Genomic DNA, 122,977 nt, shown 5'->3' with positions numbered 1-122,977 from the left:
CGCTTTACATATTTCATATGTAATGTCAGCCTTATTTTATAGAACAGGTAATATACAATCATATTTTTTGTTTTATCCTGTTTGACTTGCATTTGAATTATTATTAATTTTTTTTTCCATCTGCACTTTCTATACTTCAGCTGCTGTGAAGACTGAATTTGCCTTCTGTGGGATTAATAAAGTTTTTTTCTCTTATCTTAAAAAACTGTCTCATAGTAAAGGTCTAAAATTATAAACTATAATTAAAACTGCAAGCCAGTGATATGTGGCCCCTCGCACACTGCAAGTCGGGCATCCAGCAGCATGCCACGGTCCGCATAGTTCCGCTTGCAGTTTTAATATTTTTCTCGATCGCGTTCATTATTCTTCTTTAAAAAAAAAAAAAAAAAAAAAAAAGGCTTTTTTTTTGGTGGCTTCAAAACATCTTCAAAAACCCATAAAAAGTTGGCGCCTAAAGCAAGTTTCGTGAGGTTTGGAGCATCGTTTGACCTTAAACATCAACTTCCTGTGTCACAGAGAAACATCAAACTTAGCCAAATTGCCTTGTCGATACTATATACTCTATACTATATTCTATATATGCTATACTCTATAGTATAGCATATATAGTATAGAGAGTATATAGTATAGACTCTATACTATATTCTATACTATATACTATATATTCTATATACTATATATTCTATATATTATTCTATATACTATATATTACTATATATTCTATATATTATATATATTCTATACTATATATTCTATATATTATTCTATTCTATACTATATATATATATTCTATATTCTATACTATATATTCTGTATTCTATACTATATATTCTATATTCTATACTATATATATATATTCTGTATTCTATACTATATATTCTGTATTCTATACTATATATTCTATATTCTATACTATATATTCTATACTCTACAAAAATGTATTTTGGGTCACTTTAGTATGACTTTTCTTTGAATCTTTTGTACGACATAATATGACTTTGTTTTATCATATTTTGGACAACATACTTTGGATATTTTGAATGACTTTTTTTTTTATCAGTCATCCATATGACCTTTTTCTGAACTGACATGCCATGCCTCAAGTTATTTCTCACTGTGAGGAGGCAAGTGCTCTAACCAGAAGAAAAAAACAAGTCTCTTTTGGACTTTTTGTTTGGTTTGTTTTTTATATTGTTGTTGACCTTTGGTTCGGTATGTACAAATGTACAAACCTGAAGCCGTGTGGCTTTACCCTTAGAGGGACTCGCAGTAGGAGGTCTTGCCCTCCGTGAATCACGTGGCTTAACCTGACGAGGATTCGCTCCCCGTGAGGCTTATGAAGGGGACTCGCCCTCCATGCACCATTAACCACCTGAGCAGGGCTCGTCGTGGACCGCTGGACTATCTTCGGCAGGAGAAAGAGTTTCACGGAGTTCACTCAGAGCTTCCAGTGACTCGGCCGACACTGGTTAACTTAACAGGTAAAAGACTCTAAAGTGTCGGCTGAGTCACTATATATATATATATATATAATTAGATATAGACAGGTGGAATTTGAACCATTAATATCAACCTGTTGGTGGTGATTCAACTTTTAGTGAAGTGGAAACGTTTGGAGAAACTGAAAAAGTTTTGCATTCACTACACATTACAGTAAGATAATGTCACTGCAGACCCCCTTGAAAACACGCATATCTACTATCCAGAGAATGTCTGCGGCAACTTTGGTCGCATTTGAATGAATATTTGTGGACGGTGGAGTTATAGGTTGCAGTGAGCCAAAGATTAGTCATAATGTTATCTGACTCCTGAGGAGATTGGTGGCTCAGTGGTTAGCAATGCTGCCTATCAACTAGAAGGTTTGGGATTTGTAATCCAAATTATGAAAAAAAAAAAAAAATCATACTACAGCAAAAAGTGACCTAAAAGTCATTTTTGGGTCAAATGGCGACTAAATTCAAAATGGTGGAATGTAACTTTCAGTGCTGGGGCCCTAAATATGTTATATTTATAGTTGTAATAAATTATTAGACAAATGGGACAATTTTTTTTTTTTTTTTTTTAATTGTTGACCATTGTAACAAATGTCTTGGTAGTTGTAAAACCATAGACCGTATATATTGTAAAACTTGAACCTTACAGTCCTTCTGGTGTCGAGTCCGCTGCAGGATGTTTCCTCTCGGGACTCAGAAGGTCGAACAGCGCCACCGTGTGGCCGCTACCGGAAACGCACTGAGGTGAGTCTGCACGCGGCGGTTTGGTTTTGGAAAAAAAACTTAAAAACGTTTCAGTTCATTACATCTCGGCGCCTCGTGCAAATGCAGATGTGTCCCAAAACAACAACCCTCCGTTTGGGACACGAGTCGTTAAATGTTTGTCTCTTTAGACGAGAGCCGATTTGAAGTTGATCAACTTACTGAAGGTGAGCGAGCCAACACTGACGGTAGCTACCGAGCCTGGACAGAAAGTCCCGTCGAGACTACAGTAAGTGTTTTGTTTTGTTTTTTTGTTTTTGTTTTTTAGATAAAGTTGTCAAACTGTGTCGGTGATTACGCAGCATGGAGTCTGTGCGGCGAGCCGCGGTGACCGTGACGTCACCTTCACTGCGCCACAACAGACCGCAACGTTAGGTAAGAGCAGCTAGCCGGCTAACTTAGCCTGCTAGCAAGTTGACTTTTTAAAAAAAAAAAATTTTCACATCAGAAATCAGCAGCTGGATGTTTTTAAGCTAACGAGGTTGGGTTTTTATTTACGGCGTTTCCCTCCAGAGTAGAGAAGTTTGTTTGAACCGGTCACTTGTTGTTTGACGTGGTTATCTGCGAGCTGATGTGAAACTGTTTCACTGAACCTTCACACACTCTTGACAGCGAGTTTAGCTACCTAGCCGGCTGCTACCGGCGAGACACGCGGGCGACCTCCTTGTTTTGAAATGTGATTCATGATTATTATTATTATTATTTTTTTTTTAGAAACGTTGGCTGAACTTAACCAGCTTCAGGAAAACAAACTGGACTCCTCCGACTCCGCGTCCAGCTCAAAGATGGAGTCAGCAGCGGTGAGTGTCGCACAGTCACGTGATCTGACGGCAGGTGATGCAACACCGGCTTCACCCGACAAAGTAGGGATTGTTAGTCGGGATAATCCCGTGTGTGAAACTATCCACTTTGATGTTGGTAACGTGTGTGTGTGTGTGTGTGTGTGTGTGAGTGAATAATCTTGCAGGTGATGATATCCTGTATCACAGATTAGGTGACCAGCTGCGCTCATATCGGGACTACGTCGCAATTTTAATCCCATTTCCTGTTTTACGTATTGAGATGATATCCCACATTTTAACCGGCTGTAGTTTTTTTTTTTTAAACTCAGCATCCGGACATGCTGTTACAACAAACATGTCCCCACTGAAAAGTAAACAGGAGGTGAAACGCGAGTTACTAAATTATCCGTCTGTTGGGAACCACAGGAGGTAAATCATGCAGGTCAGAGGACCGTGGCAGCAAGCTGGTACTACACAAGACCGTCAGCTTTGTTTTATGCTTCCTGTATTATGTTATGTCCTTCACATGCTAAAGGCCCGACCTCTAACCTGCATTTTGTATGCGTGTTTATTTTATAAATTGGATAGACTTATCAGGATTTAATACCACCTTTAATGCGTCCAACACAGACTCTGTTTCTTACATTTGGTTTGTGGGGATCTGGTCACCCTAATCAGTGTGATTTTAATCAATTTTGTGATGTAGTAAACTGAGTAACACACAGTCAAAATCATACTAAAGTCTGATGCGTATCAGGCAGTGTTGCTTACTGATTTACAGCATTGTCAGACTTAATACACGCACAGACATTCAAGTTAACTTCATCATGAAAGAAACTATAAGAAATCTCTCACTGTGGAAACATTTACTTTATATTAGAGGGGAGGGAAGATTTGATGCAGCATAGTGTTGGCATTGTTTATGTGGCAATATTGTATTGATAAATAAACAAGTATCAATATCGCATTATATAAATACATTTGTCAGGCGTGTACAACATTTATGACGGGTTTTTATGACGGTGTTGGTCAGTCTGTCTGATCCAATTTTGCAGCAATAAAAATGATTGGGAAAAATATGTGAGATGAACAGGTAGAACATTTTATGTTGTTAGATAAAACATGTTGATAAAGTTAGGAACATAGTTTACTGTTGACTAAATTGCATTACATGTTATTACAGTACTCGGCATACTGCAAACTGTTTGTGATGGTATCATATCCTGGGGCTTCTTGTGATTCACACCCCTGCTGTACAGCATAACTGCACATTGCCTGAAGTTAAAAAACAAACAAAAACATCCACCTCTTCGCTATTTGTGTCACATTTAGTCTAAATGAGTCATAAATATTCAGTCCTCGCTTTCTCCTGCCGAGGTAAAAAGAAAACAAAATATGTTCATTAATTGTGTTTTATTACCAGCGGAGAGGAACACTTGATTGCAAGCAAATTTGTAGATGGCTGCTTAATAATTTGTGCAAATATACTCCTGTAACATACATTTTCTGTGACCGACATTGAAAGTACACACACACACACACACACACACACACACACACACACACACACACACACACACACACACACACACACATACCACTTCATGACTCATGCCATTTGACAAAGATGCAGTTTAGCAGTGAGCTTTGCAGAGGGTGGAGAGCGCAATACAGATGTGTGAGTGTGTCCCTGAAAGATAAAGATAGAAGCTCAGAAAAACGCAGGCTGGATTAAGCTTCTGCTTTGGCTGTGAAACGGGGGGGAAGGAGGACAAGAAGCAGGAGAAAGCCATTGTGGGCTGGTGGGAGAGACAGGGAGAAAGAGGGGAGAGGAAGGTTTGTTAGCGAGGTGGAGGTTTATTTTGTAATATGCTGTTTGTAACAGCAGCATCACAGAGAAGGAGGTGAAAGAGGGCAAAATGCAGAAAAAGCAGGATTCTCAGAGTCGAGCCCCTGACAGCCAGGGGAAGGTAGGAGTGTGTGTGTTTGTGCCCAATGTGTGTGCTTAAGTGGCACGTGTTTGGTGTCGGCATGTGTTGTTGATGTTGATGTGTTGTTATTGACGCCATAAATTGTGGTCATTGCCTTCAGATGAGCATTTTTTTGCCTGTTTACATGACTTCTGTGCAACTGTTTACCTTCAGATGAAGCTAAATTTAGCGTGCGTGTGTGTGTGTGTGTGTGTGTGTGTGTGTGTGTGTGTGTGTGTGTGTGTGTGTGTGTGTGTGTGTGTGTGTGTGTGTGTGTGTGTCTCTGCTCATCTCCATCAGCTGCACTCTGTAGGAACCTGGCCTTTGCTCTGTGCTACAGGCTTGTTTTTCTTGCAACGAAAACGTCACAAATATTTATATTAAAGTCCAGTTTATGTATGTTTTATGTATATAAGTTCATGTTGATTATTCTCAGCCACATTTTTGTCGTGTCTACATTTTCTTATGCCCAGTTGTTTGTGTATGAATGTGTCTGCCATTCAACAAGAGGTGATCAGTGCAGAGGAAGATGTTGAATGACACATTTCTCTCTGCCTTCTCTCTTTTCTCTGTCTGTCTTCTTCTGTCTCTCTCTGTCCATAATTTTAATTTCTCCCTACATTCTTCGCTCCATGTCCACTGTCTGTGCTCTCCGTCTGACATTTCCCTCTCCTCTCGCTTGTCTCTCTCGTCCTCTCTTTGCCATTCCCCCATCTCTTCTGTCTTTTTGTCCCTCGGCCTGTCTTCTCTATCGTCCTTCTTCGTGTCTCTCTCTCTCTCTCTCTCTGTTATCGTCCTTAGGCTCATCCAGCTCTTAAAGCATTTATGTGTGGCTCTCTCAGTGGCACCTGCTCTACGCTGCTCTTCCAGCCTTTGGATCTGGTCAAGACTCGGCTGCAGACCCTGCAGAACAACGCTAAGCCAGGGTGTGACACACACACACACACACACACACACACACACAGAGTGCATAGCAGGACAAAATTTGCTGGCAGTGTCAGCCTGAATCTGTTGTTATGACCTATATAGGGCAATTAGTCACACCAGCACCATATAATCATACTGTCAGACTGCTTGTTTGGAATTATCACCACTGTGGACAGGAAGAGGAAATGTTAACATCTGAAAGTGGATTTTTTTTTTCTTTTTTTTTTTTCTTTCTACATTTTAGCACAGAGCTCCAGAGAATAATGTCTATGGGGAATAGCAGTACACAACAATCACTCACCGCAGTCTCAAGTGCTTATCTTCAGCCTGTCTAAGTGTTTATATCTTTATATGTTTGCACATTTGAATCTGTCTCTAACTATTCCTCAATGTCGTCTTGCAGTGCACCCAAGGTGGGGATGTTTGCCGTTTTCATCAATGTCATTAAGACGGAGAATTTCTTCAGTCTGTGGAAAGGAGTTTCACCAGTGAGTATAACTGACCTTGTTTATTTTTTTTTCAACATTTGCAATGAATCCAGCAGGTATAAATCCTGTTGTTGCATGTTTGTGTGTGAACAGTAGGCAGTTTGTATTCCTGCACCAATCCCCCGACACTCGACCTTTCAGCTCACATTAGCATTTCCTCCCTGCCTTGCCTCAAGTAGCAGACAGACACTCGGCCATTTGAAATCTGCCTTTCATTTTAAATGTCGAAACTATTCAAGGACACTTGAATAAAAAATAAAATAAACTGCCTCTTTGGCTTAAATTTCTATGGGCCTGTTCACACCTGCCACTATCATGCGTCTTGAGGGACCTCTTAAGATGAGCTCTCACTTCCCTGCTCTACATGCAAAAAAACCCACATGCATTACCTAAATAAACAACCCTTACAAAAACACAGAGAGGACTCTTAAGCAACAGGCATTTAACAGAAACATCCTTGCTCACTCCAGCCTCCATTTTAATTTATCAGAAGTTTATGATGTATTTGTGAATGTCTGAACACTCAAGTTTGTAATTCACAAATACGAACCTACAAGTTTTGACCTGATCACGTTGGGTTAGGCTCAGAATATTGATTTATTAAAGTCTTCTTAAACCACAGCTGTGGTTCTGATGTGTGTCAGAAATCGAAGACCAGGCTAACTAAAAATTTAAAACTAAACCCAGAGGAGGCTTTGGTGAAACAAGCATCAAGTAAACAACCTGTTGTTGTTGTTGTTGTTTTTTTTATTCAGTTAACAGCTGCTTTATAACCACGACTTCAGTTTGTAGGTAAATCTCTTTACTTTCTCTACAGATCAGCTGCGCTCGGTAGAATCACGCAGTTTTTTTTTTCTATTAGATATTTGTATTATTTATTCAGAGGGTGACAATTGAGGAGGTCGTTCAGTGGGACGTATGCGTCTCAGACCTCTTCCGAATGTGGTCTATGCTGATCAGATCCTTCACAGCTGTTCTTAGAGCTGTCCACTTGTGATTGAATCACCCAGGACACATTAATGCCATGTGTGAACAGGACCTTAGTCAAACAAAACTAGTATTTACAAACAGTCAAAACGGTAACATGATTTTTCTTTAGCGTTTAAATATTGTCGTTGAACTAAAATGTTAAAAATGCATTGACACTCTGACGCCAATATACTTTGCATTACACCCTGAAACCACCTTTAACAGCGTCACAATGTATAAACAAAGAAGCTGAACTGAAAAATGTCAAACTGTTATTTCTTCCTGCGCAGTCATTTGTACGCTGCATCCCCGGAGTCGGTATCTACTTCAGCACCTTCTACTCCTTGAAGCAGCACTTCTTCCTGGAACGGGCGCCCAACGCTGGCGAGGCTGTTCTGCTCGGAGCGGGCGCCAGAGCGCTGGCTGGAATCTGCATGCTGCCATTCACAGTCATCAAGACACGCTTTGAGGTGAATACCAGTTTCTCTACTTACTAACAGACCTTAGTCAGAGGCCATCGACCTCAGATGGTCGGTGTGATTTATGGATCAAGTCAAATTAAAGAAATAAAATGTCGTATAATCTACTCAGTCGGTCAGTTAGTCATGAGCAATTACTTGTCTTTATCGTCTATTTTAAGGTGTGCACTGTTTCCTGTATTTTGTTGAGCCACTTTGTCTGTTGAAATATCATCCTGGGATAAAAGGTCTTTAAGAGACACGTGTCAAATAAATGGAAAAAAAAATGTAATGAAGAATGTAAGCATGAAAATATTTCCGTCCCCACATTTTCTTGCCTGCATCTTTACTATCACTAAAGACATTAATGCCAAAAAACAATGACACGAGTGTTTTCAGCTGATTAGGCTTCACTTCTGCTGTTACCAAAGCAATCATGAGATGTTTCATGCTGCTTTTGTTTGTTTGTTTATCGTTTCAGAGTGGCTGTTATAACTACGTGAGTGTGGCCGGCGCTCTGAGGAGTGTGTATGAGACAGAAGGAGTCAGGGCTCTGTTCTCGGGGCTGACCGCCACGATGCTCAGAGACGCTCCTTTCTCCGGCATCTATGTCATGTTTTATAGCCAGTCCAAGAAAGCGCTGCCTCAAGGTGAGAGCCAAGCTCGATCAGCAGTTCAAAACGGAGGTCCATACATTGTGAATTGCTTCATTTATGCATCTGTTCTCTTACATTACTAATAGTTTTACAGCTGTTTCGATCCTCCTGATTTTATGGGCATTTTTTTTTATTAATAAAAACAAACCAAAAAAAAACACTAGAAAGAAAAAAATCAAAAACACTTTGCTGGGGTGGAATAGTTGGTGCATCAATAAAACGAAAATACAACAGTGCACCTCACTTTTTCATTTAGATGCACCCAAAAGGAGGTCACAAAATATAGTATTTGTTGAAAATGCGAATGTCTGCACACCCAGACCTGCTAAACTTCAGGCTCACTGGTGCAGCCAATGTGACCAAAATCACCAGACTGGATATGAAGCATGGGACAAAAAAAAAAAAATGGGGGCAGATGGAATCATACAAACCATGAAGGAGACTATAAAGTTCCCCAAATACATAACATGAGATGAATACCACATTTCCATTATGTTTTTCTCACACTTTTCCTTTGTGATTCGACAGGTTTTTAGTTACATCATTTTATGTGTATTTATTTTGCAATTTGTTCAATAGCACCCAACTGATACCTGGCTTCTTTCTCAGAGGTGACGACAGCAGCCTACGCCCCGCTGGTGAACTTCGGCTGTGGGATGGTGTCGGGTGTCATGGCGTCGGTGGTCACACAGCCTGCAGATGTGGTGAAGACCCACATTCAGGTCAGCCCGTCGCACTGGAGGACAGCAGATGCTATTCGCTACATCTACAGGGTGGGTACTCGCGTGCATGTCATTTTCTGTGAGAAGCGGCACTATTTTAAAACGATAGCGTGGCCACTGCACCAGGATCCTATCACGCTGATCTTTCCTGCACTGTCCTCTCCCTCAGGAGCACGGCATGGGTGGGTTTTTTCGCGGGGCTGTGCCCAGGTCTCTGCGACGCACTCTGATGGCTGCTATGGCTTGGACTGTCTATGAACAGCTGATGGCTCGAATGGGCCTTAAATCCTGAAGAGAATCTGTGTGGAGCATCAAAAAAAAAAAAAAAGAGTGATAAAATATATTTTTTCACTGAAAGCCTGACACGGGAAGAAAAAGAAGTTAAGGAGTTTGTTAAAGACAATGAATCTACACTCCAAGGATTTTGAGAAGAGGAACCAGGTGGATAAATGTGTGAAAAAAAGAGAGTAAGAATGCTGTGTATGTGTTTGTATTTGTGTTTTTGCTGTTATTTAAATGTTGGTAAAATATGCCTGTTTGAGGTTGTGATATTACACCTCTTCTGTCAGTCTTGGACTGTAGTCAAACTCCCTGCTGTGAAATGAACTTCCCTTCTTCTATTTATGTTCCAACCCCGAGGGGAACAGGGTCAATAACTCTTCCCGGCAGCAGAGTTTGGCTTTGACAAGGTGTTTTAAAAAGGCTGTCCAGACAAAGAGGACACCTGGGATGTTGGTGTACCGCACGTCTGCCGAGGAAACTGAAAACGAAGCACTGCAGGAATGAAGAGAGGAGCTCTGGCTTCTGCCATGTTTGTAAAATTTGCAAAAGATTGAGCAATGAATGATTCTTACTTGTTGAAGGAAACATTTGCTTAATGCTTTGACAATCACAGGTACTTGCTCAGCTGCATTATGGGAAAAAAAAATCTAGACTAACTCCAATAATCACAATAAAGCCTTTGTTGCCACTCAAAACTATGCGAATTGAAACTTTGTACATAACTGTGGTGCATTTTTACAGAAATAATAAAAGTCACATCTGTAGCTAAAATACATTTAAGACCTGTAGCGGCTTGTTAGAGACATCAGGATTTTGTGGATTTTTCTGAGTTTTGTAACTTCAGCGCTTAATTGTTTTTGAGGAATTGAGCTGTTGAGACACCCTGTGGAGTTTTTGACCACTCGTAGTGTTGTGGATTATGGATGTTATGAATGGCACCTAATGGGTTTGTGGGTATTGTGCGCAGAACAGCAACGCAATAAACAGTCCTGCTGCTGGCTTCTCTTTAGTGGAGGAGTTCGAAATAATTAATTATTGTTCGGATCAAAGTGTATCAATATGCATCCACAGTGTAAACTATCTGAAGAATTTAGAAAGTCTTGGTGACATGACGGGCGCCGATGCCCAGTGTGATCTTTCATATAACGGGAATGGTTAGTAAAGAGAGACATTTATAATCTGTATGCCAGTAATTCATAACACGTGCTGTTCTGGAAGCTTCCTTTGAGGGGGCAGATAGTTTAAGCTTACAGAGTGGGCTGAGGTGTCGACTGTCTCCAAACCAGAGCGAGATGTGAGGCTGAGCAGGCAAACATGATTAGTGCAACGTGGCAGCAAGTTTTCTTTCTAAAAGCTTTGATGTTTGCTGTTCATCACAAACTGTATCAAACAATGCTGTTCATGTGCCATAATTCCCACCTCGTCGATTATCTTCATCTGTTGTGACTCTACTGCATATGGTCATTGTTAGTGTAGGTATTTGGTCTGTGCATGTGCCTGCCCGATTTTAAAGGTCAATAAATTTTACTCTTTTTTTTTTTTTTTTTTAAAGTAATTTAGACTTTCTGTTATTAGAAATCAAAAAGACGTTGACATTGGTTTTATTGAATTTTGAATGAATGTCACATTCTCTATTCCTACAGTAGATAGAAGCTATACCAACTACAATATCTTCCATGTTATGAACAAACCAGAACATGCACGTTGCTACTAAACACAGTCAGAGACACTAGATGTGACTGTTGTAGAGCTAAAACCAGTCATCGTAAGAACATTATTAAATATAACTTGTGAAATGTTAACAAGATTATGTTGGGCATTCATTAGCAAATATATCACAGTCCCTCCAGAAAGTCACAGAATGTGGTAATAATTCATGCAGATTACATTTTCTTAATGTTTACAGGAACTAACAACGTTTTGGCAATTTATTCACAATAAACATTCTCAATGGAAGCTATGATGAAGGCATCATGTCACAAAGTAAGAATTTCCAAACAAAACGTATGCTTTATTAGCAAAAATAATTCCTCATTTAGAACTACAGCCTGTCGTAGGAGGCTTACTGCTGCTATAAGACGCTAATTTCCTCTCCGGGGGTTTTATATAATATATAAATAAATATATATAGTTATCATTTTCCACAACTTGCAATGTTTTTTAATTTCTGCATTTTTACTGCAAAAAAAAAAATCGTTTAATTCCAGGCAAACTTGATTGATTTGGGGAAAAGCTACAGTGAAATATTTGACTGTAATAATCACACAAAAAAAAAGTAAAGTCCTGGAAGGACTAAAATAAGATTTTCAACAGTTATTATCGCAAAAACAAATGTGTTACATGTAAAAAGTTTTTGATTAAAGATATTAATATAAGTCGTTCTATGAAATAGAAATTGATGAAGTGCTAAAAGATAAGATTGTTTGGAATATATACACTTGTTGCTCCTAACAAACTAACATCTTCTAGTTTATAAAGTCTCTTGAAAGACTTAAACAAGATGAAGCTAAATCACAACACTTAATTAATTAGGAAATTGTAAAGCATCCCGTAAAAAGGTAAGAATAACATGTGGACTGAGCATCTCAATAAGGTTTTACCTCAATAACTTGAACATGATTGAGATTTAATCGCAGATGAAACTGAGTTTCTTTCCACAGTCCACGTTCTCCCACAGTCCCTCTTTGGTTAAAGCCCCACAGCGTCTCCACATTGGACACTGGTGGTCCTGATCTCCTCCCTGGGGCCAGGCCTCATACTCCAGAGGGTCTCCGTTCACCCACAGCCAGCGGTCCCCCAGGAAACGCAGTCCGAGCCACACGGGGTAAGTGATGTCGTGACGCTGGATCTTGGTCATGGCCAGACGCTGCTCGGTCTCGGAGGTCAGGCTGGTGAGGGTAGTGAGATTCTTACCGCAGTACGTCAGCGCCTGCTCCCACGTCATCTTGTCCTCCACCACGATCACGTCAAAGCAAAAAAAAGGTTGTGGATGTCTGATGTGAAAATCATGCCATCCAGTCGAACAATTGTGAAAACAAACCACTACAGCATATCTATCATTCTCATGATCGGGTTGGCCCTGTCCCCACGGGATGTAGGTTGCAAGCTCTCCTCCTGACCATCGCCAGCGTCCTGTTGATTCTCCGTGCAGACCGATCCAAAACCTCCCACTGACTTTCCCAGCTGTTGCCTTTTTCAGTTTCGCCTCTTCCCAACTTGTGCTTAAGGGGGAAAGATCAATGTTGTGCTTTCTGCAGTAACTTTGAGCACTATGCCAACTTAGCTTATTTGGCACATATACATGCTTTCCAAACTGCACTGATGCACTTACAATAAAGAGCATCATCAAAATCACAATCTCCATGGTGGTGAAGTCGACAGGTTGCAGTGATGAGTCTCAGTTCAAAGGCGGTCTTCTAATGTGCTACCTCTTCGTATGAGTCAGGGAATGCTTCCTGCTGCAATATATATGCAAACATTTATTTGACATCTGAGAGCCTAGTGGCTGAGACAGCGACCATGTGATTGTCACATCCCTGTTTTGATTCTAGCCAACAACTTCAATGTACCCCCTCCCTCTGTCTCTATGTCAAGTGAGAAAAGGACCATCTTGATCTATTGCCAGGAAACATATTTGTGCTGAGAAAGTATATACGAAACCTGGGTACGGAGCCCAGGAGTGGCCAGAGAGAGAAAAATACATTTAAATCGTGCGCACCAATAACTAAATTGAGGCCACAAGATACTAAGTCAATACTAATCGACTGGCTGTGCTGACAAGGCTCCACAGCCAGTCTGACTAGCAACTCGGTTAAGTAAGGACAGCTGTAATGAAAGGGATGCAAAGGATTATTGCTAATAAAAGACAATAACGATGATTTTGAGAGCTTGTGGATTTTACATCGTTGGCAATATGCTAACTTTGAGGATGCTATAGACTTCATAGTTGGTCAACTGAAAGTTGAAGCAGGTGCAGTGCACTTCATAGTTAGAGGAGAAAGCCTGTTGTGATGTGCTGTCTCTGTATATAAACTTATCTCGTATGCACGAATTAGGCCTACTTAAAACGTGTACATGAGATAATAAATCGTGGCCTCGATTTAGTGTCTCGTGGCCTCGATTAAGCAATTTGTGCGGAAGATTAAAAAAAATTCTCTCAATGGTCATTGCGGCGCTTCGTAAGTATAAACGTGGATGGGGATGATTTAGTTAAGTACACTGCTCTTTTTCTGTGTGTGACGTGATGCCAAAAGAAAATAAATCACAATGCCAGAAACAAGATAGGTCCGTATTTATTTTTTATTTATATATATTTATATATATATTATTTTTTTTTAAATCTTCCGTAAACCATTTAAGGATAAATGGATCGAGTTTTAGAAAAAAGGGACTCCATGCTGGAATTTTTTTCTGACACACTTAAGACATACATGAAATCAGGCTGAAGTTCAATGTTTATGAATGAGGCTTTAGGATAAATGCTGAATTTAATATTCAGGTCTGTGTATGTTCCTCTGTTAGTCTGCAGATCACCAAACTTTAAAAGCTGCACCACGAGCCAGAATATTAGCTGCAGCCAGATGTTTTTGAGCTGCAACTTATCCTCAAAATGAGTGGATTCAGTAGGATGTACTGACGTAATGTAATAGTAAAAGTGAATTGTGAACACAATTTTAGATGATACAGCAGAGGTCATGTAATAGGTCAATTTGGTCAGGCTTGACTGCCAGAAGTAAAATAATGTTTTGCACTGATTTTACTATTTCACTGAAGCCTGCAAGGATTTTCCTGAACAGATTTGACTAGAAAATGTTCTTCCTATTCAGCTTGAAAAACAATGTCTGAAACTAGCTCACACTGTGTATATTGCTGTAACAGCTGATGTAATTTAAGTGAAATGCTTTTCAAAGTTTTTTAAAAGATGAGTCCTGAGATTTCATTGAAATCTGTCACCGATCATGTTATGTGACCTAAATGGATCAAGTATTAAAATAAAAAAACTTAATTGGTTGAAAAAGTATTGATAGGTGAGGTGTAAATGCCCCACAGAAAGACCCACAGCGTCTCCACATTGGACACTGGTGGTCCTGATCTCCTCCCTGGGGCCAGGCCTCATACTCCAGAGGGTCTCCGTTCACCCACAGCCAGCTGTCGGTTGAGGTACTCGTGCTGGATCTCAGTCTGGGCCAGAAGGCTCTCGGTCTTGCAGAGCATACTGGTGAACTCAATGTGTTTCTCTCTGCAGTGCTCCAGAGCCTCCTTCCAGGACTTCTTCTCCTCCACCATAATCAGGTTTAAGTAGAAGTTGTAGGCACTGATGCCAGTGCGAGCTGACCATGCACGACGGGACCCATGGGTATTGTAATGAATGTTTGTTGGTGTCGTAACCCACCCTTGGTCAGTGACAAAGTCTCCTCCTGACCATCTCCATCCAGCGGGCTCTTTGGATTCCCAGTAGAGACCGATTCATCCTTCAGCGGCCCCCTGAGACTCTCTGAACAACTGTTCCTCTAGCTCACTAGTGATGGGTGAAAGGTCAGTGTGGTATATCCTGCAGTATTCTTGAACTCTTTTCCAGGTCATTGGGATTTCAATATAGACATGTTTTGCAGACAAACAGCATGCACTTGTAAGAATGAGCACTCTGAAGATGATTGTCTTCATCCTGGTTCCGTGTCTTTCTGGGAGGAATAGCACTGTGATTTTGTTGTCTTCATCTCAGACTGAGCTGGTGACATTTTAATCCATATAAACAGGATCTAAGATAACTTAAACAAAGTCAAATAGTAGGCTATGTGTACCAAAACAAATCTTCTGAAGACGGACATTTCAAGGTTTTTAATGGCTGTGCTGCCTCTTCTTCGGCCTCATCAGTACAATTTACTAACTGTAACTTATATTTTGTTAGATTGTGTTTGAGAGCACAGTTCTTGTCTTATGAAATGAAGGCTTGATCCTCCCTGTAAGTGTTGTTTAAATGTCCCACGTTAGTTAGCTATGGAATCTGACTGTTTTACCATTAAAGCCAAAATTTTATGTATGAAAGCCTATGTATTTTCTGAACATAGTTTCATGGTTAAATGTGATGTAATTTGATGTTTGTTAATTTCATTGTTTGATGAATTATAAGGCACAAATTCAAACCTCACGAGAGTGTGCTGCTGAGATCAGAGCTAACTGAGATAAACTTTTTGGAGTATGACCTTTTTCTGAACTGACGTATGCCTCAAGTGGGGATAGAACCCAGTTGTATCTCACTGTGAGGCAACTGCTCTAACCACTGCACCACCATGTCATTGGAAATATGAAAAAAAAAAGTCATACTATAGCATTAAAATATATTAATGGGATTTGGGGGGGGGGGGGGGGGGATAAAGTTTGTGGTAGTTTGGCCAGAAATCCAAGATTTAGACACCCTTTATTTTTTGTCATTGTTTTTTTTTTTATTTTTTTATCACATTTTGGACGACGTGCCACGGGCACACCGATCGACGAAAACAAATTGTTATGATAACTTTTAATTCCAAAAATGTTAAGAGCGCACAGAATAAACTCGGTCCAACAAAATTTGTAGGAGGAGTTCGTTAAAGATGCTGTAAAGTAGAAATGAAAAGGAGTTTTAAGTTCATCACACCACAGAAGTATGGGTTGTTAACCACCCATCCAAATTTGAATGAAAAAAAAACCACTAGACAAATATGTTAAATTAGGCTTTGAAGTCTTGAGATAATCATCAGTCTCCTCTGCTTTGAGACTGGGGGGGCGTGTCCTGAAGGAGCTGAAGCTCCGCCCACTCGCTGGAAGGTGTTCAGTGTCCTGTATGAGAGTCCTGTGGCTGCAGTTCTTTTCCCCACTAAGCGGTCCGTCTGACATCCAACCTCTCAGGTGACTTCATGCATGATGTCACACTGACCCTCTGTCTCTCTGCTGGATGGAGCAGCCTGCTTTGTGAAAACAGAATAGAATCAGAATTTATTTGTCCAATGATAGAAAAATACAGATGCAATTAAATCCAGCTTGTCCCCCGTGAGCTGTAGCACAGGAGTCAAACTGGACACCAGAGACAGCAGACAGTGAGTCTCCAACTACTTCTAACGCACCTGCATTATAATAGTGGAGATAATAAGAGCGGAGGAGTTGATTTAGTTTTGTAACGACTGCAACATGAACAACGCATCCATTACATCACATATCATGTTCAAACTTTGGACCTGCTCAGGTCGAGCTGAAAGTCTTTCTCTTCCACTGATGTCCCTCCACCTCCTCCTCCTCCACCTCCACCTCCACCTCCTCCAGCTGCTCCTCCACCTCCACCTCCACCTGCTCTCTGCAGCCTCCTGCACATGTAGCCGGGGTCGTTTATCCGGACCGGTACATGTAACCGAGAGGCTCGGTGATTATAACGTTACACCGGAGTACAAAAACAACAACCCTCATTAATCAGGAGGACAGGATCCATGTTTACCATCATCCCGACATGTAAAATACAGTTACATATATTATAGTTCCTTATCGTAGCTATATTGAGACGCATAAAAAAAAAAAAAATCAGCGGTTATAGGAACATTTTCTTCTGAACTCTGCTCAGCTACGAGCTCAATAGAAGCTAATTAGCTCCATTAGCTATTACCCATTTCACCAAAATATCGTTATTCTACGAGTAAAATCACGTCAGAGGTTTGCACCGCAGACTAAATGTCACATCTGGAAAAGTTATCTGGTATAATTATAACAAGCACACAGAACTTACGCGGAGTGGTGAACTGCTGGCGGCAGCGGACGGTGCCGGTCCGGACGGTGCCGGTGCGACCGGAGGATGAAGGTCCGGGGGGGGGCGGTCCGGGGATGACCTCTCATGCAAATGAGCTCCAGGCTATTATAGCGTTTCAACGTGTGAGAGGAGGAGCCATGCAGAAGGTTATATAAACCGTCTGTGAGCTAGCTCGGTGACGTACTGAAGTTACCTTTTAGCCACGCCTAAAAATACCTGAGCTGAAGACGGTTGAGAAACTGATTAACGGTCGAACTCCATATTTCAGTGCGACAAAGTTTTCAAACTTTGCACATGCTTTATTGAGAAGAAAATCTTGGAGTTTGCTTTACAGCATCTTTAAAGTACAACATGTGTGAATTGACAAAAATGGCGACTAAATTCAAAATGGCGGACTTCCTGTTGAGTTGACGTAATGGCGCGTTGGAATTTTTTGGTATCTGTTTAGGGGGCGCTAGCGAGCCACTAGGCCACGCCCACTTGCGACTCCATTAAAATATGAAATTGTTTGCAGGGGGAGACAGGTGTACCAACTTTCATGAGTTTTTGAATGTGATAAAGCCGCCAAATAGGCAATCTATTTTTAAGGAGAAAAAGAATAATTTTCCTTGAAAAACAATAGTGCGAAAGCCCTATTGTAGGACTTTCGCACCATCGGTGCTCGGGCCCTAAATAAAGGTCCATTTTCACTTAAAGAGCCTCTCTTTGTTCTTGTATGTTTGGAGGGAAAGAGGCTCTGCAGGCCAAAGGGTTATATAGTTTTCTGGGAGTGCCCATGAAATTGACACGCCAGGATTTGTCATTAGTGGGACTTGGATGTGAGGATGTCAGGTCTCTTAAACTTGTGATTTAAAAATGAGTGTAGGAAGTCTTGCCGTATGGCCAAAAACGTGTTTTGTGGGGTCATTTGGACCTTTGAACATCCAAATCTAATAATTTCATTCTTGACATAAAGAAAACGTTTTGCAAAATTTGAAGAAATTCCTTCAAGGTATTCTTGAGATATCACGTTCACAAGAATGAGATGGACAACCTAAAAACCTAATGCCTTGGCTATACTGTCACCTCCGTGGACAATGTTGGACTTGGGCTCCTGCTAGTACAAAGCCAATATGTGTCAGCCCCCAGTCCTGCGTGTTCTTTAATGAGGCAATAGAAGAATATGTCAGGCTTCAAGATATTTATTTAACAGCAGCAGAATAACCAGTTTACAGAGCTCTGGGTCCAGACTATGTTTCCCTGACCGCAACAGAGTATGTGTCAGTTCACGAAGTCTGATCTCCTGACTTTCCCTGACCCAGTCTTCTTATAGTCCAGACACCAGAAAGTCATGTGTATTGATGTGTCCTTTGTTGGTTGGTGGAGGTGGTGGTTGTCTTCCTTCACACCCTGGAGTCCTCCAGACAGCCTTCTGTTCCTGTTTATGACTCAAAGAACAACAGTATGTGGTGACCCCACAGGTTACAGACCTCCCCCTGTGACCTTTTGGTTTGGCACAGTACTCTCACTCTCATTCACACATTCACAACCACTCCCTGTTGTCTACACCTTCATTCACAAACACAGCCTTTTGTCTACCCCTTAGGATTAATAGTTAATAATACGACCTATATATAAGTAATATGATATGGCATATATATATGTTGTATTATTGTAAACATAATCTTGCACAGAATCGCACAACAAGTACCAGTTAAATGAAGTTTACTTGCTTTGAGTATGAATGTGTTTTTACCTTAACATCGATAGTAAAACTTCAACAGCCACCCCCACTGCTCACTCATTGGTCTGCCCTTCAAACTGCCTATGCAAACATCAATGCAAACAGCGAAGAAAACTGAAGAGTGAGAAACTAGTCTGGAGCTGGGCTACTGAACATCCAGCACACCGTTAAAACCCACCACAGATCTTGTCAGTGTTTAGGTTTGGCTGTTGTTCCAAGACTGGGGTTTGATAGTGAGCTGAGCCACACTGTAACATAAAATTCTCAAATCCCTTTTTCCTGTCACACTCCACTTACCTTCTGTGGGCCGAGTTACACTTAATGCTATAGCCTTTCCACTGCTTGTTGTCTTATTTCTTCAAAAACAAATAGAAGCATGTTTCCATGTTGAACCCACAATGTATTGACAAAGGCTACTCCAATTGTATCAGCCTCAATGATTCAGCAGATTCTTCAGTTACTGGATTAGACCATTGTGCAGGCACATTGTCAGGCTGTAAGCTCTTAAGCTTTACTTGTCTCTTTTATAAGTAAAAAGACGAGGGATGCAAATTTTTTAGCTGAGGATCATGTTACATTTTGCCCCAAGCCTCCTCATGTGTCACAAGCACCCAATAGCTGTTTTTACTGTGGTCCACCAGACACTACTCCTTTAATATGTACAATGCTCTGGAATGGCCCCACTTCACACCAAAGTTAAAGGATGTCACCATGTTTATATACCTTGATAATTGAGCATGAGCATTTAACCTGAGTTCTCATATAGTTGCCCTACATAGGTGTTTCTCGATGTGGAGCTTTAATTGTTGAGTCACATGGCAGCAAATAGTTGTATATATTGTGTATATGTACAGGGTCAAGCATTTTACATCCGTTTGGGCTTTAAATGCTGTGGCATTGTTTCATTATACATCCTGGTCCCTATAATCAAACAATGCAGTCAATACACAATTTCTAAAATGCCCAAACCAGCTACAATATTCATACACAAGAGGGCAGTGTCGGCCATAAACTTAGGACCTACTGTAAGTCACTGTGAAGCCTCCTGGTGAACCACAATGGTGAAAGTGCTGCTGGGGAGGTAAAGAGTGAACTGTACTATAAGCATGCAGCCTTTTTTGTGATTGTTTGGAATTTAAAAAAAAAAAAATCCTAATGAATGGCGACTGAATAAAAATAGAGAAAAGTGTCACCTATCTGGCCACACTCCTCACTCACAGAGGCATTGTCAACCCAGCTCTGTACCAGGGTGTCATGGTAGCTAACATGTAGTTCACGAACAATAAAAATAGATCTATTTCTAATCAAGCAAACCAGATGGAGAGAGAGAAAGTTTTATAAATCAGGAAAATGAGGAGTCCATATGTTCAGCTGCTGAAAATCAAAAAGAAGACATGCAGCACAGAGGAAACGAGTAGGCAGACCGCAGGTGGTCAGAGAAAAGTGAGAGCAAAGGACATTAAATGAGCAGACCATCTTTTTGTTCACTCGTGGATCAAACACTCTTTGGTGCACATGCAGCCAAACCTGCTGTAGTTTCAAGTAATGCACTAATCGCATTGTTTTTGGTGTTTCACCGTCCCCTCTGCACTGTGTTGTGCCAGTGTGACTCCAACAGAAGACCACGGCTCTGTATAGAATGTGTTGACATACTTTTTCCGTGTTTCTGTGTTTACTTTTACCTACCTGTGACTCAACCATAAATTGTGTTGAAAACGTACAAAGAAACTGTGGGTCATTGCTCTGCAGCTCTGATTTGATGCATGCTGGCCACAGAAGCACTGACGAAGAGAGGTACCACCTCCAGGGATCACCCCAAGGTAGCCATGCCTGATCTCTACTTCTGCAGAGACCCAGTAGAGGCAAGCACTGCAAAATTTAAAGAATAGTAAAAGAAAAAGAAGAAAAGGGCAGAAGCTGAAAAGGCACTGGGTAAGGAGAAGTACCAGGGCGGGTGAACCACACTAGCTGCTGACTGCTTCAGGAAAGGTATGAAGTTTACAAGTTTGGTTTTGTTTCTTAAAATCTGGCAATAAACAGCCTTGAAAGTAAATTTTTCACCAAAAAAAATCTAACAACACTATTTTTTTAATATTGTTTTATTGTATAGTAAACATTGGCTATTATCATGTTAGAGGGCTACAATATGTGAAATAAAATTATAGTCAAATTACTAACTGTTTCTGTCGGTGCTGCCAAAGATACTTCTGAAGCTTTACTGGTTAGAAATGGAGATCTCTTCTCAAAAATGTGAGAGCTTTGTGGAATCTACAGTAAATACATACATTTCTAGATGAGCTTGATAGGAAAGAATAACAGGGGTAAATATAATTTCAAAGCTGGATACATGATCTCCTCTTTACAAACAGTATGCCATTTTTAGTTTTAAAATGTAGAATAGTTCCATATTTCAATGGACTTCTATCATTGGTTTTTAGTTATTGGTAGAGGATGAATGTAAAAAGAAGTGATATATATTATTGAAATGTTTCTCATACTGTTTCTTCTTGTTCTATAGGAGCCTGGAGTGCCCAGACTGCCTCTGAAGTCTGGTCTGCAGCTCCCACTGCACAAGCGTCAGACAAGGATGGCACCAGCTTTTACTAATCCCAAGACATGTCCATCAAAACACATGAGAAATCCAGAGACTGTGAACAGAGAAATCCATCAACAAAGTATGCTGGTTACTCTTAAAACTGTCTTATTTAATTCTGCCAGTCTGTGTAAGATGGATGGATTTATTGTTTATATATTTATTTTTAGGGAGACAAGTCCAAAGCATAGACCAGTGTCACCTACCATAATATTTTATAGCCCAAACTACTGTAGTTTAGAAAACACTTTTCGATGGGCTTTAAAAAAAACCATTTGGCAAATAACTAAATAGCCATGACTACATCTGTGATCAAACCAAAAAAGTTACACTTTAGTTTGAAATGTCCATATTCATAATTCCATTTTTGAGTTACATGGGTAAGGGACCTGTTTGTAAATGTAATCTTAGCATATACGTACAATATGTATTCAGTAACCAGTTTATGGAAACAGCACTGTTCATTTCAATGTTAACAGTTGTAAATACATTGCTGTTTATATCGTGTCATGATCAAGTTAGCTGCATATTAAATCTTTGCCTTATCAACCAAAACAGCTCCACCCCAGATGGGACTCGAACCCACAATCCCTGGCTTAGGAGGCCAGTGCCTTATCCATTAGGCCACTGGGGCATCTGAAACCGTAATTATTATCTTTTATAAAATAATAAGAGAACCTATCATTACAGTTACAATGGATGGGATTCATTGTTGTAAATAAAGAATACACGTGTCATTATATACACATTGTTTGAATTCAAATGCCTTCGTGCGGCGGCCTTACGCTGCTGTCTACTTTGTTGCTAAGCAACAATGACCAAACCAGTGAATCAAGTTCAACACAGAGGATCTGAACTGTTTCCTGTTAAACTCGGTTTGTCTACAAAATAAATGTCTTCCAAGCGTATTATTTTGCGCTTCTCCTTCGACTGCCATCTCAAACTCTGGATTCAGCATGCTGAGAGAAGGACATATTTTGTCGTATTTCAACACTTCACCTTGAATAGTCGTTGAAGTGTCAGGTTCATTGCTCGAGCTTTTAATATGAAAATCCAAGAGCGGAAACGCTCATCTGTGCTGTCGTCATCTAAACTATCAGCTAGCTAACGCTACTAAGACCTCACAGCAAATGTGTCCACGAGTTAGTGGAAGACCTGTTTATTTTCCAGTTTTTAATAACGGCCATGTTGGTCGCAAGAGACTTTTTCCGCGTCGGTGTCGTTATCTGGCTGGTGTCAGTGAGAGAAACGAGACAATAATAGTTAAAATCCAATTTAGTAGCAACAGAAAGAAAGCTAACACTTGTTTGCTTCGAGAGGAGCACCAGACGTCACCTTAGTTAGTGATAAACAAACACTCAGCTCTTCGGAAAAGACTCGTCGAAATGGTGAGCAGACGCTTTTGCGAACTTAAAGCAAGAGCCAGTGTAATGCTTCAGCAGTCATATATAGTATTGTCTATTTTTTTTATTTTTATTGTCGTGTAACTTATTCTGGCCCACTGAAAATCATCAACCCACTGGAAGTTGTTCATTAACTTGACAAAATCAAATGTCCTACTTTGGTAGATCCTTTCCCGGGTGAAGCCAGCCTTGGGAGGAGAGGCTCCAGTGAGCATCAGCGAGAACAAGAAGAAAAACCAAACTAAGGTTCCCTGTTTGGAGGAATATCTGCAGCAGAGAGACTACCTGGGGGCTTTGACATTGTTAGAGGTATTGAAACGATCATAACTTAAAAGAAAAAAAAAAACTTACTTCATCACATCATGGGTTAGGAGAGGTGATAATTACCTACTAAAGGCCTTTGAAGAAATGGGCTAGCCATCACTACATGGGACAAGGTTTTAGGTTTTATGCATGCAAGGGTGACCTGTGGGACCGGAGGGTCAGGTGCTGCTCAGCCTCCACCTGAACCCGGGCACCCCCAAGACCTCAAGTCAACACGCGGAGAAGTGCAAAGCAAAATAAGGATGGACAGGGACGTGGCTTCAAGTCAAAATATAAAAATAGTTTATTTAAACAGCCGTTAATATTAAAAAAACAGCAAAAACAATCAGACAAGATACAAATCAAATTGTTAAAATTCTTAAATATGCTGGCTCTGGCACAATGTTAAATCAGTGTTAACTATTTCTATGTATAACAAAAATAAATGAAAAGATTATTAGTAAGGCTGGTTAACTGTTGAGAGGACTAGTTTTTCCCCACTTCACCATGTGTGCAACCCACTACACACACACACACGCACGCACACACACACGCACGCACACGCAACACACACACACAGCAAACAGCAAACAACTGGTGGACAGCCAGGTCAAATCATAGCACATCCTGCTACATACGGATCATAAGTTACTGAATCCTTATCAGCTCACAGTGTGTGCTGTCCTAAAAAATGTCACATATAGTCACAATAGTTGGATAATAATTTCGAAGAACTGCATTAGGTTCAATTTCAATATAGTGTTTGCTAAATAACCATCAGAAAGCCACAGAAAGATTCCAGTCTATCATCAGATCTTAATATCACTCCAGATTAAAGTGAAATGGAGTTAAAGTGGGAACATTACACTGTAGAGAGATGAATTAGATTATTAACCACTTTTTCATTTGCTGTGAAGTGATCAAAGTCCAGGAACAGTATTCATTGTAACCTTAGACTCCATTGTAACAGTGACCGGCGCTGCTGTTTAGACTAGAGCATTGAGTGCTGGCTTTCAAAACCAATAAAGTAAGTGATCTGATTGATTTTCTTTCTCTTGGATTAAACCTTTTTTTTTTTTTTTTTTTTTTTTTTTAAAATTCAGGGCAGAAACAGTAATTTACTTTAAAAAAAAAGAAAAAGAATCCATTGTGATGGATTGAATAACTCGCTGAGCTGTGATGAACCTACTGGACTAACTTGCCTCTGAATAATTAACTACTACACTATTATAGAGGGCTTTTTTTTTTTAAAAACTGTAATGCCTCCTGCAGACTATCCTGTGTCATGCCCTGGAATCACACCCCTATCTATGCCACAGACAACTCTGTACAACTGAGATGCTGCTGCTGATGTGTTGCTGTGTCGTCTGTAGTTTCAGAGAAATATTGGAGAGAAAGAGGAGCATGCAGACCTGTGGATTGGCTACTGCGCCTTCCACTTGGGTGATTACAAAAGAGTTATGGAGGTAATTTCTTTGTATTTCTGTGTGAGTGGGTGTGTGGAACTTATGATATACAGTTGTACATAAAGTCCTCTAAATACTGTATTTAGATAACAAATTCTGGATGCCTGTCCGGTAATGGACAGGCATCCAAAAGAATGGGTCTATTCGCATTTGTAATATTTCCTTTTCATGTTCTGGCAGGAGTACAAGGCTCTGACAATGAACCCCGAATGTCCTGCCGAGGTGTGGGTCTATCTGGCCTGTGCCTTGTTTTTTCTGGGGCTCTATAAAGATGCTGAGGAGGCTGCATCTAAGGGTAGGCATTACAGATGAGATTTGTAAACATTCTAATATTATTTGTAATTTGTTGTTTTGTTTTTGGAGGGGAATAGCTCACCGGTACTCTCAGGCACTATTAAGCATTCTTATAGTATATGAAGAAGAAAAAATATTCTATGGTGTGCCAGAGTCAGAACAAATTAGTGTGAAAAATGTATCGTGAAGGCTGAATACCAATCTTTACTGATTTGGAGCAGAAGACTGACTATCGTTCAAACGTTAACCACATGTAGTACAGTTTGCACATAGTATATCCACCAGTTAACATAACCAGTTAGTGCAAATCCAACTGCATTTGAGGCCATTTAAAATGTTGTAGAAGGACAGGACAGTCACATAAACACATGATTTATGTTGTGTGATTGTTGGGAAAATTGCAGTAGCTCACCAAGTTTTTTTTTGATATGCACACCCATACTGTTGTAAATCTGATAATAGCTGCTATTTTTGTGTCCATTCATTATTTGTAGACTTTTATTGTGAAGGTGCTTTTATTTTTAAAGACTTTTTTGAACTTGAGGTTCACAGATTGTAGAATTAACAAATGCTGCTGAATCAGTTTGCTGTAGAATATTATACCACCACCCATTCTCACTGTTTAACTTCTATGCCAAATCAATTTACAATGTTTTTCAGTCAGTGATGTGACTGCTGAGAGCTTTATAATGATGTTAGTGAATTGTGTGCCTATTCTCATGTAGTTTGCTCTCTAACAAAGTTTTATATCTCTCGTTCTCTGCAGCACCAACGTCCCCGCTCCAAAACCGGCTACTCTTCCACTTGGCTCATAAGGTTTGAGAATTATGACACTATTTTTACACTAAAATTGTATGTTCCCCTACTTTTCTGTCTGCCATCAATCGATCACTAACAATTAAACACTACACTACAATACTGATCTCATGGTTCATTATATCCACCACCACTTTGCTCTTAAGTGTGACTAATGTCTTCTCGCTCTCCCCGATCTTTGTCCTGATCACACCTCTGACTCCTGCATTTCCTTACTGTCTGTTATCTTCGTATTGTGTCTCAGTTCAATGATGAGAAGAAGCTGATGGGTTTCCACCAGAACCTGGAGGATGTGACAGAAGACCAGCTGAGCCTGGCCTCCATCCACTACATGCGCTCGCACTACCAGGAGGCAATAGATATCTATAAACGCCTTCTGTTGCAGAAAAGGTCTGTGCTTGTCCTTCCCTGTTACTCTCTTTAAATTTGTTTCACAGTCCTGCTGTACTTGAACTCATGTGCCATCCTTGAAACCACCTTGACAGGTGAGAGTTGTTAATAGAGGTGAATTGGATTCCATGTGCTTCACACCTTGTGGAACCATAAAGACAATACAGGTGTCAGTGCAGCAGACCTGGTGAGCTGGCGTCATGAGACATTGATATACTGTATTTGTAGTAGTCAGGATTAGAAAATTAAGACTTTAAGACCAGATACCCTGTTCCACTTCTTTCTGTTCATGACTTTGTGGTATCTAAAGACCAATGGTCTTGAGGCTTTTTAATAGGTTAACAGTAGATCTGCCAGCTGTACTGCCTCTGCAGCAAATTATTAAATGCTAATTAGTGATACTATAACTACTTCTTTATACTGCTTACAGAAAAAAAAAAAATCAAAATAGAGTTAAGCAAGATTGATAAGTTGTTGGAAAACCTAGAGTACCAGAACACTTTCCTGAATCCTTGAGTGCCGATGTGCCTTGACCTGGCACTCAGTTGTTTCCTTGTTTGTGTCTTTTTTTTACTGTGAAAAACTTTTCATCTCTGATCTTTTTGCACGATAAAAGGTTTCAATAAAAATCTGTTACGCAAATATAGACTTTTATGAAAATATTTATTATAATATACATTAACAATAAGACCTGGCATTTGCTGAAATGGTTTGTCTGTATGGATATCTGGGTTCAGCAGTTACATTGATGGGGTTGAATTCCACATACTAGAATAAGTTTTGGAGTCTTAAGTATCGCTGACCTCTGACTCTGTCCTGCATGGCTTTAGCAAGTTAACACTGAAAGTAAATACAGGTGTAGTTGTGCTCTGCACCAGATGGGATACAAACATCAGTGCAGAGGAGTGATACTTTAAAGAAGTGACACTAAGTGTGGAGTGTGATACAAATCCTACTACTCACTCCCAATATATACAAACCTAATACCACAGATTACATTTGTAGTCCATGACACCAACTTTTCATCTTATCTGATTTAAACCTCAAATTCATTGGTCATTTTCTAACACTAACATACAACCCCGTTTCCAAAAATGTTTGTACCCTGTGTAAAATGTAAATAAAAACAGAATGCAATGATTTGCAAATCACATAAACTCACATTGAATTGAAAATAGACCAAAGACAACATATCAAATGTTGAAATGGAGAAATTTGATTGTTTTATAAAAAATATATGCTCATTTTTAATTGATTGCCAGAAACATGTCTCAGAAAAGTTGGGACTGGGTCAACAAAAGTAGAAAAGTTGTGTAAAGCTAAAAAAAAATAAAAAAAAATTAAAAAAAAACACCTGGTGAAACATCTCACAACTAATTAGGTTATTTGGCAACAGGTCAGTCACATTATTGGGTATAAAAAGAGCATTTCCCTCAGGCATCCCTGCATTAGAAACAGACACTTTTCTGGAGTGGAGATCATAATCTGAGCTACAAAACACTTCTGAAAAACGTTGTCTGTCAATAGAGTTCATCGCTGCATCTACAAATGCAGGTTAAAACTCTACCACACAAATAAGTAATCACATATAATCATGATCCAAAGTGTGGCCTCTTTCTCTGGGCCCGAACTCATTTAAGATGGACTGAGGTGAAGTGGAAAACTGTCTTGTTGTCTGACAAATCAAAATTTGAGAATCTCTTTGGAAATCATGGACACGGTATCCTCCGGTCTAAAGAAGAGAAGGACCATCCAGCTTGTTATCAGTGCTCAGTTAAAAAGCCAGCATCCGTGACGGTACAGGGCAAAACGATGCCATTCTGTACGTATTTCAACTGCATAGCTCTATGGTAGAAGAGTGCAGGTGCCAAACTAGCCTGCTTGCAGTCTAGATCTATATAACATTTAAAAAATTTGGCGCGTTATTAAAATGAAAAATATGCCCCAAAATATTGAGCACCTAAAATCCTATAACAGGCAATAATGGGACAACATTTCACTTTCAAAACTCCAGCAATTGGTCTCCTCAGTTCCCAAACGTTTACAGGGCATTGTAAAAAGAAGAATGATGCAAAACGGTGGTAAACATGCCTCTGTCCCAACTTTTTTGAGATCTGTCGCTCGCACCAAATTCAAAATAATAATAATAACAATATTTTTTTTAAACAATAACATTTCTCAGTTTCAACATTTAATATGTTGTTTTTAGTCTATTTGCTATAAAATATGGATTTATGTGATCATTGCATTCTGTTTATATTTACAGTTTATAGTGTCCCAACTTTTTTGGAAACCGAGTGGTATACTGTGAAGCAGATTAAGCCATGTATTAAAATCATATTGCCTGTAACCTTTTCAGACTGTGCTGTTATCAATAAATGATTCATATAAATTAGTTTTTACCTTTTACCTAAAATCATTACAGCAATTAGATGTCAGCAAAATGTGATTAAAAAAAATAAAAAATGCAATAATGTTTCTCAGAGTACACTGATATATTTAATGTTAATAGTGTCTCAGATGGCCTGCCGTAACTCGTCAGAAAATGGTAAAAATGTTGTATGTTTGTACGTGCAAATATGTAAAAAGAAGAACAAGCAATGAGGCTGAAAGCTGGATTCACACTCTCATTGCACCTTTTTCTCAGAGATTTCCTGGCCCTGAAAGTGTATGTGGCTCTGTGTTACTACAAGCTGGACTACTATGACGTGTCCCAGGAGGTGTTGGCCGTGTACCTGCAGAGCATCCCTGACTCCACTATTGCTCTCAACCTCAAGGCCTGCAACCACTTCAGGCTTTACAACGGCAAGGCAGCTGAGGTACTCAGTGTTTGACTGCTGCATATCCAGGCTGATATTGTGGTGGTTCTTAACTTGGACATATTTTCTAATATACATAAATGTCTTCATATGTTTTGTGTTCAGACTTCTGTAAAGATAACTGTGTAAGAACTGGTTATTTGGAAGCTTTTAAAGACAAACATAGAACCTCACACGTTACTCACATAACTTTACCCACATGCCTTACCCAGGTTGTCATAATGATGTTAGGTGAGGTCATTTAAAATGTTTGTGCATTTACAGGAATCCTTGGTTTAATATTTTCTCTTTTTAACCTGCATGCTCTGTTCCAGTTGAGTCAGTTGATCCTCGCTCTCTATATTTCTTTGATGAGAGTAAATCTTCGTAGGTTTAACTTGTGCATGCGCTCTCTCTCTCTCTCTCTCTCTAGGCTGAGTTGAAGAACCTAATCGACATCTCCTCTTGCTCCTTTGAGTTTGCTAAGGAGCTTATACGACACAACCTGGTAAGCTCTTCACCAGCTCCAACTGTGAGTGTGCAGGTGTGTGTGTGTGGTCCATACACCAGTGACTTCCTCTCTCTGAATCTCTGTGTGCTGCAGGTGGTGTTTCGTGGTGGGGAGGGGGCACTGCAGGTACTACCTCCTCTGATCGACGTGATCCCTGAAGCCAGACTCAACCTGGTCATCTACTATCTCAGACAAGGTGTGGAGCCACAGCATCGTAGTTTTCTAGATTAAGCAAAACAAGGGATTAGATAGAGTACACTCATTGTTTACACCTTTATTTCCAAATGCAATCACCTTTACTCATCCGTGATAAGTTATGAATACAAAAGCATAATATTTCAATGAAGCATACTGTCTAATCAGTTTTAAAGTAAGCTGAAACAATTATATGAATTACAATGAAACCATGACATAAAACGATGCCTTACTCAACATTTCTTCGGGTGTTGAAAATTAGGTCAAAACATGATTCAAATCCCCTTTCTTAATTCAGCCCTTGTACTGTCATGTATCTCATGCATCATTTCAGTTTACATGCGAGTACAGTTGTTTTAACTGTAAGATTTCAGAGAAAACCTACTTTAGTTCAGGGATTCACATTCATGTTATGCTTTCAGATGACGTCCAGGAAGCTTACAACCTCATCCAAGATTTGGTTCCCACCACACCTCAGGTGACAATATGTTTTACAAGTTCTTTTAAGGGTGACGTCCCGACCTGACGTCAATAAAAGACTTAACGTTTTCTCAATTTCCCTATAATGTAAAAGGTAAAGTAAAAAGTTGAACTACAAGCAGTGAGACTATTTCACTTGATGGGCTTATAGGTTATGTTCTTTTACAGGAAAGAAAATGTCAATTAAAAACCACAATCATGTCAAAATAAATAAAGTCTGTCAACAAAACATCTTCTCTTTGCTCCACTTAGGAGTTCCTCGAAAGATTTTTGTTTCCTCTGACCATTTATTTTAATCTTCAAAAGCCCTTTAATGTCTCTTGGATGGGAAATCACATGAAGTTCATGAAGTGTTTGTTGTATCTCTTTTTGTACTTGTTGGAATAGGTTTTGATGGCATTTGAAGCACCAATGCAACAACAGATTAAAAGATTCACTCTGATCATGTATTATTTTCACAGGAGTATATTTTAAAAGGGGTAGTAAATGCTGCTTTGGGACAAGAAATTGGCTCAGTGAGTATTTCTGTTGAACTTATTAACAAGTTACAAACAAACAAATATGATGGCTTTGAGTGTGGGACAAATGTGTGCTACTGCGCTTTTATCTTTCAGAGGGATCACTTAAAAATTGCTCAGCAGTTCTTTCAGTTGGTCGGAGGCTCGGCTAGTGAATGTGGTACGCCAAATAGAAAATTCATGAACTTTATTTCTTAATGCAACAGTTTGCAAGCGTGTTTGTTTCAGATTTCTTGTCCCTTCAGATACTATTCCTGGCAGACAGTGCATGGCCGCCTGCTTCTTCCTCCTGAGACAGTTTGAAGATGTTCTCATATATCTCAACTCAGTCAAGGTTAGTGTTGCTCAATACAAGTAACACATTGTATTATATATCCCTGTTAAGAATCTGTTTTTATTTGGCTGCGATGAAATAAGATGGAGTTGATAAAAAAGGACTCCCACATGCTGGATGAGAGGTGCCACTTCAGATTACAAGTGGTGCTTTAAATCGGCAGTACATTTATTCATGTATGTGTTTTTCCTTTTCTCTCCGTGATTCGTGCTATCAACAGAAAGCTTATACTTTGTATGCGCTTCATTTCTGGATTTGTGGGCACTTACTTTTTTTTAAGCAAAACTGTGTTTTTCTTTTTCAGGGTTACTTCTACAATGATGACACATTCAACTTCAACTATGCTCAAGCTAAAGCAGCGCTTAGCAACTACAAAGAAGCAGAAGAGGTACCGTAACTGAGCAAACATCCACACAGCTCCTTTCTACAGTCTGATTAATGCGTTCACTTTTTAATACTAATTTTGATTTTCCTTTTTATAGATTTTTCTGCTCATTCAGAATGAAAAGATCAAGAATGATTATGTGTACCTCAGCTGGCTGGCACGATGCTGTATGTATAGTAGAATGGTACAATATATACATATATAGCACAATTCATAATTCCCAGTAAAGTCAAAAATAGTAGGAATTATAGAGTGCTGTGATAACATTAAATAACTAATTATAAATTCACTCATCATAAAATCCATCTTTAGCAAGAAATCAAATTTCTGTGTAACAGTCAAGACAGGATTTCAAACAGAAACATTGAAATGTCTGTTTGAAGAGAGGATCTGAGAAATCAGAGAACAGGCACCTTTGCTTTTTCCATTCTGAACAGATCACAGGTTAAACTTTGGCACGGAAGGATTAAAAGGTCTTAAAACCAGGTCGGTTGACGCTGTTAAAATTGTCGGTAAAATCTTAAAAGTAATCCTTAGTGCAACAGGCCATCAGTATGAGAATACCGCCTCTGAGTGTCAGACTGATGGTGAGGTGTTTGTTCAGTATGAAGATAAGGAGTTAACATTTTGGGTATATTATAAAAAAAAAAAAAAAAGTCAGTTTCTAAGTTTTCACCAAAAGGCTTACTACTGCTTTTGGCACCAGCTGCACAAACAGCTGCAAAGTCATTTTTGAAAGATGTGAAAAGGGATACAGTGACCCCAGCTGATGACATAAAAGCATGGAGACACTCTTAGATACCTTTGCGGTATCCGAGGGACCCTTTATGCTTTTTAACTAAGTCTGGGATCTACATCAAATATCACTGCCAGATTTCTAGCCTCAGACCTGTGAAGAATTCAGGGTCACTCTTTCACTCCGCCACCTTTTCACTCAACAGCTCCGAGAAATGGAAATCGACATTAAAAAGATTTATTTTTCCCTTCTTGGCTTAATCCACATCAATAAAACCTGCACACAGACTTTAATATTTTCCAAATTTTAATCTATAAAAGATGAAACTGCCTGTGAATGATGGATTATTGAACACCGATCTTGTTCTTGTCAGACATAATGAACCAGAAGGGTCAGCTTGCCTGGGAGCTCTATCTGAAGATGGGAACTTCGTCTGATTCCTTCAGTCTTCTGCAGCTCATTGCCAACGACTGCTACAAGGTGACATCATCCTCCCTTTTCTGCCTCTGGTATTGTACTGTATGTGATGACCACTTAAATATAAATACCTGTGTAAATCTACAAATTTATGTTCAACTAATCAGTCAAATAATTGCTTAATAAAGATAAATTATCATAATTATTTTTTATTTATTTAATATTATCTTGCTCTTCAAACTTTCATTTTATACTTTTTTTTTTATATTATTGCATATTGAATAAGTTTTGATTTTAGACTCTTGGTTGGAAACATCTGAAGACATCATGTTGGACTCTTAAAGATTTTTAAGACAACAATTAATTGATTAATCGAACTATGATGAGCTGATCAATACATGTGAAAATATCTTCTAGTTGCAGTCCTATTAATGTTTTTTTTATTTTTTGGTAGTTCACTTAAATTACTAATTAATGTGCAGAATATTTTTCTTGATTGATTGAATAATTCTTTTTATAAAAGACAGACAATGATCTAAATAATCTAAAGAAAATCGCAGCGCCCAAGGTAATGTCGACGTAATGTCTTTTTTTGTTTGACCAACAGTCCAAAACAAAGAGATATTCAGTTTGTAATGACATCAAACTGAGAAAAGCAGAAAATACTGAGGTTTAAGAACTTGGCAAGACACATTTTTGAGTTGCTTCTTCATCAATGTTTTTAATGTGGCAGTTTCTTTGTTAAAACACCTTAACTCGACATGTCAAATCTATAAATATGCTTGATTCCCAAATGTCCCCTCAAATTGAGAAATAGCACATTTCTTTCTCTATCTGCAGATTTTGTGGTATTTTTCTCAGGCCAGTGTTGGCTGTCCTTATTATCACCTCTTACTTCAGCACGTTTTAATGAAGCTGTCTTCACGTTGAGGTGTGATTCTTCCAAATGCCCTCTAGTTTTCACACCACATTTTTTAAATGCAATGAAAAGTGGTGTTATGGGTACAGACTTTGCATAGAAGCAGAAGGTAAAGAGCTGGTGTGATCTGTGCCTGTGAAGCCAATGTTTTGCATACCGTGTGCTCATTATCACAGCCTGTTGTTTCAGATGGGCCAGTTCTACTATGCTGCCAAAGCGTTTGATGCACTAGAGAAGCTGGACCCAGGCTCCAACTACTGGGAGGGCAAAAGAGGGGCATGTGTTGGCATCTTCCAGCTCATACTGGCTAACAAGGAGCCCAAGTATGCTCGCTTCTTCTTCCTGTGCAGCAGTTTGGGTTACGATTTTTATCATCTTCCGTTGTCTGTAGGAGTGGATGTGATATGTAAATATAATAAACACGAGAGATGGTGCATTCCTGATCTAATCTTGCTTCCTCACGTATCCTGTTTGTTTTCTAGGGAGACACTTAAAGAGGTGCTGGTCCTTCTGCGAAATTCAGGAAACTCGCAGGTTGAGTACATCATCCGAATTCTGAGGAAGTGGGCCAAAGATAACAGAGTCCTCCTCTCCTGACCTCTGAACTCTCACTGCAGGCCTGTAATAAGAGTAGCTACAATATGCAGACATCAGCAGTCATCAGAGTTCATTTGGTCATGTGACTTTAATGAGTTGTATGAATTATATCTATGCCACATGAAGAAATATGGATATTTTTGTGCTATGCTGTAGTAATTTGTGTTACAAATGGGTGTGTTTTGAATTTAAATGTACTTGTATATTTCAATTAAAATATTTCTCTATATTTTAAATTACTTTTATGTTGTCATTGATTATTTTTATTAATGTAAGTGCAGTAGAAGAATCCACACTTTTTTTAAATAATTTTTATTAAGCAATATACAAATTTTCAGAGCATATTTATACACAACATTTGAAAACAGAAACCTAGAATTTGTAATCAATATCTAGCAAATGTGTATTTAGGTTACTTTAAAAAAAAAAAAAAAAAAAAACACGTCCACAGATATCAATAGGTAAACATTTTCACGACAACCACTTTATATCGTTCCAAAATGCATGTGTGTGCGCACATAGAACGGATGTCTGATAGTTTATACCATGGAAGATTAGGAAGTACAAAGAACAATCTAAATGTACACACTCTTTTACACAATTTATTGTAATATGGGATGTGATGACACTGGCTAGTGATATAAGTATGCTGAATAAGTCAGATTTGAGATCTTAGAATATCAATGAGCAAAAGTATTATTTGATATATATATATATATAGTTGTTAGAAAAATTACTCAGAGCTAGATTCAAAATCAAACATATCGGACATTTATTCTTGCAAGAAGGAGCAAATACAGGCACCCTCAAAGAAGGATGCCCAGCATTGCTCAACGTCACTCCTCTGTAAGGCAGCTTTTATACAGTGTGACAAAACAGTTGACAGTCACCCCCATTTCCTTTGTATCTGCTTTCGTATGGTAATACTGAGTTGGTTGCAGGTCACAAGATAAGGACACAGGGGAGTTGTCAATTAGAAAGTAAAACAAAAGGAACTTTCCAGGAGTCACTTGCAAATAAGAGTAAAACAAAAGAAACCTTTCGGAGCCACTTGATGAGATACTTTCCGGAGTCACTTGCAAATAAGATGACCACATAGAAACTTTCTGGAGCCACATGCAGACAAGAAGAAACAATCTTTTTTCTTTCCAACAATAGTTCAGAACTTCTTTTGACTGACGGGAGCACTCGGTATGAAAAGTCGTAATTGAGGCATCAGAGGCATTTTCTTCTTGAGTCAAGCTTTGAAAACCAAAAAATCCTACAATTCCCACAATGAAGCCCAGAGCCTTCTACTATTAAACCCAAGCCCCCAGAGCTGGGCTCTGAAGGGATTTTGGTGTGGTGGGTATATGGTGTTACAACCTGTGGGATGACAACAGTCACACAACCCCCCCATGCTCCCGAAAAAAAAAAAAAAAAACATTTTCCCATTCACAATCATTGGAGAAGGAACAGCTGTAAAACATTAAAGATAATTATTTCCTTATGTGAGCAACTTTAATGGGGATGACTGCCTCATCATTTGACCAGTGTCCGCTCTCTTTAAGGTCTGTATGGCTAATAACGTTTTACATCTAAACATAGATCATACTGAGGTCCTATTTATTGCTCCAGACGGTGGGCTATGGCCTCCAAGGTTACACGGTGTATGAAGTACTTCTCTACAGTCTAATATCAGAAATCCCAGAGTCATATTTGATCACGCAATGTTCTTCAATCGTTGTATAAAATCTTTGACCTGTACATGTTTCTTTTATCTAAGAAACGTAATATTAAGACAATAATAATAATAAGAGACTTGTTCAGGTCTGTTGTATTACAACCCGAGCCACAGATGATCATCCACACTTTTGTATCCTCCAGCTAATTCCCCACACTGTCCCCTCACATAACACCACTATTATTTTATTGGCTTCAGATCAAGTTGAGGGTTCAGATTAAGGTTCTTGTCCTCACATATAGAGTCCTGCATGGTCAAGTGCCTCATACATGTGTGACCTGCGCCCTACTCACATGATCAACAGATCTTTTGGGTCTTCTGGTTGTCCTTCACTCTCAACTAAAAACAAAATTTGACTGTGCTTGTGAACTTGTGACTCAGACACTGTGGAGTTTTTTCCTATACATGTTCAATCTGCAGCCTCTGTTGACACTTGGAAAGAATCAGCTGAAAAGTCCAGCTGGCCTTTTTCTTGCCCAATGTTGTCTAGTGTCTGTAACTTTTCTGTGCTTTTAATGTTTTTTTTTTATTTTGTTTTTTTTAACTGTTTTTATTAAATGTATTTGTGTCAAGCTCTTTGTGACTATGAAAGGTGCTTCACTGAATAAACTTTACTTACTTAATGTCAATAACACTTCGCCTCCATGTTACATAATAAACCCATCTTTCAAACTGGTCGCTTTTTGTCATTCAATTTTTCGTCCAAAAAGTGAATTCTCAAGCACAAACCCAGTATGACACTATTGTTTTTTTTTTCTCAGACTGTAAAACAGAGCACATTATGCAACTACCTAGTTTGTATATTCACAGACTGAGCTGTGCAAAACTGATTATTTGTGTAAAATCTATGAAGTCCCCTTTCAATTGCAAATTTTGCAGAACAACCTGGCAGGACTCTCCACATTGTACAGATGGAGGTAGGTGTGTGTGTGTGTGTGTGTGTGTGGAGGGGTGGGGGGCGTTAATGGGGGGCCCTAGGGCTTTATAACTGGTTAATCCAGACATGGTTTCACACAGGAAGAGGAAAAACAATGTTCATGGTGAAAATTGAATCTGTCCACACAATTTTTTTAAAAAACTGTTCTTGTACACTTGTATCAACAGGTGGTAATTAGTACCTTTAATGAAATCAGATCTTAAGAGATGGTTAACTGGAGCAGCCAATCAACTGGTTTGCGTTCTTCCCTTTAGCATTTGATGTTTGAGTGCGAGCTGCTGCAAAACTGCACAGTTCAGCATTTTCCATGAATAGACCAAATTAAAGGCATAAAGTGAAAGCTGACCATTCCGACACCGAGATGATGCTCTTAATCGATGTCTGGATAGAAATAGCATGTGTTCAGAGTCTCTCACAGTCTGTCCTTCAGTCAGACACTTTATAAAGGTCATCGTAGTACTGATAGTGTTGTTATTATCGCCTGTTGTGACAGAGGCGGGTTTAGGATCGGGGCACACGCTGATTGGACGTGATGACCCCCTGTGGCACGGTGCTTCCGTTCTGTGCGTGCACGCATGCGCAGCGACCCCTCTTTTCTGATATTTTATTTACTCCCGAAACCCAAGATGGCTCCTGTGAATGTCTCAGTCCCATAGCAAATCGAGGATGCAAGTAGCTGCTAAAAAAACAACTTTCCCCCGACCGTCGCGTCCCCTGGAGTTCAATCCGTATGTTGGGGAGGAGGCTCTAACATCCGTCTAGGCACCGAGCAGCCGTCGGAGCTCCGCGGAACCTTCTTCAATCCACCAATTTGGAGTAGTTTCGCGAAGTAGCTCTTCTCCTCGCTGTCGCTGTCTGTCCGGAGCGAGGTTCAGGCAGCTCATCCAAATGGCCGAACCGAGAAAAGTGCAATTTGTCACCCTCTCGGCCTTCGCAGCTGGAGCAGCCGCGGAGTCCAGGAAACGCCGGGTGGAGGACGAGGCCGACTTCAACTTCGGCAGAGCCGGGGAGGTCGAGGCAGCGACCGGGGCAGGAGGTGCTGCCAGCAACGGTCGCCTCGGCAAAACGGGCGACGGGGACGAGGCTGCAGCCGAGAGGAGGGCGACGGTGCGGCTGAACCTGCCCCTGTCCGAGCCGGACGACCGGTCCTCCGCCGAGTTTAATTACGGAGAACTCATCCAGAACCTCCAGGTAGGATCTCCCGGGGTGACTAACACTACCAGGCCGAGTGGGACTGGAGCCGGAGTTCATTTATCGCTCTTTGAAGTGTTTATGTGGACTTGTCATGGCTCAGAAAGACGGGGTGGGGGTGCACCTCGTCTTTCCGTGGACCAGCGTGGCTGAAACTGACCATTAGTGCGACTCGACACAAAAGGCAGCAGCAGTTTCTGGCCACTCATCCAGCCAGTCCGCTCTCCGCTTTTCTAACTTCAGCTGCGCTCAGTCGCAGTTATCTTGTTTTACCGAGGCACCTCCTTGTCCGTGCACATGGAGAGATAAAGCTCGTCTTGTGCTGCTACCTGTGTCCTCTCCACTCAGACTTGCCCAGCAACAGCCCAGTCACACAGCCATTACAGCACTTGGAAAATGCCACATGCAGTTTGGCCCTCTGGCTGCGGGTGATAGATAGATGAGAGAGCATTGCTGATGGAAGTACCAGGATGTAGTAGGGGAGCATGGCAAATGTCAGAGCAGTGAGATCAGACACTCTCACTCTCTGCAGATATGCCCTTTGCTCTAATGTTGTTTTACAATAAGTATGAAATTTAAAAAAAGTTTACAAACCACAAATGAATTAATTATTTAAGAAGTGGTCATGTGAGCACACTGTTAGGTGTATTTTGTTTTTATGGCTTTGTGGCTTTTCCCAATTGTAGTTTGCTTAGTTATTTTAGGTTTGGTGGTAATATTGTGATAATGTATTGATATTTTAATGATTGAACTCTGCTGGCTGTGTTGTAGGAGGAGCACTGCAAACTCAAATTTGCAAAATTTTCATGTTTACATTTTTTAATATTCGTTCCAGGCAAAGAATAATCGTCAGACTTTGACTTCACTCCACAATCCCAACGACCCCTTCAACGATGACGAGAAAGAACGGCTCCAGGTCGAAGCCCTGGCAAAAAAGTTAGAAAATAAATATGTGAGTATTGTAGCTGGAGTCTTGAGGCTGATACCAGCACAGTTACAAAACTCTGATAAGGATACGAACAAACATGAGTGACACATTTCACAGTTGAAAAGTAAACTTATATTAAAAAAAAAAAAGGGGGGGGGGATTGATTCTGAATGACTTCAAATTATCATTGACATTTTTAGAGCTACAACGATTAGTCGATTAATTGATTAGTTGACAGAAAATGAGTCGCCTACTATTTTGTTTAGGATTCTCGGATTCACGATCATTAAATGTGAATATTTTCTGGTACCTTTATTCTTCAATGATACTAAACTGCACATCTTTTGGTTGTGGACTGTTGGTCGGGACAAAACAAGATATTTTAGTGCCATGGACTTCGGAAAAAACTTGTTGACATTTTTACACCATTTCTGACACTTTAAGGACCAGACAACTGATGCATTAAAAGATAAAATAATCAACCGATTAATCTATTAGGAAAATAATCATTATTTGTAGTTCAAAAAAATGTAGCAGTTCAGTTTCTTGTTGCTTATCAACCCAACCACACATGGATATCAGTATCTCGATTAAGGTAAGACTAACTAGTGTATTGGTTAAAAACTACTCTTATTGTTAGTTTTAGTAACTTAACGTTTATATACCATAAATCTTAAAAAGAGCTTTCCAGTCTTTTCTTCTGGGGGGACTCCTGATTCAGATGAAAAACCATGTATTGAGGAAAAAAAAGGGATAAAACTAAAGGAGAATCAACAATATTTTGAGCCACCTATTGATTGTTTGTAGATCAGCCAATATGTTTTTTTTTTTTTTTTTTTTTTTTTTTTAAGCAGATGTTGATTTTTGAGAATTTTAAAATATCCAAGAAAAACACAATTTTAGATTTAATTTTTTAAAAACAAGCTGCGTACCACAGACCCCCGTTCCCTTTTTGTTTGTTTGTTTGTTTGTTTGTTGGTCTTTAAATAATTGTGACCACAATACAAGTTAAGTCACCTTTTATTTATAGAGCACAGTTAAAAAAAACAGTGCTTCTCAGTCACGGCAGTTACATACTGGTATTCACACTTGGCAAATAATCTGTGGAGGACAAACTATGTTAAAAAAAAACCCCATCTTTATAATTTGTTTTTATTCATGGGCCAACATGTTTGCCTATAAAACAATATATCTGGAAGAAGCTGGTATCCACCTGGGTGACTTATCTGTCAGACTCGAGCTTAAGATTTCTTGAGTTCTTTAGAGCACCAAATGTCTCTAAAACAAAACTATATGTAGAATTTACTGACGGTGGCTATTTGTCAATATAAGAATTTCCCTGATAAGTGCTTTGGTGTGAATAAAAATGAAATTATTATTATTATTATTATTTTATTTAGGGTAATACGGGGAAGAAGAAGAGGAAGGACAGAATGCAAGATTTGATCGACATCGGGTTTGGCTACGACGAGTCAGACCCCTTTATAGATAACTCAGAAGCTGTGAGTACGCGTCACTTACAAAAGTAATAAGGTGGCTTTTCACTTACTGTTTTCCAGGACTTCGTTTTAGGGACATGCCTGATTTTGTCTTCATTATAACGCGGCATCTTGATCTCTTTGTTCCCTTGATATGTGCTGATTTATTTGAAGTCGTCATTACATTCCTGAACTGCTGTTCTCTCCGTGTTCTCTCTACCTCTCCGTGTTGAGGTAGACACGAACCCTCTGTGGTTAAATATGCATTTCCCGTCTTGATGTTTCCTAACAGCACATTCGGTGGCACTTCTAAAGATAGACAGTTGTACTTTATTGCAACCGACCTGAGACTACGGTCTAAAATGGTCTTCATGACTCGCAGAGACGTCCGTGCTCTTTGTGTCCACACAGGAAGACGTCGTTGTTTTGGTGCGACCATGTTTGTTACTCAGTATTCAGAGGATATCACTTTCTGTCTGACTAATAGCTGGAATTATGCTTTTTCTATGGATTCTCTGCCATTATATGATATTTGTTTCGGTGTTTTGATAGCTGTCCTCTCTGCACTCATAAATTGGCAGCGTCTGTTTGACTCGTCTTTTTTTTATTTTTTTATATGCACAGTGATGGAAAAATGTTTTCCTCTGTGGCCTGGCGGGATTGTCATTCTTTTTAGTGATTTATTTATTTTGGCGCACAACAAGTCATTCCTCTTCGCTGACCAACAGAAGAGCAAAAGGCTGCTTTATAAAATGTTAACACAACACATTATCAGCGCCTTAAATTTTTTATTTTAGATGTGCAGACAACATTTTGTTGTGTGTGCAGTTATTGTTTTCTAGAGTCCTGTGATCTCCCGCTGAAACCTGTCTCCTGTTGTTATTTCCGTCAGTATGATGAGCTGGTGCCTGCGTCTCTGACCACAAAGCTCGGGGGATTTTACATCAACACTGGCACGCTGCAGTTCAGAGCGGCCTCTGACTCCGAGGGAGAGGTGGACAAGGTGAGACTACCTCAATACGGGCAAAACCAAACATAAAGAAATTATTATCATTATACTTAGTGTGTTTTTAATTTAGTTTGATTTATTTCCTTTAGGGATCTTAAAAAACACATCCAGCAAGACCAACAAGCCAACACAATAAATACTGACAAACATTAAAATCACTCATCCAGAACATAAATAATTAATTAAATTAAATACAAATAAGTGTGACATTTACTTATTATTACTTATTAATTACATTTTCAGAGGTAACTTGTAATTATTTTCCCAACAGAATCCAAAGGATCAAGTCTTAATGTTGGAAATCAGTTGTTTTCCACTTGAATGTTTTAAAGCATAATCTGTTGGTTGGTTTAGTTTCGGGCCATGGTAGCAGCACGGCATTGTGTATAACACAAAGTGAATAACTGTTAGCTTGACTGGCGCAGCATTTATGTACAGTATTCATTTTCTCCTGAAGATGAGCCGCAGTGACTTTGAAGGACCTCTCACCGTTCATACCGTCCAATCCGGCTACAAAACTAAGGATAAACAAACATGCTGACTTTAGCATTTAGCTCAAAACGTTGCTCTACCTAATTATGCCTTATAGAAACGCTAGCATGGCTGCAGAATAAAAAAAAAAATCCTCATCTGCCTCTGTCAAGCTCAGTGAGGCAAAACATGGCTGTCCCCCAAATCCTCATGTATCATCAAAGTTATAAATTATATAGTCAGGTCTTATTTTGATGAACAACATGTTAACTAAAAATGTATATGACCCCAACAGGAGAGTGATTTTAATCAGTTTTAGTGACACACCGTGTGTGTGTGTGTGTGTGTGTGTGTGTGTGTGTGTGTGTGTGTGTGTGTGTGTGTGTGTGTGTGTGTGTGTGTGTGTGTGTGTGTGTGTGTGTGTTTGTTTCCTGGACTAAAGTGTGTGTGTGCTCTTGTTTTAGAAGCCGAAAGATGACAATGAGCAGGTGATAAAGAAGAGGAAGAAGAAGGAAGTGAACAATCTGGAAGAGAAGAATCAGAAGAAGAACTGTGCACCGAAACAAGGGTGAGAGTCGTGGCTGTCTCATGATATTGTCTGGTGTCAGCGGGTGACGTTATGCTGCTGCTTCTTCTCGTAAACTGTTCTGTGGTTCATATCAATGAAGAAGATGGAGAGGCTCATGAGTAGCTGACGCAGATAAAACACGTGTTTGCATCTGTGAAATAGCTCCCTCTTAATCAAGTGAAACATTACCATTAAGCTTTAATAAAGACGTGACTGTAAAATGCAGTCATGTTTATCGACAGGTTTCCTTCCTGTGCTTTTAAAAGTTGATCTTTTGGATGCTCGAGGATTCGCGGGTCACTGCGAATCCGTCATGCAGCCTTTGTCCACTCGTTATCCTGCTAACACAACCCACCACCGTGTGTGACATTATCCTCCTCTGCTCCTTTGCCGAGCCTCTCATACATGTGTCATGAGGCAGGGATGCAGACTGAGACTTGCTCTTAGCTTCTGTGACAAGCAAGCCACCTTCTAGAGATCACTCCATTATCCACACTCAGATATGCCGAACATGGAGCCATTCTGAAAACAATTTCTAAAAATAGCAGCAGCTATTGCCATTGTGCCATTATGAAAGGGATGATGTTATATATGTGTGTGCGTGTGTCAGATCTTGGAAAAGCAGACTGCAGGTTAATCCCTCTGAATCCCCGCAGTTCCACACTTTTTCCACATTTCTGACTCATCTTTGTCAGCATGTGTTGATGTCTCAGTTTGCAGGTGAAAAGGCCTTTATTGCCTTCTTTGGATTTTTTTAAGGTCAGCTGATGAAAAATGTGAGAAAAGGGAGTGGGGTAGCTCGGCTTCAGACCTCACAATAGCGGCCTACACATTTCAGATTTGCTCAAGGTTTCAGACGGGTTTACTGTAGCCCTTCATGGCTGTTTGCATCAGTAGGAGAAGCTGTTGACTAATCAGAGTTTAGAAAGTGGGATTAAGAACATGGGCATCATCTTCCCAGTTACCTACATTTATTGAAAACTAGTGACAGAAAAATGGCAGCAGGAATGAATGAGACAAATGTAGCTGCACAAGTTGGTGAAAGTCACTTTGCATCAACATTGCTTTTACATGGAACATCTGAGGAAGAAAAACAAGGTACGCAGGCGCTTTGATGTACCGCAAATTAACGCGTGTCACTTCTCCTCAGCACACTGTGCTTTTTTCACTCGAGTCACCACCCTGACGAAGGCAAGATGGCCAAAAATGTTTTCCGAATAAAGCGTCGGCAATCTGCGACACTCTGAAACCTGCCAGTTTACACCAAAACAACTAGACGAGACGGTGTAACGCCACCACAGCAACGACTTTCCGTGCTTTTGTTTTGACTGATGTCTTTTCAGGATATTTAAGAGCTAGACATAATTTTAAGTGTCTTAAAACATGAATCAGGGTGGTAATAATATTTTACTTGCAACAGCACCATTTTTAGTCATGATAAAATGGCAAAAACATAAAAAATAGCCCACCAGCTGGCTTGAGTCGAGCTCAGACGGGCCAGTTCACAATGCTGCAACTTTTCCCAAGAGCACTCTAAAACATTTTATTCTAAACTTGGCTCTAGTCAAATACATACTAGGAGATCAGTAGCTGAGTTTGTTATATTCCATGTAAACTTCACATCCTGAAAAATATCAAACCAGCATATGAATGTCATGCTTAATGAATGTAGTGAAAGTAAATGCTGATGCAGTCTGAGGCACCGTTCATTCAGAACATGTATTTATGTATGTTATTGCTTTGTGTTCCTCCGACAGAGTGACAGCTCTCAACCTCCACCGGCCGGAAAAGAAGAAGAGAAAGAAGCTGATGAAGGACTCGCTGTACCTGGCAGCCATGCTGCGCCGCTTCTCCCGGGAGAAGGAAGAGCTGAAGAAAAGAAACCCCAACATGGCTCAGCCTAGCCTGGCAGGAGGTGTGGCTAACAAGCCCCACGCCGGCAACTCATCGAACCACCTGTTAGCCTCCAACTCCACCCACCCGCAGGGCAACGCAGCCGGCAACGACCTCTCACTGGCAGACCTCACCGCTGACCCCACTGTGATGTCACTGCTGGGCTCGGCCAACGAGAAGGAGCTGCAGGATCTCCTAGGCGACCTGGACTTCGGCTTGTTGGACACTGACCAGCAGCACGCCATGGCGACGGCCAGGGAGAACGGCATTCTGGGAGTCGGCGTTCCGGCTCATAAAGCAGTGGGAGGAAGTGGCCAAGGGCGAGGCCTGGGGTCCTCCAGCGGACTGTTGTCCCCGCCCCCGCTGCCTGATGGACTGCCTGCTCCTCTTATTAAACGCATCGAGGACCTGCGGGCGGTGAGTCAACCGCAGTCTCTTAGTGGGTGGCAACAATTACCTGTCAAACCTCTTCACTTGAGTTAAGCACAAATGCCATTCAGCTGAAGGAGTGTTTACAGAACGTTTCTATTAGTGTTTAGTCCGGTGAGAACAGTCTTTCCAAAGTATTTGAAAAACATGGCTCAGAGCTGAACCCTGAAGGTCTTTATATAACTAAAACAGGAGGTTCTCACCACTACCATTTGAAGAAGTTCCTATTTTCTCTGTAGTCTGTCTTACAGCCTCGGATCTTTTTTTAGATGTTGGTAAAAATGTAAAGGGAGGTAGGAAAAGCAATTGAGAGGGATGATGCAATTGAAGGATACAGAGGTGAAGAAGAAACGAGTGAGGAGGAGGAGGAGGAGGAAGGGAGAAAAAAGAAGCGGTGCATTATGTTTTTGTTGTTGCTTCCAATGAGAAACCATGTGAGATAAGGAATATATTGTTAAATTAATTAAAGGAAGAATAGTTAGATTCATTTAGTCTTTGTTGTGTTTTAGTTTTTTTCCATTTAACATTTCAAATGGACTTTTTCAAACAAACCAAAAGCTGTAAACATGAAATCAAACACAACAACAGGTAACTTGTGCATTTGACAGTTTTGGTGACTGTCATCCTCAATTTAGTATTTAGCCCATGTTTTTTAATTGTTTCACTCTTTCTTTATTGATTATTACTGCTTAAATACAGAAAAGAAAACTCATTCAAATTTACGCTATTTCACTTTTTGATCAGGCAAAATTGTGCTCTCACTTGTTGAAGCGAGTTACCAGATACAGAAACAGATCAGGAGATCCTTTACAGTTCCAACCATCAGCAGATTGATGAACCAAAATATCCTGAAATTACATATCTGCTATCAGGTTTGCGGGGAAGAGGACCATTCCTCCTTTTCACGCTCTGATGTTCGTTCTGAGTTATATTGACGCCTGTTACACCAACTCCAACTGCATTTCAAGTGTAAATGTTTCGAGGTTTATGGCGGAAATTATAGTCAGGTGAAGCTCTGTGTCAGGCAGGTAGAGAAGTGTTTGTCGAGGCAGCACCCCGCAGACATGTATATGTATATGTATATGTATATGTATATGTATATGTATATGTATATGTATATGTATATGTATATGTATATGTATTTGTTCTTGTTCTGTATGGTACGGTGCTGTATGCTGACTCAACCTTTTCTCCCACAGGCCTCGCGGCAGTTTGATCAGGAGGGCAGGAAGAAATTTTTCACCCTGGACATGAATAACATTCTCCTGGAGTGAGTAGGACAGCTTTTAAATCGCAGTCAGCCAAAATCCCAGCTCACTCTGCTCCTCCTTTGTCAGCCTTTCTCACTCATTTTCAGCAGTTTCCCCTCACCACCTCTTCTGCTGTCTTTAAGTGTTCTGTTTCCTCCGTCTCTCATTGTCTGTGCTAATGACATGCTTCTCATTCCTATCCACCCTCCTCTCATCTCTCTGCCACTTCCTTCAGTCTGTTATTCTGCTGCTTTTTTTTTTTTTCTTCTTCTCTTTCTAACAGTTTTGACTTTGTCTTCCTGCTCTCAGTATTGAGCTGCAGATCCAGGAGCAGCCTCCTGAGGTGCGTTCAGACATCTATTCGCACATGGAGGCATTTGTGCCGTGCAACAAAGAGGCACTCCTCAAACGCCTGAAGAAGCTCAGCCTCAACATCCAGGTGAGTGAGGATTATCTATGGAGAAAGTGGTCAATCCGCTCACATTACACTGATCTCCAATATGATTTGAAAATCACTTTGCTGCTGCAGCCCTCGTGATTGCCATGTGGTTACTGAAAGAACGATTCAGGGAGGGCTGAAGCCCCTCCGTGAGCACTTTAAGAGTCTCATCACGCACTCATTTGTGGAAGTTCAACTCCTGCTTTGTTTTGCACACCCTGCAAGGCGCTGCGTGAACCAGATGTCAGTGTCGGATTTTTGGTTTTGTTAGAGGACTCATAATAGACCATATTGAATGCAAGATACTGACAACCTGTTGAAAGTGCAGACTCAAATCTAAAAGCTGGTACTTCACTGACCTGTCAGCCACATTGAAGTGTTTCTTTTATCATTTTTATTTCTGACTAGGATTGGGCATTTTAAGCAAAAATATTATTTGATATTTGCTGGAAATTATTAAACGATTATTCAGACATCTCCAACCTCTCCTTTAAATGTATTTTTTAGTGACTATGACTCTAAATGTTGAACCATCCCTATTTCAGACATAATTATCATTGTTGCTCAGCATAAAAAGTTAGAATAAAGAATAAATAAAGTATTAGAAAAGGAACTTTTAGCAAAGGGTTAGATGAGATTTTATTTAGCTGTGTGAAAGTAAAAAATATTCCACGCAAGGCAAAATGTATAAAAGACAACAATCTTCACATTTCAGCTGCAAATTTCCTTCTGTCTTCTACATCTCTGCAGTCACCTGACACGGACATTAAGATTTTTTTTTTTAGTATTTTTTATTAGTACTTACCTCCAAGCACTTTGTGTTTATGCGTGTTCTTCATTTTTTGTTCCATCATACCCATGATTTTTATGGTTCCTCGTGGCTTGTTTGACAACAAATTCCTGCTCATCTGTGACCACAGAATATCAGCTATTTGGGGATTTTTCATAACAAACACATCAGAAGAGGCAATTCAATTCATTTCCAAGTGTTTCTTTTAAACACTCAGTTTACTGATTCACAGTTTTATTTCTGAGCATGTTGTCATCATTTGTGCCTTTTTCAGAAAGTTTTTAATCCCGGGCTGTTGTCACTGCTTCAGTCGTTAATGTGCAGGGATCTCGGTGTGGGCAGACGAGCACAGCGTCGACTGTCACTCAAAAAAGGCTGCCGACTGTCTTTTGTCGCGCACCGTTAAAGTTGCATTGCTGACAAAATAAATCTTAATATCCCCCTCCCTCTCTCTCTGTATTTGACTCCTCTTCATGCTCCTCGTCTTTCCCCCCTCTCCCGTCTGCCATCTTTTTTTGGCCTGTGTTACTTCTTTCCCTTTTTTTCATTTTCATCTATCTCACTGTCCTTTTTCTTCTTTTTCACTGTCGCTCTGCCTCTATCTTTTCCCTCTCTCTCTCTGCACTCTGAATTTGATGTTAATTTGTTGTTGTTGTTGTTGTTTTCCTCTACCTCTCATTCCTCTTGCTCTCCGTCTATCTCTGCCTTTCTCTCTCTGTCAGGACGATCGACTGCGGACGCCCCTGTTGAAGCTGAAGCTGGCTGTGTGCAGCGTGATGCCAGAGCAGATAGCAAGATATAATATGGACTGCATGGCCAAGGTTGCGAAGTAAGTGAATTGTTTTAGTTTCAGAAGATAAGCGATTCTCCAAAATTGGTCTTGTTATTTAGTTTGAATTTGGTTTGAGGACAGCATCACATTGTTTATTTTTTAGCTGAGATGTTTTTATTTTTAGACAGCAAGGTGTTTCCATAGTTTTGTAACTGAATTTAGTAAATATTTTAATAGGATGACCAATAACGGGGGCAATAAATATAGATAATACTTGAAATTATCAAACGTAAACTGAGTATATGTAAATCAAGACCTTAGAACACAACACAACTCGTATCTCAAGGAAAGCATCACGTTATAAAAAAAAGTTTCACAGCTGTGGGAACAAAAGATCTTAATTGTGCAATTGTTCTGAACTCGACACCGTTTTTAGACTGCCAAAAACAGCAAATGGGAATTTCACACTGAAGTAAGGTCTGAACTCTTGTTCTTGTTCTGGTTTGAGTTAGGTGTCAAGCTGATTAACGTTTTAATTTACTTGTTGAACCTGTGCCTATTAATGGCTGTAATATTGTTACCCCAACATACAATATCATAAAACAAGAAACCGAACAGGGAATTTTGATAAGAAACATTTACTTATCGAAAGCATAAGGTTTTAAATTTCCTGATTTAAAAAAAGAAAGAAAAGAAACATTTACAACCTGCTGATTTTGATAAGATGTAATCGTAGTCCTTTTATTTTTCTGAAATCATTTGATAACGTATTTTCAAGCAGTTGATAACCTCCATATATTACTGTGTGTGTGTGTGTGTGTGTGTGTGTGTGTGTGTGTGTGTGTGTGTGTGTGTGTGTGTGTGTGTGTGTGTGTGTGTGTGTGTGTGTGTGTGTGTGTGTGTGTGTGTGTGTGTGTGTGTGTCTCCTGCAGGCAGCAGTCAGGGGAGGGTGAGAAGAACGCCTCTGAAGAGGAGGATGAGGAGAAACCTGGCAAAAGAGTGATGGGTCCACGGAAGAAGTTTGTCTGGGATGACAAGCTCAGGTAGTGATCCACGACTGTTGTGCTGGATGCTGTGCAGTATGTTTGTGATGCTGCCGTTTCGCTGCTGCATCATGATTTGTTTTTCTCTTCACGTTTCTTTTTGCCGTTTCTTCCCTGTTGTTCTCCACTGCAGGGGTCTAATCTAGTAAACTGAGCTCATGCAGGCCATAAAGATTTTCCAGAATTGCTTTAAAAGGAAAAAAATAGCAACTAAGTTGTGACTATTCCTCAGCAATTTGGATTAACACTTCACATCCTGTGGAAAAAAAATTAACATGTCACTTTATCGTGCATAAAAATCCCACTTGATTCTGCATAATTTTTTACACAATAAGTTTCACCACAACTGCTGCAGCTGCAGGAACATTTTATACCTGCATGAATATGGAAACACTTGAGTGAAGAATTCATGTCTGAATGAAATGACAAAAACCTTTACACCCACTCACAACTGCTCATTACTTTTCTTCAAATTTGATGAAACCCGAAATGATCACCTCAGACTCCCTGAAGACAAACAGTCTGCGATCATTATGTGCTCTGCACCTGCAGCCTGATTTAGCTTTGGTTCTTGAGCAATTTGTGTTGAATCAGACATTTGTGTTTGTGCAGGAACCTGCTGTGCAGCTTGGTGCGAGTGAAGCTGAGCTGCTATGAGATGGAGAACCAGTGCTCTCTGTCTGTGGAGGACTACCTCAAGGCCTTCTTGGAGAACGAGGTCAAACCACTATGGCCCAAAGGCTGGATGCAGACAAGGTCCGCGTCTGTCTGTGTGTCTTTGTGTGTCTTTGTGTGTCTTTGTGCTTCTTGTGGTCACTTAGCCTTTATATATATATATATATAGTTCAAAATTATTTCAACCCCTCAACCTGCATGATGTTTGTTTTTCTTTTGTGTTGGGCAGCTGGTATGTCATCTGAAGTTTCTGCATGTAAACAGCAAATCACACAGACATGAGTCCGACAGGTGTTACAGATGTTATTGAAAAATCGTTGCTACTCTAACAACCATGACCGTGATTTTCTACTGACTCTGCTAACAAAAGATTTATCCTTAGCAATTACTTCAGAGATGCAACCCGGCATTAATCCAGCCAGTTTTGTCTTCTGCTGTTAATGCTGCATGTTTCTGGCTGTGTGTCTCAGGATTCTGTTCAAGGAGAGTCTCTCTGTTCACAACCACCTCACTGGAAACCCGTAAGTCTTTACTTTGTCGCAGCTCGTCTTTCTCCAGGAACAATAACTTCTCTGGAATTTCTCTGAAACTGAGCTTCAAAGTAAAATGTAAATTAAGGTGGTTGAATATTTGCTGGTATTTTTCCATGCAGAGTCAAGAGGAGAATGGTGCCTGGTCCCAAGTCCAAAGCCAAGGTGAGTGACGGCTTAGACTGTGTACAGTGTGTATATAAAAAAATGATCTCGCTGATTTTTGAAAGCAGCTATTTAGGTAATTTAATTTGAACCTATTTGCTCTTTTTCTATCATGAAACAATACAGCGACAAAATGTGTTTTGAATGCAAGTGTCATTTCCTTAATTCAGAACCAGAATTGCTATTTATTGTTTATACCATTTTCTCCAAAGTCCCTTCTTATTTTTTCACACAGGAGGATGTTTTAGCTTTAATTTGAGGTTTCTGGAAGAACAGTTTCATTCATTGTAACTTGAAGTCACGTTTGAGTGTAAACTCTTGCGAAACTCAAGCTGTACTAATGGAGTTACTGCTGTAGAAATGGACTATATTCAAAAGGCAAAAATTTACATTGACAGGGAAACAGGGGAAACTAGAAATGAATGCCTGACCGACCGACTCACTGAGGTTAACATTTACGATGCGTTTTTGGTGACTAACCACGTATTTTTTTGTTCTTCAGGAGGGTCTTTGGATCCACAAACCACCTCTCGCCATGACCTCCGCCGCGTCTCTGCCCACCTCCACATCCGTTCTGACCTCCAACCGCCAGCCGCCCTCCTCCTCGTCCTTAGAGCCCATCTGTCTGTCGGACTCTCTGGATGAGGACCTGACTGCTCCCTCTCTGGACTCCATCTCTCACGCGCTGGCTCTCCTCAGCAATGCATCCAAGGGCCTGGGCCCCTCAGACAGCCCCCTGTCGCCCCCACCGCTGCAGATGCCCACCTCCTCTCCTCCTCCCGTCACCCCTCACTACCCCTCGGCCTCTCTTCTGTCTGCCTCGGCCGCATCCACAACGCAGCAACATTCCCTGTCAAAGGTGGAGAGCACTCTGCTGGCTTCTGCGTCTGCTGCGAACTTGACAACAACAACGCTACCAACCTCCTCGTCTACCTCCTCTTCCTCATCTCCTGTCATCTCCTCCATGGTTCGTGTGCAGGCAGCAGGCCTGTCGTTGGTCTCCAGGCCTGCAGATGGTCACTACGGCACAATCAAGGGATTTGGCATCTTGGGCCAAACCCAGACTCAGAGACATGTTACCATGGCATCAACCAATCACAGGCCAAGTTCAGTAATAAGCAAGTTGCATCCACACCCCTCCCCTTCGCCGCCAAAGCAGCGGCCTCCTCCCACAGCTTCCCCTCTGCTGCTTCCCCATCAGAAAGGCTTCGCCAGCCCAGCAGGGATACTGGGAACTATGGGAGCCACGCAAGGACTGGCCAAGAGTAGTGCCAAATCCAGCGGCATCAGCAGCAACGGCAGCGCCGTCAACAGCAACATCACACCTTCCTCCTCCCCTTCCTCGCAGTCCCGCTCCAACTCTACCTCCCACCACAGCTTACAGTCCTTCTGCCCTCCTTCCCCGGCAGCCTCCTCGCCATCCCCCACCTCCCATACCTCACACTCCTCTCAAGGTAAATCCCACACACACCACCACCACCACCAGCCCAACTTCATCACACCCATGCAGGCTACCCTCACCAAGTCCTCCCACAGCAGCAACTCGTCTCCCATCATCAAACTCACCCCTCGGCCTCCTGCACCTACACCGCCTCCCTCTTCATCCCCCTCCCCGTCATCCTCGCCCTCACACCCGCTCGCCCATCAGATTATCTCCAGCCAACAGCAGCAGCACCAGTACTCTCCCAAAACCCCCAAAACTTTTCGGTCCCCCTTCAGTGTATCGGGCAGCATGCAGGTGAAACAAACGAAGGGCAGCTTCGCTGGCAGCCAGAAAACTCAGTCCACCACGAGCAACAGTAGCATCAACAACAACTCTGGAAACAATAAGGGAGTGGTGTTTGCAGTCTGCAGCCATTCAGACAAAACTCCCCCATCTCCTGCACCTTCAGTCTCAGCCAATCACGGGCAGAGACACAGGGTTGTGGGAGTGGCCAACCAGAGCTCAAAGGCAGGGAATGGTTGGGCGGCTTCAGGAACTTTGGCCACATCCTCCACAACATCACACCTCTCACAGGTCAGTTTTTATATTCCTGAGAACAATGTTTGACAAAACGATGAGAATTGTGGCTTTGAGTGAATTAAAGAAAACAACTTTTTCTGCAGGTATCAACCACAGGCTCTCACCTCTTGGGCAGCCCCTCTGCTCTGCCCATGGGCTTCGGGATGCTGGGAGGCCTGGTGCCCGTCTCGCTACCCTTCCAGTTCCCCTCGTTGCTCAATTTCAGCCCTCCTGGAGGCTCAGGGGTAGCTGGCATGGGCTCAGCCCCCAGTTCCAACTCAGGATACCCGCTAGCACAGAGCGACCTAATGGGTGAGTGGACACAGCCCGATAATTAAGGTTGTTACAAAAAAATTCAATAAATGAAAAAAAAGCTAAAAACAAACATTTGTGATTTTAGTAGTTGTTTTGAAAGCCAAGAGGACAAATATCAGGTGGGAACGCTGGTTTTAGGCCCTTTTAGAAAACACATGCATAACAACACCAAGGGACACAGACAGACCTAGTTTATTGATGCCTTCAGATGCTGCATGAGAACAGCTGGGAAAATACTTTTTCCTTTATTTAGTGTAAAAGATAAGTAATCGTTCCATATTGTATTCACGTTGACAAATCCTACGCATGTACCAAAACTAACAAAACGTTAGTCCGTCTGTCTCTCAGTACCTTCTGATTCTCTATGCGGTCTGTTGTTCTCAGCCTACTGATTCCTACTGAGCTTTAAAAACTGCTCAAAAACATTAAAGTTTTATATATTTTATTATTTATATTACCGTTCGTTTCGTCAAAATTCTGAAAATCGTGCCCTTTTTGTGGGACCGTTATCATGTTTTTTTTCTTATCGGGTACTATTTTACTCTGTTTGGTATAAGTTACCACTGCATCGTTTGTCAGAAAATCGGCAAGTCCTCCATCAGGGATATAAAAAAAAAAAAATAAATAAAAAAAAAAAAACTGCGAAGGAAGCTTTATGGTTTTAACCCAGCAGAGATCCGCTGGAATTAAAGCAGCAGTGTGTTGGATTTAGTGACCTCTCGCGGTGAGGTTGCAGTTTGCAACAACCGAAACACGCCTCGCTTCACCCTCTCCGCTTTCAAATGTTTCGGATAGTCTACGGTGGCCACAAAAGCCGTTACAACACGAAGGGCCCTCTGCAGAGACGGTGTTTGGTTTGTCCCTCCTGGGTTGCTGTAGAAACCTGGCGGGCTTATTCTAAGGTTATTTCTGCCATGAGATCCCCCCTGAATCCTACACACTGAACCTTTAACTGAGAACTGGGACTAAAAGTGATGAATGGAAACTGTTAACATGTTCATAGTTTGTCATTTGTACTCGATATGTTCGCCTTGCGTGTTTGTACTTTGTACCAGCAGTACTTCAACTGTATCTGCCGCAAGCCACTTCTCCCTGTCTCTTTTTTTTTTTTTTTTTTTTTTTTTTTTTAGAAACTCCTTTGTTGTCTCCATCTTTTGTGCCCGTCCATGTCATCTCGACTCTTTGTACTCGGACGCCTCGCTGACACTTGCTTTGATCCTCTCTCTCTTTCTTTTGTTGCCCGGCTGCCATTTTAGCACGTTTCCCCCTCCGTGCGCCATGTTTTCCACGTTGCCCCTGATTGTGGTTGTTGTTGCTATCTTTCCTCTCATCTGTCCAACCTTCCCTCCATCTCTCCTCAGATCTGTATAAGAGTCTCCAGTCAGGGTCGCAGGCTGCCTTACCTCCTCACTTGCAGCTTGCTTTCTCAGGTAATCTGCATTCCTTCTCCTCCTCCTCCTCCTCCTCCTCCTCTTCTTCCTCGTCCCTCTCTCTCTCCATCTGTCTGTGTCGGGTCGACCTGTCGTCCTCTGATCAGCTGCTCTGCTGTTTGTTCTGTAACTTTCTGCTTGCCTCACTATATTTGGTGTTTGGCATGCCTCTGGTTCGACCTCTGTGGCACAGTAGAAACAGGCTGTAGAGATTGCGGAGATATATGGTTTTCAGTGCTTTCCCGTAATGTGCAGATGGTTCTTTTGATTTGAGAGCTGACATCTAATTAACATGTGAAAAATCAATGTGTGATTTTGCTGCCTGAATTATGAAAAATGAAAACCGTTTCCTCTGCTCATGCCAGCTGAGGACTCAAGGTCACGTGATTTGAAATTCCGTCCAACCCCAAATCAAAGTGTGTTCGTTTGACCCTCTTTAATCAACCGCTTCACTCATGTTGTAACTTCTGTGGTGTAATGATGTTATAATCTGTGGCATAATTCACCTTGTTTCCGTAGCTAATGAGCAGAGATTTAAAGATCGTTGTCTAATCTTACCTGGATTAATCACAGCTCTCGGGTCAAATAACCATCTGAACCAGGAGACAGGAAGTCAAACTCAGCCCATCATGTTGGAAAATAGTTGTTACCTGACGACCACCAGCAGCCTGTTAAACTCCTCCCGCAGCCTGTTGCACCAGCTCAACACGATGAACCTCAAACTTTACTCTGACTATTAAAATCAGGCAGTTTTATAATCAAGATGTATCCACACACCTTTGTGTGATTGAACTACTAGTTTGTTTTCTTTCAGCAAAACAGGTGAAAACTGCAGACGGAGGTTTAAATGATCTGTATCCAGAATGCTTTATGTTGAATCGATGAGCGACATTATTTTCGTCTGAAGATGTGTTTCTGGCGTCCTGCTGAATACAAATCTTTTAGCTCTGCTTTTGGTCTCCACCACTTGAGAGAAATATCCACCTTTTTAGCTGCTAAACGGCTACTGCAAGTTAATATGTAGATATTGATTTGAGCGGCCTTCATGTTCGACGTTGTGAGCTGGTGCTTCAGGTTGTTGGATCTCAGACGGGAAGAGATCTTTTTTTTTTTTTTTTTTTTACAAATCTGTATCCTCTCCTCTCAGATGCGAACCAAAGCCAGGGTGGAGACATGAAGAGGAAAACCCACTGACCAATAACAGCACAGGAGATGATGCCGGTAGGGTGACATCACAGCCTCCCGGACACATCCACCAACAGGAATCTTCACTTTGACGGACTGGCACGATGATGTGGTAGGAGGGGGCGGGGCTCCACTGCCTCTTTTAAAAACGGACCTAAAGGAGAATGGGTTTATCCTCGCTACCAGTGGCAATGACGAATTTATTTAACTGTATTTTCTAATGAACCGGGTATGAGAACAAGACGGAGTGAATGACGAGAAGAGTTATTTTTGTTCTGCTTATTTTTATTTTTGTCAACATGTTTACATATGACCGATCTTGATCACTGTGGAATGAGTGTGAGCGAGGTGGTGGTACAGATGAGAGTAGTAGTATGCTACGTAATATAATTTGTATTTAAGCTTATAATAACAGGACTCTCGATCTTGCAGTACAAAAAGAAAAACAATATGAGTAATGATTTTTTTTTTTCTTTCTTTTTTCTGTCTTTTGTCTCGTGGGAATTGTCGTGTAGAAATTTATTGTTAGTCACCTCTGCTCCCACAAATGACTGTTAAGTAGTAGCTTAATATTAATATTGATAAATTATTTGTAATTTACACAGGGACAAAAACACATTGTGTGAGTGTGAGTGGTGAGGTTGATTTGAATGTGTGTATGTACATAAAAAAACATGATATACTGTTAATTTCTTTCCAGATGAATCTGTATGACTGGGTAAGGATGTATATCCCCCTTTCACAGTGATGAGCAAGTGTAAGTTGGAAGGCCCTCTCTTGCTCAGTGTGTTTTTGGTGCTGTTTAATCACACTGGACCTTTTCTGAGAAAAAAAAAAAGGAAAAAAAAAAAAAAGACTTGAATAGAACACGTTTTGGGCTCCTCTTCTGGAGCGAGGGGGAGAAACAAGATTGTAGCCTACTTGAATTTTTATTTTTTTTTAAGACTTTTTTTTTATTTTTTAATTTACTTTCTCTGCTTACCGACTCAAACCAACTTAATATAACAAGACGCCTTAGTTTGTATTGAAAAAGTATGAAAAAGATCTATGCAGGACTGTAAACGCTCAATGCAAAAGTGCAAGTCGTCGCTTGGCTTTCAACCTCTACTCAACTTGTCAGTGCATTTCTGGAGTTGTGAATGTTTGTAGATGCTGTGATGTCACTTGAGACTCCTTATTTTTCCGGTATGTGTTCAGACAGAAAGCGAAGTGAACTTTAGCTGCAGTGTAGTTGGCGAATAGACTCGCGTTAGCTGCGGGAAGATGCGTTCGTGTTTAGAAAATGTTTTAATGCGGACAAACCCACAATCAGATATCACTTGAGGAGCACTGCTGCATTCACACAATCGGCAGAATAAAGAAAATGGGAAATTGTCCTATTTAGAGAGGTTAAAGCCTTAATTAGCTTTAACTTATTGTATCCCTGGTTCCTCTTGTCCACATGTCAACGTGTCTTTGGCCAAGACGCTGAACCCACATTGCTCGTCTCTGTTGTGTGTGAGTGAGTAGAAGGCAAACATGTTTAAACGCTTCGTAAACCACTAAAAGTACAACGTCAACGTAGAAAGGAAGTCTGTTTTTCATATAGTGTTTAGTTATTATAAAAATGAGCTGAATTCAATCAATTGACCTAATTTGCATCACAATACATTTCCGTAATAATATCAATGAAATATTGATGTAACTGCTTGCGATGGTGCATTTGCAGTAATTCTGCCAACTTTATTTAAGTTGCCATAAAGTCATGTTGTTAAAATTGTGATCAGAAGCAGCACAGTTGGAGAAGATTACAGTAATAACCTCAAAGATGAGTTAGGGTTTAATGTCTGTTCAATCACTATCTATAGCAGAATAAAGGAACACGGTGGTGATTGATTATGTGACCTACTGATGGAAGTCTTTGCATTTTCAGTACTACAAACTGAATGAATAGTGCTGGGTGTCCGTGGCGACGGTCCAAAGCGGTGCACAGCCGCTGATGTTTCCCAGCTGTGTTTTTTTTCTGCCAGAGAACGAGGGAACAGGTGACACTCAGGTTCGCTCTTTAACTGTCAACAGTGACGTCACACGGGTGACACAAATTGGATCTCTGGGAAGTGAAGTCCAAACCACAGCTGCAGTTACAGTCTGTCACCATAGGTGGCAACGAAGAGCACGAAACAGTGATGTTAAAGATTTTAACTTTAAATAAATTCAATATTAAATGTAACGCAGTTGATTTAGCTCATTTTATGGTAGCTATCCACCGTGACTGTTTTCACTGTGCTATTAACACATAGCACAACAAAAAAAAGTCAATTTAGTGTTCATCTGGTGCGACCACAAGGTTAGCAGCGCATTGATAAACACCCCCCAAAAAAAAAAAAAATTTTTTTTTTTTTTTTTTCTGTTGTAATGATACATTTTGTGAATGCAGCATTATTCCTGGTCTTTATGAATCTATAAAACAATGAATCTGTTCAATAAACGAACAGAGATTAGTTCACGGTGAGGCTTTTGAGGCTACTCTGAACACAAACAAAAGTGTTTGTACGGTCGCCACGGTGACCGTTAGGGACGACTCGAACAAGTCCGATGGTCAAACTCGCGCTAGGCTTAGGCTTAGGCTAAAATGGACCTCGCTGTGTCTGAACACCGGTAGAGAAACCTTCCCTCCGCTGAATACCTCTGTTACCAAAACCGTTCTTCCTGAGTCTCTCGGTGTCCTCCGCCGACTCGTTCCCCGCCCTCCTCCGTGTGTGTCTGGCTGACCGGCTGCACCGAGAACGACGCCAAAGATTGTTCTGTAGCTCCTCGGGACGGGGTGCTGCTGGTTAGAGTGTGTTTGTGTGATTACATTTCCCCCCCTCCTCTCCCCCTCCAAAATGTAAACCCATGCGTAATCCTTCGGGATGTCATTGTGAGGTCACGTGACTGGAGCAGTGGGTGACATCTTATAAATTGTGCTTTCTCTGAAGCCGGGGACGATGAAAATGACATTTCGTGGTTATCTGGTTGCTTAATTTGGTCTTTTGTAGATTATTTTTGTGTGTCTTACGAAATTAAACAAAACAGGTGGTTTTCACAACGACTGTCCTCGATGTTTTTTTTTTTTTTTTCCCCTTTGAACAAACTTTTTGTTGATTTCAAAAGCAGCGCAATGATTTATTTTACTCCTTCATTCAGTTTTGGTTTCATTGGAGGCGTGTTGGTGTGCGGACGGGAGCACACACACACCTGTGAAGACACCCGAGTGTTCGAAGACACTTTTGTTTTCATCTGGGTTCTTTTATTTTGGAGAAAAAGCTTTTACTTTGAAACTTTTAGCACTGAAAGGTGTCTGCACTGGGGCTGTTGCCACGGAAACAACACCCGAGCGAGCATCAGCGGACTCGGGCTTTTGAAGCTCATCTGTAAGTTCATTGTTGTTTCTAATGTTTATCTAATTATCAATAAATCCAACGAAAACATTAAAACAAACAATAAATGAATCCACCTCTTCTGTGGCACCGACTTCAAGCCGACCGGTTCGTAGTTGTAAGACTTTAAAATCTGGTAAACGTTTAAAAAAAAAAAAAAAAAAAAAAAAGTTTTTACAATTTACTCTTTTTGTAAATTGTGTGTTTTTTGTTGTTGTTTTTTTTTTAAATTTTGGGAGTATTTTCAGTGCTGCAGTGAGGATTCATGGCTGTGAGACTTTGTGCGGGACTGATTTAAACATAACCCGTGTGCCCACGTTCAGTTTTAATGAATAATCAAGTCATCCAGAGCAACAGTGGAGCTCCTCGATGTGTGAAAGACAACAACAGTGAAACGGGGATAATATATCCAGGTGTGGCCACATCAGCTCTAGTCGTTAGGGTTAATTGGAGGGCTGTGTTTAGGCGAGAATCTGGCAATACGCATCATAACACTGGAGCTAAGATTCAATATTTTGCTAAATATTGTGATTTAAAAATAATAATAATTCAACTTTAGGAAAACTGTCATAGTTTAACTGTTTCCACGTCAGTATGTTAAGATTTCAGGTAAAAAGTTGAGCAGCTGAAGATTTCAACTTCTCTATCCAGCAGTCAAGTTAAAACTCAACACAAAAATAACTGCTGTCCGTCACGTAAACCATTAAAATAAAAATGTATAGTTTTTGAGAATATCCCAATACTAAGAAAATCCCCCCTCCTCCTCTCCTGCCTCCATATAGATAAAAAAAAAAAAATGTTAAAATATATTCTCCTTTTATGGACTCCATCAATGCTTCCGTCTCTTGTTATTTGCTGTTTGTTGTTTTTTTTCAATTTATTTCCCATTGTGAATTGTGTGACTCCCCCATCCTAATTGTACAATTGGTTGCGCCCATGTTCCCTTCTTATGTCGGGGGATCAGAGGGGAACAGAAGAACGGTTACGTCACCTAAAAAGCAGCACGGCAGTCGGGCGTTGGAGTCTCTCTTCAGAAAGTAAGTAACGGGTACCTGAACAGGTAACTACGGTGGCCTTGAAGGTCAAACACAAAAACGTTTCACAGAACGCAACATTTCACCGTTTTCACATTTCATACTATAGTATCACATTTTAATGACATTTTTGAGGACATATTATACTTTGACATTGTTTTGGGCAACATGCTATACCAAGACATTTTAATGACATTTTGGATGACAGCCTACTATAGCACGACGTTTTAATGACATTTTGGACAACCCAGATATTTTTTTTTTTGGACATTTTGGACAACATACTCTAGTATGGCATTCATCTTCAGACTTCATCTTCCTCAGCTCGCAGTAAGTTTTGACTCGTTGTTCCTCGTCTGGTTCTGATCCCCGTCTTCTCTGCCTGACTCGGTTTACCTGCCAGCGTTGTTTTCTTGTCGAGACAAACTCACCTGAAGTCCTGCGTCGGTCCACGGAGGCCACCGGGCGACACTCCCTTGAGATCCTGCCGTGGTCTATCCAGACCCGCCCGTCAACACCTGCCGGTCTGGGGTCGGGACTCGGAGACGTCCTCCAGACGCCTCGTCTCTCAGCCGCACCTCATTCACACACTTACGCTGAAGCCTGGACTCTCCTCACTGACTCCACAACCTGGACTCTCCTCACTGACTCCACAACCTGGACTCTCCTCACTGACTCCACAACCTGGACTCTCCTCACTGACTCCACAACCTGGACTCTCCTCACTGACTCCACAACCTGGACTCTGCCTGCACGCACACGAAACTCATTCTCCTCGGACGCCAACAACTCTACTAAATCATTATATTCAATACAACTGTTTATTATTTAGTATTCCCGTCTCTATGTCTGCTCTGTTCGATATGATATTTATTTGGGACACTTTGGACAACATGCTACACCGACATTTTCATGACATTTTGGAAGACGTACTACAGGATGATGTTTTTAAAGACATTTTGGATGACATAATATGCTATGATATTGTTTTGACCGTTTGGATGACATACTTAGTATGACATTTTTATGATATTTGTGATAACATACTGTAATATGATGTTTTAATGAAATTTTGGAGAACATTTTTTTAGAAAATTTGGAAGACACGCTATACTAAAACATTTCCTAGGACATTTTGGAGACGTACTATGGTATAACTATTTTATGACTTTTTGGACAGCACTACACAGCAGTCTATTCCACCCTGCTTTCTGATTGGTCCATTCTATCCTGCTGTCTGATTGGTCCATTCTATCCTGCTGTCTGATTGGTCTATTTAAACTAGCATTCTAATTGATCTATTATGTGGGTGCAGCACACTTCTGTATTTCATGGGATATCGCTATAATCATCCTTTTCAAATCAAATCCAAGTACGACGTCAAAATCAGAAGAGGCAGCAGTGGTGAATTCAGTATATAAATAGACTTAAAGTGACAGGAACGCTTTCAATTCAACTTTGCTTAATTATTTGCTAAAATTACCAAGTGTTTCTAAACAATAGAAATAGGTAGGTAGGTAGTTACTTTATTAATCCCCAAGGGGAATTTTTTTTTTTTTTAAATATAATATTGTTGCACAATGTCATAAGATAAAAAAAAAAAAAGCCAGTTGGTCTTATGTGAGGCCAGAGACTGAACCAGAGGAGACAAGTCCAAACTAACAGACCAAACGCCATTATTCAGCTGTGGTCTTACTCCCAAAAGACGAACCACAACAGCCTCCCAGTTACAATGAATATGCTTTATTCTCCTTTTACAAAAACAAACAAAACAGAAAAAAAAAATCACCTTCTAGAAATACAGGTATACAAGAAATAACATGATGGGAGTATCTGCAGTTGAACGCCTGGATGTCAACAGCCAGCTGGATAATAATAAAAGAAAAAAAGAGTTAACTACTTGTAGATGTTAAAGCTTCCAACCAAATTAAATCCTGTGCAGCACATGAATTCCCAGAATAACACAAGAATTAAACCTTCACCTGAGTGCTTACAGGGGAAAAAAAACAAAACTGAATGCAGCTGCAGAGGGCTCCGCTTCTCATGTTAGTTCATCCGAGTACTGTAATACCGTTTTTGACCCAAATGCTCTAGCTAGTAGGTTATTATGAACATAGAGGTACACATTGGATATGATACGAAGCACAGCCGAGATACAAAATAAAGAAAAAAAAACAACAATGTTGACTATCTTGTTGATGTACCTGTTGTCTCCCGTTTTGTCATGAGATCCTTTCCCGCTTATGTTCTTATTTAGTGTCTAAGGCACTTTTAAAGAAACATACTGTTAAGTGTTAAAATTTCAGGAGAAGGGCAAAGGAGTCTGCTATCAATGATCACAATCAGCATATTCCACAATGCAGGAAAAGTAACAGTAGACTTGATGGGTGGATGTGGGTACCCCGACATGTTTTGTTCACACTGCAGCGACTGGCCTGTCGAGGTGGCTGCTGTTCTTAAAAACTAGGCTAAAACCCTTATAAAAACAACTTGGACTTAAATTTTACATACGGGGGGAAAAAAAAAAGTATGTTTGGAGAACCTGTTACCTACCAAATATGAAGTGCTTGTTCAGGTCTGAAGAGTCTGGATTCAAATAGTGGCACAAATTACATTCAAGTCGCGGAGCTAAAACTTCACATCTGTGGATTTTTGAAAAACAGAATGCTGTTTTAACAATGAACTGCTGCTCTGGAGGTATTTCTAAAACCCCGTGACCATCCGGATGAAAAACATTCAGTTTGTTAGAAGATATTTTTTTATTTTTTTTTAACTATTTACCCTTTTTCTTCAATTAAGTTTTGATCCAGCACGGTCAAATAGTTTTAAATGGTATTCAGCTTAGGAATTTACCATAAATGCATCAAAACTGGTGCAATAAAGCCAAAATCATCTTGCACACCTTCTTCTTTGTCGTCAAAACCGGGTTCCTTCATTACCCACAATGCAACAGAAAGGAGAACCAGATCAGTTCATGTCAATTCATTCTAACCCCACAGCCCCATCTGCTGATGAAGACTAAAATCTCCCTCGTTGAGGTTGGCCTCATGTTGCACACAAACTGGGCAATGTTATTTCCAGCTGTCGTCTTCATTGAAATTTATAGTAACAATCTCGAAGATCTCGTTGTTCCTTTGGCGCCACCTGTGGTGATGAGTGGTAGTTGCACCCGTGGTTTTTTTTTAAACTCCACTTCCAGAGATCCAAACAGTGTCACCTGCGTGACTTCAGTAAGCTGAAGAGAAAGCTCGTTGCCAAGGATCCACCTATGATCTATGGGTGATGGGAAGTTTGTCACTAACTGTGATGTTTGTAATTTGACCAACTCATAGTCCTAAAATGCGAGGGCTTTCATCAGTGTATGAACTCATTCGGCAATAGATAGTGACTTAATATTTATTCAAAGGAAAACTTTTTAAAACTTTTATTACTTTAAGAAAGGGTCACAAGTACCATTGTCCTTTCTGGACTCTTATTTCCATTTTCTGGGGACTTGAGACTTTTTGTCCATTCTGGCTAACAAGTTGAAAATTTTAAATCTTTATTGCGCAACTAACAATATTTCTTCATCCAGATGGTAGCGTGTCTTTGAGGATTTTGAAAATACCTTTTAAAGCAGCAGAAAAGGAAAAAAAAAAAAGATTCTTAGCTGTCTTAAATTTAGTGATAATACAAAGTGGGGCGAAGCACAAACACTGACGCAAAGTGAAAGGACGACTGTCCTTAATTTTCGATTAAAGAACGCGTTTTAATAACCATTTAGTGTTACACTGATAGTGAGTGCCGCCTTAGTGCTTCAAGTAAGAAATGACTTTTCCCGCTGGCTTCAAGTTTAAAATTGCTGCGTGCAGTTCTGTGCATTTTCCAGCATCATTCGCAGCCGAGGCCAAACTAAAACCTTCAAAAGCCAACAAGCGTTTCCAAAGGTCAACAATCCAAAATGGGTTACGAGCTTTAGATTCCCAGTTAAAACCCTGCAAGACATTCCTTTTATTAAACGTTGAGATGAAGCAACAGAAGGAAGAAAAAAAAAAAAAACTTTTTTTTTTTTTTTCTTCTTCACAGTAATACACTTTTTAAATTCAGAGTCCGTGTATTCCTGTTGCATGTCCCGAGATGTTAGTTGTTCCTGTAGCGCAGCGGCGACGAAGCCGAACGAGAAACATCATCTGGTGCAACAGAAGCAGCCGGAGTGGCGGTCTGTGTTGAGTTTTCCAGTCGGAGCGGTGGAGAGAGAGAGAGAGAGAGAGAGAGAGGGAGGGAGGGAGGGAGGGAGAGGGAGCGCGTCGGGTACGAGATGGCTTCTACACGACTGGTGAGCTGAACACTTACATCGGCACCAGAGTGAGCGAGCAACGTTTCCTTGTAGTCCTGCATTTCCAGTATGAAGTGCGGTCACGTACATGACGTACTAGATGTGTGCACACAGCCTTCGCCTACATCGCGCGCGCACACACACACACACACACACACACACACACACACACACACACACACACACACACAGTTTCAGTTGTATAAAAAGCTCTTTGTACCTATGCATACTTTTCTCGAGAAGCTGAGCAGCTAACTTCACGCCTGATGGGACGGGGATGTTACGTTATGACGCTGAGATGATACGTGGCCGACGGACGAGCCAGGACTAGCAGCTTGCCAGAGGAGAACAGAGTAAGGCAGAAGTGACTGTTTGCCCCCCTGTGACTCTCCGGGACCGGAGGCTTTTTTCATTAAGAGGAGGGCGGTGGATTTTCCCTGCAGTGTTGACGGATACAAAAAGGGCAGAGGCGCGCTGCCGGGCCGCACTCCGCCCCGCTTCACCACAAACAGCTCCAATCTTCTGACCGGTCGGTGGTTTGAAATGAAGAAAGACCATGCGGACGCAGAGGATCTTTTTTTTGGGGGGTGGGGTGGGGGGGGGGGGGGAGTGGTCACAGGCGGACGAGGTGGGAGGTGGCGAGGAGAAAAAGGGGAAAAAGGGAAGGGGGTGAGGGGGTCGCTGTGTTTTACTCGGCGTTGGGGGTTTGCGTCTCGTTGAAGTCGCTGGCGCGGCTGTCGGCGTCGTCGTCCGACATGTCGACGGAGGCGCCGTCCAGGTTGAGGTTGCGGCGGCCTGAGCGGCCGGAGGAGAAGCTGCTGACGGGGCCGCCGCGCCTGGTCAGAACAAACCAACAACAACAACAACTACAACTTCTGCCACTTCAAGTGCCTGTTGACAACTCAGGGAAATATTCTCATCTGCTTTCTGGTTGCGTGTTGAAGGATATAGGCAGTTTGACGACAGTCCCATGGACCTTGAACTCGTTAATAATATTTGCAACTGTAGTCACAGTAACAATACACAGTAATCAAGCTGCGTAGAGATGGTCTTAAAGCCTTTAACACGCTTGTCTGTAATTTTCTTCCTGATCTTCTCAGACAGCTCTCTGCTGCCTCTGCTTCCATGTTTAGTGCGGTGCACGCAATTATACCAAACAGCCAATTAAATAGGCTGAATGACTGATTTAAAGATTATAATGAAAGAAAACAGTTTGAAATATGACTGTAACCCAATTATTTCCATTTTTTTCTGGGGGTACCAACTAATCTGTTGAGGCCATTTTGGAATAATCTTTGTAAAAGAAGCAATAATTTTTTATTTTTTTACACTTCGCTGAAGGTTTAAAAGAGGAAACTGCTTTAAATGTAATTCCTCTTAGGGAGGAGTGAAGCATTTTTCCATTGAGTTGTTAGAGATACAGACAAATTCATCCACGACTGCGCACAACTCGGCCATTAAGAAAAGGATCGCTACCTGTCTTCAGCTTTTTATTGCTACTCTTTCCCCTGTTCTCAGTATTGGATGTGCTGTCATTTGGTTGCGCTCGTTTTATTATTTCTGTCGGTCTATCTTCACGCACAGGTAATCTGAGGACATCTCTAACTCGGGGTGAATCACTGTCTTCTTCGTACCTTAGCCTGTTCTTGAGGGAGTTGACCTCCCGGGTGAGACCCTCGCTGGCCTCCGTAGCATCGTCCAGCTCCCTCTGCAGCTTCCTGCGGGAGGCGTTGGCTCGGGTCGCCTCCTCTTCTGCCTCCTCCAACTGTCGCTTCAGCTGCTTCATGCGAGAATTGGCCTTCTCCATCTGAGGGGGGGACGGACACGTGGGGAGACAGACGTAGACGATGAGGCGTCGCAGAGAGCTGGACGGTCTGATTAGAATCATCCAAAGTAAAAGAGACTCTCTTTTTTTAGAGCGTGTCACTTTGCTTCTCGTGAGTCAATACCTGTTCCTTGTACTGGTCGGCATGACGATGCTCATCCTCCACCTGCATCATCACCTCCTTCAGTTTCTTCTCCGTACGCCTGACGATTTTGTTGGCTGCTGCTCTCTCCCTGGAGGTTTAACACGGGTAAGACGAAAAAAATGACCAACTTCACTCCATTTTCTACTCAGACGGATGAAAACTTTTCTTTGGCTTCTTGTGCCAACAGTTGAGTTGGATGCTTACTTGGCTTCCTGTTCCAGCTGCTCCTCCAGCTGCAGAATCTTAGCTTCCAGGGCAGTGATGGACGCCTTAAACTTTGACTTGACAGCCCCTTCCAGCTCCGCCAGCTTGGCTTTCAACTCCTGCATTCATGATAACAAAACATGATCAAATGTTTACTTTTGATTTCATGTAATCCCTACATGTTTGTGAGGACAGCAACCAGAGGAACAGTGGAGGTGATGTTCATGTAGAGAGAGAACACAAATGTTTTTAAATATGCTGGGTATAAAAAAAAAGAAAAATGTATGCATTTTATGCACGTTGAACAGTCCAGGAACATGACAACCTACAAGCGCTGACGAAGGAAAAGTGCTGCTTCCAGAAAATAACACATTCGTTATACACGCATGCATTTAACAGACTGTACAAGACCTTGTTCTGCCGCTCCATCTGTTGTCGAGCGTTCTCACTCTTCTGCGCAGTGCTGCGCTCTCCAGCCAACTCAGCGTTCAGGCTGTCGACCTGAAGAAGACAGAAGAACGGTGGAGGTCAGACCGACAAGAGAAGACTTTAATTTCATAATTGATTCATTTAACATAGTTTTGTTGTTTTAAAGCGGGATAGAAGGATAGAATAGACCAATCAGAATGCTAGTTTAAATAGACCAATCATACAGCAGGATAGAATAGACCAATCAAGACAGGAGGATACAATAGACCAATGGGAGACGAGGATAGAATAGACCAATCAGATGGCACGATAGAGTAGACCAATTACATAGCAGGATAGAATAGACCAATCAGACGACAGGATATAATAGACCAATCAGATTGCTCCTACGAGGTTTTACTATCATGTGACATCATGACGTTTTGCAGCGGACAAAATGTCGAACTATTATGCAAAGTTGCAAGTCCAGCATGCATCACTTTAAGTCAGCTCTGTGCAGCACCGCATTAAGTCCAATGCATCCAAGTTGACTTGACGGCAGCTTTTTTATACTCCTTCCCCTGCAGCCACCGGCAGCTCTCACCGACCATCAAGTCAGACGAAGTCGTAGTCGGGGCGTAGTTGAAGTCAAACGCACCCACTATCTGTTCTGTGAAGCTACGTCACTTTTATGATTTTTTTTTTTTGGAGGGTTCAATGAATAAATTTAAAAAAATCCATCTTTAAAAAATAAATAAATAAAAAAATAATTTCCCCAGGTGTGACCAATCATTCGCACACAGCTGAACGCTTTGCATTAGTATCTTTTTGTCTTCATCTGCCATTTTGAAGGCAAATCTATGACGGCGATTATGATGGTTGTGACTATGATGTCGTGTGTAATCAGTCTACCTGCATGGAGGTCTTTCTGAAGCGCTCGTTGAGCAGCTCCATGTTGCCTTGCTCCTCCTCCAGCTCCTCCTCCAGCTGGGCGATACGAGCCTCCAGCCTCCTCTTCTCCTCCAGCAGCGACGACCTGACGCGCAGATTTGGATTAAAATGACTCCAAAACAGTCATTTTCTCTCTGACGTCCGAAAAACAACTTTAGTTTTCACTTGAATTGATCAACTTTTGTGCTCCCAGTGATTAAAACGTAAAAAAAAAAAAAAAAAAAAAAAAAAGTGCCTGCCTCATGGTCAAATACACACATGAAGAACGTAATGATGTAAAACTACGTGGTGATACTGACTTCCCAGAAGCACTGTTGGCGATCTCATCAGCCAGCTCGTCTCTCTCCTGTTCAGCATGTCGACGGGCCCTCTCTGACGCTGCATGATCCTGCAAACACACGCACACGCACACGCACACACACACACACACACACACACACACACACACACACACACACACACACACACACACACACACACACACACACAGACAAGGGCCTTCAGTCCTCACACTTTACTAACATATCACTTTGCTTGTCATGAATAAAATACAATGCACGTCACAGACAAAATAAAAGTCAGGAAGTCAACCTCCTGCAGCTGGAGGATTTCAGCTTCAAGGCCCTTCAGTTTCTTCTCGTTCTCTTTGGACTGGGTGAAGATCTCGTCCCTGGAAGCTCTGGCCTCCTCCAGCTCCCTCTGATAGTCCTTCATCTGAGCCTGCAGGATCCACAACATCATATGTGTCCAAGTTAAAGGCTGACATGGCAGAAAACTCAGGCCATAGAGAGGACTTTAAGACTTGTTTTAAGGTTGCAGGAAATGGGTCAGGTAATGTATAATGTCAATGAGGGTCAGTACAAGTGTGGACAGACAGACCTGTGTGTGTGTGACGTGTGTGTACCTGTAGTTTTCTGAGCTGTTTGATGGCCTCGTCCCTTCCTTTGTTGGCGGCTTCGATCTGACCCTCCAGCTCGTTCAGGTCCATCTCCAGTTTCTTTTTGGCAGCAACAGCCAGAGTCCTCTGCTTCCTCTCGTCCTCCAGCTCTGCCTCCATCTCACGCACCTGGAGGAGGACAACAACACAGCACCTCAAACTCAGGCCCACCGAACAAACGGTATATTCTCAGGTCAAACGTATGGATTCAGTCTATTATGTTTCATCCACCATGTGCCCTGTGTACCTGTTTGACCAGCGCCCTCTTCTTCTCCTCTCCCTGCTCGTCTCGGGCCTGCAGGTCTCGGTCAAACTGGGCCTTCATGGCCTGCATGTTGACTTCCAGGCGCAGTTTGGCATCTTCTGTCGCCTGCAGCTCGTCCTCCAGCTCCTCCAGCTGCGTTTTCATCTCGTCCACCTGCTGCTCCAGCGTGCGCTTGGACTTCTCCAGTTCATGAACCTGGATGCAGCGTCAGGAGAAACAAGAACGTGATGTGGCTGCACAATCAAACCAGATATCAAAGGTCCTCAGGCGACCCACAGAAACAACAAGCATTTTTGAGATTTTAATTGTATTGCATGCCTGACATTAAAAAGTGTCCCGGCTGATCAGACTGTACTCTGATAGTAGACTAGATCTTCTTTGAGTTAAACATATCCGCTAAAGTTGAGAACCACAACTTCAGCTGTAAATGAAATCCAAATAGATTTAAGCTGGACGCATCTATCGGCTCAGAAGTGCCAGGTGTAACCCAAAATGACGACTTTTTTTTTTAGTAGTGTCATTTAAGAGGTCAAAGGTCACTCACATTCTTTCCCACATCATCCTTGGAGCTCATGAGGTCCTCCATTTCAGCGCGGAGCTGCTTGTTGAACCTCTCTAGTTCCTCTTTGGCCTCCAGGGCCTCCTCCAGAGCTCTGGCCATGGACAGAGCCTTGGTCTCCTTCTCTCTGGCCTCAGCCTCGGCACGGTCACGCTCCTCAGCGTAACGAGCCGAGATGGTCTTCTCTTCAGCGAGCATCTAGTGCAGACAAAGGAGCAATTGCCTTCAACACACTGACATACATGCAACCTTGACCTACCACTCTTGTGGGGGATCCAGTGTACCTGGTCAAACTTTTTCTGCTTCTTTTCCAGGTTGGAGACGATCTGTCTCTGGTTGTCCAGGTTCACCGTCAGGTCGTCCAGCTCCTGCTGCAGCCGGTTCTTGGTCTTTTCCATCTTGTCCATGGCCATGGTCTTCTCCTCCAGATGCTGGCTGGTGAGCTCCATGTCCTTCTGCAGTTTCCTCTTCACCTCCTCCAGGTCCTCCATCGCCCCCACATCCTCCTCCAGCTTTTTCTTTGTGTCAGACAGCTACAGGAAGGAAATTCTTGATATCAACGATCAGATAATTCAACATTTTGAAGTCATCATTATACCTGTAGTTATCGGGGCCTTTGGTGTCACAACAGTAGGTGCAAGTGGAATAAGAAGCAAAGCTAAGTGTAAAGCCGAGATAACAAAACTGAAAAGGTGGTGCTGTGTGGGTTGTGCTTCTACTGGAAATCTGAGCGACTGATATAATGAATCCCTTACAGCTTAACAAATTGAGCAAATATTTACCTACAGATGCTGAAAGAAACAGTACAAACGCTGAGTCCGTCATCTTAAAATAAGGAAATGTGTCCACTATACAACCGTAGTGTCTCATTTGGCTAATTTACCCCCTTCTAATTCACTGTACATAAAACAAAAAAACTAAAAAAGAGTGAAACTTGTTATTGATTATGCCTAAAAATTATGATGGCTGTACCACATGTGGAGATACAGAAGAAATGAAACATTAGAAGACATAAATTCACAGCATTAGTTCTCCAAGTTCACTAGTTCAGGCGCATACTTTCACTTCATAGGGTTTTAAATGTGCCACACTGAATAACAGCTGTCTGCATGCTGCTCTACAACTTTAACAACAGCTGTTCGCAGCTGGAAACTTATGCCCGGTTCTTCGCTTGGCACTCAGTCGAGTGTGAGTTTTACCTAAAAGGTGAGCCTGATTTGTATGTTTGTGTGTGTCAGACCTGCAGATATGTATGTGCGCATGTATCGGGGACTAGTTCGTATTTGTGAAGGTGAAATGTACCTGAGTCTGCAACGACTGCAGCTGCTTCTCCAGGCTGCGTCGTGCCTCCTCATCGTCCTCCTGCTGCTCCAGCAGGTTGTTCTTGTCCACCTCCAGCTGGCGGATTTGGCCGCTCAGGTTCAGCTTCTGACGAGTTTCCTCCTGACGTAACTCCTACAGACAAGACCACAACCAGAAATGATGGTAAAGCTATACAAAAAAACAAAAAAAAATTTTTTTAAAAAGCCGGAAGGGAGACACGTTTGTTCTACTTGTGATATTTTTTTTACACATACCTGCGATGTACTCATTAAAGAGGTGTGATCACAAAGAAAAAAATGAATTCTTTAATTCATAAAAAATTCACGTAAGATGCTGTTTGATACATGTGAAGTTTCAGAAAGATGTTGAAGTGTGGTTTTCCTCATTTTGATCAGTTAAATTTGTGAAAGATTTCCTCAGATGGAGAACGCTGCTTGGTAGCTTCATTACAGGGCTGCAACAAACAATTCTTTCCATAGTTCATTAATCTCGATTAGATGGTAATCATTTTCTCTGTAAGTCAGATTGTCTTACAGTAAAAGCTTTTTTTGACTAACAGTCCAAAACCCCAAATTTTAAATTCATACTGAAATAAAAATAAAATAAAATAAAAGCAGCTGATTCTCAGATCACACCTGAAAACATCAACTACTTAGCAGTTTTCCTTGAATAATGACTGCAATGATTAATCGGGTATCAAAATAATTGCAGCTCAAGGTCATTAGGTAGTTCGACTTGAGAGAACTGTAACTTGCCAACCTTTATGTACGATTGAACTTTGTGAAGAAGATGACAGGAGAAGCCTGTCAACAGTATTCTGAAAGCCTTCTTGATTTCACTGAGCACATCAAAATCACCACTAACATCTGGTATTTGGATTTCAGACTTAATTGTGGTGACAAATACTTGTTGCCTTCGTACCAGTATACTGCCATTGACTACATATCAGGATAAGACAGTGATTTCAGAACAAGTTACCTGTAGCTTTAAAGTTGTCATGAGAGTAAAGGAGGATGCTGATGCTCCTTCATACCTCTGAGTCCTGCAGTTTGCTGTTCAGGTTGTCAACCTCTTTAACCAGTTTGACACCCTTCTTCTCTGCCTCCTCCAGCAAAGCAGACACATTGTCCAACTCCGTCTGACAAGAGACAAACATTTGATAAATGAATCCAAAGTATGTTGTGAAAATTCTCTTTGACTTAAACTGAGCAATTACTTCCACAAACACTGCATATTTTGTCCTTTTGAAATGGAACATTTGCTAAAAGTCTGGGGCTACGTTCCTTCATCTGACATGTACCTGTCGGTATTTACCTGGACTTTGTGTGAGCGTTCACTCAGCTCTCCTTTGGCCCGCTCGACCTCGGTGGCCCTGGCCATGAACTCCTGCAGTTGGGCTTCCAGTTTCTTCCTCTTGTGTTCGGACTCTGTCTTTGTCTGCTGCAGACCCTTCACCTCACAGGCCAGCTCTTTGTTGTCGCCCTCCAGACACTGCTTGTTCTTCTCCAGGTTGGCCTTGAACTACACGCAAACAAAAATAATGCTTTTACACTGCTTTGTGTATTCAGCAAATACAAGCCCTTCACAGACACCAGGTACGACCAGCCCCCCCCCTTACCCTTTTGGCCTGTTCCAGCTGCTCGGACAATTCTTCCAGTGCCGTCGCATGCCTCTGCCTCATGTCCTGGATCTGAGCCTCGTGGTTTTTGCTCTCCTCATCGATTGCCTTCTTCAGCTCTGCCACCTCCTGCTCTCGCTTGGTCCTGGAGTTCAGACACAGAAGAGAGGGTTACGAGAGGAGGACATCTTCTAAGATACAGCACCACAACATTTCAACATGAAGGATTTATTGTTACTAATGAAATCCCAATCAACTGATGAGTCCCACTAGCGCCATCACACTGAGCCCTCAAGGCTGCGTGCACAAATTAGATTCGCTGATGATACTACAATAGTGGGACTCATCAGTAAGGACAACAGAGCAGAGGTGAAACAGCTGGAAGGTTGGTGCAAAGACAACAACCTATGTCTTAATGTCGACAAGACCAAAGAGATAATTGTGGACTTCGGCGACTCCACTGTGGAGAGGGTCAGCAGGACAAAATTCCTCGGTGTTCACCTGGCTGAGGATCTCTCCTGGTCCACAGGCCTTTCCACAGGCGATAAGACTGTTAAACATGTAACATTCTCCACTTTGCACATTTGGACTTTATTTATGCTGCTTTACTGAGACCTATACTATAGGACATACTGGTCGCTGTATTTAATGTCTTATATTTATTACTTTTTACCCTGGTCCTGAAAAACGTTATCTCGTTCCACTGTATGTGTATTAATATAGATATGGTCGGAATGACAAATAAATTAACCTTGAAAAGTCAGCAATGAGCATAATATACTGTCGATGGAAACTCTGACTTAAGGAAGATGAAAAATAAAAAATAAATTTCCCTTATGCGATTTTTGTAGCCTGTTAAGTGTTAAATAATAAACACTGCGCTCAGTGTCTACAATTGAGATGAGTTCTTGCCATGTTTAAATGAAAAATAACTTCACAAATCAAAATTATGCTTCTGTCAAACCTTGTAGTTCTTGACCAACACCGGAAACATGTTTGAAGTCTACATTACCCACAATGCAACTCAACCACTGAAGGTTCAGTCAGAGATTCAGCTGTGTTGTGCAAGTAGCAGCTAATGTAGCCTCGAGCAGAGATGAGGAACGAGCTACAAAGGTTCAGTAAGCTCACTTTTTTCTAACTTGTCACCTTCACATTTTTGTATTTCCACCAGCAGTACTCCAAGAGATTTAAATGTGTAAAATCGGAGGGGTTCTCCTTCGACATCTTTAATAAACCGGCTGTAAAAAAGCACCTGAGTTCCTGCTGGGCGGCGGTGGTATCCAGCGTGTCCTCCAGCTCCGTCTTCAGAGCCTCCAGCTCCTCACTCAGGTCCCTCTTGAGTTTTTCAGCTTTACTTCGACAAATCTTCTCAGACTCCAGATCCTCCTGGAGCTCGCCGAGCTGGGCCTGCAGCTCCCGAACTTGCTTCAGGGCATTGTTCTTCTGGACGGTCTCCTCGTCACTCCTGGGCAGATATACACATGGACATTAGTCTGTTTTCCAGAGAAGATCAAAATTATACAACTAAAGTCTTTATTAATAAAAGTAATGAAAACATTTTCTAAGATTATATCTTCAGCTGAGAATCTGCATTTCTGATTCTTTTTTTCTTGCGTCAAATTCATATCTCAAATTAAATTGTGTCAAATAAATTCAGTTTTAACATAAGAATCCATGACATTACCAAAATATTTTGGTCTTCTAAATAAGAGACTTCGACAAAACTTGAACTGCTATCAATGCCTACACTTGAGGGTTGCGCAATATGTCGATACATATAGTGTGACGATAGAAAAGGTTTATTTTTTCATTATTTGGACGACTATTTGCATTCTTCTGCAGGAAGCTTACACGAAGGTGAGACACAATCAAACATGGTGGAGAGTGAACGTGACGCAGAATGTGGTGATTCTCAACTAGAGGACTGAAGTGCTACGACAACACGAGGAGCTCAAACCATAAACAGGGGTTACATCTGTGGCGTTGGTCGCGGTTTGGGTATAAAAAGTCTGACAGAGACCAGAAAAAAAATTATGAAGCAGAACGGTACAGTCGAGTGCTCAAGACAACCTGCAGACTCTGATGTGCTGACACGCTTTATTGAAACAAAGGTTCTTCAAAATCAAATATGAATAAGTATGTATTATAGAGTATAGAATTCAAATTGTAATAAGGCAAGTTCATTTGTATGGTACATTTCAGCAACAAGGAAATTTAAAGGGCTTCACATAAAACATAGAGGGCATCAAGGCAAAATGAAAAAGCAACAGATGGAAATCTAAAAGTTAGGCAGAGAATAAAAATAGGAAAAAGAACGACAAAAAAATTACAGTGCAGCGTAAAAAGTGATTACTTCTCTGGGAGCTTGTTCAGATATGAGGAGCATGAAAACGGAACGCTGCTTCTTTATGTTTAGTTTATAAGAAAAAAGCCTTTCCATGTGGTCATTTTTTATTCCACTATTCAATCACTGAATCTAAAAAAATACGCTATGTATAATTATCTGGAGATGAAATGACCAACACCAGTCAGTATATTAGATTTTGGTCTCATCACACAGCTCTAGTTACACTTTGAGTACAACTTCAAACTCTTAAAGGTCTCAGAGCTTCATTTTTAAACAAACTGAAATTTTTTTCAGCTCTTCTGATTTCCACAACTTTCACTGCTCATACACAATTAACTCCATCTGCTTTAATTTAATAAACTAACTAATCCATTCATTTCTTTTAGTACCTTCATTTCAACTTATCTCAGGAAATAACGTTTTAACTGACACTGCAACTTCTACCTCATTCAATATTTTATTCAATTGTTTCAACTGCAATTTTTAGCATTGAGCAAACGCAATCTTTTTCCCGTCAAAAATGTTTTTTGGTTTAATATTTTAGGCGTACCAGAAATACCTATGAGGTTATTTTGGTAATCGAAATGACAGCACAGGTGCAAAAATGAGTATTTTAACTCTGAAACTGTGATTGTCTGTAGAAATGATAAATAAAGCACACAAAATAAAAAAGTGTCAGTGATGTCATTTTTCTGGCTGAAATGAAGCCAGGAGTGCACACAGGGTGGCAGTGTGGTGAACTGTTCGCTGCTGACGCTTTCTTTACAAAACTGTGTGTGTTTTCTGTCAGAGGAGGGAAACTGTAATGAGAGCGTTGATTTGTTTTTGGCCAAGTAAAACTCCTGCCAAACTCCTGTTACAAATCCACTGATTTAAACACAGTGAATGTTATAATGAATCATTTACATAATTAACACAACGCCACTACTCTGATTAAAGGCACTGATGACTGCGGTATAAATGTAATGCTCCACTTTCCAAACAAAGATGAACGACAGCTGCTGAATTCCAAATGAGGTGCATCAAGTTTAATGAAAGCCTAATTATTTGCGGCTGTGACTAAACTGGTGATTTCAGCGTATGAAATTAGTAAGGCAGACGTTTAGTGTGAAGCCGTGTCTGGATTATCGCTCTGGTGAAAGGAGGAAATTTAAAATGACCTATGCTGACCTTCAGACGAACAACCTCCACAGCTGTTTACCTCATTTGCATGATGGCAGTTTTATGACGAATGAATGGGAAAAACATCAAACGTAATATAAGATGCGGATAATTTTGCCCATTATGTGGAAATCTGATCTAAGGAGTAAAACTGGCAACATTTTCCAGTCATGACAAAAAAATTACAATGTGAAAATAAAACAAGCCTGTTAAAAGTTGTGAAATGAATGTTTTAGTCCAGCCCTTCATGTGGGGAAAAAAAAGAAAAAAAAAAATACTGCAAAGCGCAGGACTGAGAGCATTAATCAACATCAATTTTCCTGTAATCAGTCCTGGCTGCCTCTGAGATGAAAAGCCTCTTCCAGTGTCAGAGAGAAAATAGAGCAGAGAGGGACTGACAAACTGTGTGTGTGTGTGTGTGTGTGTGTGTGTGTGTGTGTGTGTGTGTGTGTGTGTGTGTGTGTGTTGAAACACTGCAACTGCTCAGGACAACACTGGCTGCTTCAAGTCAGAGATGTGTGTGTGTGTATGTGTGTGTGTGTGTGTGTGTGTGTGTGTGTGTGTGTGTGTGTGTGTGTGTGTGTGTGTGTGTGTGTGTGTGTGTGTGTGTGTGTGTGTGTGTGTGTGTGTGCACACGCGTGTACTCTTTATTTAAATGTCTATTTCAGGTATTGACTCTGCTGGATCACAGTGGAGTGCTGTTGTCATGGTAATGGCATGTACTGCACTGGACAAAAGATGTGTGTGAAGTTGAAATGAGCAACACTAACAGGGAGATGTTACCACACCAGTTTAGGTTTGCAGTTCAGAGAAGTCTGCTTGTGGCTGTAAAAATACATTTCAATGTTTCCTTCAGTAAGGCGATTTTAAATGAAATACACGTGGTGGAAACAACTCTTCACGTGTTAAACCGTTTGTTGACCTAAAATGAAGATCGAAGCTGCAGTTTGTTGTGCATTTTCAGTGTGTTGTGTTGAGGAACCACATGAGGTCGAGCAAAAACCACCAGTGTAAAAGCTGAAACTATGTAACTTTGAATGTTACACGAAATTCAAATTTGAGACTTATTAGGTTTTATAATCAGGTGCTTCTTATTCCTGTCTTGAAAATGTCCAAATAATATTAATTACCCCGACAGCCATCTTTCAGCTTCCAGTCAATGAACAACCAGTGAACAACACATTAAGGGATACAATTATATGTGCACATTTATTAGCAATAAGAAGGAAAATCTTTAACTAAAATTTGTCAGCTTCCACTAAGCCATCGCTCTGGTTTTAAAACCTGATAAGTCTTATTTTTGCACTGTGGTTATAAGACCAGCACACCTCTTTGTGTCCTCTTCTTTTTAAACATCTTCACCTCTTTTTTTTTAAATTTTCTGTACATTGTTCTGTACAACTATAGTTACAGGGTGAGAAGGAGGGCCAGAGATGACGGGGAATAGAGTGATTTAACGTAAACTTAAAAAGTACATATATTGTTAATATTTGTTCTGTTTAAAATGTTGCTATACTACTTAACATGTATTAAACTGAACCATTAAGTTTGTCAGTATTTAATTCCTGCCTGCTGCTCAGTTAATACACATTGATTTTTCATCATCACTGCCCAAAAGCACATTTTTGGAGATCATCTCATGCAGTCATTTCAGTTTTGACACCTGTACGTTGATGTTTATGTCTGTGACTGACCTGGCCAGAGCAGCCTGCAGCTCATCTTCCTTTTTGGTCAACTGGATCTTCAGCTCCTCTATCTGGGCCTGAAGCTCAGCAATCTGGTCCTGCAGGTCAGTTGTCTCGCCGTCTAGTTTGCGTTTGGCCTTCTCCAGCTCCTGCCGCGTTTTCTCCTCCTTCTTTAGACGCTCTGAGGGGAGGCGAGACCAACAGGTTTCAGAAGAAAAACGCAAACATCACATAATGGCTACAATGAATCTCAGGAGGTAAATGGGTAAAGTCACAGGTCACGGAGGCACCAACAGTTCACAGAATGTGGTGAAACACAAACATGTAATTACCAACAGCCTGACACAACTAACAGTAATCATATTAGCTGCTATTAAGTCATTGTGCAGCTGTAAACACCAAATTTGTACCATCAAGGCTCGTTAAAAGTCGTACTCAATGTCCTATAATTGACCCCTGTGTTGTTCTACTCTCACATAAAACCTTTATTCTTCCTCCACAGCTTCAATACTTGACCCGGCTCTACACTTTAAGCTGCTGTCGCGGTGTCTCTCGTACCGCCTGCTTTGTGTTTGCTCTCGTAAATGTCCGCTATTCTTGGACAAGAAATGGAGCTAGTAGCTTGCTGGGAGTCTCTTACCCTCCAGGTCAACCATCATCAACTCCTGCTTGTTCTTGACCTTCCCCAGATTCTTTGCTTTCTCCTCCTCCTCGGTCAGCTGAGAGGTCATCTCCACGATTCTGTCCTCCAGCAGCTTCTTCTCCTGTTGGGTTTAAAAAAAAAAAAAAAAAAAAAAAAAAAGGTAGTTTACAGTGGAGACTTTAAGACACATAACTACTGTATGGAGGGGAAAAGAAATGAGGAAGCAGTGTTGATGTCTGAGAAAACATCAACTGAGTCTGGTATATTTTTGAAAATGCACATTTCATACAAAAAAAATAAAGGTCTATTTTGGTACTGTTAAGGTGCTTTCAGACAGCCAGCAGCAACCGGCAGCAGGGACAGATATCTGTTCACAGAAAGGCTGGGGTCAGATTATGCATCTAAAAGTGACTGGTTAGGTTTTGGTTAAGGTTAGAGGACACGCACACTGATGAGGAAACAGACTTCATTTCCCACAGAATCTACTTCTGAGAATTATAAACACAGTCTGAAACGATACAGAAGCTGATTTTACTGTATCTGAACTACTTAAACTATATATCTGTTTCCCAGCAGAGAGCACACAGATCAATGAAGAGAGACAGTCTGTGAGCAACATCAGCTTCAAAAGTCTGATTATCTGGAGCTCCATCAAACGTATCTCATATCTAACTCTTTCCTCTGTTTAGCTCGGTGATGACATCACGAGGTGGATGACAGATGGCAGCAGCCGGTGGTGTACAGACTGGTAGATCGACGGTAGCCGGCAGCTGCGGCAGACATGCCGGCGACTTCAGTGGCAGCGGAGAGGAGCGAGAGGGTTATTGCTGCTCTCAGCGGAGGTCAAGGTCTGGATCAATCTGCGCTTCTGTCTGTGCTTGTGTTTTTGTTGATTGTCCTGTTCTGAGGCAGAGACCGACTAATCGTCATTTAAGAAACACTCAGGCTCTGAATTTTCTGCTCACAGACGGTCACGACTTCTTTGTCACATCTATTTGTTTGGATATTACTTGTTTCTTGCCATAGTGGAATTGTTTTGTTAGGGGCAACTATGTTGTGGATATACGTAGAAACTGAAATTAAATGGCTGCCAAGAAGTCGAGCCAACTGTATCATAAACAGGGAGTAATTATTACACACCCATTTTCATTACACAAATTCGTTTTGCAATGTACAGTAGCATACAGTTGATTTGATGTATTCATCGGAGCCCTGCAGAGCTGTTCGTGTCAGCAAGAACGCTGCTGTTCCAGAATCAAATGTTCCTCTTGTCCTCTGGAGTCTGGACCCCAGAGTTGAACTCTTGAGTTTCTAAACTTATCTTACTTTTACTGAGAAAGATCTACGTTTCAACTTTTTCAACATGAAGGACTCTGTATCCATGGAAACCACAGAAACTACAGAGAGGGAAACGGTAAAGGAGCTTAATGTCTATGTTTTGTCGCTCAAGACGTGTGAGAAAACTTTTACTGCCTGAGAAAAGATTGAAGATCAGGAAATACCTCATAATTACGGTTTCTTTCTTTTCTCTTTCTGACAATTTTCTGCTTGTCTGTTACTCTGATGTCGGGTAATACATAAGAGGCATAAACTGGTGCAATCCATCATATCCTTCATTCATTCCTCTATTTTGAATGATCTCTACTTGAAGGGCTCCCTCTGCTTTCAGGTTTTTGTTTGAAATCTTTTCCAGATTATAATCTTCTCACTTTGAGGAACTTGGAGTTTTGGTCTTCCAGCAGCAGAATGTCCTCCTCCATCTTCTTGATCTTTGCCTCAGCGGTCACTTTGTCCAGCTGCAGCTTCTGTCTTGCAGCTTCCTCCTCCTCGAGCTGCTCCTCCAGGTCCTGTGGAGAAGAAGACACAGGCACGGAAAGATTCATAACCATTCAAAAGACTGAAGTTTGGAAACTGATGAGAGTTGAACACAAGAGGAGATGACACAAACCTGAATGTGAGACAGCATCTTCTTCTTCTCGTTCTGCAGGCTCTGATTCCTCTCCTCCTCCTCCTCCACCCTGGACTCCAGGTCATGAAGGATCTCTTCCAACTCCTGCTTCCTAGAAAGGAGACGGACTCTCATCTCTTCAGCCTCAGCAAACAGCTCAGTCTCTGCGTGGAGTTGCTCTGCTAGAATATTCTTCTCTTCTACGAGCTGGAGAAAGAAAACAGTTTGGAAATGTATTTATTATCTTCATGGCTGAAAGACTGATGAAAAACTGTACACATTTTACCCAGGAAAGTAAATACAGTCATGACCTTATAAATATTATCACCATTTTTATATCAACTTTATTTCAGGCAAATTCATTTACTTTTCATAACGGAGGACATTTTACCTGCTGGTGTTTCCTTTCCATCTCCACGAGCTCGTTCTCAACCTTGAGCTGTCTCTCCTTCACCTTCACTAGTTCTTCATCTTTGGCTTGCAGCTCCTCCTCCTGCCTGGTGACCTGCAACAGTGGCTTCACCTGAGAGAAAGAGAGAGAGAGAGAGAAAGAAAGAGAAAATGAGACAGAGAACGAGAGAGCTGATAAAAACATCAGCCTCCACATGTTGTGCTCACCAAATAAATGAAGATCTGGTCATTCCACATAATAAATAAAAATGAATAATAAAAAATAATTCAATACCTTTTTAATGGTCTAGTAGCAACAATAAAATTGACAAAATGATTTATTAAGTACATGTATATTATGTTGTACCAGTACTTACCAGCCATAAATAACAATGATTCCTGTAATTAACATGACTAAGATAAAGAACAGAAAATAGATGTACAGATGAAACAAACTTAGAAATAATTGATTTAACTTAATTAAAGCTTTATTAACAATACAGGTATGATGATGCTGACTGCAACTCCACCAGAATGATTAAACAGCCTCCGGCAGCCCAATCCACCAGTCTCACTTGTAGTTTTAAAATGTGTAATGATTTCCAAAAGCCCGTAAAAATATACCAAAATAATTATGACGAATGTTCCTATCTGTGACAGTCAAGAAAACTCAAGAAATGTACACTAATGAATACAGTGCTTTTTTTTTAAAAGAAAAAAAAAATTTGACCAGTGAAAACAAAAAGACGTGCGATCACCCTGACATTTTATTCTTGAACTTGGTAGAAACAGAAGTTGATGATCTGAACGGAAAGTTTGAGCCATTTTATCACTTTAATTTTTGAAAATGCATTTTACAATTTGGTCAGCAGGACTCAGATTTTCAAGTGATGCAGAGATGTAGAGTTCTTCGTTATCAGTGCAGCACATATGAACTACTTTGTTGGAAAAGGTCAGTGTCATTGAACTCACCTTGGTGAAGAGCCTCCACCACTGCCAGTGTCGCAGCTTCAAATAAGCAGCGCAGTTCCTCTGGAGGACCTTCAGGGCACTCAGCTGCTGCTGCTTCTTAGCAAAGGCTCTAAGAGAACAAGAAAAAAGTACATCAATGTCTGCATATCGCAGCATCTACAGGAGTTTTGAAGAACAAAGCTGTTTTAGTGGTCACTTGGATGCAGCCAGCAGAAAGAAGTTGTCTTCACAAAACTGACATATTATAACATTTCCAGCTGATATGGCCAACCTGTTTGCCAACATGCCTTTTTTAAATGCTCCAATCCGCATCAGTTAGTTGCTAACAGAGTCTGTCTGCCATTTGGTGCTGACCAGATAGTGTACAGTGCGTTTTTGGAACAGATGCCTCTTAATGCTGAAAATGAGACTGTAAGAGTCAACTGTAACAGTAACGTTACGAGCCAGACATGGATCAATATGCTTAAATGCAGCGTGGGTGAGGAGACATTTGAAAGCAGATATACTGCAGTAAAAGGGGAAAACATTAAGCCGGAAGAGGTTCTGATTGTGTGTTTAAGAAAGCATTTGATATACTAGGAATAATGCACAGAGGTCTACAGGGAGGTCTGAGACAGGAGGAAGGATCCAATCTACTGTCTATAGCTGTTTCACAAACTGTTTACAGACAGGAGATGGAAACTCAAACTAGACAATATGTGCAGCAGCACATACAAAGATGTGACACTCACTTGCGAGCCAAGTATCCACGGCACACGGACTGGAAGTAGATGATGATGTCAGTGATCTTCAGGTCTCTCTCTTCCTCCAGATGAGCCAGGACACCTGTTCTGAAGAAGATCTTACTCTGACCGATGCGGAACAGGTTGGGGTCCAGCTCCAGGGCTCGGATCTGTACAAGAAACACAGAAGGTTGCTGAGAAATAACCTGCAAGGGCAGCATTAAATTATGTTTTAATCAGAATTTACTTCTAGTCCAATTTGGAAAAATATTTTGGAATTAAAATCAATTAAAGAAATCAGAAAGAAAGTAATTGGTAGCTTGACATTCAGAGTAAATTGTCATTTCATTCATTTAGGCTGATATTGCGTTCAAGTTTACCGAGGTTGTTGTTGGGTGTATTTGCTATTTTGTTTTTTGTTTTGCCCTGACAGATCAGTAGCGCTCTGATTGGTTGATTGTTTTTCTAACCAGCGAAAACAGATGTCACCAAGCACAACATCAGGCCTGTTTAAATCAGCTAGATCTTGCACCGGTCCAACTCATCAGCAAACCAGTTGTGACACCTTATATCCAACAGCTGCCACAGTAGCAGTTTTAAATCCAAAATACAGAAAGAATGAAAACAGTAACACTACCATTCTCTCACAGGCTTGTTTTCCATCCATGAACCCCTTGGGGATGGCGTTGGGTGTCAGGATCTCATATCTGTGCGTGAAGAAAGCATAAATATAAACTGTAAATGAAGCCAAATTTTTTGTTTGAGGAAAAAAAGAAGTTCAAAAAGCGTATTTGTCATTTGTCACCTCTGTCTAAACTCCTGGAAGACGATGCGGTTGGGGAAGCCCTGTCTGCAGATACGAATCCCCTCCAAGACTCCGTTACACCTCAGCTGGTCCAGAACCAGGTGAGGCTCCAGTTTACCAGACTGAAGAAAAAACAAATAAACCGGTAGGAATAAATGCAGAAAGTACACTTCTGTACTTCTATTTTACAACTTCTGCTCTCAAAAAAACAAACAAAAAACGCCTGAAAAAATAAAGTGACATTAGATGCCACAGGGACCAATTTGTCCCTTCATTTTCCACTGCTTGATACACAGCTTCTAACACATAAATGTACATATTTACTCTTTTTTCATGGTTGGGGATGATGCAGCGGACGAAGTTGGGGTTGGTATTCCTCAGTGTGGCCATGAGCTTGGTGAGCGACTCTTTGTAGAGCTGTCCCACGGTACGAAACATGCCCTTCTTCGTTTTGTACGTGGCGCCAAAGGCGGTCTCGTTCATTCCTGCCACCTGGTCCAGGCCTACGATACGGTCGACTGGCGGAGAGACGGGGAAAAGTGGTTAGGACAGGAAGGATTTATGGGGGGCAGAAGATCACTGTGGGAGCAGGGGCAGCAACACAGTGGCATAATGACATGACCAAGTGCAGATGGATGTAACGACATTACACACTACTGTCAAACAAAGGCAGTCTACCGAGGTAGCATTCAAAGTCTAGAACTACAGCTAGTTTTCTGCAGGGGTGGATGAAGCGCACAGCCCATCTATTCCTTATCGAAAGGACTCTTTATGTTTGTACTCCATGGAGAGAAGGACATTTTTAAATATGACATACTCACTAAACATGGACAAAGTTTAACGACAAGAACTAAAAGCTCTTTTCTGAAAATGCTTGATGGCAGGTTCATGAAGGCTTTTCAACATTTTACCACTTTTTAAACAGGACGTGCATCAACATATTGCCGGGAAAAGAATTTCTCCGCAAAATGTCAAAGTTTGGCTAGATTTAAGGCACCGCAAAACACGAATAAACTTATACTAAAAGCAGCACTATGCATATTGTGCACGAGGATCCTCCTCAGCCTCTGAGATAATTTGTCAGAGAAAATGTCTGAAGTGACAAAGGTTGTAAACTGGGAATGTAAAGCCGACCACTCAGGGGAGATCTAAAACAGCTGGGTAATGTAGTTTTTAGCATTTTTAACAAACTGGGATGAATTGTGTTTTTTTGGGGGACAACTTTTCTGCTGCTAATCTAGCGCTCTACTTTGCGCTATCTAGCATATTTAGTGAAAGCAGGATTGTGTATGTGGGCTGAAAAGTAACTGCAGTATGTGTTAACTTGATAACGGAACATCACAAAGAGCGATCTCCAGCGTTTTTATGGAAGTTTTCCAGTTGAAGTTGTCCTGATTCTGGATAAACTGAAAATTGTTACTATAAGTTTTTTGAAAGTTGCGGCACCTCTTTCCTTTTCTTTAGCCTTGGCCTGAGAAGCTGAAAGCCTCCACTCTCTAAAAATTGACTTACTCTTGGGATCACTTATTTGGCCCATATTTTGACACTGGCTTTGTGATTCTCATGTTCCAGTTCTGCTTAAAAATGATCTGATTCAGGACTGGCACAAAAAATAATTCCTTATTATTTGCAGAGCTTTTGCCATCAAAACCTCCAAAGAAAATGCTGCTCTGCACTACACCTGTAACCAGCTGCAGCGCCATGTTACTGTGTCATTAGGCCAAACAGACACACTTCTGTATCACTGTGTCTGCACTTAGGGTGCATGAGGTACACCTGGATATATCCGCCTGCAATTTCCATCCAGCAAAAGGTTTTTAAAAAAAAACACGTTATGACAAACCTCAGGTCGTAATGTGTAGACATAAATAATAATTTGTCAAAGTGACACAGTCCATAACTTTTAACACCCTTTAATACGTCACATTAAAATCCCAGCAGCCAAATAAAAGTTACAAGTCACAGCCTCCTGGAATTAAACTGGCGTGATGCAGGTCCCGCTGTCTGGACCCTCCACACGGATTCTTGGGCTCAGAGCCGAGGCAAAATACCAAGCACAACATCTGGTTTCAATTCCCTGCCACTGTGACCCTATCTCAGAAGGAGGAAGGCGGGAAATTAATGTGATTAAATAGTCTTCACTCAAGAGTCAAATCCTTCATTTGCTGGTGGATGAATCAAATCATAGAGGGGGGACATGGGCAGAAATAAGGCTCAGAAACAACTGCACTAGAATCTAAATGCTTCAGGGCGACTGAATATACAAACATCACCCACAGCCCACAAAAATACTGAAACAAATCAAAGCGCACTGCTTCGACTTAAGAGAGCAAATTACTATATTCTACTTGAACTCGTTTAGGAGCTGGGCACTACTACTTTTGGCTGAGACAAGGGAGCCATGCAGCCTGGAAGCAAATGGGAGACACTGGAGCTATGACAGACACAGCACCGGCTGAAGCATGAAACATACAGCCAGATCTGGGCAAAAATATACTAACAAACTTTGAGAAGCTTGGGGGAGTGTTTATAATTAGCCTCCCCGAGCAGCCTCAGCAGCATAGTATCAACAATAGTAGTTTTCAGTAATTATTATTTTGGCCCAGGTCTGCTACAGTACGACCCAGTCATTCACCTGCCGGCTCATCCAGACTAGTGATATTGTCATAGAATGAGGCCCTTTGAATGGTCTGAATCTCTACAACACAGAGAAAGAGACAGGGAGGGTTGGTTGATAAGTTAATTCTTGGAAATTAGAAATGTGTACTGTAAGCCTGGGTCTACAAAGCAGACAGCTGTTGTTAGTAGGCTTGAGTGACAGACATGCTGATGTGCTTGTTCACTGGATAATTAACAGCTACATACTGTACATAATGAATCCTGTAGGAAGTTTAACTGAGTAACTACAACAGATATACTTAGAGTGTTCAGACATAAGTAGGAAGCAGATTACCATCTTTCCACAGTTCAGCCACAAATTTTTCAGTTGACTGGTGCAGCAGTGTGGCCACGTTGTCATTCAGAGGGTCCATGTTCTTCATCAGCCACTCATCTGCCTTGTAGTCCACCTGTAACAAACAAAGTGGTAAAACTCATTAAAACGGACAAAAATTACACTACAAATAGAGATTTTTGTCTCTTGATGTTTTCTTTACATTGATACATAACATGAACAAAAATTTGTCTCTTTTCATATCCCTACTTAAAGAATCGTGACACAGGTCAAAATAAATTTCTGTATTTGAATTTTTGTTACCTGTAGCCATATAAAAAAAATGTAAGGATGCTCTCACCAAGACAAGGTCAAACCCTAGTATATGGCTGGACTGTGTACAAAAAGCTAGAGAGCTTTTACCCCCTTTAAACCAAGGTTTTTAATTTAAAACGGATACATGAAGTTGTGGCATTCGTTTGATCAAGGTCATTTAATCAGTCATTTGGCATTTATTTGGCTAACACAGTGAAACTTTGATCCTTCACTCACTGAGAGACATACATTCACATTCATAAGGCTGGCCAGCAATAGCACCATGAATAGATCAAATCAATGTTTGGTGTGATCATCCTTTGCCTTTAAAGCGGCACCATGTCTCTGATATATACATGCACATTACACATCACATGTTTCAGCATCTTGGAAAATTACCCGCAGTTCTTCTCTAGATTTAGGCTGCTGTCTCTCTTCATGAAATCCCAGACTGAGTCGACAATAATCTAATGTTGATCCCACAAAGTAAAAAAATCTGATAATTTCAAAAAATATATGCTCTGAGGTATTTAGGATATCAATCTGTGACAGATTTTGATTAAATGTAACATTGTCAATCAGAGAATTTCAGTAAGTTAATGGTAAGGGAAAATAAAATAAAGCTGATTCATCACCCGTGTGACATTTTAAAGGTTTGGATAGAGAGAAGAACTTGAGCTAAACACAGATGTATTGCTATTTGTGCATAAAGTAGTGCCAGCTGATAGTTAACTACAAATGCAGTACAGAAATACCAAAGATATGCTAGTGAGGTAATCTAGAAAAAGTGTTTCCACTACATAGTTCAACTGGTCACACATTGTTGAAAACAAAAACCAAAACATTTGCTAAGAGTGTTTATGTACTTATGTAAAAAAAAAAAAAAAAAAGGGCTCCTTTTTAATCTATTTGCTGCAGAGATTGCATGGAAAAAAGAAAAAACAAAACAAAACAAAACAAAAACTTTTGCATACAGCTATACACAAGGTTATTAATTATTTTGTGCTCATGCTTATGTTGATGACATTTGGCTTCATGGTGCTGCAGATTTTTCTCCACAGCAGACGATCTTAAAGCTGGAATCTGAGTTTTTGAAACATTGTGGTCTGAAATGACACAGTCCACATAATGGTACGCAGATGTGCTGCTCAGCATGACTAGCTCTGCACTCTGTTGCATAACACCACTAACGACGTCCAAATCCACGCCCATAAAATTACATATAAATCAAACCAGGTCTCAGTGTTTCCCTGAAATCCCACAGCAGGAGGACCTTGCTTCATTGTTTCATCTGACCCCTGACCTGCAGCAACTTTTCTCGACGTGATTGATTTTCACACCATCAGGGAAGAAAGAAATATTCAGAAAAATATACAAGTAGACAGAAATGAAAAAGCTGGTCCTACACAGGACATATTAATATCAGATGAGACTCTCAATATCATTTCTTTTTACTTAGGTTTCTGTCTTAGTGAGTATTTTTAGAAAAGAGTCTCAACATGCTCTAAAAATAAGTATAATTTATTCCGGCATGAAAAGAACCAAACACATACAACAGTCGGATAAGCGTGATTTTTAAAAAGATTAAAAAACAAACGCACCCTGCCGGCATAGTGGATGATGCAGAAGTCGGCCTTATCTTTGAGCTGGCGGGGCTTCTGAAACTTGGTGTGTGTGCCCTGCTCCTGGGTCAGCTTGTCTATAAAGGTCTTGTCCGTAGCCTTGGGGAACCAGCACTCCTCATCCAGCAGAGCTAACACACCTGGAGGGTTCGCCTGAAAGAACAACAATGGGACCAAGTTCAGACTCCACAGAGAGTGGACAATAATATGTCCTGATCTCAACCAGCAAGATAACAACTTCACTACTTTATTTAAAAAAAAATAAAAAATACATGTTTTTTTTTTTTTCGTTTTTCTCTTTAATAGATATGAGTGTTTAGCACTTCTTTATTAATCCGGAGTCACAACAATGTGCTCTATACGGAGGCCCTGAAGGGTCACGGAGGAGGATTGTTTCAGGACTACTTTTGCATTCCAACGCAATACTTTTTTCTTTCGTTTGCTCTGAACCACATGTCTGTTTGCATTCATCTGCTCTGGTCCTCATGGACAGTAGTGTGTTGGTCCATGTCAGCTGTAACACTCAGATACTATGGGAATTAGAGATGATGTGACAAGTTAATGCATTTAGTGCTCATTCATGTTAAAAGGCAGATCCCCGTCAGTATTCAGCTTCTTGTTGTGAGCAGAGCTGCAGCTGCTGTGTCTGCTGTGGGTGAAGCTGGGCTTATATTGGTTGTTGTTTGGACTTTAACTGCTGCTGTGGTTCAGGCTGTAGTGATATGGATATTTCTAGATGTTCGGCGCTTAAGGGGACAGGTTAAGGGAAATGACTTTGAGTTCTGAGCTACATCATTTATGATAATGTAGTCCAGATTAGACCTGTCTAAGTATAGTCCAGAACCAGAGCCAATGTGGCCGAGATATGTCAGAAGCAGTTAAATCCCCTTAAATGCTGATTTGTAAGCTACGAATGAGAAGCTGACTTCATTCCTTGATTTTTGCGATTACGGCCGGGACACATTAGTTTTTAATGGTTGTAACACATACTGTCATAGAAGCATCGCAAATTCAAATAGTAACATCTATAAATATCCATAACACTTTAAACAGCATCTTTTCTTTAAAATTTTAAATAGGAAAAACTTGCATGTGGTTGAAAATAAATGTTGAGTCATATTATTTATTTGCTTCAATTGCTTTTGAGTTAAATAATTCAGGAATAGTGGGACATAAAAGTTTAAGTAGATGCATTTAAAACATTTTAATATATCTCAATGATTGCTAATTCTGTTGTTCTTACTGACCGGCCTCTCAATGAGGTCGATGCAGGGCTGCAGGTCCAGGCCGAAGTCGATGAAGCTCCACTCGATGCCTTCCCTCTGGTACTCTTCCTGCTCCAGGATGAACATGGTGTGGTTGAAGAGCTGCTGCAGCTTCTCGTTGGTGTAGTTGATGCACAGCTGCTCAAACGAGTTCAGCTGCAGGAGGAGAGAAAGACAAGCAAGAACAACAGTCAGCTGAAATACCCACAAATTACAAGAACTGAAAACCTCAAATGTACATGATAACACAAACTAACATCATCATTAAACATAACTGGGCAAGCTGTCTTTTTTAAAGATAAAAAAAAAAATGGTGAAGATTTAAATCCAAACCTGGAAAATCTCAAAACCAGCAATGTCCAGGATGCCAATGAAGGAGGCCCCCTGGCGTTTGGTTCTGTCCAGAGCTTTATTAATGCGATGGACAAGCCAGCGGAACAGACGCTCATATGTTGCTTTAGCCAGGGCCTCCACAGCAAAGTCAGCCTGGAGGGAGGATGAGGAGAGCAGAGGAAGAGTGAGAAAAGCACAAAAACAGAGACCTGACCTGAACAAAGTGTGAGAAAGAAAGAAAGAAAAACAGTGTGTGTGCTGAACAGAGAGAGATCGTACATGAGCATGTGGGGGATTTATCAGTATGACTCAGACATGTTGCAGAACCTTGCAAGGAAATCTCTTCAACAAATGGACTCACATTTAGCTGCATACAGTCTATGTTCAAAATGTTTTCTCAGATTTGTTGAGATAAATGCTGTTTTTATTATAATCAGAAGTCTGCATGAGTGCTGCACTTTAAATGGCCATGAATGATTCATAAACAGGCGCTTGGTTTCACAGAAGGTAAAACCGATATTTCCTTGTGCACATTCAATATGAAACAAAGCAAGATATTAGTATTTGACAACTCGTTTGTCAATAAATTTTAATTATTTCAACTTATTTCTATAAATTAATTCTGAATTTACCCACAAATCTGAGCTGCCACTACATGAGAAAGAGGTCAGCCAGAGGCGTGAAAAAGAGCTATGGAGAATAACAAACACTTTGTTGTTGCATCCTGGAATAAAATACAGCGCATTGTTCCAAAAATAACTCCGAATCTGAAAGTTAATTCATTTAAGATGAAGATTGTGTCACCAGTTTTCGAGTTGTTTGGGTTTCTTACCAAAATGCATCTTGGCAGTTGTCAAATATTGTCCAATATTACCCTGCTAATTAGCAGGCAAAAAGACTAACTTTAGTTGTATTCAATCTGTCTTTGATTTTTGTTGACCTAAGATCGACTATTGCAAGAAATAAAAGAGGATGCACATTGTGTTAGTCAATAAAAAACACAGCGGACTGACCTGCTCTTTAGTCTGCGCTTTCTGAACATAGTCTCTTCCCACTTTGATCCTTGGTGACAGGATGGCTCTGGTAAACTCCATTACATTCAAACCCAGCAGATGACACAGCTTCTGAGCAGCTGGGAAACAAAGATGGAAAACAAAAGCAAAATCCTTTAAATCAGGATGAATTAGGCTACAGCTAGAGATTTCAAACTGTACAAATGACCAACACTTATATGTAAAATTGTTTTGTCAATAATAGAAAAAAGACAAAGTAGAAATAACTGAGTGTGTGGACCCTATATTTGGATTTTAATTGTGATTTGACAGAAACGTGTATCTTTCCTTGAATTTCTTTAATATTACTGTTTAAAAGTTAAATCATTTAACTGATATTACTATATTTAAGCATATTTAGGCAGAATTTATACATCCCTGTCAAGATTAGGTCTGAAATACAGTTTGCCTTTTAATGATTAATATTGAAATTGATCGTTTTAGAAAAAAAAATTGACTCGGGGAATGTCCTATTTTACGTGGCTGGAGCTTGTGGAAAAGTAGCGAAAGCAGGATCCACTTAAGATCAGCCAAGTCTCGCTACTAAAAAAACAACATCTGCTTCAGTCCTGCATTCTCCTGTTGCATTTGGCCGTGCTGCATCATTGGCATTGGCCTCATTTTTTCTCCCCGTCTCTGTCTTTTAAGTGGCGAATGTGCCGTGCCACATGTGGAGGAACCGGAGGGCTGTGCCACATTTCCTTCACGAGTAAATCCTCATACTGATGTGGCTTAATGGCAGGTTGACAAGGCTCAGGGAGAAAAGACATAAATCGCCAGCCCCTCTGTTGTGTGGATGAGGTGCACAGTGTAAGGGAAGCAAACAGCGCAGGAGAAGAGATGATGTATATATGAGAAGAGAGGAGGAGGTGAGGGCCTTGACCTGTGAGCTCCTCGCTACAAAGTTACAAAGTAGATGTACAAGGATTTCTGTGTGTGTGTGTGTGTGTGTGTGTAATTTTGCGATACCTACCGGTATTATCGGGCATAGAGGCTTGGTCAGTGTTCCTCTCCTTCTTGAATATAATGTTACCGAACTGAAGCACCGAGGACACCACCTTCAACATGGCTACAAATATCAGAATCCAGAGAAAAACAAAGTTACTGTAGTAAGACATCACTTTTCCTCAAATGACTTTGTTTATGCAGTCAGACTGAGACGGTTTCCTGATCATGCTCACTTTAACTTTAAACCAAAGGCTGTGGTTGTTGCTTAAATGATTCCACCAGGTTATACAACCAGCCGGAAGTTAAAAAAAAAAGTCAAAGCACGTCCTCGAGAAACTTGTTGCATGTTTTATGCTGGTGGTAAAGAAAACATACCCAGAATCTCCTCATGGCCGAAACTCATGATGTGCATGGCATCCATGGTCTCCTGGAAGTTGTCTTTGTCCTGCTGGCCAGGGATTGAGATGTTACCGTTGGAAAGGAAACGATAGTTGTTGAATCCTTCCAGGAGAAGGTCCGCTGTGGAAAGAAAAATGGAAAAACATTTAGAATCAGATTTCAGGTTTGAATTTTTTTAATGACACTCAGACTAGACTGACAGGAGACTGTCTTTTTCAGGGCTATATATACACTCTACATTGTTGCGCTGCCAGAAATCAGAGTTATGACAGATAGAATTACTGTGTCTTAGACATTATAATCATTATTCATAGTCAAGTCTACTCACATTTGAGGTGCTCTCCAGCTCCAGCCAACAGCTGGTAAAAAATGTGGAAGGTGCGCTCATCTTTGGCTTGACGAATAGCTCTGGATTTCTCCAGTAAGTCTGACACAGAGCGGTCAAGAGAAACACATCTATTTGGTGGTTCAGACACACGTCGACTACTGAAGGAGTTGCTGATAAAAATAAATAAAAAACTTAATGGTTCTGTGAGTGACTCTATGTGAAGTTTGTGTCAATAAATATTGATATAGTTATGAACAAGAAAATGATTCAAACATATGAAAGGATCTTTAGAGTAAGGGTTCTACAATAAAAACTAAACAATGTAAGTTTTTTTTATACAGGAGGCTGTTCCATCGGTACTCGTCAAACTGGTTGACATCATAGAAACAACATGCTTTTATTTCTGAAAATACCATTCCGCTTCAATATTCAATATTTTAATGACATTAAAATACTTTTTTATAAATATCTCTCCCACAGTGATCGAAACAGGATACAGGTTTCAATATTGGCCCCGACAATGTATCCGGTGACATCAAAGTTGATCCGGATGAATTTCCCCTGCAGAGATAGACATTAAACAGCATATCAATGGCCAACATACTGACTCTGTCGTAACACACAACGAAACCTCTTGGCAGTTTGAATTGGCTTCATTTGATGGTGACAGAATAATGTACTACGAGTCACCATAAATCACTCATAAACATGAACACTGATCCACATTAACTACAGAGCTGATAAATTGTATTTTATCCTGCATGAAGAAATATTTACGTCTGATTAGATTTTTATTGATACCAAATGGAAACTACTGTTTATAATATATTATCATTATAGTTATGATTATTAATATACAAGTAAAGAAAAAAAAAATCCCATTATTTGCCATAGGAACACTTGAGCCAAGACTTTCCTCATTTCTCCCATGTTGTACGTGAATCTGAAGAGTTGCCTCCAGTCTGAAGGGCTCCACCATATCAATCCTTAATGACTAGCAGGCACCAGTGTCCGGCAATAAAGCACGTGTAATTGCTTTCAGTAAAAGTGGGATGATCAAATTACTTCCAAGATACAAACACACGTCACCTAAATTTGATTCGGGAGCCAAATTAAGATCAGTAAGGATGATGCAGTGATGGAGGAGGCTGTAACAAATGCCGGAGCAGATTTGGTGAGCTGCTCTTCTTCACGATTATCAGTTTCTTTACTTACAAAACGTGACGAGTTGTCGTTTTTCACAGTCTTTGCGTTCCCAAAAGATTCGAGGATGGGGTTAGCTTGTAAAAGCTGACGTTCCAATTCACCCTAAAAAAGCCAGAATAAAAGAAAAAGAAACAAACAAAAAAAAGCAGTCCTTTTGTCACCTTGTGAAAGTTAAAGCCAACAAATAAGAATGATGAGAAATTCCCTGACAACCAACCAACAGAAACATGCAGACAGACAGCAGACTTCTTAATACTTGTGTTGTGGTTTACACTGAAAGACTACACGTTCATTATCCCCTTGTAGGTGAACTAAAAAAAATTATGTATTCAGTGATTCAAACAGCTTTTCTAATCTGGCGTTTATGGAGACGAAGACAAAAATCTTTTGACTAATAGTAATAATTTCTCAACTAGGTGCCGTTAGATTTTATGCAATTTGACCTATTGGTGAGTTAAATGATAAAAAAGAAACGTTAGAAATACTTCATAAAAAATTAGAATAAAGTCAATAAAGACAGTTAATTATCACTATAAAGGTGAACTTGTGTTCAGTGTTGAGATAGATGATATTTTGAATGTTTTTTGAGTATTTTCTATCTGCAGCTGTCACACCAGCTAGATGAGCTTTCTCAGTCTAAAACTGCAGGTGAAATTCAAGTTTCTATGGAAGAAACATGGTGCATCCTGCATCTCAAAGATCTTCTGACTAATCAATGTGAGACAATGTGACCACACTATCTGAAAACATGAACAAAGAGGTAATATCTTTATATGACAGAGGGTTTAAATGAGAAGAAAAAAACTTTTAAAATTTTGATTTAAAAGGTCATATCACAACTTCTTAACCATTAAAAAAGATCTAAATGTTGAATAAGAAAACATCCTTTTTAGATGAATTAAAAAGACTCATTTAATGTGAAGTTCAGCTGCTGTTTTATGACATAAATTAAATATCTTTTGAGGTTTTGTTAAAAAAAACATAAATCTGAAACCGTCAACTTGGGCTTTATTTTCTGATATTTTATAGACAACACAATTAAACAAATAATCTGATCACATTTTGGAGTTTTAACATCTTAAATAGCTCCTTCTCAAGCACATCAAATATAAGGTTTGGTTTTAGTAAAATTTACAGAAAAGAGTGAATCCATTTTGCATGAGTTTAATCTAGAAATAAAAAACATTCTGAATTGAGCCCTTCTCTGGGTGACTGAGGAACAATGACTGATGCCTCAAGGTGTGTGATATTTACTGAAAGAAATATTTTTGCTGTGACAGAAGCCAGAAAGCCGTTCTATCATGTCGGGAAAAATGTGACCACAACTCACAACATACACAGTTTTGTTGTTTTTTTTGGTCAGATTGGACACTTTAAGAAGCTGAATAAATAAATAAGGAATTTATGTAGATGTTTAGACAGGTGTTTCCACTACGTATCCATCTTAGCCACATTGTGGGTTTCGTCATGACCAGAGAATCCAAAATGGCAGAGAGAAAAACAAATTCTTCTACAATGTTATTTCTCTTCTTGTGGCTCAGAGGACTATTTTCCCATTACGACCAAAATGGATCTGCACACTAAGGGTTTGAATAGGTCACTTTCCACAGAAGGGAACTGAGGAATCAGCATTGCGCTCAGGATGTGAGACGTGTAATGTGATCTTTGGCTGAAGAGCATGATGGGCTGCTTTTAATTGAGTTTTGAGCAGCAGGAATGAAGCGAGGCTGAACTGCATAAACCTGGTTGTTCACCATCAGAGCGGCGGTCCAGCCCACAGAGAGCAGAGGATTCAAACCAAAAGCCTTTGTTTCTATATAAACACAGGCCTGTGGTGCAACTTGGTAGTTAAAACTGTTCATTGGCAACCTCTTCTCATCTGTGTGGTCCGCTGTACACACAAACAAAGAGCAGATTACAAACACCAGTGGGGGTTCAATAGCAGCGTTAGGAGTTGACCCACATTCCTGTTGTAAAGTGAGCATGTCAGACATCTAACAGCCAACAGAGCGGGCTCTTCCACTTAAGATGGCCAATCGTTGTGTAGCTGTGATAAAACGGAAGTAATCTGGGAGGCTTCAAAACAACCGAGACACATACCATCAGCCAATGCTACAAAAACACGGCGACCTTTTTTGAACAAGAAAAAAGATCCCTCATCATTTTCTACTTTTCTTGCTAAACAGCTGCAACTTATTCTCTTATGAAAGTGCAGGCTGTTTGGCAAGCTATGGTGTGGTACTTTAGTGCAGATTTAGTTGAGTCAAAGAGGATCAGTCACAACTGTCCCAATAAATCTTCTGAGGCAGAGGCCAGTTGTGGATGCTCAACATCTGCTTGTGGGGTCACGAGGCCAGACAAATATTGCTAGTCGTGAGAAAAATGAGAACACGGGACGGGAACAAGCCCATATGGAGAACCCATTTGGGTCAGATTCTTAGGCAGGAAACATATCGAGGAGATTCTGCATGGACCACGAGGTCAAGTGATTACAAGGAGATGACTTGGAGATGTCTGTAAAGGTAACATCAGATTAAACAGCTACGGTACAGAGAGGTCAATGATAACAGAGGGAGTCCTTACTCTGACATCAAAACATTGTCACATTTAACTGACCAGCAGTCGGTCTTGATTGCCATAACTGAGCACCTGTGCAACTGTGTTTAAGTGTAGTGATTACATGTGAATATAGTTATAGAGTTATAAAATATTAACAAATATATAACTAATTCAATATGTCAATAAATGGAAGCTACATTGTTGTCACTGAAAAAACAAACTATTTGATCTCATTGTGTTCATGTAAAAACAAAAGTGAGTGACTATACTTGGTAAAATCATATCTTTCACTATGTAGACCACAAACACAATCTACAGATTAATTCGCACTCAGATCTAAATCTGTCCAAAACAAAATCACAGATATAAATTTCCTCAAATTGTTCACCAGATGTTTGATTAATGAGAGGAGATGTACCCATATTGTAAGTAATGTAAATGTTAAATGACTGAAAGAAGCAGCTGTTGTTAAATTAATGAGGACAAAAAGTGCAGATCATGCAATGCTACAGCAGGTGGATGAAGGTGAATGAAAAGCCTCTACTGCCCAATTTCAGTGAATATTAAAGTGAGTTCATTTATCCAAAAGATGGCAACACAGTGGGTAAAGCACCCCTTTCATGTTGTAAGTGAGGTGAGAGAGGTGAGAAACTACATACTACTCACATAAAACAGCGGTCCACTCTGTAGGACATGAGGAGATTCAATTATTATAATCAATAAAAAAATATTAAATTACATGAATGTCATGGATACAAGTAAACCTGTAGTTAAAGATGAATATTTCTAAAATTATGCATTAACATCTACGCACAACAAAAAGCAGTCTATGAAGGGAATTAGCAGCAGGTGTTGTTATAATACTTCAGCGGTCTGCTATTCTGGCCTTCAAGACCCAGAGTTCTGTTGGAGGTCTGGATTTACAGGAAGTCAATGGTACCCTACGTGTCAGGTACACTGTAGTTCAGTCGCTGGTTAGATGACTACATGGACGACCTGCAGGTCTCTGGGTTCTGGTGACCAGGACAGAGAGTCACTGAAGTACTGCAACTTGCTAATCAGAACCTCTAATGATGCTCGATGGCTTTTAACCCTGAAAGTGTGGCCACCTGCTCTAAACACAGATTTAATACACATGTGTACTTTGAACTAAAACATCAACAACAATTAGCCTCTTAAAAACTTTTAAACATCAGTTTCAAACAGCACAACATAAAAACCAAGGTTTAACCACCACAAATGGACTTAGCATGCGTGAGATTACGCTCCACAGTAATGGCAAGCAAATTTACAGCATAGCACATCTGAACAAACAGTAAAACAAGTTGAATAACCATGCCACTTTTTAAATCTACTTACAACTGCATTTTGTGCCTGACAGAGAGAGACAAAGTAGAAGCTAAATATGCTGTTTTCAGTGTTAACACCAGCCATTTTGACTAAATCCTAAAGTACAATCACTGACACCATTTTGATGAGCCCCCAGAAGACAAACTGATATTTTGTGAGCCCAAGTTATATAGAGAAATTCATTTTGGTTGATAGTGAAATGTCAGTGTAGCATGCACATCAACATAGTGTGTAAGAAAGAATAAAAACTTGCCTGTAGTTTCACTGGTTTAGGTGATTCTGGCTGTTTGTGACAGATAAACAAATGTAAATTGTTAGATTGTGTGCACACACAAAGCCATCGTGTCTATTGCAGGCACTTGGTACATGTATATGAGTCATCATTTCCAAATAAAAGTAGCTCACAATAATCACACTTTGGCCAAACTGCCCATTTGTTAAATCTAATCTTTACTCATTTACATATTTACTGTGTTCTTCTGGTGTTGCATTAGTAGGTTTAATCCTCGATACAGATCCGTATTTAAATCAACATCACATCATATCTTTATGGTTATATTCAGTTTATGGCCTAACGCATACGTTGCTATCCTAAAGGAGAGTCAATGAGAAAACGGTGAGAGTTATTGAGTTTGATTGAATACTCACAGGAATGTTGTTGTCTTTCCTCCCTTTGTGGGAAGAGGCAACATGTGCCAGGTACTGAATGACCTTTTTTGTGTTTTCCGTCTTACCAGCTCCTGACTCTCCTCTGCAAGGCACAAGAAGACAATGCACACAAAAACAGACATCCTCAGAATTGGCAAACACTAAACTTTTCACATCTTAAACTAAGGCACAAGATGATCATAAAAGGCCGGATCAATAAATTCTAGTGGTACAGTCTCTTCTTTAGGTTTACAGATTTTCAGGTGGAGGTTGGAACTGTCGTCTTTTCCACCACAAAAGCGCAAATATAATGTCAAAACCAAACACTGGTGCACACTTAATCATGTGCATCTTTTACTGCAAAGTATTTTTCATCTCAGTCCAGTGTAGCAGCTGTGGTTGCTGGCGTGCTTTTCACTACTGCGTCATACAGTGGCCACGGTGTAGAAAAACAGTAAAAGAAAAAAAAATCTTCTTCAGACCTTCAAGCCGTGCACAAACTCTAGAAGGGCAGCTTGGATTTAGAGCATACCCGAGGTTTTACAGTACGTGCAAATTTGCATACACCAAATATGCACAAACTACTGTTTTGCTTCCAGATTGTGTGAGTGTGATGTGGCTGGGAGTAAAGAGGGGAGAGCGGTGTGTGGAGTGCTGTCAGTCTTGATAGCCTGTGAACAGAAGATAATAACGCAGCGATTGCGTCAATGATTCTGTTGTTGGCCTTGGACATCTGGTGCCACATTCCTCTGCTCCTCCTTGTCAGGAGTCACACTGCATAAACGGAGTGATGACTTCATCACAATGTGTGAGATGTATATATTTGGTTGTTTGTAATTAGTTTGTGTATATCTGAGCAAAAGCCCTTAATATTGAGAACAATTTACTATTTACAGCACATTTCATGTCTGTAAATGTGTAAGAATGGTGTTAATTCACCTTTTCCATGTGTAACTTTTTATTTATTTTTTATTTTAGCCTCTCTTAAAATGTGTGCTAAAATTAAATTTACAAAATGTGTTATAGCTTACATTACAACTTAAATACATCAGTTTAAGTGTGGTACCTCAGTGAAGGGTGTTAGTAAAATTATTTTAAGGCATCCCCCATTATTCTCAGTAATCTGGGCTGTGGCTGCTTTCTTTAGTAATGCAAAATCTAGTGGCTCTTAAAAGTGATAAAGTACCTCAGTTAATAATTATGACACCAAACCATCTGACGGCTAATGTGTGAAAGAATTTCAGATTTAAAACTGGGACTAAAAGTAAGGCTGTGCAAAATGAATCTGCCTGTCAGGGACTTAACCACAACAACAAAGCTGAAATAATGCTAATTGCCTGCTAGCTTCTACAACCCACATCAGAAAATGGAGACACTTTAAAAGAAGGCAACAATACCAGTTCTACAACACAGTTTTGTATTAGATAACATGGGTTGAATTAGAATGAATTTTATTAACACGGGAGTTATTGTTTGTACAGATTGAGCTTTTTAGAAAGTGACAATAAACTTCAGGCTTTACTTACTAGTAGTGTTGAGGAGAAAAGACAAGTGACTTATTTTATAAGGTGTGCAAGATGTGTTATTTTCATGCTGTGTATTCAGAAGGGACAAAATAACATGAACACCTTGCAATTCATGCTTGCATGGCTTCTGTCTTGATACCCTCTCTGGCATTTTCTGTAGCACATTCCTGTCATCTGCAGACACTTGTCATTGAAATGAGGCCAGGGGGCCATTGAGCAGAAATGTCAGGCATTTCTCAGACCCGGATCTCTCACTTTTCTCAAGTAGGGGCAGTCTGGTCAGCGTAACAGAGATACTTTAAAATAACTGTCAAGAACGCCGGTCAACTGGTTCATTTTCACTGCTCTTATGAACTCGTTAGTTACCAGTCAATGCAAAATTGGTTAATGCCCGACAGAAATAAACTGCACCATGTGATAGCATTTCCAAAATAATCAAGTGGAAAGGGGACATTAATTTGGGTCAGATGGGTTGGTTTATCTGGCAGAGGAATGCAAGTGTGAGGCCTGCGTACCTAAAATGATTTTAAGTACAGTAACTGTGATTGCTGAGAGAACCGTTTCGATAAAGAAGAAATCTTAAGTTATGTATGTATGTATATTATACATTATATATTATGTATACAAGTTAAGTTATGCAGCAGTGGACTGTTTACTCACGTGCAAAGAATGGATTGGTCCTCTCGATCTGTGAGAGACAAGCGGAAAAATGGGGGGAAAGAGGAGAAAAGACAAATTTAGCTGCACTTTATTTTATATGTCAATTAACAGCAGGTAAATAATTATAAAATAGTTTAAATATTATAATTATCATTGTTAAATGCAATCTTTATTTTAACAAGGCAAGTCTCATTAAATTTAAAGATCTTTTGTTCAAGGGAGTCTTGGCCAAGATGGCCAGCAAAAACAATAAAATCCCCAATGAGATACAAACAATATAATAACAACAACCAGTACGGTAAAAAGAGCTGGTCAGATTTGTACAATAGGAACTGTGTTTTCTCTGCTCTGGCTATTACTGAACAAATATTATTGAACAAATGGACTGTAAAAGGCAGGCAACATTTGGATCGACTCTGCATCCAACTTCATTAAACACAGTTCAGGTCTTCAACACTGGAGGTGTGACAAGTAAATGACACAAAAATGGAAAAAACTTGCAAGCAAACTTTCGCATGAATGATCACACTGGCAGCGATGCAAATTTGCGATAGTTGTTTATTGCAGTTAATGACAGTTAATGTGTCTCTGTAAACCTCTGGGATATTACAGTTGGGAGAGTCTTGCGAGTGAGACAGATCAGTTATTTGGAGGCCATGTAGTTAATGGTGATGATATCACGGGAAAACAGTGCTTTGTCTTCCCATCAATGCCCCGGCAGGGATACGGCTTCCTGTCGAGTCACATGGTTGGCTGAGCAGCCAGAAGTCCAAGGATTAGATAAAAGTCACCAGATTGTCGTCACTCTGCACTCTGAGTTGATGTTTAAGGCACAACTTCAGCACGACCATTCACATTGTCTCTGTCACAGCAAATACTAACAGTAAGTAATTATAATGAAGGGAATAGTGGGATCAGGATTATTTATCAAGAATATTTATTAATCTTTGCAAATTGTTTTAATGAATTTTAAAATTTTAACTTGACAAAACACTGCCGTCAATTTAACATTACATTTGAAAATATTTCATAAAAATATGACTTCCTTAATATAAATTTCGAGTCCTGTGTTGTGTATCAAATAATGTGGAAATATATTGATTATCCCCAAATATATAGAAAATATGCAGAAAACAGTGACTGGCTAATTGGTTTGACAGTTTAACATTAATTTTGCATCTACCTCATTACATCCTCTCTAAGACAGTTTCTGTATCGCTTGATGAGCAAGAGCCTGTTCATTAAGAAGCCTCGTCTCAGAGGCCATTACAGCAGTATCCGAACTGCAAAGTCTGCACGTTTGGTAATTGAACAAGTTACCACTGACTGATGATTGGCAGGCTGATGCATTAGTAGATTGACTTGGAAGATGCAAGCTATCAATAGCTCGGGCAAAGACACATCTTTTTCAAGTTAAAATAGAGCTGTTTCATTGAACAAGTCATTACGAGACTTAACATTTATGTTTATGCAAGAGTTTTAGTTCTTCAAATTCCACTCAGTAGCTTCAGTAAAAAAAAATATGGCGAATGGATTCGGGGCAAACAAAACCTTTGTAATTGTTAACTTTATACTCCAAATGTTACGACAAGTGTAAATGCAACACACAGATAAAACGTAATTTCTTGTACATGAATAAAATGAGAGCTGTAGCGTCACCATGTAAAGTAGCAGTGTAGTGGAGTCAGTGCAGAATACTAATGGTCCAATCTATAACGGCCTATTTTAGTTCAGCATACTTTGTCTAATGGCGCCCTGATCTGCTCGTCTCCATGAAGGAGGACGAAGGACACTCGTTCTGTATTAAAGGTTCCAGATCATCTTAAATATATGATATATATATGGTCAAATGTCTACACTCTAATCTAGTGGTGAACCTGCAAGTCAGGAATCTAGCTTTTATTTTTCTTAAATTGTTTTTCCAATTGTGTCTTTTGTTTGTAGAATGCTGGATAATTTCACCATCCAATACCTCGAAAAATCAAATTAATATCATCCAACACTCTGGTTGAACTGCTCATAACTCATGTTGACACTGTGGGAGATCTCAAGCCAAAAAGGTTGGGAAGCACTGGTCTCAGCCATGCTGTGAATATGTCAGCTCGTTTTCTGCATGTTGTGTCCCAGGATAGACTGTGCTGCCAGAGGTGAAGGTTTCCTGATGTGCTGACTGTGTTCCTTTGGGGTAAACTGAGCGAAGCTTATCTGAGTGAGGATACAGCTGGACAGCTCATCAAGGGCACCTTGGGTTTCCGTCTTCGACCAGAAACATCCTACAGTTACGTTCTGTAACGAGGGTAATCGCCCTCGCACACATGCACTAAGGCGAGGCTGATCCTTCAGGATCTCTCACACCATGAGGTCAACTGCAACACTGCATGTGCCAGCATACATGCAAACAAAATCCCCACATAGTCACCTGCCTTTGTCACATCTCTCTTTACATTCACATCACTATCTGAATCAGACACAAACATACTCCCCTCTGAAAACTGTTATCACACTGGCTGCAGACACAGTGGAGAGATATGATCCAACCATTGTAAGACGTCCATTCAGTAACTTAGTAGTTCTGCTGCAACCTTAACAACCTCTCCAGACTGTAAAGTGCTGATTACTGGCAGAAACTGTGTTTCTGTGCAGACGACAACGACCATAACAGGGGCTGTTGTTTCCTTAACAGTTCCTAATGGTCATAAGAACTGCTTTGTGGGTTTCGCATGATTGGCAATGCTTTTGCCAGCTTCACATGACTTCATTATGATGGAAATTGCCCCAGGATATATAATATTATTAGCTAAAGCTATGGAGCTGAAAGTTGAGGAGTTTGAACATCATTTGGAATATTGATTTCAATCTTTTGCAGGGCAAAAAAGGTTTGCTAAATAATAAATACAGGAAGATAGTATTAAAGTTGAAAGAAAGAAAGTGTTTCAGAATCACAGGTTTAAAAGATATTACAGAAGTGTAAGAGATTACAAAGATGTTGATCAAATTAGACCCCACGTAAAAAGGTCGGTTAACAATTTCACAAAGTGGTGACAGTGAAAAATTAGAGGATGTCTTGCAGCTTTGACATAAGCACACTAACTCTGCATGTGGTGTTTCTGCCTGTGAGGAGAAGGGGGAGGAGGGGGAGCTGATCTTAGCTCTCGACAGTGAGCTCATTGTGGAGCTGTGGCACTCTGGGCCTGGGCCAGTATCCACCACTGATGGTGAATGCCTGTATTTAGGAGTGGCAATGAAGTGAAAACACTCACCTCTGAGACCAGTCCTGCACACAGATGTAGCTGTTACTCAAGTGTCATAGTGGGACAAGAAGTTAAAAAAATAAAAATAAATAAAAAATAAAAAACACACTGTTGTAAGGAGGCTGTTGTAACATCAGCTGAATGTTCAAGCTAATAAAAACAAGCTGTGGTGCTGTCTCATTAACAGGAGAAAATACAACTATGCTGTCTGTTAGAAAAAAAGAAGCTCTAATGCTACTGATGGTGTTTTAGGTTCAGACGATAGCCATTGCCCAAGTCATTAACCAGCAGTTATAAAGTTATTTCATTAAAGGAGCATCCACGAAACTGTAAAAGTGAATATCAAACAGCTCATTTCCTCGACAGCATCACTGAATAGTCTGTGGGTCACTTAGTCCTTTTTAATAAAGCATATGGCTAAAATGATTATTAAAACACATTAATTACACCTCTCACTTGCAGTTATCATTTCTGGAAAACTAAATTATAATTATCAATAAACAGTGAACACTAGCAGATACTTTCTTAAAAGGTCCTGCACACACACATAGTTTTCATTTACTTTGGTTGATCAATCCTCCACTCAGGTGGATATCTTGTGTTGCTGTGCTTTGAATAGTGTGATGTCATACATCTGTATTGAGGGTGATAAAGGTGTCAATCAAAGTTGGCACGAGTCTTCAGAGGAGGTCTAATTCAGTATTAAATATGAAACGGGGAGCTTTAAAAGTAGCAGCCAGTCAATTAATGCTGATATCAATTTGTTTTTAACATTCAGTCCACAACTGCTAACACTGTTGTCTATTAAGAGCTCCATTGCGGGAATAATAACACTGCTGCAGGATGAACCTGGGTGGCAACACTAACCTTTCACAATTCCCTATCTCTATCTTTATTTCACCACCCCAATCCACTGAAACCTCACAGCTTCAATTTACTCCACATGATTTAAACAATGGCCTGCCATACGTTTTTCAATGCCACATATTTTTTAAATAATAATGTAAAGCCATCAGCATATAGCTAAACAGTTGTGTCAGGCTTTGGTGACTGAGATCAGCCACTGTATACTGACCATACTACCACTTTTATTTGATTTTCTAACTAAAATAAAGTAGTGTATATGTATCCCATGTGGTCTTTCCTTCGAAGCACACTTGGATGGAGTTGGCATGAAATTGAACTATAACAACAACAGAATAGTCTCTGAATTATTGCTGATTTTGAAGGACTCTGGGTGTTTGCAGCGTCCTTACTTGCATGGAAAGCTATCTCATAACACAGAGGGAGCTTATGACTGTTTATTAGTTTAACACCTCAGAGCCATTATACTTATGACAGGGCGCCAAAGTGAATTTACAGCCTATTAAAAGAAGGTTCTGTTTCCAGTGGCCTGAGCCAACCATCATCTTACTATACACCTTCCAAATGTAAGAAACCCATTTACTACGGGTCAAAATGAATGAATTAGACATAGAGATATCTGTCAGTAAAGTTAACAAAAATTAAAGCAGTCAATCATTTCAAGCCATCCATTTCAGTTCAGTCTGGGCTGAAGCTTCAGCCAAGGACCCATAGAAAGTGATTCATTGGAAATTTGACTTCTGGTTTCCTGTATATGGTATTTTGTAGGAAGGAAAGTCTAATGAAATCTGATAGGAAGATTAACTGTGTTTGGGAAAAGCTGACAACAAGATTTTGATTTTGATTCAAAGTATTCATGCAAACTGAAGGGGTGGAAATCATTTAGGCAGTCAGCATCTAATAGCTACTTCAGGTGCAAAATAAATCAGTGGAGACAGAGTGTGGTAACCAAAGAGGTGACTGGAATGAAGAAAACAGGAAATCATGGAATGCGAGAGGGGAAATAAGACATACTGAAGGGTACATATTCAACTAAGCATTTCCAAGGTGGATAGAGACGCAACAAGCAACACGTGTGGACTCAAGCACCAACATTCACAACAACTGGTAATTTGGTGGTCTTTCTCAGAGCACATATTTTACTAGTTACAAACCTTAATGTGAAATGATTGATTTGTGTTCAGCCACCTAAATAGCAGCCATGTTAACTGGACAAAAGATACAACCTCATGACACTCAACATAAAACATTACCTCAGAACAAACCACATCTTTACTCAGTGCCCAGATGTGTGTGTACCACCATGTTTTTCAAGGTCAAACAGGTGTTAGAGGACAGAGGCTTTTTTTGAAAATATTTTGGGTGGTTCTGGTTTCTAGAATCAGTTTCTAATTGATTCTAAACCAGTTGAAAACCCTGGTGAAAGGTTTCTGTATGTGGGTCTGTGTGAGAAGTGAGCTTTAGCTTGATGCACACAGGTTCTCCAGAGTTATTTTCTTCTAGTAGCTGCAATCAAATGTTGCATTAGATTAATTGAAGGAATAGTTTTAAAGTAATATTAGAAGGAAAAGCAGTGATAGTTATAGTTCCAATTGTGCTGATACCCCTAAGAATAAAAGAGTTTCTTTACAGCAGAAGAAACAGGAGTGCTCCTTCAGTTACTGACTTACAGGTTTCACTGTCCACAAACACATCTGCTCCTTTGAGGATAAAACAGAAATGTTTGGGATAAAAAGAACAATGGTTTCAGTGACTCTGGAGCTGTTTGTCATCTACAACATCTTTTACAAATGTTCTAAATCACTTTATCAAAAGATTAGCAAACATTTCCTGTGTGCTTAACATGCACTGGTGAGTTCAGGAGGTTTGGGGTTGAAAGAGTTCAGCATCAAGCTTCAAAAAGGCCATCAAAGCCATCACTGGTGCAGACCTGATTATTGCCAGGTGGGCCAGTGTTTGCTGAGATTTTCTGCTGTGCCATTATAAACTTTACTAAGCTTGTTTTATCACACATTTTTGACAGTGGGTGTAACACGTTTTTTCCCACTGAGAACTTCATGGGACACTTTTTCTTCAAATAATAAATTCAATCTATTATTCATAACAGTAATTCTGCAGATATGTGGGATGGAGAGCAGTTTGCCCATTTAAAAAAAATAAAAGGACCTCTGTAAGAGAAATCAAAGAGCTGCAGAGGCAGCCAAGATGGCTCCAGCTGGACTTGACCTAATGTCCTGATTAAACACCAGGGAGACTCAAGAAGGGGGTCGTTCTCCATTTCCACTGAAACAAAGACCCCCTGTTTCATAAGCCCCATCAGGGACACTTGCCGTGCTGTTGATGCATCTCCACTCTTGGAATCCATCACAACAACTGACATGACCCTTCCTTTGAGTCGTGTTTTCATTCAAGAAAGCACCAGCATTTCCCTTAGACATATTTATACATATGATAAAATTGCACATCAGTGAGCGAACATCGACAGAGCAGTGAGGGCAATAAATAAAGTATCTGGACCTCTAATCAATGACAGATGTGCAGTGAATTCTGCGTACACAGTCCATCTTTGTTAGGTAACACTTCATTTCATCTCCCATCTCAGCTACGACTGGCTTCACAGCAATGTTGCAGTAATTAGCAGTCCCCTGCAAGGTTTAGACACCCTTCAGTCATAAATATGATTTGGCAATCTGTTCAGCGCCAAATGTCATAAATTAGAGGCAACAAATTACTTGTGACAAGTGTTCATTCCCTTTCAGATGGCAACGGATACTGCAAACTCTAAACATGAGGTGTGAAAGGTCTGACATTAATCACAGAAATTGACATCATTGTGAGATAACAGAGCTGGGTTGGGCACAATGAAATAAGATGAATAGACAGTTTTTACTATGGTAATTATACATTTAATATATTTTGATTGAACTCAACTAGGGCTGCAAAACTAACAATTGTTTTAATTTTCAATTATTTCTATAATTCATCAATATAGTTTATCTGTAATTCAAAAAAAATGTGCGTGTGGAACAGTCTTTACCATTTCAGGAGACCAAGCTAGGGTTTTCTCTACCATTAAAACAATTAGGTGGACAGTTCATTCTTTAAAAAATATTGTAATGATACTAGTAAAACATGATGTGAAAATGAACAGTTTTTATTCAAATCACTTTCCACCACACCCGATGCTACAACACCTAAGCCGTGCAGAAACCTGGGCAAAACCCAGGAAGCAGACATTTTCATGTCTAAAATTGAGCATTGTGGGAAATGTTGACTTCTTTATTTCAATACTTGTGTGATTTTTACATAAGAACTGAATGAGCCAAAAACAGACAATCCTTACTTGTTATTTGACCCATTAATTGTTTTAAAATAACATTATGTCAATATTGAGATTAACACCCAAATGTGAATTTCATCCATATTGTGAACTCCTAACAGGAACACAGAAGGAGTCTGAAAACATCTGCAAGTGTTTAGTTTCCCAATGGCTTTAAAAGAGAGAAAAAAAAAACACCAATGCTAATCTATACAGCTGGATACTCTCTTTTATTAATCAGGTTGCTGAAGTACTCAGGGCCACAGCTGAGCAGCAGCTGGACTCTACTAATCTCCAACCTACAAACCTCCTTTCCAGCCCCAGCTCTTTCTGATATGACCACAAATGGGTTGGAGTAGCATGAAAAAATTACAGGTCATGCATGTGCGCTCGGAGACATGCAGTAAACACAAGCAGCCTTCTGAAGTGCTTGAGGGCATAGGTCATTGGTCCATTCAAGCTAAAGAAATAACCAATGAAAATATGTTGGAATCAAAGCATTACTAATTGACAGGTCTCGAAGCAGCCCTGCCCCCATGTGTCTATGATCATCCATGTAGAAACACAGTTTGTAGAGTATAGAGGGTGTGAAGAAAAGGGAACGTGTTAACAACAAGAAACTAGCTGGACTAAATGTTTGGTTGAGTTCCACATAAGCTACTGAAAATATGCCCAATAGCTTTTACAACATCAAAAGAGTCGGTATGGTAAAACACAATCAACAACAGTCAACCACTACAAGCAGCTTTAGAATAAAGCACAGGAATTAAAACAATAAAACATCTGTGCATACAAAATTCTGTAAATTTGTGTTAAAGGAAATGGGGGTAGCAAAACATGTCTTGAGATTGTCACCATTTTTTTGTTCAAAGAGGGCAAAGTTATAATCAAGCTACTTGTTGACGCTTCCAAAACATCCTTTTGTGCACCAACACGGCGGAAAGCAAAGCTTAAAAGGACTGATGGGACTGTCCAGTTGGTCACTACCCCCACTGGTCAGCCCTCGCAATCACACAAAGGATCTATTGTCAAGCACAATGGGGTCACCCTCTCTGTTCTCGCTGGTCTGATCCTAGTCAGTCACTGGTCATAGAGCCTGGAAGCTTGCCAACTACCAGGCAAGGATCTTCGAAGGCATCACTCGGCCTTCAGTTACAAGATGCTGTGTTCCTGTGTGAATTAAAACTGAATCCACATAACAACTTCAGCAGACTGGGTGCCATAGATGATTGCGGGCCACCCTTATCCAAAAACCTAAACAGCGACTGGGTTCCTAGTGTACTTGAAGGCTAGCTTACATTATAAATCACATCTGATAGCAAGGACACACAGAAAACACTTCAGAGTGATAATCCCGCCGTGCCCAGACTGACATTTAAAATATGGTGAGTAGATGTGACTCTGTAAAGCACTAAAAAAAGGCTTTAATCTGACAATCCTTTGAAACCAACACACTGACATTCAACAACATTATAAAGTGCTTAAGTGTTAATTTCAGTGGGTGTGGTGGACTGAGATAAACGAGAAGCCACTGCACACAGCAGTAACACCTACCTTGTAGCATGCATCTATATGCCGACTCTGAGATGGCGTAAATGTGAGGGGGCATCTCGTGCCTCTTTTTGCCCCTGTACATCTCGATGATGTTCTCTGAGTAGATGGGCAGGTATTTGTAGGGATTTATTACCACACAGAAGAGACCAGAGTATGTCTGCAAAGAGAAAAGAAAACATGGTTTACAGTTAATTCCTCACACAGCGGGTCTAATGTCGCAGTTAATATTTTAAAACGTTTATGGGCATTGATTATACTGCACAATGAAAGGATAGTGACGAAGCACAAAAGGACTCTGAGATCCTTAATGCACCGTCACAGGATCAACATGATATTTCCTGTTGAAATTAAAATACAATTTTTAGTACTCTCACTGTTATGACTATTACAAGGTTTCTTACAGTTACTGCTTCTGGACCCAAATATCAACTTCAAGCAACACAATGACCCTCATGCAAGAACATTTATCTACTACTTTAGTTACTGTAAATTACTCTTTTCAGCCTGATGAATGTTTGCATCTGTCGGCTACCTTTTTGGCCTAATTTATTGGTAAGTTCATTCACAAAAATGTAACAGAGAATAGCCCAACCAGGATGCCAGGCAGCCTGAAGAAACCTTTGAATGTGATATTCAAACGCAGCATCAGAACAAATATTCAGCACAGTAGAGAACACAGTTACCCCATGATACTGATGAATAAAGCCGAACAAAGTAAATACGCTTGTCCACTTGGCAAAACAAACAAGATGTTTAGCTCTGCAAGACTTGGCCTAAACCAAAGGATGATCCTTTACTTTTGGTCTGGTTTATACTTGTAGACTAAGGATTTAATTAAGCAAAATTATTCAACCTTTGTTTATTTTTATAGGGATATCATTCCATCTTGTATTAAAAAATATCTTTATTTGTAAAGGAAAATCCAAAAGGAACTTAACGAGCAGAATAATTACTTCGAGGTAGAATTGATTGGCAGAATTGAACTTTATTCAGAGCATTTAATTAAGAGCAATCGTACAAAAGCCTTTAATCACAGCAGGACCTGTCCAAGATATTGATATTAAACAGCACCACAGACTACTATGTTGTCATGCATCTGACAACTCCTTTAAAAAAAAAATTATAGTTTTGTTTTTAACAAATGTAGTCATATAGCAAAGAGACTATGCTCTGTCATAGACGGAAAAATTCAGTATAACCTGAGTAAATTGGCTAGTGATGATGATAATAGGGTGAACGATAATTTTGCATGAAGATTGCGTTCGTTTAGATTAGATTTCATTTAGATTTGATTTCAGTTAAGTTTGTTATCATATTTAAACCACATATATTCAGAAAGAGTTATTAAGATTTAAGTGAGTGTTTTTCCCCTGTGCTGATAGGCAGGCTGTTTGTAATTGACTCATGGGAAGTCTGGACTACTCATCATGAATTTACTTCATGCAGAAGAGAAATTTCTGAGTTCCAGAAAAATCGGTCAATGCCACAAATTCTCTTAAATCAGTCATACAAGTCACTTAAAAATGAATCTGATGGTACGAGTGGTTCTTGCATGAGTCCCATTGTGTTGTGCATATTAAAGAATTCATGGATCACTTTCAAAAACTGAGCATGACTGTAGGTTTTTGGCTCACTGCCAAGTACCCTACAGTATTTCATATTCTTACTCCACTCACATATCCTCCTCATAAGTGGAAATCTTATTTTTCCTTACCATTTAACTAGTTACAATTTTACCGGAAATCCTGCGACTGGCAGCAGAAATCAGAAGCAGGCGGTGGGCATTTTAATCCACAACAGTATATCTGTCCTTCAGCTGTATAATGCAGACAGGCCAGGACAGGGTTAATCCTTGACATGTCTGCTGCTGCTGCTGCAGCATGACGGACATTATACAGCACATGCTGCAAGATTAATTTTGGTGGCTGACACTTTATGCTGTTCTTTCATCCTCAAACATTCCTTCTGCTTTTTTGTATTACTTTTCTCTGCATCTCCACTCCATCTTTTTCACCTTAAGAATTTCCGTGCTTGGCTGAGCTGCACAGCCACATTCTCTTAATTATGTTGTCTGTGGCAGTCAGTGGGCTTCAGGGGGGCCCAGCGACCGCTATAACACAGTTGATGAACTGGAACAATGGTAACACAACTACAACTTGCTGTGGGTGCAGAGCGGATTGCGCATGTTATTGGGTGAGGGGGAGAAAGACTGTGAAAGACACAATAACTGTCACCTAGCAAGAGGTTCATACACAACACACATGATGAAGTCTGATACTGTTGAGCCTAAAATCCCACTGTGACATTACTGTAACACTCAGCCTGGGATGGGCAACAATTCAGCTTTGTCATCAGTTATCGCTCACTAAATTAGTTCAAGTTAGTTATTCTTTAAAGTATGATTTTGTCAATGAACCCCATTAAACATTCTGACAGGACAAAAACAAATAACGAATACTTTAAAAAAAAAAGTGATATTGTTTTTATTATATAAATCTTTCAATATTACTTAAATCTTTACTGAAATGAATCTCATGGGACAATTTAACACATTAACATTAAACTCAAACACTGAGTGAGTCCAGCTTTGTTAAAACTGGGTGAAAACTGCAAACCCATTGAAATGCATACACTCACAGCAGTAACATACTTAATGGAATCACTGGTGGTGGTGGTGCTGTGGTGCTGTAGCCCACGGGTGTGGAGAGGGTGGGGGTAATATCACCAGATGGCACTAACCCACACGCCCTGCCTCACCCATGAGCACAGATGCTTTAAGCACAACTCTGTGCTGCAACATGGTCACAGAGAGATTTGTCACTCAGGACTTACCAGCAGTATTGAACCTTGTGCTTTACATTACTGAGGCCACTACTCAAACCTTGCTAATTACCACCGGCTGTAAATATTATCTTGAGTTTACAGGATGTACTGATGGACCATCGCCATAATAACCCATTTCCAGACCCCCTACGGTGGGCACAGCGTCAGGCAGACAGATCGTGACCCAGCATGGACCACAGGCAGTGGGCACAGGGATGACTCAGCTGGTTGTCCTTGATGGTGGACCTCAGGGGGGTATTTGGGGGATTAATATGGCTCTGAGGGCAAGGGGTTGGCCAACTACACAACCACGCATAACAACACACCAGCCAGCAGCCATAACAAGACACTCGAGGGTTGTGGTTCTTTTCTGTCTCCAAATTTTTTGGAGAATGTCTACTCACAGCAGAGATACCAACATCTCATGATAGCTGAACTGTACATCAGCCTGTGAGTCAAGACAGCCCCGATCCCACCACCCAGAGAAACTGTGGTCAAAAGAATGAAACTCTGACACAGTTGAAAGGCTTTCTGCCTCTCCAAAAATGTCTAAATAAACGTCTGTGATCCTTGGTGCTTAGCAACAAAGCCTCTCTCGATGGGAAAAGGGAAAAATATTTCTGGGGTCTTTGCTATTGCATGAATCAGTGCTTTCCATTCTAACATAACTACTCAAATTGGTCTTTTTTAAAGTATCTTTGCAGCCCTCACAAGAAAATAAATAAAATGCATTTGCCGAGCACAACACATTTGAATTATTATCATCTGTGCCAAGATAGACTAAAGATTCTCCTAGATTTAAATTTGCTCTAAATCTTGAGGTGCTCTTAATCTCATCCAAGAGCACTTAATTAAAATGGCAAACCTGTCATCACTGTGGGCTTTTGGCTGCTTACGAGAGGGAGCTAACCCAAATCAAACAACTGTGACAGCTGAGAGGACTGGATGCTACCTGGGTTTGTGGATGAAGGAAAAATAAAGAATAAAATAAACAAAAATGATTTGAAAGACAGAATGTAAATAATCTACAACTGAACACATCTTTTGGCACCTTAACTAACCAGCATGATTTTGCAAGTGTGTGGACACTGAACTCTGATGCTGCACAGAAATTATGGTGAGTTGGGGATTCATTTCGCTATTGACGGCAGAAGAAAGCCAGACAACCGGCTAAAGAGTCACAACTGGAGGCAAAAACTCGATGAAATGGAGCTGGAATAACTATTAGATCATGATGTCTACTACTGTGGTCGTTCTGCATGATGGTCTGGATAAGAAAAATGGAGACCAATAAAGCAACCACATGAAGAAAAAGACTGCTCGGCCAACTCAGCATTGCCAGAATTTAGGATCTCTCGAAAAAAAAGCCTGATGCTTACTTTCTTGATAAAAGACATTCAGAAGAGAGACAGTCTTGTATCCTGTTTTCAGTTATGAACAAAGCCACCCGTAGTAATGCCCTCAGAGGCGGGCCAAAAGAAGCAGCCTGCTGATATAGGCGTTCACACAAAGCTCTCAGCCTGAAGCTGCTGCCCCTCCTCTTCAGGATGCACACTCTGCACCGCTTCTTGAACAAAGGCTGATCATATAGTGGCCTGTATTGAATAATACATCACAGTGACATCATGACTTTATTCAGTCTTTTTTCTCCCGAACTACTGGGTTACACCATATCTGATCAATCGTGGTTATCATTGCATACTATTAAGATTTCCATTACTGAAACATATTGTGAGCTTATGCATACGTTTCCCATTCCTTCAGTCAATAAGCTCCTCAAATCTTTTCTCCTATTAAAAATGGCAATATGTTTGAAACATCATAACTAAGACCGTGAGTAATCAGAAGTCAGAAAAGAGGTTATATTAGCACTGTGGAATGATGTTCCAACTTAAACGATCCTATATCTCCAAAAGCAGGACAGGACAACACGCAGGCAGGAAGGTTGAGGCAGCTGATCAAGAGTTCTGCATGCTTCTAACTCAAACCTCTTAAAACTCCTTGTTCATTAAGTTCACACTTGGGGACATTTGTTTTGAGGCAAAATCAAACAGATGGTTAAGTAGCAGCAGCAGCAGCACAAAACATGACTACGCACGCGTAGCAGAATAAAGGCATTACTGTGACCCTGCAGAGCAGCAACAAACAAGCAGGAGCTGACATGGATCGGCTGTTCATTTAGCATCAGTTTTCTTATAGCAAAACCGACAAAATTCTGTTATTTGAGGAGACAGATGTTGCTTATCACAGCACACAAAGAGCTCTGTTAAGGCGGTTTGCTGACAGTGTGACTCAGCTAAAAGATGCGGCTGGCATAATTTCTTTCTCAATTATAAACCCTCTAAAAATACATACATGCTTTTTACTTGGACTTCTTTTTAAAAAAAAATAATTATTGAATAAATAAAAGGTGACCGTGATGACAACACTGCTGTAGTTTATGTTGGAAAACACCTGGAATGGCCACTCCATACTGAGTTTAGAGTGAAAATCTGGAAACGATTATTAACTTTTGTAAACTGCCCACAAAAAGAGATTACTGATGATTTATGTTACCATATTTCCTTTGAGAGATCTTCTGAGGTCATGGACAGCAAACACATGGCAAAGTTCACAAAGCTACACATTGCCTGGTCCGTACATTCCCTTTCTTTAACAACAGGTTAACTAATTATGATGACATCTATACGATGGAAACCTGGAATTAAACACCTCGATTTTATACTTGTGTTTGACATGTCTTCACTTAGTGACAGCACAAACTAAGAAAAAACACATTTGTCTATGTATATTTGATCTCTAGGTCTTTTGTTTAGATAAAAGGCAAATTAATTGCGCAGATTAATGGTTACATACCGAAATGCACCACATTTATTGTACAAATGTAGTGGTTAAATATGTGGCAACAATTCAGAGGAACAGAAGAAAATAATATCTAAAACAATTAAACAGAGAATTGGGAAAGATTTTTGTTCATCATATTTGAGGTTGCCCTTTTCCTTGGTTTTAGGACACCAATGTCTTGTTTAACTCTTTATTATACTGTATGTATTCAGCTATATAAAAAAAGAAACGTATAATTGACTTGGTAGACCACATTTATCAGCAACAATCCTGATGAGTAATGAATTGTAAATCAACATAGCAAATTACTGACTTTAGTTTAATAAATATTTCTAAAGTTATTTAAATACTGTAAAAAGGGCAAAATAGAAAAACATCACTGTAAAATAGCACTTGGCAAAAAAAATGTAACAGACTGTTTGAATCCCAACAGAGTGATATATGACCTGCATGTGGATTCTTTCCTTTAATCAATCCACTCAGGGACCTAACGTGATGAAGGCTGGTGGTTTGGTGGGTCGTCTCCTGGACGATGACAGTGAGTCATGCCTCATCAACACAAAGAATACATACTGTCTCCCTCATTAACCTTTCAAAAGTCATGACTTCATCCATAAAGCTTTCAAAGCTGCATCTGTGCGGCCAAGGCAGAAAACCACAAAAGTATTTGCATGGGCAGCTCCTCTCCCTTGAAACCAAACACAGCCAGAACACCTGGGGAGTAATCCCCTGGCCTAAAAGGAAAGATGTAACCACCCTCACGGTCTAAAATCACATCATTTACAAAGTACATGAACTAAAACTTTGGAGAAATTTGTCCACCTAACACTATGCAACAAGTCAAATCTAGTTTCTCATTTCTGTCTTTGCAACTGCCTGGAAATGTGAACCCCACAGCCGCTGCCTCCTCCCTCGGTCTCAGGTGGCCCACAAGCTTGGAGCCTGGGCTATTCCAGGAATGCATGTCATTAAGTGGGTCATAATCACAGGGGAAATCTGCAGATTAAATGGGATGTGATGGCTTGTTCGTGAAAAGAAATGTGCTCCTTAGTCTCTTGAATTCCGAGACTGCAGTATGAAATGCTACATTGAATATACCCGATATGTTTAATAAGCATGTCTAAGCAATTTACCTAACGTTGTTCAGTGTTCCAAGTCATCTTAAAAGCACACAGTAGTAATAACACACACACAATCTCCAGGTTAGACTTTTCCAATGAAGGGTGCTGTGTGAACGTAGTATTGTGATAATATGCCCAAAATTACATTACAAAGTCAACTGATTTATCTTCCCAAAGTATTACATTAAACAAGGTTCATATAAACCAGGTCAGAAAAAGAGGGAACTGAATTGTAAGTTTTATATATGCTTCTCTGACAACCGAAAAATATGTCATTCCTATTTAAAAAGGCAATTTTGTTTTGAGGCTGATGTAGTCCATTATACTGTACAGGAAGTCACCCTATCTGTTCCAACCCCTAATGATGAGTCCACCTATCAACTTCTATGTGCATTTTGTTTTTACAGCCACATCAGTCACATCACTGGGACAGATGGACTAGATATGACTCCTAGCTACCTACAACTGAACATACAAAGTCATATTTTTTTCAGACCTTAAGTGCGTTTCTTAACTTAACTTAAAAGAAGATGACCATAATTTTTTAAGAAATTGGAATTTCGGATGAAAGACAAATACTTACATAGATGAGGCCAGAGTAATAGCGGTCTTTGAGATTGTGAAGCACCGACGCCTCGTTCAGGCAGGTAAGTTCAGCCATGTCCTCCACCTTGCTGAACTTGGGCGGGTTCATCTTTTGGATGTCGTCCTTGTTGACCACCGCCTTCTTCCCATTCTCTGCCAGCTCCAACACCACCTCATCTCCGCGCTCCTCGCGAACACCGGCTGCCTCGAAGCCGTGGCGTTCCGATGGGATCCATACGAGCCTCTTGGCGGTCCAGTCGGCCTGTGCCGCCGGGTTGTACACCACAGCGCGGTCCACAAAGAGGTACCGCTCCGGGTCCTCCTGCCCACTCCTTTGTGACATTGCTGCTGGAAACCAGAGGCAGAACAATGAAGGCCACCTGCAGTGAGGAGAGACAGTACTTTGTTCACCTACTGACCAACAAACAAAATTCACACAGTTGGCTAATAAGGTCACTGCTGCTTATCAAGACTGTTGTGGAAAAGGTCCTTTTAAGAGGCCTTTTTTTTAACAGTAGACATTTGACATGAAAAGCACGTGTGTTATTAGAAACGTTCTCTGTAAAACATGGCCCTAAAACTGAAGCAGCTAAAAGAATATTAGCCAGCATTAATTCAATTTTTCACTACTGTGCTTTTCCTGATGTGAAGTGTCAAAATCTGTGGAAAAAGAGTCGTCTGGATTACAGCAATATTTGGATTTTGTATCAATTGCAGGACTCCACACAAATCTCAATTTTCCAAGTGGACTCCGGGTAACCAGTTATGATCAAATGTCATATGATAGGGATTTCCCAACCATTATGAAGCTTAGGTGCAGCATCCAGGCCATATAAGCACCGCTTAAGTTGAACAATTGTCAAATCATTGTGGAGCGCATCAAAACAAACTAAATTACATTTACCTAATTTAATATTGTAGTTGTTCCCAGTGAATTTATTTAATAGGTTTTGTCTTTCAGCTGTTTGGGTGTTATTTATTTTCTGTTCTATGTTTTCAGAATTTTTGGAAAATATTACAGATATGATCATACTTGTGGTTAAAAACTATGTGAAATTGAAAAATATAAAAATGTCTTTGGGAGAGTACCCACCACCAAATTCATGCAAGCCAAGTCCTCCAAAGACAAAGCATGAATGCTTACAGTGTTATAAGTTATAAAACCCAGCATGAATGCTGACAGTGCTGTCATTTGGAGAGTCAATGACACTGGACGGCAACTATATTCATCACCAGGGTTGGTACTAATATTCTTGCACCAGAGGTGAAAGCATGGGAGCAGCTGACAGAAATAAATCATGCATTCATTAACCTGCTCTAATTACAAGAATATTCTGTTAGTTTAGTAATTAGGTTATTTGGGACAAGGTTTGTCAAGTGTATATGCAGCAAAGCTTTTATAATCATGCATGGGTCTGCAATATAATGATGCATTTTAACTTCTGATTTGATCATTGACATTTAGTTTGGCCCTATCTGAGTGGGAGACATAATGTAGCAACCCTCTACAATGGCACATCAAATTTTACACCACGATGTTAATTCTTACCATAATTTTATATATTTAATTGACTAATAAGACCATTTCAATTAAGATATTGATCCAACCAAACTGCAACCAGTAAAGAGGAACGTTGCTGTTGGTTTAAGTGCTTCAATGACAACGCAGCTTCTCTAATGGCTGCTAAATCGTGATTCTGATAAATTAAGATTGTAATGACGGGAATCCTTCAAATGACAACAACCTATTTATCACAAATTAAATTTAGGTCTTAGCAACAAATGTCAAGTTTTAATTTTTAACATTAATTTCTCATTGAGGAAATATAAAGGTTTTGATAAAATAGTACACTCCAGGGCATGTCTAGCTGACTGACACGTGCCACAGTTTATCAGTCATTCATGGTGGTCGCTGCCTGCCTGTCATTTCTCTGCAGTGATGGCTGTCTTAAAATAATGTGTCATGATTACAAAATGTGGGTCATTTAAAAATTAATTTAACAATTTTTTTTTTTTTAAAAGATGGATAAAGAGGTACAAGAGTATTAGTGTATACTAATTCACATTTGCAGAGCCCTTCTCTGAATCCTGAATAAACAGTTAGCCTACTGAATCAACACGAGAGGGAGCTCCTGATATAAATACTTAATAAGAAAAGTAGGTTTTTTTCTAATGAAACAGGACAATACAAATGCACAGTGAATTATTTCTATTCAGGCTTTTGGTAAATGGTCTGTATCTCCTTCAATTCAATGCTTTTTATAGAAGGACTTGTTTGGCCCACACAAGCGTGAGTGTCACGCCTCCGTCCCTGAGCATAACCAACTCATGTGTACAGTGACTTCAATATTTCAGCTGCTTCGAAAGCAAAGGAGAAACCCTGACTGTCCTGTTTGATAAAAAACAGGGTAAAAATCAAACAAATAAAGTATTTAATACCAAAATCACATTATGACAGCTAAAATAATTAGTCTAACTTATTAGTTGACTGGCAGAAAAGCATTATTAATCCTTTGTTAATCATTTTGGTGAAATTTTCAAGCAAATATGCCAAATACTTCCCAGTCTGACCCTCCCTAATGTGAGGATTTGCTGCTTTTTGTTGTCGTATGAGATAATGTATTGCACATTTTGGGGGTTTTAAACCAAACAAGTGTTTTTGGCAGTACTTGTTACAGTTTACATTTTACAGGCCAAATGACTTATCAAGAAAAAAATTGTACATTAACTGATAACACTTAAAATTGTATGCAGAACAAATTTGAGGGTGACATCTAGGACACTACAGAAAAAGCGAGTGGCATTTTTTTCTTTTCCCCTATTTTAGGACATTTACACACTGAGGAACCAATCAACAAATGAATCAGCAGATGAATTGATAATACTAAGGGTTATTAGTTGGAGCCCTACATATCATAGAGGACTGGTGAGCTCACTATATTATTCCATAGAGGATAAAATTACACACATGAAGAATAAAAGCAGCTGAAGAGAGTACCTGTTGTGAATCTTGGCACTTGGTGCCCTCAACAGCTGATGCAGGGACCAGTCTGAGTGTTAGCCATGACAGAAAGCACCAGCACGGCTTTCATATTATTACTCTGAGACAACTTCGGCTGATGACGGCTAAGAGACTTTTAACCTACAGTCTGGTCAACTTCCAGGCTTCAGCCAGGCGCTGGGTAGATAAGAATCTGGGTCAGGTCGCGGGATGGGGGATCAGTGTGGCTGCTGGCTGCAGAGTCACTGCATCCCTCGTGCAACTCCACTCCACGAGGATATACGTGGATAAAAGCCCACCCCACGGGGGAAGATTTGGCAGCAGAGAAGGCTAGCCGGGGACCGACCCGAGCCCGGCCGGGCCAAGCAGCTGCACCGGCTCCGTTAGCCCGCTAACGTTAGCTCAAAGTTGACGTGCTTCATTTTCAAAAGATGCCTGCAAGGAGTCAACACCACTGATGAACCATCTAACACAGCCGGGTGGTGGTGGTGGGGGTGGTGGTGGTAGGCTGCTCGCTTTATGTCATTATAAGGCGACCAAAGATCCCAGAGTAGTCAAATCTAGATGTGAGCATTAAGGGATGAACTGTGAAATCCCATCGTGGGTGTGGGCGGCTCAAAGACGTCTGGGTGGGGGGTAAAAGCGGGCGGACAATGACCGCGCCGTTTCACAGCGGCTCTACTGAAATGAACTTATAAAACACACACGTGCGATACAACTATACATTTAAGGACACATCAGACTGATACAAAAGGCGCGCTGGCTCCGTGAAGCCGGCTAACATTAGCGGCGGTGACGATCCTCCATCATTAAAAAGTCACGGCACAATAATCCGCTAGCTGGCGGTACTGCTGCTACCATCCTCACTAAAAAAAAAAAAAAAAAACCCGCTCCTCTGCTGGACTTACCGCACACAGTAGGTGGAGAAACCCTGCTCAGGTGTTGTCTTTTTTTTTAATATCCAGTAGATAAAGATAATGGTCCTCCAATGCGTGCTGAAATAGTCCCTTCTTTCGGCCGCTCTCTCATCAGTGGTACATCAGTGGTCCTCCTCCTCCACCATCCAACACCCTCTCAACCGAACTCCCTCTCTCTCACCCGGCCCGGGAAGATGCGCCGCACCGCCGCACTCTTCTCTGGAAACGCCCACGACGCGAAGCCGGATCGTGACTGGCTGTCGAAGTCCGACGCCTCGTTGCGATTGGTGGAAAACGCAATTTACACCCTAAACTTTGATCGTCGACCGCTGCCGCCCAACATACCAACACCTGCAGAGAGATGGAGGCTGCTGCAGTTTCACACGATTGTGGGCAGCATTCAGGTCCTGTACGTAAGTAAAAGTACGAATATCACACGGTGGCACACTCCACTACATATAAAAGACATGCATTTCAAAAGGTATGTAAGTCTTATAAGCAAAATTTACTTATTTATATAAGTATAAAAAGTAAAAGTACACACTATGCAGTAAATGTCAGTGTTTTGTTATATAATGTTTTTGGGTTCATATTATTGGTGCATTAATGTGCATTTTAGTTTAGTTTTAGTACTCTAGTTAAGTACAACGATTTAAAACGTATACTTAAGTAAAGTACATGAGTACATGTACTTAGTTAAATTCCATTACTGGTTGTAGGACATCCAATTTGTCTCTGATAAGAAAGTTAACATTTATTTTTATCTCATATCTTCTACACACTACATGTCGGTTGTTTATTATGTCGTTTTGGAACGTCTTTTATTATCTATTTTATAGTTTCATTATTTCGCTTTTAGCTTTTTCTATTTTTGTGTGCAATAGTCTCAAATTGTTTTACTGTTATATTTGTGCTGTCATATTTCAGCGCACAAATAATTTGGGAAGCATTTTGTTTCATGGCACTTACCTACTCAAAAGTATCACACAAGTGAGGTTTGATTGATATATTTTCTATTTCATATATCATTAATATAGGTGTACAACATAATATTCTTTTATCCCTATTATTTATTATTCTCTTTTGCATCTAAACCATATTAATGTTAATTATATAATTTTCAAGATCATTATATACATTTACCTTGGATACTGTATACTTTTTATTCGTAATTATCCCAACAGATGACTTTTCGACCTACACCTGTATTATTTTTGTGTTACAGTATCTTTGATATATATCTAATATACATATTGTCATCATAAATCAAACATATTAACTAAATACAAAGTAAATCAAAAAACATGGTCTGCATTGATTGAATGGACTTTTCCATTCTGGCCAGCAAAACAGTCTACTGTGTTTAAATAGTGCCCCCTGTTGTATAAAAACAGACATTGCTCCTGCCCGCCATTTGCCCTTCAGTAATACATTGATCATGAAGACCTGCACAAGACAATAATTTACGTCAGATGTCAGAAAACCCCAAAAGAAAACATGAATACCATGAATAGCAATGCTGTGACACAAAAATCAAAATAATTTCCAGAGAAGCTAAACGTGGTACATGTGCTGATGAACGTTATGATGGTGTATGATTTGTATTGTTTGAGCACCTATATGTGGGCATAGGATTTGGTGATTTTCTGTCCATATAATACTGGTTTTCAACAATTACTGTTGAATGCAAATTAATCCAATACCTGAATTTATGGCTAAACACCTGAAAAACGAATGACATTCCCATCAGCCTCTGATGTACTTTGTGTTAACATGCTAACATGAGACACTAGTAAACATGGTAAATGTCATGGGAAAAATAAGTTCATCCCATGGAAACGGTTGACTTTTTTTTTTTTTTTAACATATTTGAACAAATTAAACATTTGATCCTCTTTGAAACAGTGCTAGTTATTAAAGATGACGTGTTCAAAAAAATGACACACAAAACTGACATTTACGTCATCAGATCAGGTAAATAGGAAAGTGTAAGTACATCACGTTGTATATCACATCTTCAAATCCATCAAATGAAAGGCTTCCTGATAAGGTGCCAATGATGAGAACCTCTTTAGGAAGTGAGAGGAGGGACTTGTACTATTTAAACCTCTGTTGTTATCTTTGCTGTTGCAGTGTGATGTGTCATCATGCCGAGATCTAAAGAGCTCGCTAAGGTCTTCAAAAAAAGGTTATGGATGGCAAGGGATTTAACAAAGATCTCCAAATTACATTGTATTACGACTGCCAGTTTGTCCAAGACAGGCCACTCGAGCAAATTCAGCCCAAGAATTTGATCCAAAAACAAGATTTCATCACAGGATCTGTAATTAACTTTTGCAGCTTTTGGTGTCAAATCAGAAAGAGACTGCACAAGGTTGACCTGTGTGGGATGAAAAAAGAACTTTAGAGCAAAAGCGAAAGTTTGATGAAGAATATACAAGCAAAGACAAGGACTTTTGGACTGCGCTTTGAACAGATGTATCAAAGAGACATGTTAGACAGCTTTTTATGAGTGG

The 122,977-nt window shown here is 40.4% G+C and overlaps 5 protein-coding genes and 1 non-coding gene across 19 annotated transcripts; 3 read left to right on the top strand and 3 right to left on the bottom strand.

Annotated features, from left to right (window-relative positions):
- Positions 1-2,216: 2,216 nt before the first annotated feature.
- On the top strand, positions 2,217-10,204 carry slc25a38b (solute carrier family 25 member 38b). 6 transcript variants are annotated; one of them, XM_069697202.1, is made up of 9 exons: positions 2,217-2,422; positions 2,524-2,630; positions 2,970-3,118; positions 5,809-5,933; positions 6,338-6,422; positions 7,682-7,861; positions 8,331-8,499; positions 9,115-9,278; positions 9,397-10,204. In XM_069697202.1, the coding sequence occupies exons 3-9, from the start codon at positions 3,041-3,043 to the stop codon at positions 9,517-9,519; spliced, it is 924 nt and encodes a 307-aa protein (XP_069553303.1). In that variant the 5' UTR covers positions 2,217-2,422; positions 2,524-2,630; positions 2,970-3,040; the 3' UTR covers positions 9,520-10,204. The 6 variants fall into 6 exon arrangements, with proteins under 6 accessions (XP_069553303.1, XP_069553305.1, XP_069553304.1 ...); XM_069697204.1 differs by lacking the exon at positions 2,524-2,630 and having other exon boundaries at positions 2,217-2,484; XM_069697203.1 differs by lacking the exon at positions 2,217-2,422 and having other exon boundaries at positions 2,518-2,630.
- A 1,931-nt stretch (positions 10,205-12,135) lies between these two features.
- LOC138620168 (dromaiocalcin-1-like) lies at positions 12,136-12,453 on the bottom strand. The gene has a single exon (XM_069697142.1). It carries the CDS (start codon positions 12,451-12,453, stop codon positions 12,136-12,138), a length of 318 nt encoding a protein of 105 aa, XP_069553243.1.
- Positions 12,454-22,157: 9,704 nt separating this feature from the next.
- On the bottom strand, positions 22,158-22,230 carry trnar-ccu (transfer RNA arginine (anticodon CCU)). The gene has a single exon. It is a non-coding gene; the product is annotated as a tRNA-Arg (tRNA).
- A 465-nt stretch (positions 22,231-22,695) lies between these two features.
- ift56 (intraflagellar transport 56) lies at positions 22,696-34,389 on the top strand. Its single transcript, XM_069697174.1, has 18 exons — positions 22,696-22,984; positions 23,165-23,308; positions 24,676-24,768; positions 24,949-25,063; positions 25,829-25,878; positions 26,123-26,268; positions 28,916-29,087; positions 29,500-29,574; positions 29,671-29,773; positions 30,195-30,250; positions 30,714-30,767; positions 30,867-30,930; positions 31,016-31,104; positions 31,409-31,492; positions 31,587-31,656; positions 32,599-32,705; positions 33,751-33,884; positions 34,044-34,389. Exons 1-18 carry the CDS (start codon positions 22,982-22,984, stop codon positions 34,156-34,158), a joined length of 1,674 nt encoding a protein of 557 aa, XP_069553275.1. The 5' UTR covers positions 22,696-22,981; the 3' UTR covers positions 34,159-34,389.
- A 3,033-nt stretch (positions 34,390-37,422) lies between these two features.
- LOC138620193 (ubinuclein-2-like) lies at positions 37,423-60,443 on the top strand. 3 transcript variants are annotated; one of them, XM_069697171.1, is made up of 17 exons: positions 37,423-38,009; positions 38,845-38,961; positions 40,338-40,439; positions 41,308-41,418; positions 42,360-42,463; positions 44,221-44,773; positions 45,985-46,055; positions 46,345-46,474; positions 47,987-48,093; positions 48,969-49,079; positions 49,692-49,835; positions 50,225-50,275; positions 50,407-50,449; positions 50,952-52,466; positions 52,556-52,763; positions 54,128-54,196; positions 55,344-60,443. In XM_069697171.1, the coding sequence occupies exons 1-17, from the start codon at positions 37,707-37,709 to the stop codon at positions 55,388-55,390; spliced, it is 3,786 nt and encodes a 1,261-aa protein (XP_069553272.1). In that variant the 5' UTR covers positions 37,423-37,706; the 3' UTR covers positions 55,391-60,443. The 3 variants fall into 3 exon arrangements, with proteins under 3 accessions (XP_069553272.1, XP_069553274.1, XP_069553273.1); XM_069697173.1 differs by lacking the exon at positions 40,338-40,439; XM_069697172.1 differs by lacking the exon at positions 54,128-54,196.
- A 4,290-nt stretch (positions 60,444-64,733) lies between these two features.
- Positions 64,734-120,639, bottom strand: myh10 (myosin, heavy chain 10, non-muscle). 7 transcript variants are annotated; one of them, XM_069697182.1, is made up of 46 exons: positions 120,453-120,639; positions 116,542-116,923; positions 109,171-109,327; positions 100,183-100,210; positions 97,997-98,099; positions 97,602-97,631; positions 97,358-97,372; positions 96,665-96,682; positions 93,449-93,541; positions 92,731-92,794; positions 92,234-92,332; positions 91,882-92,025; positions 91,532-91,627; positions 90,520-90,638; positions 89,507-89,659; positions 89,156-89,329; positions 87,888-88,061; positions 85,993-86,107; positions 85,675-85,737; positions 83,364-83,557; positions 83,040-83,161; positions 82,872-82,941; positions 82,244-82,404; positions 81,513-81,621; positions 80,542-80,673; positions 80,151-80,357; positions 79,912-80,049; positions 78,200-78,323; positions 77,569-77,740; positions 73,619-73,831; positions 72,364-72,508; positions 72,060-72,266; positions 71,779-71,883; positions 70,725-70,877; positions 69,707-69,955; positions 69,408-69,620; positions 68,846-69,058; positions 68,566-68,727; positions 68,253-68,381; positions 67,961-68,049; positions 67,623-67,746; positions 66,714-66,803; positions 66,303-66,421; positions 66,078-66,186; positions 65,763-65,935; positions 64,734-64,964 (listed from the first exon to the last, which is right to left on the bottom strand). In XM_069697182.1, the coding sequence occupies exons 2-46, from the start codon at positions 116,884-116,886 to the stop codon at positions 64,817-64,819; spliced, it is 6,060 nt and encodes a 2,019-aa protein (XP_069553283.1). In that variant the 5' UTR covers positions 116,887-116,923; positions 120,453-120,639; the 3' UTR covers positions 64,734-64,816. The 7 variants fall into 7 exon arrangements, with proteins under 7 accessions (XP_069553283.1, XP_069553284.1, XP_069553287.1 ...); XM_069697183.1 differs by having other exon boundaries at positions 116,542-116,888; XM_069697186.1 differs by lacking the exon at positions 85,675-85,737.
- Positions 120,640-122,977: the final 2,338 nt, after the last annotated feature.

This window comes from Brachyistius frenatus, unplaced genomic scaffold (genome assembly GCF_029030835.1).
Source record: "Brachyistius frenatus isolate BFR_SWC_R1_liver_20210118 unplaced genomic scaffold, ASM2903083v1 Contig_23, whole genome shotgun sequence".
NCBI classification, from domain to species: domain Eukaryota; kingdom Metazoa; phylum Chordata; class Actinopteri; family Embiotocidae; genus Brachyistius; species Brachyistius frenatus.
The sequence above is the reverse complement of the archived record's forward strand: the minus strand, read 5'-3'. Positions and strand labels throughout refer to the sequence as shown.

What these genes read in the sequence shown, in the direction of transcription:
- slc25a38b (XM_069697200.1), top strand. Translation starts at nt 2,939, where the DNA reads ATGATTATTATTATTATTATTTTTTTTTTAGAAACGTTGGCTGAACTT. An exon ending in TGTGGAAAGGAGTTTCACCA is followed by an intron (nt 6,423 to 7,681) that starts GTGAGTATAACT and finishes CTTCCTGCGCAG; the next exon opens with TCATTTGTACGCTGCATCCC. An exon ending in CAAGAAAGCGCTGCCTCAAG is followed by an intron (nt 8,500 to 9,114) that starts GTGAGAGCCAAG and finishes CTTCTTTCTCAG; the next exon opens with AGGTGACGACAGCAGCCTAC.
- LOC138620168 (XM_069697142.1), bottom strand. Translation starts at nt 12,453, where the DNA reads ATGACGTGGGAGCAGGCGCTGACGTACTGCGGTAAGAATCTCACTACC.
- ift56 (XM_069697174.1), top strand. An exon ending in TGGGACAAGAAATTGGCTCA is followed by an intron (nt 30,768 to 30,866) that starts GTGAGTATTTCT and finishes TTTATCTTTCAG; the next exon opens with AGGGATCACTTAAAAATTGC. An exon ending in TTGCCAACGACTGCTACAAG is followed by an intron (nt 32,706 to 33,750) that starts GTGACATCATCC and finishes CTGTTGTTTCAG; the next exon opens with ATGGGCCAGTTCTACTATGC.
- LOC138620193 (XM_069697171.1), top strand. Translation starts at nt 37,707, where the DNA reads ATGGCCGAACCGAGAAAAGTGCAATTTGTCACCCTCTCGGCCTTCGCA. An exon ending in ATGAATAACATTCTCCTGGA is followed by an intron (nt 46,056 to 46,344) that starts GTGAGTAGGACA and finishes TCCTGCTCTCAG; the next exon opens with TATTGAGCTGCAGATCCAGG. An exon ending in AGCACAGAGCGACCTAATGG is followed by an intron (nt 52,764 to 54,127) that starts GTGAGTGGACAC and finishes ATCTCTCCTCAG; the next exon opens with ATCTGTATAAGAGTCTCCAG.
- myh10 (XM_069697182.1), bottom strand. Translation starts at nt 116,886, where the DNA reads ATGTCACAAAGGAGTGGGCAGGAGGACCCGGAGCGGTACCTCTTTGTG. An exon ending in AGATGCTGTCTCACATTCAG is followed by an intron (nt 80,050 to 80,150) that starts GTTTGTGTCATC and finishes TCTTCTCCACAG; the next exon opens with GACCTGGAGGAGCAGCTCGA. An exon ending in CTGCAGGCTGCTCTGGCCAG is followed by an intron (nt 73,832 to 77,568) that starts GTCAGTCACAGA and finishes ATATCTGCCCAG; the next exon opens with GAGTGACGAGGAGACCGTCC.